The sequence below is a fragment of the Phoxinus phoxinus genome, assembly GCF_949152265.1.
Source record: "Phoxinus phoxinus genome assembly, chromosome: 9".
In the NCBI taxonomy this organism is placed as follows: Eukaryota; Metazoa; Chordata; class Actinopteri; order Cypriniformes; family Leuciscidae; genus Phoxinus; species Phoxinus phoxinus.
In genome coordinates this window covers 37,994,161-38,138,339 of record NC_136884.1, presented here as the reverse complement: position 1 = coordinate 38,138,339, position 144,179 = coordinate 37,994,161, and the positions used below count along the sequence as shown (strand labels likewise).

The 144,179-nt window shown below is 41.7% G+C and overlaps 2 protein-coding genes across 5 annotated transcripts; one reads left to right on the top strand and one right to left on the bottom strand.

Annotated features, from left to right (window-relative positions):
• Positions 1 to 15,051: 15,051 nt before the first annotated feature.
• Positions 15,052 to 27,477, bottom strand: LOC307003603 (uncharacterized protein). Of its 2 annotated transcripts, none has more exons than XM_079622262.1 (3): positions 27,399 to 27,477; positions 26,785 to 26,912; positions 15,052 to 18,484 (listed from the first exon to the last, which is right to left on the bottom strand). In XM_079622262.1, the coding sequence occupies exons 2-3, from the start codon at positions 26,870 to 26,872 to the stop codon at positions 16,065 to 16,067; spliced, it is 2,508 nt and encodes an 835-aa protein (XP_079478388.1). In that variant the 5' UTR covers positions 26,873 to 26,912; positions 27,399 to 27,477; the 3' UTR covers positions 15,052 to 16,064. The 2 variants fall into 2 exon arrangements, with proteins under 2 accessions (XP_079478388.1, XP_079478387.1); XM_079622261.1 differs by having other exon boundaries at positions 27,197 to 27,406.
• A 48,062-nt stretch (positions 27,478 to 75,539) lies between these two features.
• Positions 75,540 to 133,699, top strand: LOC307004159 (neoverrucotoxin subunit beta-like). Of its 3 annotated transcripts, XM_079623155.1 has the most exons (7): positions 75,540 to 75,688; positions 86,651 to 86,763; positions 86,889 to 86,976; positions 126,072 to 126,164; positions 126,330 to 128,051; positions 132,755 to 132,790; positions 132,999 to 133,699. In XM_079623155.1, exons 2-7 carry the CDS (start codon positions 86,674 to 86,676, stop codon positions 133,514 to 133,516), a joined length of 2,547 nt encoding a protein of 848 aa, XP_079479281.1. In that variant the 5' UTR covers positions 75,540 to 75,688; positions 86,651 to 86,673; the 3' UTR covers positions 133,517 to 133,699. The 3 variants fall into 3 exon arrangements, with proteins under 3 accessions (XP_079479281.1, XP_079479282.1, XP_079479280.1); XM_079623156.1 differs by lacking the exon at positions 86,889 to 86,976; XM_079623154.1 differs by lacking the exons at positions 75,540 to 75,688; positions 86,651 to 86,763; positions 86,889 to 86,976 and adding an exon at positions 118,648 to 119,939.
• The last annotated feature ends 10,480 nt before the right edge of the window (positions 133,700 to 144,179 follow it).

Genomic DNA, 144,179 nt, shown 5'->3' with positions numbered 1-144,179 from the left:
TGAGTAAGAGTAAAACGTATCCAATGAAAGTAGCTAGTTATGCTAGTTAAGCTAGCTATGTATGTATGTATATATACATTATATACACTGTTAGAAATTTCTTGTAATTTTACAGGAAATTCCTGGCTAATAGTTGCCGTAAATGTACTGTAAACTGTATACAGGACTGTTATTGTAAAATAACTACAACAAGGTACTGTAGAATTTCCTGTAATTTCACAGGATAGAATACTGTAAATATTACAGCAAAATTTTATATTCACGGCAATTCAGTAGCCAGGAATTTCCTGTAATTTTAGAGATTTCCTGTAAATTCACAGGACAGAATATTGTAAATATTACAATTAAATGTTGTAACTTGGATAAATGTCCTCTTTCAGACTTCTGCAAAGAAAAACAAAACACATAGTATTTTTTTATATATTTTTATTTTGTCTTAAAACTGATGAGAAAACAGAGTGCACAATGCACAAACAATCTATTACTGTACCAAACTGGTACAGTACAGTAAAAACTCCCCTGCCCACTAATGTCCCCTGCCTACTAAGGTCCTCTAATGTCCCCTGCCCTCTAAGGTCCACTAATGTCCCCTGCCTACTAAGGTCCTCTAATGTCCCCTGCCCACTAATGTCCCCTGCCCTCTAAGGTCCACTAATGTCCCCTGCCTACTAAGGTCCTCTAATGTCCCCTGCCCACTAATGTCCCCTGCCCTCTAAGGTCCACTAATGTCCCCTGCCTACTAAGGTCCTCTAATGTCCCCTGCCCACTAATGTCCCCTGCCCTCTAATGTCCCCTGCCTACTAATGTCCCCTGCCCACTAATGTCCCCTGCCCTCTAATGTCCCCTGCCTACTAAGGTCCTCTAATGTCCCCTGCCCACTAATGTCCACTGCCCTCTAATGTACCCTGCCTACTAAGGTCCTCTAATGTCCCCTGCCCACTAATGTCCCCTGCCCTCTAATGTCCCCTGCCTACTAATGTCCCCTGCCCACTAATGTCCCCTGCCCTCTAATGTCCCCTGCCTACTAAGGTCCTCTAATGTCCCCTGCCCACTAATGTCCACTGCCCTCTAATGTACCCTGCCTACTAAGGTCCTCTAATGTCCCCTGCCCACTAATGTCCCCTGCCCACTAATGTCCCCTGCCCACTAATGTCCCCTGCCTACTAAGGTCCTCTAATGTCCCCTGCCCACTAATGTCCCCTAATGTCCCCTGCCTACTAAGGTCCCCTAATGTCCCCTGCCCACTAATGTCCCCTGCCCACTAATGTCCCCTGCCCACTAATGTCCCCTGCCTACTAAGGTCCTCTAATGTCCCCTGCCCTCTAAGGTCCACTAATGTCCCCTGCCTACTAAGGTCCTCTAATGTCCCCTGCCCTCTAAGGTCCTCTAATGTCCCCTGCCCACTAATGTCCCCTGCCCTCTAAGGTCCACTAATGTCCCCTGCCTACTAAGGTCCTCTAATGTCCCCTGCCCTCTAAGGTCCACTAATGTCCCCTGCCTACTAAGGTCCTCTAATGTCCCCTGCCCACTAATGTCCCCTGCCCTCTAATGTCCCCTGCCTACTAATGTCCCCTGCCCACTAATGTCCCCTGCCCTCTAATGTCCCCTGCCTACTAAGGTCCTCTAATGTCCCCTGCCCACTAATGTCCACTGCCCTCTAATGTACCATGCCTACTAAGGTCCTCTAATGTCCCCTGCCCACTAATGTCCCCTGCCCTCTAATGTCCCCTGCCTACTAATGTCCCCTGCCCACTAATGTCCCCTGCCCTCTAATGTCCCCTGCCTACTAAGGTCCTCTAATGTCCCCTGCCCTCTAATGTCCCCTGCCTACTAATGTCCCCTGCCCACTAATGTCCACTGCCCTCTAATGTACCCTGCCTACTAAGGTCCTCTAATGTCCCCTGCCCACTAATGTCCCCTGCCCACTAATGTCCCCTGCCCACTAATGTCCCCTGCCTACTAAGGTCCTCTAATGTCCCCTGCCCACTAATGTCCCCTGCCCACTAATGTCCCCTGCCTACTAAGGTCCTCTAATGTCCCCTGCCCACTAATGTCCCCTAATGTCCCCTGCCTACTAAGGTCCCCTAATGTCCCCTGCCCACTAATGTCCCCTGCCCACTAATGTCCCCTGCCCACTAATGTCCCCTGCCTACTAAGGTCCTCTAATGTCCCCTGCCCACTAATGTCCCCTAATGTCCCCTGCCTACTAAGGTCCTCTAATGTAGGGCTGGGCGATATGGGCAAAAAACAAAAATCACGATAAATTTTTTTTATATCAGTCGATATCGATAATTATCACGATAAATGTCAACTCTTAATTTCTTTCAAGTTTAAAGCCAGATGTTTGCTCCTAAGTGAAAGTTAGGAGCAAAAATGAACCAGAGCGTTAATTGTGGTTTTAAATTAGGCCTAGTCTTTATTGTCAGAACGCATCATGACAAACACTTGCCAAACAGGTGAACATTCGCAAATCTGAGTTAGAACATTCAAACATTTGTAATTTTTCCTTAACAAAATACATATCTTAATAGAAAAAATAATTTCTTAGTTTCTGCATGTGCTTATTTTTATTTGGTAAAATGTAATATTCTGACTGTTTGAGTTTTATTAAAATGAACAATTGGTCATCCAGCATCATGCATTTAGATCATGATAACCACAGATAAACCGGGTATCGCCTACAGCACCTCACTATCTTGGCAAAATGTTACTTTATGGTTTCTATGGTATTTATGAAAACCAGTAGCCTAAATACATTATTAAATACTGTAATAATATTCCATTAGTCCTTTAATACATTGTCTACATTAATAATATAATACAATTCAATATGTATATGCCACATTTCATGGTGCAGTTAATATTACTAGGCTAACGTTACAGTAAATCCGTGGTGAATGATGGGACTTTGTAGACGGAAAAGCCTTCTGACTGTATCGTTGCGCACACAGTGTTTCTCCTGTTCGTCAGCGCCGTCTCATCTGCCTTTAAACTGGTTTAAATCACTGAGACGTGTGTTCTTCACTGAATTCAAGCGCTTCTCACTGGATCTCGTGACCAAGAGCGATCTGAGAGTAAACGCGTCTGCTCTAGTGAGCTCGCGCTGCCGACGCCGTTTGGACTTTGAGCCGAGCGGATAAACGGTCCGTGTGGCGCGCGCGGTTCAAATGAGTTAAGTTCCGCTTTTGGCGCATACACATTATCGAACTCTTCATATCGTTTTATCGAGAAAAATTATATCGCGATAATTATCGTTTTATCGCCCAGCCCTACTCTAATGTCCCCTGCCTACTAAGGTCCTCTAATGTCCCCTGTCCACTAATGTCCCCTGCCCACTAATGTCCCCTGTCCACTAATGTCCCCTGTCCACTAATGTCCCCTGTCCACTAATGTCCCCTGTCCACTAATGTCCCCTGTCCACTAATGTCCCCTGCCTACTAAGGTCCTCTAATGTCCCCTGTCCACTAATGTCCCCTGTCCACTAATGTCCCCTGTCCACTAATGTCCCCTGTCCACTAATGTCCCCTGTCCACTAATGTCCCCTGTCCACTAATGTCCCCTGCCCACTAATGTCCCCTGTCCACTAATGTCCCCTGCCCACTAATGTCCCCTGTCCACTAATGTCCCCTGTCCACTAATGTCCCCTGTCCACTAATGTCCCCTGCCCACCAATTCAAAATCCAGCAGTTTCCTCAAAAGTGTGCAAACTGGTGCATTCAGCCCTCGTTTTTTCTCTGCCTTGCTGCCCGTCTGGGGATATATGCCGCAAAAGGCTCTGAAAACAGGGGGAAAAACACACTTATCAGGTAACATTTAAGACTGATATGACATGGTAATAACCATGACATGAAACATTAAGGTATCTTTATGAATGAATGAGTGCTTGTGTGTGTGAGACTGAGAGTCATCGTAGGCTATATGAGTATGTGTGTGTCTGTGGCTTGGCACGATCGATGCCAAGGTTGGAGGGGTGTGCATCAGATATAAATTTGACTTTTTTTTCTCTTCCACAAACACAACACAACAGTTACACCTTCTCAAATTCTTCATTGCAGGTGCACAAATCCTATTCTACAAATCACAAATTAAGAAACTTGTACGCTCACATTTTTGATACAATTGCTGCAGTGAATATGGTGCAAAACGCATTTACAACACCCGCATCAAGAAATGTGAAGTCGTGGAGAAATTTTTCACATCCACAAATCAGTATGTGAATTCATCCAATGAGAGTTGCACACTTGAAGAATATTTCTTGTATCTGTAGAGGCACTTGGCGGAGCCTACATTAATATTCATGAGTTTCCCGAGCATGAACTTAAAATACAATTGTGCATAATTTCATGTCATAAAAGTATATGAGCTTTATGAAATGATGCACAATTGTATTTTAAGTTTGCGCTGAAACTATATTTACCTTTTTTTAAATAATCCATTAAACCTGCTGAGAAACAATCGCGTGAACTAAAATGAGCAGTTAGACATGCGCATGCTCGGGAAACTCATGAATATTAATGTAGGCTCCGCCAAGTGCCTCTACAGATGCACAACACACTTTTGAACCAAATAGAACCAACCACGGTGCAAAATGGAGAGCGCGCGAAACTTGTCACTTGAAAGCGAAAAACAGTGTTTGAGATTCATCACAGCAGATTCAAGCAGCTGTAGTTATGTACTTGTGTTTGTGCTAGAAACGTATACAAGACATACACAAGAAATATTCTTCAAGTGTGCAACTCTCATTGGATGAATTCACATACTGATTTGTGGATGTGAAAAATTTATCCACGACTTCACATTTCTTGATGCGGGTGTTGTAAATGCGTTTTGCACCATATTCACTGCAGCAATTGTATCAAAAATGTGAGCGTACGAGTTTCTTAATTTGTGATTTGTAGAATAGGATTTGTGCACCTGCAATGAAGAATTCGAGAAGGTGTAACTGTTGTGTTGTGTTTGTGGAAGAGAAAAAAGTCACCAAGTTTACAACTATTAAAAAACATTTCTCTCTTTGACTTCAAATTTACTGATACATATGTGTGGCTATTCTCTACAACTACAAATCGCGCTGTCACAGGCGTTCAGTTGATTTAAATAAAATATATATAATATACCTCCATAATTGCTATGATCGTTTTCATGACAGTGCCATGTTTAAACTCACCTCTGAATGAATTCAAGTGTGCTTGCGGCTTCTGGCGGATATTGCAAGTTGAAGAATCCATGCAGGAGGTTGCTGTGGGGCCCCATCACACCATGCTCCTTCCATGGACATAATCCACGTCTGCGCCGCGCAGTATCTCTCCTGAAACCCATTAACAATATGATAACTAAAAGCTGCACAACACACTATTGCCACCTAACATGAATTCAGTAATGTTCAAGTGGAGAAAGACTCGCACACCTACACTTGAACATTATTATCTCCTTAAACCCCCACACCCTCCATCAACAACTCAAATAAAGACATTTTTTAAACAGAAAAAATGCTCAAAAATGACGTTCGAATATTCCCTCTAAAAAAACAAACAAACATATATTCGAACATCTGGTTGTGCATTTTGCATTACGTCAATAACAGGACAAATTAACGTTAACACAAAGAGACATAACTAACGTACTTGTATAGGTAGTTCATTTAAGTTTAAACCTATTTGACAACGTATTACCTACACAAAAGCAAGTAAATCAACGGCCAAGACCGCAGACCTCACTCTTGCTCGCTGGCTCGCACTCTCGTCTCGCAGGCACTCTTTCTCTCTCTCGCCCTCACAGCTCTCTGCGCATAACGGTTCAACAACAATAAACAAATGTTGAATGCTGATCAAGAGTTTTGTGCAAGCAATTTAAGGTCTCAACTCTTGTCCCAAATATAGCAGGCTTCATTCAGTGATTGAAACAAATATTATTAACATTAATTGAAGTTTTACAGTATATAGAACCGACATTGAACGCTCCGAGCGAGCTGTGCTGTGGTAACTTAACGTTAAACATGGAACTTTTCCTTGACGTGAAACGGTAACGTTAAATAATCAAACCAGTGGAGCCTGACTGCAGTGCATGAAAGTGCTGTAGCTGCTATCTAACCTAAGTTACCTTATTCATGCAATATCCCAGGCAGCGCGCCCATTCGGAAAGCAGACAGCCGCGCCTCTGCTAAGTTACCGTGGCGTGTTTTTCCACATTCGAATATTAATTTTCACCTTCGAAATTCTGTTTTTAAAACTATTCGAATTTAGAATATTCGTTGACAGCCTTAAATGACAGTCGAGCTAGCTAGCCAATCCATCCAAACATTGAAATAACCATGTTGACGTTACTTCAGGCAGATTAAAAAAGCATTAATTTGTGATGAACAAGGCTAACGTTAGCAACTACCTGATTTCAATGGACTGATGGAGGAAGAGACGCGTTAATAATGTTAGCTACCTTATCATAAAAGCACCTATTTCTGCCCATGCCCTATTTCAGCTGTTTTCAGTCTAACGTATAACTTACAGCTGACTTTATGTTAGCTAACGTTAATCAAAGCAGACGAAACCGTCAGATATGCAGAACTAATAACGTTATATCTATGATATAAAAATATATATGTAAGGGTAACGTGAAGTTAACTTACCTTCGTCCCAGAATGTTTGCTGCTTCTTTTTTTCGTCTTCTTGAATGATGGCTTAACGTTAGTCCCAGAATGTTCGTTTAGAACTAACCGCCTAAAAATTCAAAATTCAGTCCGCGGTGATCCCATGATGCAACGCGGTGGCTGTAAAATCGTTGTAAAACTCCGCGTGTACAGTGTAGTTACAATAATAATACAGGACTGTCCATTAATTTCCCATGATGCATTGCCATTTACAGTAAAAACACAAATACAATACATTGTTGTAACATTTACTGTAGAAATTACATCAATTGCTAACAGTGTATATATATATATTTATACTACAGGGCCGTTAAATGCTTGAATCTGATTGGTTGACGTTAAAACGTTCTACGGTGTGCAATTATTTTCAGGGAAACAACAAAAGACATAAAACAATCAGTGAAGAACAGCTAGACAGACTCGAGGGTGAAAAACATGAAGAAAACACCAAAAACACAACAGCTTGGGCTGTCAATGTGTTTAACGACTGGCTTAAGCCCAAAAATACGTCTGTTGACAAAGTAGAGAGAGACGGGGCAGACACTTTAAATACCCAGCTGTGGGCTTTCTATGGCACTGTCCGAAACGCATCCGGCGCAGAGTATTCAGTGTCAAGTTTTCTCTCTCTACGAGCTGGACTGAACCGCTATATATCCAAATACAACATCATTGGGCAGTCAGAATTCAAATCATCTAACGATGTATTCAAGGCCGTCCTGAAAAAGTTTCACAAGGCTGGGAAAGACTCCAGTTCTCATCATCCTCCCATTTTGACCACTGAATTAGAGCGCATTCACGACTCTACGTATCTGTCACCAGACACAGCAGCCGGGCTGGTTCGCAAAGTCTGGTTTGACATTCAGCTGAACCTGGCAAGGAGAGGGCGTGAAGGAAATCGAGAATTAAGAAAGCATTCGTTCGTCATTAAAAAAGATGACAATGACGATGAATATATTTGTTTGTCTTATAATGCTGAAACAAAAAAACACAAAAAGCCCACCGATCCCAACAAAGACAGCTACCGAGGATTCATGTTTGCCAATCCAGGGGACCCCCTTTGCCCGGTTAAAAGTTTCAGAAAGTACATCGCCAAATGCCCACCTAATGCCACATCCTTCTACCTTCATCCACTGAAAGTCCCACAGGAGGAGCTTGACGGGAGAGACTGCTGGTATTCCCCTGAACCGATGGGTGTGAACTATCTTGGAAACATGCTTCCGCGCATCAGCTTATCCAAAAGATACACCAACCATTCCTTAAGAAGCTGTCAGAGGCAGGGCTGGAGAGCAGACAGATCATGTCTGTCACAGGGCACAAGTGTGAAACAAGCCTGAGAAGCTACTGGGCACCTTCTGCTGAAGAAAGAAAGAAATGGAGTTTGATCCTCTCAGGAAACAAAAATACAAACGAAAATCAAGCCAAGGATCACCAGGGAAAAAAACTCTGCTAACATGCAGCCCAATGCGCTTGATCTGCCATTTTCGATGTCTAACTTCACAATTAATGGAAGCGTGCAGTTTAATTTTAATAAATAAAGTAGCCTATATAGTCCTATTTATAATCAATAGAAAATTAAGCTGAATATAAATAAATAGATAGTCCTGCTGCACGGGTTTTCGTTATTACCTTATAGGCCTATAATATAAGAAATTAACGAATGAGTGGGAATTTAACGAAGTCTTATAAAATAATATTGACGCACATGCTTTTCTGTCTCATTATGGCAACCCCTCTCTCTCTCTCTCTCTCTAATAACTGCACTAAAAACTGCATTAGTCTCCTATCAGCGGCTCAAACCTCCGTTGCTAACTCTAAAATGACGTTTTTGAATTAGCAACGGAACATGGGTTTAGATGCGTAAGAAATTAGTCCTACATAAAAGAGCGTTTTAATAACAAAAACTTTACAAACGTCTTGAAATACATCATCTGAACAATATTTCGAGGTGTGGTAACTGTAGTATAAGCGGAATAATTGACGACAGGCCGTTGAATTATTAGAAAAAAAATTCACACCCCGCTTCGCTTCGCATAACTCCGGTGTAACTCCGCTTCACATCGTGACCGCATTACCACCTCGGGTGTGCATTATTTTTCTAATAATTCAACGGCCTGTCGTCAATTATTCCTTACAAATATATATATATATAACATGATATTATTTAGATATTTTTAATTTAAATGACTATTATTATCATAATTAGATAGGCTATCTTTGCCACAAAAACAGAAGAGACGAGCATTATTTCTGCCATCTGTAGCCAGAAAATCATTGCCTGACCTTTGGTTTGTATAATAGTAACTTATACAACTACATTTGGATTATTAGACATTGTCGAAATAAAGTGAATCTGCAGAGTTTTGCATTCAAAGGCATTTAAAGGCAGGGAACAATTGACAGAGAAGAAAGAGTTAAAACTCTTCACATGTGCTCGCGCTGACCGCTACTGAACATCTGAACACAATTCAACGATCAAATACACATCGACGGATCTTCTTCTGTCTGTTTTCCAAGATGTAATAAAACGTATATTTCTGCAAGCGCGTTTAAACTGTTTAACTGTGTCTAATGCAGGCAAAGGCATTCGTTTTCAAGACGAGTTCGCATGCCACTGCGCAATACACACACATTACCGCAGGGTAGCGGGCCGAACAAATCATTCAAACTGATTCGCGAACTGATTTAGACAGTTCTGCCAACTTGTTTGATGAAGTCTTTGAACAGAATCGACTCAAGAGTGATTCACTTGTGAATTGAGCATCGCTCATGCCCAGAAAAAAGATACAGAGCGTTTGGAATAAACTACACATTTAACAACACGTATTGCATTAAAATAAAATAACGAGAGGAACGTCGCTTAACGTATCGAAGTAAAAGTACCGTTTTTTTCATTAGAAATGTACTCGAGTTAAAGTAAAAGTACCCACATTTAAATCTGCTCCTAAAAGTAACATTTTTCCAAAAAAAATACTCAAGTAACAGTAACGAAGTAAATGTACTTCGTTACTACCCACCTCTGGGTGACGAGGATCTCTCTTGCAAGAGAATAAATACTTTAAAACCTTTAAATTGGACTCAGAGTGTCTCTTACTCAGTGATGATGTTTGTTTGAAAGAAATTGCCACAACACACTGTTGTGGCCCATTAGATAAGATTTTCCTTGTTAACAAGTGGAAATATCTTAACGAAACAATCATTGAGAAGTATACCACTTTCTACAATGTCATTAACTTTCTCAACTTTGTCCAAGAACAAAACAACAGCTCCATTCATCCTAGACGTTGATCGGATATTATGGTGACCCACCACCTCTCCCACCGCTAAAGCAGCTTCCTCGACCGAGCACTCATCAGCAACCGGCACCTTAAGCCCGTGCCGCAGGGTGAGTTGCTCAAAACTAGCCTTCTCCGCCATCTTCGAATACCAAACAGTGTTTCCTCTAGGATTTTTTCCAGCTGTGGTGGCAGGCCCATTTCCCCAGGGGGAGGGTGCGTCGCCCATGAGTGATATTCCCATGGGCCACGCCCCCTTGCCCCAGGTGTTTAAACCTCCCCTAAGTATTATAATTTGGGCTGGGTATCGATTAAGATGTTCCAATTCGATTTTGATTCACAAGCTCTCAATTCGATTTCGATTCGACTCGCACACAAATCCTATATTTGTAAAAAAAGAACAGTGAACATAAGTTTACAAGTGGTTAATTAATCAAAAGAAATTAAGAGCTGCAAACCTGTATATTAAACTATTTTTTATTTTAGGTACACTTGGGTACATTAAAACAGAACCCAACTCTATATTTCAAAAGCATACAGTGAATAGACGGGATTTTGATGCAAGATGAAAAATCGATTATTGAAAAAGTCAGAACAGTCTCATGCCTTGATCAAACAGGATCAGGTTATTTTATGTTAAGATAAAACTAACATAAAATCTTACAGCATTAGCTGTAACATGGAGGCTGCAAGGCTATATGAAGTGCAAACTAATACTGGCTTTTGGGTAATAGATAAATAAATATGGAATAAAAATCAATTCGTAACCTTTGAGAATCGATTTTGAATAGACCACATTTAAAAAAACGATTAATCTAACAAAAAAAAAAGAAGTTTTTGCCCAGCCTTAATTTTAATATGAAAGGCTCCAATTTAGAGCGGCAAAGCGATTATGCGCATCCCGTGCGCCGAATGATGCACTTGAAGCAACGCAAAGTCACAGCGCGCTACATTGAAAAGTTCAAAGCACAAAGCGAAGAGATATTTGATGCTTAGTGTATTATATCTAATCTATGCAACAGTTTGAGCAGTTTTAAATTTCAGTTACAGTGCGCATGAAGAAGAATTCATAGTGCTCTCTACTCCAGTGCTGTAAGTTAATCTTACAGACACCCAGGAGAAAGGAATATGATTTAGAATGCGGAATAAACTCCAGCAAGATAAAGTAATTGAATGCAAACCATACATAGACCTTTATCTATACAAATAAAGTATAATAATGGGAACTTTGAGAGTGTCATGAGAGTGTCATCGTATTACTGACGTAGCGGTCGTAACCGAATGTGATGCGCTGTTTGAATGCTGAATGGAGAATGACTGAGGAGAGATGAGTTTCCATTAACTTTAACTAACGACTTAAATATTATTTTTTACCTCACATTATGCTATCGAATGACTTTAGAAGTCTTGGAATATAGTGCACAAAAACGTTATGGTACTTTACATGTTTTTTATGCCGCTTAACAATAACGCAATAGTATGCACAATATCGGAGCTCACTGAGAAGCTGCAGCCGTGGCGGGAGGATTTTTGGTGTGGCGGCCCACCACGGCTGAATGAATGTAGAGGAAACACTGCCAAACCAACTCCCCTAAACCACGAATACTACTTTCAGTGCTTTGTGACAATACACGGAGTAAAACCCGTGAAAGAACACACTCGACTCACTCAGCAGACACTCAAGCTCACGCATGCGCAGAGAGAGAAAGAGAGAGAGAGACAGAATATGCAACATTTAAAAAAAATAAAACTAAACTGAAAAAGTTATTATGTCTTAAGTTTATATGTTTATATCCAAATAACTAACCATGTCTGAAAACACTTTTCTTATCAAGAAGTTTGATCTTTAAAATGCTGTTCTGAAGAATTTATCCAATCCTTTTTTTGAAATAAGCCTATACTGCCGCCTTCTGGTTATTTTAAATATTAAATTTGTTTTAATTTCTTGTCCTCAAACAGATATTTTAAGGTACACATACTACATTGATTGAAAAATAAACTCAAATGTGTTAGGAGTTTAGGAAAAAAACTCAATCCCTCCGCATTGCAACACCGTTTGAGATATCCTATAATCATTTGCAATTTAGCATCTTCAGTGTCTTTGTTTGATGGTGACCGAGTTTTGTGGCGATTGCATGAATCCCCAGGAGGAGTACTTAAAAACCCCCAGGAGGAGTACTTAAAAACCCAGAGACTTATTTTCAAAAAGAAAATCCACATTCAAACCAAAATATCTGACTTCCTGTTGGCCGGAACTAATGACTGTAAATTGTGAGTTTTTTAACTGGTCTTATAGAGTTGGTCCTAGAGACTCCAAAATTGGTCAGATTACTATTCATTATCATCATTACAAATGTGTCAAATTTCATAATTTTTCTATGTTCCGTTGGTAGGGATGCCATAGCCTTCCATTCGGGAGGAATAATGATATAAGAAAATCGATGACGCTGCGGGGAACGTCTCAGCGTGAACCGGTGCCTGAAATGCTTATCCAATCACGCCAATTCTATTTGCCGGCGACAGCCTATGAAGTCATTACTAGTGCGACCCGGAAGTATAAAAGGGGTGCCTAGAGAACACGTCATCCACCTATTGTCTGAAGGGACTGTTTAGCAGGCATCTCCGAGGCATGGCTAAAGACGCAGTGTCTCATTCCTTGTTCTCAGGGAACAAAGGTTTCAGTCGTAACCTGAGATGTTCCCTTTCGAAAGGGAACTGCGTTGATGACGCTATGGGGAACGATATACCATCCTGAGGGTTGTGCATGCCAATTATGGCTGTGACAAAAACATCAGAAAATGGCAGTTTCACCGAGATGCCAAAAAATCCCCCCTCCGGGTCACATACAGTGACAGTATTCCCTACGGCCACTGCCCAAGCTATAAGCCTCAAAGAGACCTCTAATTCAATGAAGGCCTACCAAGGCTCCTCACAGGCTTGGAACCAACAGCTTCCGTGGAAGGGGTTCCTTTGAGGGAATATGGCTTTTCCAAAGGAGTCCCGTCCCGTCACTTTCTGAGGGGGACATAAAGTCAATCCCACATGCCACCAGGGAGACTGACCTGGTCTAATGTACTGACCTAGTCTTGCCAACAACCTGTCTGTTTCCTAAACAAAGTCTCTTACATATTTTGCCTCACTTGTGGAGGCATCCGACAGGGAGGACTACAGATAGTGGCAGTAATCGCTCACAGACCAGATCATAGAGACAGGGATCCTGGAGAGTAGAACTAAGCATAGCGCTTTCTAACCCTCTGCAAACGAGGGGAATAACTCTACTCGATCCTGGATCTACACAGTGCTTTAGAGCCCTGTGGAGGCTGGGCACTCTAAAAGGACCCTAATAAGGGGAGCACCTCCAGCTCTAGGGCTGATCTAACAGGGAGGCCTCGTGAGAGTCCTTCGACCTTCCGACCAGACTTAGGGAGTTAAGTATTCATACAGAGCAATCCTCAGATAGATTCTTGAACACTATGCTCAACCTGATAAGTATTGACCAGACAGTACAATTACTACCAAACACGACGCCAGACCTACAGAAGGGTTCCAAATTGAAGGATTCACTCATCATAGGTTCTGCCTCAGGCTGATGCAAGAAGTGCCTGGGGTGTAGGAAGTGTGCAAATTCGGGCCGCAGTGTTATGCAAGATTTAAATGCAGCCGAGCGCCCCTACGCCTCTCTGAACTTTCCCATCACAGCCTCGACGGAGGTGCCGAAAAGTTCAGAAGGCGACACTGGTGCAACAAGAAGAAAGGCTTTTTTCTTTCTCCCCGATGTCATCCAAATTCAACCACAGATGCCTTTCCCTGGCCACCATCTCCGCCATCGAGCGCCCTGATCGCAGCTCTGTTTGTTTGGTGGCCCGGAGAGCTAAATCGGTGATGCAGTGCAGCTTGTTTCCAGTGCATCAAGGGAAAAACCCCGACCTTGGTCCAAATCGTTCAGCCTGGTATGCTTACAACACAGCCATTGTGTGCAAAGCATCACCAGCCAGACCCACCGCCGCGTATGCCCTGCCACTTAAGTGTGATGTCATTTTTGGTGGCTTTAAAGGCAGGGCTGGAGCACCCAGTGTCGGTGCCTCTCCAGCTGCGAGATGGTCAGTTGGGGCATCGACACATACCCGTGTTCGCGCATCCCCTCAACATCAGCGTAGTTCGTCCGCTGATGGCGATGGATGCGCACTGAACACAGGTTCTTCCATGCCTTTTCGATCTCATTGTGTAGATCGGGCAGGAATGGAAGGCTCACGGGAGCTGGAGCATTATGGCTGGAAAGAAACTGTTCGTCAAGTCTGTCCCAAGCTGTCTCTTCCCTCACACACTCCTACAGCAGCTGAAGCCTCGCTGAAGCACGTTCCATAACACTCAACAATTCAACAAACACGGGGCAGGGTGGCTGTGAGGGTTCGGGTTGTACACCCTCTTCACCCTCATTAGCTTGGGCTGGGTGCCAGCAGAGCACTCGCTGCTGGATCAGAGGATGTTAAGTGACAACACTTAATCTGGCAGCTCAGAGGGGCGTGAGAGATTACCACGTCTCTCAAACTCCATGAATCGCCTGGCACAGATGCCTGTCCCTCGAGAAGAGGGCAGACGAAGGAGGAGTTTTCGCAAGGGAAACGCTCATAGTTGGAACAACCAGTTCCTTCAAGAACTGATCGTGCTTGCTCTGAGCCCAAACAGTAAACGCACAAGTTGTGTGTCATCAAGACCCTTATATAATTCTGGGTCACACTAGTAGTGACATCATAGGCTGTCGCTGGTCAATACGATTGCAGTGATTGGATAAGCGTTTCAAGCACCAGTTAACGCAGAGGCATTCCCCAAAGCGTCATCGACGCAGTGTCTTGTTCCCTGTTCCCAGACCTATAACCCTAATACTTTCTAAAGAGAATTATTGTATACAATAGGGGTTACAGCCCCTTTGAAAAGTTGCTAGGCAACAGTGATGTGTACCTTCAACGGCAGGAATAAGTAGCAAACACTGAAATGATACACCGTCTGTAATGCATACAGTCGATTTGACCGTTATGGCCATCCAAGGTAGAATACTCAGAATTCTTTTGTGTTTTGTAATTTTCATAAAATAATCTTAAAATAAAATATACAAACATTTAAGAAAAGTCAGGGTTCTTTAGTGAAATGGGTTTTATTTCAACAAAGCAGAATCATTGCAAAATTAAAAAATGACTGCCTTGGTAGTTCTAGTGTTAATGTCCTCCGTATGACGTCTTCCAGTGTTGCCAAGTACGTGGTTTCCCCAACCCGGAAAGCGATTGGGCTAGTTTTGAGAAGCAATTGGGTGGATTTTGTTGTGAAAACCTGGCAACCCCGTTTGTATCGATCTTTTGCGCATGCAGGTCAGTTCAGAACCATGATCTGTTCACACTGGAAATCTGATATTGGCCACATTGAACAGCTATACAATTTTTTTTAGCATTAATGCTCACAGTGTGAATGTAGCCAAAGATAAACTTTTACACACATGCTGCACACATTATTGTAACAGTTAAATTAAAAGTAACTGAAATAAGCACAAATTTCAGGGCACGACAAAACTCCTCCAGGGCCCAAAAACCTCCTCGGACTCCAGAGGGTTAATGTGACCTTTTTGGTTGAAACAGTTGGCAGGTGAAGAGACTCTCTTCAGTATGAATTCTCGTGTGGACTTGAAGTCAAGTCACCTTCATTTATATAGCGCTTTTAACAATATAGATTGTTTTACAGCAGCTGTAGAATAAAGTTATTGTCCAGCTAAAGTTAGTTTTCCATGAAGGTTTCCATGTTGGGCCAAACTCTCACAACACTGATGACCGGTCTTAAGGCTTTTCTCCGGTGTGGATTCTCATGTTAATATCTCATATGTTGACAGCTTCTCTCCAGTATGAATTCTTGTGTGGTCTCATAAGGTTTAACATTAATCAAAACTCTTTTTGTACACTATTGGCAGGTCAACAGCTTCTCTCTCTCTCTGGTGTGAAGTCTCATATGCCTGTTAAAGGTTCCCTTTTGAGTGAAACTTCTCTCCGGTGTGAATTCATGTAGACTTCAAGGTTTCTCTGATTACTGAAACTATCCACACTGAAGGCAAGTGAAATCGCTTCTCACCCGTGTATACTCTCATGTGGTCTTATAAGGTTTTTTGTACACTATTGGCAGGTGAACGGCTTCTCTCCGGTGTGAACTCTCATGTGGTTCTTTATGGTTCTAAGTTGACAGAAACTCTTTCCACAGTGTTGGCAGGTGTAAGGCTTTTCTCCGGTGTGAACTCTCATATGCCTGTTAAAGGTTCCTTTTTGAGTGAAACTTCTTCCACACTGTTGGCAGGTGAAAGGCTTCTCTCCAGTGTGAATTCTCATGTGGTCTGTCCAGGTTCGATGTTGACCGAAACTCTTTCCACACTGTTGGCAGGTGAAAGGCTTTTCTCCGGTGTGAATTCTTATGTGGACTTCAAGGTTCCTTTGACTACTGAAACTCTTTCCACACGGAAGGCAGGTGTAAGGCTTCTCTCCAGTGTGAACTCTCATGTGGGCTTTCAAGTTTCTATCATGATTGAAACTCTTTCCACACTGTTGGCAGGGGAAAGGCTTCTCTCCAGTGTGAATTCTCATGTGGTCTCTTATGGTTTGACGTTCACAGAAACTCTTTCCACACTGTTGGCAGGTGTAAGGCTTTTCTTCGGTGTGAACTCTCATATGCCTGTTAAAGGTTCCTTTTTGAATGAAACTTTTTCCACACCGTTGGCAGGTGAACGGCTTCTCTCCAGTGTGAATTCTTGTATGGTTTTCTAAGGTTTGACGTTGATAGAAACTCTTTCCACACTGTTGGCAGGTGAACGGCTTCTCTCCAGTGTGAACTCTCATGTGGGCTTCAAAGTGTACTTTTTGAGTGAAACTCTTTCCACACAGTTGGCAGGTGAAAGGCTTCTCTCCAGTGTGAACTCTCATGTGGTTTTTTAAGGTTCGATGTTGATAGAAACTCTTTCCACACTGTTGGCAGGTGTAATGCTTCTCTCCAGTGTGAATTCTCATGTGGTTCTTTATGGTTTGAGGTTGATAGAAACTCTTTCCACACTGTTGGCAGGTGTAAGGCTTTTCTCCAGTGTGAACTCTCATGTGGTTCTTTATGGATCGTCGTTGACAGAAACTCTTTCCACACTGTTGGCAGGTGTAAGGCTTTTCTCCGGTGTGAACTCTCATGTGCCTGTTAAAGGTTCCTTTTTGTGTGAAACTTCTTCCACACTGTTGGCAGGTGAAAGGTTTCTCCCCTGTGTGAATTCTCATGTGGTCTTTCCAGGTTCGATTTTGATTGAAACTCTTTCCACACTGTTGGCAGGTGAAAGGCTTCTCTCCAGTGTGAACTCTCATGTGGTCTTTCAAAGTTTGATGTTGACTGAAACTCTTTCCACACTGTTGGCAGGTGAATGGCTTCTCTCCTGTGTGAATTCTTATGTGGGCTTCAAAGCGTACTTTTTGAGTGAAACTCTGTCCACACTGAGGGCATGTGTAAGGGTTTTCTCCAGTGTGAATTCTCATGTGGACATTAAGGCTTCCTTTTCTGTTGAAACTTTTTCCACACTGTTGGCAGGTAAAAAGGCTCTCTCCAGTGTGAACTCTCATGTGGTTTTTTAAGGTTCGATGCTGATAGAAACTCTTTCCACACTGTTGGCAGGTGAAAGGCTTTTCTCCAGTGTGAATTCTCATGTGGTTCTTTATGGTTCGAAGTTGACAGAAACTCTTTCCACACTGTTGGCAGGTGAACGGCTTTTCTCCGGTGTGAACTCTCATGTGGTTCTTTATGGTTCGAAGTTGACAGAAACTCTTTCCACACTGTTGGCAGGTGTAAGGCTTTTCTCCGGTGTGAACTCTCATATGCCTGTTAAAGGTTCCTTTTTGTGTGAAACTTCTTCCACACTGTTGGCAGGTGAAAGGCTTCTCTCCAGTGTGAATTCTCATGTGGTCTGTCCAGGTTCGATGTTGATTAAAACTCTTTCCACACTGTTGGCAGGTAAACGGCTTCTCTCCGGTGTGAATTCTTATGTGGGCTTCAAAGCGTACTTTTTGAGCGAAACTCTTTCCACACTGAGGGCATGTGTAAGGCTTCTCTCCAGTGTGAATTCTCATGTGGACTTTAAGGCTTCCCTGATTACTAAAACTCTTTCCACACTGAAGGCAGGAGTAAGGCTTCTCTCCGTTGTGAATTCTCATATGGATTTTAAGGTTTCTATGTAGAGCAAAACTCTCTCCACATTGGTGGCATGTGTAAGGCTTTTCTCCGGTGTGAATTCTCATGTGCCTGTTCCAGCTTCCTTTTAGAGTGAAACTTATTTCACATTGATGGCAGGTGAATTGCCTCTTTCCAGTTCTCATGACTTTTGGTTTTCCATGTCGATTGAAATTCTTTCCCAACTTAAAACAAGTTAAATAACTTGCTGTTTTTCGCATGGAAGTCTTTTCAGGCTGTGAACTAAAATATTTTTCTCCAGTTATGAAATCAAGAAGATTCTCATACTGATATTCCTCTTCAATTTCATTGAGTACTTCCCTCTCCTCTTTCAGTGCCATTAGGTCTAAGGTGAAAAAAGAAAGAAAAACAAAATGTTAACCCCAGTTTAATGGCATTAATGGCAACAGACATCAAAACCATCAACGTCTATTCTAGATCCTATATACCAGGGTTGTTCAAACCTGCTCTTGAGGGTCCGTGTCCTACAATGTTTAGCTACAACTTGGCCCAATACACCTGCCTGGAAGTTTCTAAAGTTGTCAGAAGACATTGATCAGCTGGTTAAGGTGTGTTTAACTGGGGTTAGAGGTAAACTTTGCAGGAGAGAGGCCCTCCAGGAACAGGATTGGACACCCCTGTTCTATAACTACTATGCTTTGAAATAAAGATGCACTGGTCAACTGGCTAAAAAAAATCTGCATTTATAAGTGCAGCGCTGCTTTGTGATCAGCGGTAAACAGAGAAAATAATTGATCTCTGCTGTTCTAGAAGTGCATTCAAATTCATTCAAGAATGAATGTGCACTTTCATTCAGTCCATGTGCTAATTTTGTTGGCTACAGATATTTGAGGCCAGTTTTGCATGTCATAAAGCAAATAAGCAACAAATATATTTGCTTAACCCCTGTGGGTCAATGGAGGCACCATTGTGATTACTTGCATTCTTGGAGCGATATGAACTTACTCTGTCATCTTTGGAAAAAAGGTCAAAAAAAGTAATACATTATTCAAAGCTATTATAAAGGGTTGCTGAAATTTCTAAATGATTTCATGCTGCACTGATTAGAATATGCATCCAGGAGAGAACGATGAGTGGGTTGTCATTACAGTTTGAGGGTTTAGAAACCCTCAAAATTTAAAATGTTATACAGAAAACCAGTCAAAGTAAGTAAGTTCCATGTGTATGTCAATGTTTTGGGGCAAAAAAGGTGTATTAAAAATAAAGTACAATGTCTTACAAAAGGTTAAAAGGTTTCATTTCAAACCAGTAAACCGAGTTTGTTCCAAACAGTACCAAGTGTGGGCATATGCAGGTTGGAGCAATGGGTGTGGCAAAAGGTGGAGGTTTGCCAAAAGTTAGGGGCATGGAGAAAGGTCTTTATTTTTAGTCAAGAAAGCTGTCTGGGTTAGGGTATGGGGGTAGGGTTAGGGGTGGTTTCTGTTGTGGCAATTCATCTTTCGGCACGCCCATTACTCCGAGCTGCAGCTACCCCTATCTGAAGGAACATGGAGCAAATTAGACTACAATGATTTGATCAAAACTGTCCAAGAAGCAGAATTCCACGGGAGGCCCAAATCAACACTCAGGACCATAACTGGCAGAGATTGAGAACCTATCAGATGGTGCTAGCCAGACTTATAAGAGACAGTTCCAACTGGAGAAAGATAAGGAATGGGGGTCTATTATGCAAAATTCACTTGTATGGTACCAGCCTTATTCAAGTTGTTATAGTTAAATGATTAGGCAAGGCAAGTTTATTTATATAGCACATTTCATACTCAATGGTAATTCAAAGTGCTTTACAAAGAAATAATCAAAAGATCTAAGAACAGTTTAGAATAAAAAGGAAATAAAATACAGTGCAAACAGTCTGAGGCACAGTGCTCATTCATTAAACGCACAGCTAAACAGATGTGTTTTGAGTCTGGATTTGAATGTGGCTACTGTAGGAGCACACCTGATCTCTTCTGGAAGCTGGTTAAGCTGCGGCTGCATAATAGCTAAAAGCGGACTCTCCGTGCTTTGAGTGAACCCTTGGTATTTCTAGTTGATGTGATCCTAATGATCTGAGTGATCTGTTGGGTTTATATTCAGTGAGCATATCTGCAATGTATTGAGGACCTAGGCCATTAAATGATTTATATACCATTAATAATACTTTAAAATCAATCCTAAATGTGACTGGGAGCCAGTGTAAAGACCTGAGGACTGGTGTGATGTGTTCATATTTTCTGGTTCTGCTCAGGATCCTGGCGGCAGCGTTCTGTACGAGCTGCAACTGTCTTATGGTCTTTTGGAAGGCCAGTGAGGAGTCCATTAGAATAATCCACTCTGCTGGTGATGAAAGCATGCACAAGTTTCTCTAAGTCTTGACTGGAAACAAAGCATCTAATTCTTGCAATATTTTTCAGATGATAGTATGCTGATTTAGTTATTGCTTTGACATGACTACTGAAGCTAAGGTCTGACTCTAGAGACACACCAAGATTCCTGACCTGATTTTTAGTTGTTTGACCTCTAGAGTGAAGGTATGCATTCACCTTGAGAACTTCATCTTTGTTTCCAAACGCAATGACTTCAGTTTTGTCTTTGTTTAACTGAAGAAAGTTTTGGCACATCCAACTGTTTACTTCATCAATGCATTGGAACCGGGAGTCAATGGGGCTGTAATCGTTAGGCGATAGGGCTAAGTAGATCTGTGTGTCGTCTGCATAGCTGTGGTAAGAGATTTGGTTCTTTCTCATTATTTGGCTCATTGAAAGCATGTACAGGTTGAATAGGAGTGGCGCAAGAATTGAGCCTTGAGGAACTCCGCATGTCATGGATGTCCACTCAGACGTATGGTCTCCTATACTCACATAATAACCTCTCGCTTCTAAGTATGACCTGAACCATTTTAGGACTATCCCAGAAAGCCCCACCCAGTTTTCCAGCCTGTCAAGAAGTACGTTGTGATCGACAGTGTCAAATGCAACACTGAGGTCGAGTAGTACCAGCACTGATCATTTGCCTGTATCAGTATTTAAGCGAATATCGTTAATTATCTTTATGAGCGCTGTCTCTGTGCTGTGATGTGATCGGAAACCAGATTGAAAATTGTCAAAGTATCCATTCGAGTAGTGGTCGACCGATATATCACCAAGGCAGATCTTTGTTAGACAGAACTGGTAAACAAAGAAAGTGGTATGCGAAAAAGTTTGCTTTTATATTATTTGTCACAGAAAAGGCAAACAATCAGGCCAAAATACTTTCTCATTTACTGTCAACATTCAGCAAATGTGCATCTACATTTAAACAAATCTCTGAATATCTAATAAACATTTAATTTCACAAACCTTGCAGATTTAATCGAATGCAGCTGTGATATCTTGTGAAGTGTGCATTTGTAGCCGGCATAAACGTGTTACTGCGAGTGACGGTCCGTGCGAAGTGAGTGAATGCGAACAGTAGATGCGATCAAAAAACTTTAAATCCTTAATTTTAAGATAATGTGCTATATCCAATTGCCCACTGTGTCATATTTATATCGTTTTCACTGTGTGCTGTATGTAAAATTAGCGTTACCTTGTCTTTATTTGAACAAATATGATTACCAGTGCGCACAAATGACCAGATTACTGAGTGCCCTGTTACACTGTTTACTTCCTTTTTATTCACATATTTATATATTTTTAATAAACAATTACTTTATTTGTGAAAAATACTGTAATATGATTGCATTATAGGTTGTTATATAGGCGCCTGTAGGGGGCTAAATGGGTACCTTTTAACAATAGCAAGCATGGGCAGCATTGGTTAATGGCTTTAGCCATAACCTCTGGTTATCGATCAGACTGGCGAGTTTGTGATCCTGCATAAAAACTAACGGCTGGTGCGAGGACCCTGTGTGACACCCGAATGAACGAGTACATTAAGAGTAAAAAGTTTAATAGAATAATCAAATGTGTAGCTAAACTATTATTGGAAAAGCAAAGGCCTGATGTCTTTTGGGTATCTTTAAATAGATGGTAAACTTGCATATTTTAATCAATTGCAATCAGCATTATGCAATTATTTTACATTATGTAGCATTATGCTACAAGCGAGACATTATGTTCAAACAGTTATTCAGTTATTCCACAATTTATTGACAAACCAAGCAAATGGAGACCAGCCAGTGCGGTGGAGGAGGCAGCAGCCGCTCTCAGACTTGCGGACATAATGGGACATGTCCAGCAGGGAAGGGGAGGCCTTGGGCTAACAACTAGGCTACCAACCTGGAATACAGCCACGGCACTAGAACAGAGGAAATTGGTGGTGGAGGAAACAACTACGCTATGCTGAGCTAGCTGCTGAAGCACAAGATCGCGGATGGAAAACTGAAGTCCGTCCAGTGGAGGTGGGGTGCAGGGGGTTTGTGGCAGTGTCTACCACCAGACTGCTTGGAGACCTGGGAATCAGAGGCCAGAGCCTGCGCCAGGCCATCACAGCAATGTCAGAGGCAGCTGAGAGAAGCAGCCAGTGGCTGTGGATGAAGAGACAACTCTTGCTGGGCTCCAGCTTGATTGGGTGATTGGGGGGATGCACTGCGGGGACTTGATCACCCCCGTAGGGCCTTCCTCAACCGAGGATGTCTAGTTATAATGGCCGAAACATCCAATGAAGCCTGAGGTGTACTACTGACGATGTGTCCCTCGGATCACCCATCAAGGGAGGATGCCCACCCGAAAACTCCACTGTGACAAATACTCTGCCAAGGTCAAGTACATTCTCCCGGTACGCGCTTGCACTTAAAGGATGCATTACATCTCGTCCTGTGTTTCCTGAAAACTTTTTGGTAAATCCAAGCTCTAGACATTTGGTTTCAATAATATAAAAGAAGCCTGGGCTAAGGACTTTAGGACTTTTTTCCCCAAAGGTTTTTCAAAAGGAGGTTAAGCCAGACCACGCTCTTGCAATTCCCTAATCTTCCGAGACATTAAACACTCGTCCAAACTCTCATCAACTATTGATGCGCATGACTCTTGCAAAAAAAAAAAAAAACTTTTACACTGGAAATCTTCAGACTCTCCGTGTTTCAAAGCTTGGTTGGGTGAACGGTTTCATGTCATAAACTGGTCACGTTCCTTGGAGTCCAAATCTCATGTCACCTTGATTTAGATAGCGCTTTTAAAAATATAGATTGTTTCAAAGCAGCTTTACAGTTTGGGCTTTACAGCAGCTCTAGAATAAAGTTAATGTCCAGCTAAAGTTAGTTTTGATTGATTGACTTCCGTTGCAAAGATCATTAGTTATTAAATGATGGGCCGCTAACACGACACTGTTCTAAGAGAAAACCCAGTAACACTTTACTTGTAGTCAGGGTCCGAAATTAACTTTTTGGCTCACCTGCCACGGGGACTGGTAGATGAAAAAATCCACCAGCCAAGCATATTTTTTACCGGCCAAAATAATAAACAGCCTTTTTGTGTCACATATACATTAATTTCAGTACATTTAATTGAGATAATAAGGTATTATGTTGAATACAAACATAAAAAATTGTCCAGAGCAAAATTTGAAATTTAGGCTATAACAAACATTTTTTATTTATTTTTTTACACACACACACACACACACACACACACACACACACACACTCTATCTATCTCTCTCTCTCTCTCTCTCTCTCTCTCTCTCTCTCTCTCTCTCTCTCTCTCTCTCTCATGTTGAAAGGAATGGCTACTGTTCATTTGCGCACACATTTCTGTCATTTTCTATCTGAAGCTATTGCCTGCAACATTGAAAACTCCGGTCTCTTGTGTTTAGCGCGAAAGCTTACGTGATTGCCGCCGGACAGTCGTGCCGTGTACCAGCTGCTTTGACGCGATTATCAGTTTAACTGACTCGTAACGTGTGCAATATCTCACGACCTCCCGAGTGTCCGAACATTTTATTTTATTATTTACTCGCTAAACGGAAAATCTACCAGCATTTGGCGCTTGGCGGGTGTTAATTAGCTGAAGATTGTGGGATGCTGAAGACAGCGCTTAGGAGACGGTGAAGCCTTTATACTCTCGCCTGGCTCCACTGAGAGAGAGAGAGCGCACGTGCGCGACCGGGGCTCGCTCTCTTTCTCTGCTCGGTCTTCAGTTAAACATGCGCCCTGTCACACGCGCAGCAGTTCGTCTACATTCGGCTACTCACCGATCAGATATGACTATGGCGGGACAAACATTTTGTTACATTACTATTTTGGTATGAACATTCACCCGCCAGTGTGGCGGATAGCCTTTTGAGATTTACTCGCCAAATGGAAAATCTACCCGCATTTGGCGCTTGGCGGGTGTTAATTTCGGACCCTGCTTGTAGTGCATAAGACTGACACGACACATTCATGATCATGACATGAATATGAAGGAGGGTTTATGCATGTTTATGACAACTGCCATTATGACAACAGTCGCTCAATTATGACATTTTTTATGTAAATATTACATTGTTTGAGATGTCTTTGTTATGACAACTTGACATAAACCAATACATCATAACCTGTCAGGGTCTTTGTCATGACAACTTACTAAGACAACACAACCTGTCATAAATATGCCATAAACATGACATAGCAGATTAATTATCAAACTTCAGAAACCCCTTAGCTTTATAGGTTAACATTACATTAGACTGTCATGTGGTTGGTTTTGACATTGGCTGTCATGAGGCCATTATAACATTTTAATGACAAATTAAATTTGTACCACTGTAGTTGAGGTCAAGACAAATATTCATGACAGTTATAATGGCCTAGCCTGGTTGGCTGGTCCCTGGAGTGTGCGATTACACCGGGGTGACTAGAGCGGTCAGTGCATCACGTGATCATCAGCTGCTGAATTCAACTGTGCTTTCGCAGTTGGCTGGCGCTGCTGAGCCAGAGCTTTATAGGTCATACTACGTCACAACCAAACGTCAGCGATTGGTTATGGCAGATCCAGAGTGGCTCTGGGCAGATCCAATAGTTTTGAACTTCTACAGAGGACCCGCCTTCAAGGAAGTTAATGCTTGTCAATGGAGAGAGGCCAGACTCTCTGTACGAATGAAATGTAGGAGAGTCTGGTAGAACCAGGCTATAAATTCATGTTGTAAATCCAACAGATCCGATTCTCTGAACAGTGGCACAAACCAACATGGTGGCGCATATAGCTCAACTAACGCGATCGTTATAAAGGCGTTTAAACAACAAAACACGTCCACTTGCAAATTTTTGACAATCAGAATATCAGATGTTCATGCCATAGCTAACACATTTGTGAATATTTTGAATAAAAAAGGAAATAAAAGCAGATTATCAGTCATTCAGCGCTAGTGTGGCTGCGGTGTCACGTGACAAGCAATGACGCGTCACCATGGAAACAATAAAGTCATAAGTTCTAAATGACGGTCGCCTTGAAGAACTCACGGGGGTCAGACAGAATATTTTAAATGTACGTGTAAAAATGTTAAATATGAATACACATCCTGCGTTTTTTATTTTTTATTATTAAGTACAGTACTTTTTTTAACTTAATATTTCAAGTACAGTACAGTTTTTATTTCACTTTTAGGTGCAATACATTTGAATTTAATAATTATTAAAGTTTTTTATTTCCCTGTATGTAAGCAGCACAGTGCAGTGTTAATATTCAAACTGTGTTGTTACAATGTTTAAAGTGGCTGACAATAATAAATATTCTTATTATAAATGAAACTGCCTCATTTTTGAGCTGTGCATAACTGTAGCTGGATAGTTCGGCTACTACGCCACTGTATTTTCATATTGGTCATTATGGTGGTACTTGGAGAGCCAAATATGTTCTGAGGTGGTACTTGGTGTACAAAGTTTGAGAAGCACTGATTTAGATGATTTGACGAGTTTGCAAAATTCTTCCTCTCCTATAGCAATGAATGAATCAAATTTTCCCTCAGGGAGACTACAATGCACTTCCTGATGCGATACTGTATTAGACGGTTGCATAGTTATAATTTTGTCCCTGATATTATCGATCTTATAAGTGAAGAAGTTCATAAAGTCATTACTGCTGTGTTGCTTGGAAACTTCTGGGCTTGAAGCTTTCTTTTTGGTTAGTTTAGCGCTTCAGTGAGCGTGCAGGACATTTATGCAGCTATAACTGTAGATTTGTCCCGATAACGATAGTTCCACCAATCAACTATCGCTACGATATATATCGGCAAAACCGACGAATCGGTCGACCTCTAGTAAAATGGAAATATTCCACTGTTTGAGTTAGTACAAAATAATACTAAAAATAACATTAAACAGTAAATTTTAGTCTTCTGCCATAATCAGGATTTTTCCACCCAATGGGTGATGTTCACATTAAAAACGATGGAAAAGTAGCGCAATGCAATGGGAAAACAATCTGTGTGTTATTATTTAATTGCCCGTTCCCACGCAGGTACAGTTTCATTCATTGCTATAGTCAGATTAGACGTTTCCTTTCCAAATCATCACTGGACGGAAGAAACGTGAAAATGTACTAGCATTGTGTTTTAAGTGAAGGACAAAAATGGTCAAGTCATGGATATGTATTATTAATAATATCCGTCTCGCTCCGACTGTTCCCAGTCCAGAAGATGTGTGAAGGGGAACTGTGTGAACCCCAGCCCTGCAGAAAGAGTGACACTGACCCGTTTGTGCCTCCGCTTCCTCATGCCTCACTCTGAACGCTTCTGCGATCTCCTCTTCTTCTTCTCTCTCCTCTTTAATGAACGCCATCTCTGCTCGCCCGATCTCCGTCGCTTCAGCGGGAGCTGCTCTGTGTGTTTGGACAAAATACACACAGTTAAAGTATCTCTGAACCTTCATCGGCTCTAGTTCAGGAGTCAGAACAATAATGGCCTGATTTGTAAAGTATTTGTTTGTTATATGTATTTATACTGAACATTAATATTTAGACCTGTATTTAATGTTCGGTAAATCGATTAGACGCTAATGAAAGTGTTTGTGAAAGCTATAGTGTCAGTCATTCCACGTTAGTGTGTGTGTGTGTGTTTTCTCAGTAAATCGTCTGTTCAGTTCTCCATAACTGTTAATGTTTACCGAAACTGATTCCCGATGTGAGACGCGTTCATGTGCGGGTGAGCTGTAACGTTACTGAACACAATAATACCAGCATTAGCCTTAGATAAAGCACTGCAGTGTTAAATCCAGTAATGCATTTTACACCGTTTCTGAAAACTATTACACACAGAGAACGCGTTGTCTCGACTACAACACAGTAAACAAGTAAAAAACGACTAACCTTTCTTCACTCTGGAGTGAGGCGCAGGATTATGACGTCACACACCAGAGCAACATAAAAGTCCTTATTTTTCTCTCCCATTTTAACCACCCACCCTTACTCGTTTTATAGATGAACTGATGACTCCTGCTTCATCTCTCTGTACTCTCTCAAATAAAAATAGCTATTGCCTTGCAAATCCGTGTATCATTCATTCAGTCGTTTTTTCCCATTTAATTAATATTGAAAGTAGAAAAATTAGAAAACTGTTCCTTTTTCGCTTTTAATTTTTTTCCAAAAAAACGAAAAACAAGAATTCAGCTTGATTTTTTTTTTTTTTGTTCTGAGGTAGAAAAATTAATAAACAGCTGGAATATTCGTTTTCTAAGTTTCCTCTGATTTGTCCAAGCGGGTAATCCATCCGCCGGAAACTGAAGCCTCCCCGGGCGCCGCCATTGGCTAGCGGACCCATAGACATGTATAAAGGCTAGATGGCTTACCGGCGCTGAGAGCCAATGTTGTCGGGTCGACAACGTCACACGGCGGCCATCTTAGGACAGGACCGCTCGTCCAGTTATAACATTAAAGTCTATTGTGCATGTAGTGCTGAAATAACTATATTTTGCTCAATTTTCAACCGATTTTCAAACGGCTTGGTGTGTCATAAACGTCAGGGATGCCATGAAACACACAGCTACGCTGCAATGTTAAGCGTTTCTCAAAACGTGAAGCTACAATTTAAACATCGGCATCAGCACAAATCATAGCCACGTTAATAAGGTTTGTAATAAACCAAACCGTTTGTAAATCCGTCAAGAATTCAGCAAGTTACGAGCATTTGTCACTCACCTTCCGTCCACAGCAGCAGGGAGCAGCAGCGCAGTCTCCTGACCTAAGATGGCCGCCAAGTGACGACACAGCTGACTCCGCCTTGAGCCATCTAGCCTTTATACATGTCTATGAGCGGACCCCCGCCCGCTGTCAGCATTCCATTGACTCCCATTCATTATGGCGTCACTTTGACATCGAATAACTTTACATCTGAGGCGTTTAAAGACACCGTTTGTCCATTATTTATTTCTAAAGAAACTCGACAATGTATAAAAGGCTCCATTACCTTGTATCTTACGTTATGGCCCCATAGAAGCCATTTTTGTAAAAATAGGCTAACGGTTGCGTCATAACCGCGCGACTCTCTGTCGCACTGTAGAGAAATTACCGTATAGACCGGCGGAGAAGCTCACGGGCGATCGGGGGGAGGTGGAGCATAAAGTCTGATAAAGTGAAGGGAGAAGCCCACAGAGAGTGATAAAGCTGCTCCCGCTGCTAGCTCATGGACAGCTAATGCTCACGCTCTCCGTCTCTGAGATTCGGAAGGGAATGACTCAGATTTCTGTCGGCACAGCGACTAGAAGACTGACAGCTGTCAGACTCACGTCACATCTACGTCACCAAGCTCAGTGTGAGCCTGCAGTTCGCCCGGCGATCAGGAAGTGATGCTTCTAACGGGCTTTCCTCCGCTGAAACCTGTGGGGTCGCTGTGTCCGTCTTATACACTGTCTGTGCATCTGTCAGCCGGGGTCCGTGTAGGTCCCTTTTGGTCATTTGATTTCCTGTTTGAAATGGAATAATGAGAAATGAAAACCAGCTCGTTTATTTGTATTTTTGTTTAGTTTAAAAAAACGAAACATTAGATTTTGGCTCGTTTTTTCATTTTTCGTTTGTGGTTTACAAATCGGTTTATGGGTTCGATATTTCATTTGCACACGTGGGCGGCGCCGAAACGCCCCTTTCTTCTGATTGGTCAAACCGCTCCGCCAATACGAGCTTTTCTTTCTGTCGGCAGAATAAGAGTCAGTACGAGCCACTAACATTATTGCACTGTAATAAAATAAAGTCTGAAACCACTCACTGTTAACTGCGCACAATACTTCAAGCAGAAATATGGTCGCGTAATTCGCGCTGCGACCCCATTAATGTGAGCCATGTCAGATTATTTTAGCATGATGTATTTCCCATTGATAAATACAGTGCAAATAGTGTCTTTGGATAAAAGGGAAGCAGAAATAACAAGCAATAATGGGCTGAACTGCACCATGATGTCCGTAACATTATGTCCGTAGATGACCATAACTGTTACAGAGTTAGGGGATAACACAGTCTGTACAGTATAAAAATCATTATGTCTAAAGTTCCCATAAAACATGAAAACCCAACCGGAATATCCTTGTTGTGTAAAACATCGTTCATAATCTGTGATTGAACAATTCCAATATGAATAGCACCGGAAGCGTCTGGAATAACTGCAATGATCAATCCGCATTTTTAAGCCAGCTAATCGTACAGTAGCCTAGGCTAATATTCAGAACGTCCTCCTCGTGTAACGCCACCGAGCGCACACATGGGCTTCCTTTGAAATATCCTAGCAGACCACCTTTTTTAAACTGTTATTTAAGTTGTTTTTGTGCATAAATGTTTGCATTCAAGTTTTTCGTATACAGATAGACAGACAGACAGACAGACAGACAGACAGACAGTCTGATAGATAGAGTAGAAAAAACATATTATCCTGTCGCCCGCTCTAGTGGACAACATTAAGTATTACGGCCTCCGTTGCTCAGATAACGCAAGCCGATGGATGTTTTGGGAAAGTAAGTCTGGCCAGTTATAAAAGACATAAGCGAGTCAGACCAGTCTGGAGGTCTGAGCTGAGAAGTTCTAGGCGGAGTCAATCTCTCATAATAATACATAATAATAATAATGTTTAAATATTAATTCAATTTCTCAAGCCAACATAATAAAGAAATCTCAGAGAAACATCGACCAATTAAGTATGTAATAAAATGTTATTAACATTTTAAAGGTATGCTGTGCTCTTCAACCGACATGATTTTAATCAATCCCAAACCCTGATGGTTCTGACAGCCTATTAATGTACGTTCACTGATTCTAGCTTCTCTCTATTCGGTCTCTTTCTTTTCATGTGAACTGAGTAGGCATATATTCATAAATATAAACTTGATTTCTATTCAATTTTCACTATTATTTATACATGTGTCACACACGCCTACCTGCCTTTTGATGTATATAACAGACGAGAGTGGTAAATGTTACGGACATATTATCATGGTACAGTTCAGCCTATTATTGCTTTTTATTTCCGCTTCCCTTTTATCCAAAGACACTGTAAGAGCCATATTTCATATTTTACTATTTATATTTTCATATTTTTATTGCGTAAATTTGATATAATAATAATTTTTGTTAATTAGTCATTTACTGTGGAATATATGTCTTTGGTTTATATTTGTTCTTACCGCGCATGTTCAGTGAGGTCTTTTTTGTAACACAAAATAAGAGGAGAACACATTGGGAGAACACAAAGCTTTTGACCGTTTATTATAATATAGCATACATTGCCTCATAAGTATAGCCTAGTATCTTTACAAATAAGTTGTTGAGAAGACATCGCTGGGCAAGAGGATTATGCTGTATCTAAGAAATGTAATTCTTTATTGACTTGGGAAAATAAACAGTGATAAAGGAACTATACGGATTTTGAGTATGAATACAAGACAAGAAGATACGCGTCAAAACTTGTGGAATAAATGAGAAACATTCACATGTCCCATACAGACACTATTTGCACTGTATTTATAAATGGGAAATACATCATGCTAAAATAATCTGTCATGGCTCACATTAATGGGGTCGATTGTGAGAGAGAGAGAGAGAGAGAGAGAGAGAGAGAGAGAGAGAGAGAGAGAGAGAGAGAGAGAGTGTGTGTGTGTGTGTGTGTGTGTGTGTGTGTGTGAGAGAGAGAGAGAGAGAGTCACAAATCATTATAAATTGTTTCTTTAACTTATTAAAATATCTTACTTCACTGCAACTATCTGTTTCTGCTTCTTTATCATATTTATAGTGTGTGATTTATAAAATACCTTATATCCTACATCACATATTTAGATTTTGGACGTCTGGTCACTTTATATCGTATATCAGAATATTATATTACTGTTAAGCCTACTATGAATATTAAAATATGCCGAACCATGTGTCCTGTATCATAGCTACATGAATGACATTTGCAGAAAAAACCCCGCGTGAAAATCAGTTGGGTGTTCAGTAAGATATGATTAATTAAATGCGCTGACAGCTCATTGCTCCTGCCATACAGATTACACTGAGTGGAGCGGGTGACCGGCCTAAGATGGCGGCCCCACGGCTCGACCGCGCTATAGGCAGTAGCGGTCGATAGGGCGTCTATCTATATGATGTCTATGGTCATAATATGCAGCAATAACGTTATACCAGAGTAACGTTGGAAGAAGAAAAATCAATCAATAAATAGGCTTATATAAACCTGGACCGAAAGAAATATGTTAGCAACAGTAGTTTATTACAGTGATTTAATATCGTGCCTATCCACGTACACATCACCAGTCACGTTTAATGAGCGCATTGTTTGCTTCAATACAGTTGGTAATATAGGTTAACCTAAGAACTTATTGTGTGTGCAGAGTTGTTACTGTTAGCGCTATATTATATAATTAAATTAATATTTAATGTGGTTTCCACCGTAATGGACCAAACTGTTCCCCCTTTCTACCAGCAGGTGGCAGTATTTAAATGCCTGACTGTATTGTGTCTTTGGTAACTGTTTTAAATCAAGATTACTGATACAGATGTATTTATTGTTGTTCATTTCATTTGTTTTTTATTTTGATTGTATTTGCAACCTAGTTATCATCATCATCATCATCATCATCATAATCATTCACCCCCAGCCCAGAGTTAACCCTGCATGCCCTTCTGTTTTAACCTGATTCTGACACTGCCATCAGCTTCTTAGCAGCTCAGACAACAAACTCACATCAGACATGTCCTAATGTAGGCCATCTGGCCAGAAGAATGATTGACCAGTGTGCTGTATACTATACTGAGTGAATCTTTCTTCTTTATACACATTCCAGTGTGTATAACACACAACACTCCCATTGTGTCATGCAAGTGAAGATAATCCACACAAGTCTTAAACATTTATTCAACATATATAGCACATACATGCTTTCAAAGGCATTGCACGTACAATCTATGGCTGCAGAACATTTACTGTGAAGCCCTAAGGTAAGAACATGTCCAAAAACATAATTACATTACTAAAAACAGGCTGTTAACGCTGAGTACATCAGCAATAACTGCAACAAAACGTTTCCAGTAACTTTTGACCAGTCCTGCTTATTGACTTGGACGAATCTTTGCCCATTCCTCAGTACAGAACAGCTTCAACTCTTGGATGTTGGTGGGTTCCCTCGCATGAGCTGCTTGCTTCCTCTTCCTTCCACAACATCTCAATCATTTTAAGGTCAGAACTTTTGACTTGGCCTTTCCAAAACATTCCCTTTATTCTTCTTTTAGGTAGGTGGGTAGATTTATTTCGTCACAGTATAACAGGTTATATAGTATAAAGTATAAATTGAGTTTGTTACTCCCTTCTGCTACATGGCAGACAATATACATTAATATAGAAGCAATTATAAAAATGGTAAACAGAAATAAACTCTAATCAGTGGAGCAGTGCTGAGGATGAACTAGAGTTTAGGAGTCTGATAGCTCGGGGGGGGAAAGCTGCTCTGCAGTCTGGTGGTGCGGCAGCAGAAACTTCTACATCTCTTCCCAGAAGGCAGCAGGGTGAACAGGCTGTGGCTGGGTGGGTACTGTCCTATAGGATCCTTTGGGCTCTGCGTAGGCACCTCAACTCACCGACATCACTGATGCGCGGGAGATGGGTACCAGTGATCTTCTGAGCAGTTTTGATCTCCCTGGGCCGTGCACATCCCATGCTAGTTTTGTGGGAGTAGACGGGTGTAGACCTACTACAACAGCTAAATCCTGACTGGGTTTACCCAGGGAATGCGGAATGTTGTTAAAACCCAACTCAATGATATTACGCAGCGCCTGAAAATAGTCCCCAGCTCGGTAACCTCCAACACAATCATTGCGCAGTTCCTGGATTATTACCATAGACTGTAAAAAAATATGGACGTAGTGTCCGTGACGTCACCGTAGGTTTCTGAAGAGCATTTTTGAAGCCTAAAGTGGGCGCTCCGCCATCGCCATCTTGGCCTCGCGTCACTGCTCGTCACTCCCGGATAACAGAATACAGGCAAAGAGGCGGAGCTAAGGAGCCTGGCTATCTGAAACCACGCCCACCTAGCGCAACGTTATGGAGTTAGCTCAGGCTTGGGAGCTAATGCTATATGCTACTCACAGTACCAAGTCTGCGACTGCACAGGGCCTCGCGCTAAAGTGACAGTTGATGATTAAAATCAGAATGGCAATTAAAAGGTCCTGTTTTTGCCCTTCGAAATATTATAATAGTTAAAAGACATAGCTACAAGTGAGACTGTGTATCGTGATACTGTACAGCTATTCTGCTAGTTGAAAATGTATTATGCAGTAACTTTACAATATTACTCTTAGAGTGTGTGTTACCATGATTATGTGCATACATGTCAGTCACTCTTGTTTACAGTCTATGGTCCGTCAAGTTCGTAGAGAGCTTTATTATTCAGTCCATTTTAAATTCTGATTTTGGCCGCATCTCAATTCTCAAATGGGTCAAAACATAGATATATTACCTATGAAGTTCAAGTAAATGCGCTAGAAATCCGCGCTCATTCAAGGATGTGCATGTATTGCATGGACGGAGAAACTCAGACACCTGCAGGATTTCATCTGACGGAACATAAGCATGATGTTATAATCTGTTCCAGAGCAACGGCACCGCAGAACAATGGTATCCTTATATCTATAGACGTTTTTAAATCTGAAAACTCCAAAAACCAACGAAATTGTCAGACATCCATTAGTGCATGTTCACAGAGGAGAACAACTGGAATACAGCGCTGGTTCTTCTCTCGAACGACACTCGACGACAACGGCGGAATCCAAAACCGTGGGCGAGGTAATGGGTGTATTAAATTATATGAAATAATCCCGAAAAAAGCACAAACACGGCAGAGATGGCAAGATCAGCAGCTGGAATTTGCTGAGGTGAAGTGACGGCTAACCGGCTAGCATTTACATCAGCGGGAATCCACCTGTCACTCAAAAGTGGACACACCCTTAATTTTGCAGAACTTTAAATATTAATCAACTAAACGGGTGAGTTATAAAAAAATGCACCCCCCTCACAGTTGTTATGAAGGGCAACATTAGCTGTATAGACCAAAGCCACAGAGAGAACCAGGCTGTAAACATGTGTTTTTCTGCTGTAAAGTTGGGCATTTTAACATGCGGGAGATACAGACCTGACTCGCTTCTGCAGCCAGCCTCAAGCGGCCAGTCGAGGAATTGCCGTTTAATTCACTTCCGTGTTGGTTTCAAGAGAGAGACAGGGAGGTTGCCGCTTGATTATTACACAGGAATGAGAGTATAGTTCCTATTTATATCGGCCTAGAAAATCGCAACTTTTCATTTTCTGTCGGTCTTAGTACACGATGTAACTACAGAAGAGTCCAGTTTTAAATAGGAAAAATATCAAAACTCTTTGGTATTTTTTTCAAAAGAGATGCTAACGGTCTAATCAGATTCAATGATATAAGCTAAGCTAAGCTAAGCTAAAAGTGCTATCGCCAGACCCGGAGATCGGCTGAATTGATTCAAAAACGGTAAAACTGATTAACTCTAGGGGAGCTGGAAAATGACGTATTTCCAAAAAAAGTGGAGTGTTACTTTAACACCAGCACTTTTAAAAAAAAGAGAAAAACCGTAACTCAAGAAGACAGACAATCATCTGCTGGCTGCCAATAAAATCCATTGAAGAGCATTAGAGCATTCGATTGCATTCTTACCGATGCAGTGGTCACTTATTTCCAACTAGCTACAGTTACAGTCCTAGCTATCAAGTCTCCATTACATGATCCTTTTTGCAGCCACTCTCCATCTTTTTCACCTCCGCCCGGGCCTACTCCGGGATCCTTCTGGGCATGAATAGCCAGATGGACAGAGACAAGATAAGTTTGTTAACTCTAGAAATCTATGATAAGACAATTACAAAACTATTATAATGAATTATAAGTATGTATGCTAAAGGGAAACTCTTGTATTTGACAACCTGCACACCATTTCACCATCTTTGGGGGGACACGCCTAATTTGCAAATGGTCCAGTATTGATCCAGAGCTCTTCAGCCGTCATCGGCAATGTACTTACACTAGGAGTGTTTTTTTGGTCCACTGACAGGCTCAGATTTGTTATTTGTGTCTGACAATGAAGGTAAACACAGGAACTATCCGCCTACATTGCACTGACTAATTTTTGGGAGTCACTACCTGTACTTCAGTGGTTGTCTTTTGATTGTCCCATGTCATGGCTGTTGACTTCCGCTGTCTGCACCTACATGACTACAGCAGTCAGTGTCAGTGACTGATGTCCCATGTACTGATGCAGAGAAAGAAAAAAAAATACAATGAGGGAAAGACAACATAAGTATTAAAAAAACTAAATGAGTAGTACCATTTCTGGTGCAAAAATGTCCCTGGTTATGCCAACCCTTTTCTGTACTCAATTGTCTGCGATCATCCTCAGCTGTGGCAGAAACTGCGGGTTCCTTCTTGGAGCAGCACGCAGCACATTACGAAGCTTGGTCCACATAAAGAGGCTGCGGGGTTTCGACTCCGCCACGGGCTCTTGAAGTTTGCAATGTTGTTGTTATGGCGTAAATTGTACTGTATACTTACAGTGAAATATTTAGTATTCAGTAATACTATTTAGTGGACTTTTGGGCTTTCGCTAACTCTTTACAAGCTAGAGATATTTCAAAATCTACAGATTCTTCATCTCAACCAGAAATCGCACAGCCTTAACGGGAAGACGGTACCTCATCCAGCACCTGAACCTCAGGCGTTCGTATCTTTAGGGGACGTTGTACGCCTGTTGCATGGCTCGGCTTTTAGACTTGGACATTCGTACAGCTGCTGGTAGGCAGATGACCACTTGGTTGTAGAAGTGACTTAACAGGTAACGGGCCCACGGGGGATTGTTGGAGTAGAAATGCTTAGCCATCATGTACGCTAACTTGATTACCTGTAAGATACTGCAGACATGTTTACAGAGGATCAAGAACAGGAAAATAATTTCTGCTTTCACACACATTTGGGTTACAGCAACATCCAGTGTTAACAGGCAGCGTGTACCAGTAACGGGGTATCACTGCTTCTTGAATGGGACAGTGTATGTACATACCTGCTTTTTCTGGACAGAACGGCCCCTGCTGCTCTGCTGCAAATTGCTGGCCCTTAACTTCCAGGGATGGTCAGGGGGCTCCATCTGAAGTCACAGGAAACTGTAGGATGTGAGATGTGAGGGGACAGACTTATTAATAAAAATCATGAACTTGGTATTTGTTGGAAATTCTATAAAAAATGTCATCATACTCTGTGTTGCACAGTAATCAGCTGTACTTGAGGTAAGGTGACGTTCACAGTTTCTGAATTACATAATGGATGAATGTCCATGGAGGCCCATTCAGCCCCATTGTATGTCTAACTCAGCATCTGAATACAGTACCAACTTAGCTCTAAATGTTCAGTATTACTCAATGACCAGCTGCACTTAATCTTAAGATGTCACGTGAAGTGTGTGTATGCATTTATCCGAACACCGTATGATCAGAATCGCCACACTGAGGTCATGCTACCATCGTGAAACCATTGCCCCAAAAAGCTCACTTTATGTTTTGATGTGCCAGGCATAGACTGTGCCAGGTCAATTCAACATAACACCACGAACACGCAGAGTAATAAGTGTGGTGGAGAGAGAACCTTAGCTGGTCACCAAACGAGTAGCCAAACTTCATAAGCTTTTCATTGGTAAACCTTATTACAGTGCAGTACACCGTACACAATCGATCGCAGATGATCGATTTTTAAAGTGGCTTTTAGTACCTAGTAGTGTGGTGGCATGTTCATATTTTTTATTTTATTTATTCTTTAATTTATTTTTGTACTTGTGTTTTTGATGTGTGGTTGTTTTAAATTGTTGTTTAATCTGTTGTAAAGCACTTTGGTTCACCTAGTGGTCGATGTAAGGTGCTATATAAATAAAGTACATTTACATTTACATACGTTCAAACTATTTTTCACCCAGGACTCAGGTCACAATGATCCGAAATAGTACCTTAATTGGATTGCTTTGATGTATCTGATTGTGGCAGAATTAGTTAAGTGAGTGACAGTCCTGGTGTCCTATCAGGAAAGAGTACGGTCTATTTAACGCTGGTTGGCTGTACTCTGAGATGCGTCACGTCTTGTCCTCCCCCTCCTGCGTCATCCACTATCGCCTCAGGTATGTGCTGGTAGCAGGTGGTTTAAATCGTGTGTTTAGAACGCCACTGATGTGTTATCTTCTAATTGTAGCGTTCCGACGGTGCATTTCATCAGCTCATAATAGGTGTCTGCCCACCCTTCAGGTATGTAAACTGTCCCTGTATTGAGTGGTGGTTATGATGGCGTGTGGTATACTGAGTCGCTATGTCACTGTTAATGCGTTGCTTCCTGTACCCCAGTTAATCGGTGGTTGTGATGATCGCGGTAAACAGTAGCCTGTGGGGATTATATGTGGGGTGATGTCATCTTCATGTAAGATGTCTGGAAGGTTGTAGTGGAAAGAGAGGCACTAACATCCCGGTGCTTCTCTTTAAGGCGTTCGTGAGATGCAGGTCCTCCCTTTCGTCCTCAGGACCATTGTGCTGGTTCTCTGTGTGACGGATCTTGTCGCTTCTGTAACTGGATCTGGTCTCTCTATCGTATTCTGCGTTGTGATTTGACCAATTCGTTCACATATCCCTCATGCACTCCGATGAACAGGAGTCAGTGGACCCAATTCTCCAATAAATGCAAGGACACATCATTTCTGTTGATCTGTGTTTACTGAAAAGTGAAATAAAACATCCTCTCAGTGGTGTTTCGCTGCAGACATTACACATCAACAGCGCACATTCCCCGTAGCAACTCTTGTTTTCACAACAACAGTATAGAACCAATAGTAGAACCGCAACACACGACCACATTTCGTATGAAACATGATGCAATAATAAAAGCAAAAGCAATAATAAACACAAAAATATATATAAAAACATACCTGAAAAGTGAAATAAAACATCCTCTCAGTGGTGTTTCACTGCAGACATTACACATCTAAATAAAATATGAGATAAAATTAACAACCTCGTGGCCTCGCTAACGAGAGCACTATCAGACGGAAGTTCACAAAAGGCCATAACTAATCAAATATACGTTACTACTCAGATTAAATGATTTAGACATTAGCTAAACCAAATCACAAAAATACTTGAAATCGCTGTCATTTTGCGTTATAATCACACAAATATCATCAAAATGAGACGGAGCATGAATATACGTACCAACAGCGCACATTCCCCATAGCAACTGCTGTGTTACGTTATATTCTGCAAACCACACATTTTTGTCTGCAGTTCCCAAACAAACCACATGAGGGCACTATTTTAACATGAAATGAATAACTGCTGTTGAATTCAGGAGGATTCACAATAAAACTAAATACAATTCTAACTCTGTTACACCTGCACAATCTCCCTCTCGTTCTTCCGTGTTCCTATGAACTTGAGTCCACCCGGATAACCACGGTGCTTGCGCTGCCCTCCGTGTCGCGCTGATCGTGCCGGCGGGAATTCTTAAGGGCACAGGATTTCTACCGTCTACTTCCTTTCGTTTTTAGTGTGATAGAAATGTTATGATCAATAATAATTGACTGTTATTTGTACGAGAACCAGTGTGTGTGTGTGTGTGTGTGTGTGTGCTGCACCAGCTCTATCTGCTGTGATTCTTTTCTGTTTCTTTAGTTCAGCTGTGCTTATTTTGTTTAGATTTTGTTTCTGTAACTACTTTTGTGTGTCGTTGTGGACCTTGATTATTTTATTTTGGCTATTTATTTTTGGGTTTTACAAATTCAGCTGTTTATCTTGTTTTCTCCCAGGAACTGAGGTGACCAGGCGGGAGGACCCTCGAGTGCATTTGTGGTGGTGGTAGTGTTGCAGTGGGTGACACCTTTGGAGTGCTTGCGTGTATGATCCAAGTGCACGGTGACGTGTGTGTGTGAGTAGAATTACGCATTTGGAAAAGCCATTAAGTGGTCCTTCCGCCGGTAGGCTCAGCCTGGTTGTTTTGTTTTACTTTTTGTTTGACTGAAACTCCTCCTACCCTCGTGGGTAGAGGACTATGTCGGTGTGTGCCACTCATATTGCCCCCCCCTGTGAGCACCTGTTTTTGTGCCTTGACATTTGTGCATTGAGCCCTGTGCGCCTATGTTTTAAAAGAAGATACTGTTTTTAACTATTTTTTGTATGTCAATAAAATACCTTTTTTGTAATTAAGTTGTACTCTTGTCTCTAACCTCCCAGACACACACGAACCTGTGTGACCTAATGCTAACTGCTGGGTTATTTAGATATTCCCTGATTTATTCAGGGTGGCGTAGTCGACAATTATCACCATAAGCAAAAGTAACTTATTGAAATCCTTTACCGCTCCGTCACATAACATTGTATCCAATAAAACTCCCAAACGTTAACCATACCCTGGAATTGAAAATGTAACCTAATGTAAGTTAACGTTACTGCAATGATTGGGAGATCAAAGAAGAAAAAACACCTAACGTTAACTTACATTAGAATAAAGTTAACCTACTAACGCACAAATTGCGGCGTTAGACACAAACGTTAGCAGTTAATGTTAGCTTTCACCTTACTGGCCACAAGTTGCGGATTAAAAGAGAGTTGTGGGTAACGTTCGTAGCGGGTTCTCAACAAACACAGACATCCTGCACTGTAAAAAAATATTTTCATGATTTATCACAACTTTTTATCTTTTGTCAAATCAACTTCGATAACTAATGTGTGAAGATAACATACTATTTTGAGTTTTTTTTTTCTTTTTTTTTCTTTTTTTCGAATTTATGCAAAAAGAACATGCGACAAAAAATAAAATCAAGTACACAAATCAAATCAAGTTAAACATAAAAATAATAATAATTAACAATAGTTACAGGCAGAACTTTCTTTCTTTTTTTTAACCATTGTGAATGTCCATTGTAACTTGCTTTTTTAAGTTAAACCAACATTTTTTTTTACAGTGTGATGAATTATCAATGCTAATGTTAGCATTAGTTATCGTTAGCGGCTAACAAGCTAGCAGCAGACGTCCATTTGCTGGCGCAAACGATCCTAAAATTAGGAAGTGAGAACCTTCTGAATGATGTTAACATGACACTTTTGGTCCACAACACTATCCGCCTTACCTTTAAAGAATATTTCCAAGGGTTGGTGAAAAGCTTCTGTCTGCATGTTCCTTCTCCCCTGGTCCGGGCCCGACTGTTATCAAAAGGTCCGACCCCCAGAAAACTAAGTAACTTAGACAACCAAAAACTATTCGCGCGCAACCAGGGTCATTGCAACCTATTGCAACATAAATTACATATTTTTCTATAATAGCATATAAGTTTTCCCGACCCCCGTAGTTGTTTGGACAGCGAACTGACAGCGATTGAATGAATACTTGTCAACGTGAATTCCCACGTGACGTCATGCGTAGGGCTAATAAGGTTAACGTACTAATGAGGGAGATTGGGATTCCTGCATCAAAATATCAGTCCCTATTTCGTCTTTGCCATTCGTTTGACAACCTCATAAAACTTGTGTTGGTCTTCAAATATAATTTGATTAAAGTCAAATTATCCTAATCATATCTATTTTCAAAAACCCCAAGGACACACTAAATATTACCTCGCTCACGTTATACAGTGTGAATAGAAATGTATTGAACAGGCTAGTTAGGTAATAGTAATAGTAGTTTGTAAATAATACAATCAAAAACGACATATGTGATATTGCCCTCTCTGTTGACACCAAGTGTTCTGTTGCCTTAGTGCTGCTGGACCTCACAGCAGCCTTTGACACGATAGACCATACAATCCTCCTGTCACGCCTGAAGCACTATGTTGGCATTCATGGCACTGCACTTAAAGGAGAACTCCGGTCAATTTTAACATTGAGCTCAATTTTTTGTAAATTTGGAGTGCTGTCAATACAGAGAACAATGACAAAAATCGGTGTTGCCTACATTGTGTTATCCTCTTTTTAAAATTTGCACCCTATTGACTTGAATGGGGTCTAATTTTAAACCTGCTTTTATTTCTCTTATCATCCTTGATGTGTCATTACAAGTGCCCAGCCATGTTGAGTGATTCCTTCTGAGTGAACACGAGTGAATCTGACTGCAGTAGATGTGAAAGATATGAATAAAAATGATGTTATATCAGCCAGCGCACATACCTGTATTTAGTTCCTGTTTTCGGTCGAAGTCCAAAGTAGTCGATTGTCGAGTTCACGCGCATATGTTTAGTTACTATGATCACGCGCGTGAACTCGACAATCGACTACTTTGGACTTCGACCGAAAACAGGAACTAAATACAGGTCTGTGCGCTGGCTGATATAACATCATTTTTATTCATATCTTTCACATCTACTGCAGTCAGATTCACTCGTGTTCACTCTGAAGGAATCACTCAACATGGCTGGGCACTTGTATGACACACCGATTTTTGTCGTTCTTCTCTGTATTGACAGCACTCCAAATTTACTAAAAATTGAGCTCAATGTTAAAATTGACCGGAGTTCTCCTTTAAGTGGTTTATGTCATATCTATCCAATAGAACTTTCTCTGTGATGATTGGTGATTTGTCTTCTTCTGTTTCTCTCTATTGTGGAGTTCCGCAAGGCTCCATTCTTGGCCCTATTTTGTTTTCATTATACATGTTACTATTAGGGTCAATTATAGCCAGGCACAACCTATCTTTTCACTGTTATGCAGATGATCTGCAAATCTATCTGCCATCGAAGCCTGGTGATGTACAAGGTACCTTAGTTGACTGCATCGCGGACATTAAGCAGTGGTTTGCCCAAAATTGTATGCACTTAAATGAGGATAAAACTGAATATATTGTGTTTGGAGAATCTGTGTCTAACGGGTTTGGTCCCTGGTTTCCAACTGCCAGGAAGACGGTTAAGAACTTAGGAGTCATTTTTGATAGTTCTTTTAAATTCAACAAACAGATTGACAATGTTGTTAAGTTGAGCTTTTTTCAACTGCGCCTTCTGGCAAAGGTAAAATCATTTTTAAACCGTCATGACCTTGAGAAGGCTATTCACGCTCTAATTAGCTCCAGACTGGACTACTGCAATGTCCTGTATATCGGTGTCTCCCAGTCCTCTGTTGGCCGTCTTCAACTTGTCCAAAATGCAGCTGCCCGTCTGTTAACGAGCACTAAAAAACGAGATCACATAACTCTGAATCTTTATTCTCACCATTGGCTCCCGGTACATTTTAGAATTCATTTTAAAATCTTATTGTTTGTTTTTAAAGCTCTTAACGGCCTCGCCCCATCTTACATATCAGACATGCTGACCATTAGTAATTATGGTAGGACGTTGAGGTCGTCCAATCAGCTTATATTGGAAGTGCCCAGGTCAAAACTTAAACACTGGGGAGACCGCGCTTTTTCAGTTTCTGGACCTAAGCTCTGGAATAAGCTCCCCAGTGAGATGCGTATCGTTACTGATCTAGGCCTTTTTAAATCAAGACTTAAAACGCATCTTTTTAAAGTGGCTTTTAGTACCTAGTAGTGTGGTGGCATGTTTATATTTGTTTATTTTATTTTATTTTATTTATTCTTTCATTTATTTTTGTACTTGTGTTTTTTGGTGTGTGGTTGTTTTAAATTGTTGTTTAATCTGTTGTAAAGCACTTTGGTTCACCTAGTGGTTGATGTAAGGTGCTATATAAATAAAGTACATTTACATATGTGAAGGTTCTCAGTCCTCCATGTAACGTCAGTTATCCAACGAAGGTTAAAATCAAGGGCAGTTCAAAACGATTTCAAAAACAGACCAGTAGGTGTCGCACCGGGTCTGCTGTGTGCGAGCTACTGTCATATGGAGATAATATAGAAATTAAGTTTTATGTTCTGTAATTTTGGAAAGATAAACACTTTCCATTATTTTAATTATAACTGTGCTTTCACAAATCACGTTTCTTAGCCCTGCTGCTTAAGGCATTAGCCTACTCACCAAAATGAGCTCTTTCTCCTCATGTTTGATTGTCTGATTTACATGTGTGCTATTATACTGCGTTGTAGGAGTTGACTGTAACACTCACAAATGTAAAAACATGTCTCACAAAGTACAAGCCTATTCACCTTGTCCCCCAGAGTTAGATAAGTCCATACATACCTTTTTCATCTCCGTGCGTGCTATAAGTCTGTTTGACGCACCCACCGCTAGCCTAGCTTAGCACAAAGACTGGATGTAAATGGTTGCAGCTAGCATACTAATCCAAATAAGTGACAAAATAACGCAAACATTTTCCTATTTACATGTTGTGATTTGTATAGTCACAGAGTGTACAAAAAACAAAGTCAGATGAGACAGACATATTTTAACCGTATAAATACTGGGAACTATATTCTCTGAAGGCGAAGCACTGCTGCTTGGGCGGAGTGATAACCGCAGCACCTGAGACGCGCCGTGGTGAGGAGCAGAGAGTTCGTTCAGAGCGCGTCTCAGATGCTGCGGTTATCACTCTGCACAAGTAGCAGTGCTTCGCCTTCAGAGAATATAGTTCCCAGTATTTATACGGTTAAAATATGTCTGCTAAGCTAGGCTAGCGGTGGGTGCGTCAAACAGACTTATAGCACGCACGGAGATGAAAAAGGTATGTATGGACTTATCTAACTCTGGGGGATAAGTTGAATAGGCTAAAGTCCCAAAAAGTCGGAGTGTTCCTTTAACAGATGTGTTTTTAGCTTAAAGGGGTCATGACATGAGAAACCAAATTTGCCTTGATCTTTTGGTATATAAGAGGTCTTTGTACCATTAAAATGTCCTGCAAGTTTCATAGCTTAAGACGTCCTCCCCATTATAAACGAATCATTTATTTAATCAAGCTCTAAATACAGCTCGTTCTGGATCCATGGTAAGAAGTGACGTCACGGTAAGAAGTGACGTACCAGCGTTTGCATATGACCGCCTCCAGCACAAGACAGCTACGCTTAAAGCGCAAGGCAACTACGCTCATTTCGTATCGTTGCCGCGCCCGCGCGCCTCACAAGTGTTCAGTCGACGGACAGCGAGTGGGTCTGTGTACAGGGAAATTACGATGCCACGCAGATGTGCTGTTCCTGGCTGTGGACAAACAACATCTGTGAATACGCTGCGAAAGATCCAGTCGTCAGGGGAAAATGGATGCACTTTATTCTTTGCGGACGTCTCAGTCACGGCAGTGTTAGTTTAAGCGTTTGTTCTGTACATTTGAAGGATGACTGTTTTGAGAACAAATCCCAAAATCATGCTGCCTTTGCAAGAAAACTGTTGCTCAAAGATAAGTCCGTGCCGACTATTCTGGGTTCAACAACGACGACGCAAACTGTAAGTAATGTATTTAAACTTTAAACTACTTTTTAAATACGCCGAATCCGCAAATGTTCTGGCTGGGGGCGTTAATAATTGATGCATAGGCACTGACGTTAGCCAATCATAACAGTGGGCGTTAACACTGAACTCTTAAAGGGGAAACACCCCCAAAACAGACTGTGTGAATCAGAGGATGAGAAACAGGGTGGGAAAAGGTCATAAATCACTACATTTAAAAAGAAAATTGTAAAAAAAATTATAATAATACTATAATTGCACCTAAGGGAACATAATAATAAAATAAAAAAAACATGTCATGACCCCTTTAAATTGGAAAGTAATTATAGATGTGGCTGATCTAATTGAGACCGGGAGATCATTCCAGAGTTTTGGACCCTTATGTTTATATTTTGTCCTGCTATATGGAGCAAGAAGGCAGGAGGACTACTAGTGCTGAGATGGGCGGAAGGAGAAAATGGATGGTTAGAGAAAGAACTTTTAAGAAAAAAAACTGAAAGGGAAAATGAGTGAGAAAGAACTTCTTTACCTTCTATTTGTGCAACAATCTCTAATGAGAAAAATTGCAATGCCCAGTATGTACCAACTAAAATGATGATTGCAACAAACCCACAAAGTGGTGCAAGTGTTAACAAACTCCTCTCTGGGAGCGTCAGCTCACATGGGATCTGATCAGGGAAGGTATTTTACTGGACATGTAAGGAAAGTTGTGTGAAATGTTAACATCAGGCATAGACTGTACACATGCAAGGGTCTTCCACATTTATCTTATTGTGTGACTGTCTGGAGTCAGGTTTCTCAGCTGACTATGAAACCTGTTAGATCTCTATATAAACAAACACTAAAAAGTTTGGACAAGAAACCAATCAGATGGCATCATTGTAATACTTTACAAAAATATAGTTTGCTTAGTTGTGAAAATTCAAATCTCTCATTAAAATGTGTAAATAATCTTGCTCTAGATATAATTTGCAAATGAATATAAAAACATAGTAAGGGGATCACTACAAGAGGTGCAACTAATCAGAATTGAACAGAACCGAAGAGAAAAACTAAATTTGCACAATCGACATTTTCAGTTCAAGGTCCACTGCTTTGGAACAGCGTATCAGTTGGACTGAAAATACAAACATAGTTGAACATCTTTAAAAGAAATCTAAAAAAGTGGTTCAAACAAAAGCAGGTTTGTGAACATTGATGGTCGTACACCGTCTCAGCTTTCTGTTATTATTCTTGTATTTTTTCACTTTTTGCTTAGTTTTTTTGTGTGATTATTGTTTAATTGTTGTATAAAAGCCTAACCAGGGACTGGGGCTGCATAATAGCCTTTGGCTAGACGGCTGTATGTGGAGCATCGGCTGCTTGAAATTGTAGCAATGTTTCTGTTTTGTCCCAGTTAAATAAACGTATTAGTATATAAATAAAGCCTGCCTAAGGCCCAGGGCTCAGATCAGGAAGCAGACAGAATGACTAAACACACCGTCTGCTGTTTCATGTCACAGATAAATCCCAACACATAGGGTAAAAATGTTATGATGCACCATATTGCAAAATTGTTGCACCAATTAGATTTAAAAAGGTCAGAGAGAAAACTAAAGCACCATGGTACAACAATACTATGCATGTTATCAAGAGAGAAACTCGTAAATTAGAGCGTAAATGGAAACAAACAAATTTAGAGGTCTTTAGAATCGCGTGGAAAGACAGTATGTCACGTTATAAAAAGGCTCTAAAAGGAGCCAGGGCTGAGCATCTCCGCAAACTAATAGAAAACAACCAAAATAATCCAAGGTTTTTATTTAACACCGTGGCTAGATTAACAAATAAACAGACATCACCTGAACAAAATATTCCGTTACATTTTAATAGTAATGATTTCATGAATTTCTTCACTGAGAAAATAGAAAGCATCAGAAACACAATTGTAAATGTACAATCTTTGACAGCGTCTTATGATTCAGCCTCAATTATCGCCCCTCAAGAACAACTACAGTGCTTTACAACTATAGGACAGGAAGAGCTAAATAAACTTATCACTGCATCTAAAACAACAACATGTTTATTAGATCCAATACCCAGTAAACTACTGAAAGAAGTGTTACCTGTAGTGGAAGAGCCTCTTCTCAATATTATTAACTCGTCTCTATCTTTAGGTCACGTTCCAAAAATGTTCAAGCTGGCAGTTATAAAACCTCTTATTAAGAAGCCACAATTAGATCCAAATAACCTAGCAAATTACAGACCCATTTCAAATCTTCCATTTATGTCTAAAATACTAGAAAAAGTTGTGTCCGCTCAACTGTGCTCTTTCTTGCAAGAAAACGATATTTATGAAAAATTTCAGTCAGGATTCAGGCCACATCATAGCACAGAAACTGCGCTCGTTAAAATTACAAATGATTTACTTTTAGCTTCTGACCAAGGCTGTATCTCAATACTAGTTTTACTCGATCTTAGTGCTGCGTTTGACACTATAGATCATAAAATACTCTTAGATCGACTTCAAAATTACACTGGTGTTCAGGGACAGGCATTAAGCTGGTTTAGATCGTACCTATCAGACCGTTACCATTTTGTCCATTTAAATGGGGAAAAATCAAAGATAACGTCAGTAAATTATGGAGTGCCGCAAGGATCTGTGTTAGGCCCTCTGCTATTCTCAATTTATATGCTGCCACTTGGTAATATTATAAGAAAACATGGAATAAGTTTCCACTGTTATGCTGATGACACTCAATTATATATTTCGTCACGACCAGATGATAACACTAAATTATCTGAAATGACAGAGTGTGTTAAAGATATAAAATATTGGATGACGTGTAATTTTCTTCCTCTACAGTAAAAGACCTGGGTGTTATACTAGACCACAACTTGTCTTTTGAAAAGCATATTTCAAATGTCACAAGAACAGCCTTTTTCCACCTTAGAAACATTGCTAAGCTACGTAACATGCTATCAGTTTCTGTCACGAACCACACACAGAAAAAGGTAGATCCAATTGCAGTGGTTTATTAGGGGTAATCCGTACTCACAAAACAGTCCAGGCAAGGGTCAAAATCCAGTAAAGCAATCCAACAGACACAAGAACAGGCAGAAACAGGAACGGAAGTGTGGGGACATTAAACAAGGACTCCGTGACAAACACTGAAACAGACAGGGTATATATACACAAGTGCAAACAAGGTGACGAGAAACAGCTGAAGGAGATTAACAATCAGTGACAGACAGGATTGTGGGAAATGTAGTGAAAATGCCTAGACACCGTGAAAACTGAGACCTCTATTGTTAAACCCAGGGAACCACCAGACACTGTGACAGTTTCTGATGCAGAAAAGTTAGTTCATGCATTCATGACCTCGAGACTAGATTACTGTAATGCTCTATTAGCTGGTTGTCCTGCATCCTCCGTAAACAAGCTACAGTTAGTCCAAAATGCAGCCGCTAGAGTTCTTACTAGGTCAAGAAAATATGATCATATAACACCAATTTTATCATCTCTACACTGGTTACCTATTAAGTTCCGTATCAATTACAAAGTATTGTTACTGACCTATAAAGCCCTAAATGGTTTAGCTCCTGTGCATTTAAGAGATCTTCTATCGCCATATAATCCATCGCGCTCTTTAAGATCGCTAAATTCGAGGCTTCTGGTCGTACCTAGGATAACTAAGTCCACTAAAGGAGGGAGGGCGTTTTCACATCTAGCTCCTAAACTCTGGAATAGCCTTCCTGATACTGTCCGAGGCTCAGACTCGCTCTCCCAGTTTAAAACTAGATTAAAGACGCATCTCTTTAGCCAAGCATTCACATGATGCATCTCATACCTTTTATACTACAGTTAAATCAGATCAAATGCATTCATATTATGAACAGCAGCTACGCTAATTATTTCCCATCTGCCTTTTTTTGTTGTTATCTCGGGACGCCTGTCCCTATAACTCAAATAGAGTTCGTCAGCTCCAGTTATGTATCCAGCCTCTCATGGAGACTTCAGATGCCCCAACGCCTGTGATGAGACGACTCGACGCCTGTGAAGAGACGACCCAACGCCGGCGATATGTTATGCCCTAAATTTATGATTAACTAACTGTATTTTTGTTTGTACATTTTTGAAATGCATTTTCTGTAAAGCTGCTTTGAAACAATATGTATTGTGAAAAGCGCTATACAAATAAATTTGAATTGAATTGAATTGAATTGAATTACACCTCCACCTGTGCTGTGGCCGTAAGGTCTCTGGTGCCTGTCGAGGCGGCAATCCCCGAACACGGTGGTGGACACCGGAAGTAAAGGATGCCGTCAAGCTGAAGAAGGAGTCCTATCGGGCCTGGTTGGCTTGTGGGACTCCTGAGGCAGCTGATGGGTACCGGCAGGCCAAGCGGAGTGGCTTGCCGGTCACTTTTTTGTGATGCCCATTTTTTAATGATGCCCAGATATCATTAAAACACTTTCATTTATGGAGTCAGATGAAATACATATGAGAATTGTGTTCCATTGTAAGAACTGATTTTCCTGTTAAAATAAAACTCACCCTGCAATTAAGCCATAAAACGCAGCCTGGACAGAAGATCACAAAGACAGAGCATAGGATATTGTCCTGTCCAAACACTTTTCCCTTATCTCTGCATCCCCCTCTCCCTCGTCCCCTCTCCTCCTGAGTCAAGTAACCAAAAGTTCACTAAGAATCCCTATATATCACATATGATGTATCTTGTGAATCTATTGTTTTTCCTTTTCATGTTTGGTATAATATTAGATGTCTCAGTGCGATTGGTAAAATTGTCTTAATTATATTGCAGTCATTGGTAATATTAGAAAGATTACGAACTTAGGAGAATCCTGTGTTCCTCTTTGGGTGATGTCTCTTCAAGATATCTCCCCACTCCCCCGAGACCAGGTGCTACCCCCTGGGGTACAGGAACTGACCCAAAACAAACTCTGAAAAATATTGGCACAACCCTTTTGTTCTGGTCTGGGTATTTAAGGCTAGGTAACAGAGCTGTCTTTGGGATCCTGTAACCAGGAAAACCCCCATACAGTGCTGTGTCAGTGTTCTCCCGTTGGAAAACACTCACACACCGCTGTGTGTCTCTGTCAGGAATGCATTGCTTACTTTTAGAGTCATCATTGAGTAATTTGTCATGTATTTATTATTTCTGAATTGGCTTTTAATTACTTGTGTAATTGGCATGATACATTTTTACCTGACAAATAAATGTTACATCTTGATTTATTCTGAAGTTTTCTGAAATCATTATTTTAGTAGATTATAGGAGGCTGGTGCTACCGCAAATCTTGCAGGATAGGTCAAACTAAAGGCGCATGTATGAATGGAGCAGTAGGCACGTCATCTTGAAGACCTTTTGATTTCTGTCTATTACTGATTTAGAAAGTTATATTGAAATGGCTAGAATCAACTACACTCTTTTATGATTGAGCAGTAGGCAATATGACTTAAGAGGTATTTAGAGGTATTAGTTAACCCTACATCCTCTGACTAACTTCAGAAGTGACAAGTTTTGTGTCCGTGAGAAACACGACGTGATCTCTGTGCGGCATTGGGTCCATAATGAATAAATAAATGAAAGATAAGAAACTCAGAATAACCAAAGATCTAAATTAATTCATAATCAATATTTATGACTATTTTCTAATAAGAAACACAATCTAAATTTGATTATCACTTGAAACTGGAGTCAGATTAAGCGTAGAGCTAAAGTAATATTCAAACTAAATTCTAATAAATTAAGTGAACTTCACTGGAGTGCTGGAAAGATATACACGCATTATCCCTTCGACCACACCGTTGGATTCCGTCTTTGGGCCAATGGGTCGTCCTTACACCATTTAATCTTGTTTTGTTGCGTAAAAGGAAAGACAGTAACGCGCAAAGACCTTCCCCGCTGATCGACTGCCTTCATTGGTTCGAATTCAGACGGACTTTACAATGCAACAATACTAACTAATATAATTCAGAATTATTTCTTACCTTAAAATCTTTCTTGTCTTCAAAAAGTGTTCTTCTTCTTCTGATGTAAATCCAATAATCTCACAGCGTGTCTCCCAAACTCGACAAACAGCAGAGGATTGATGAAGTTTTGTTTTGAGGTAATGAGCGCGTTTGCGTGACGCGAGGAAGATTTACATATCAATATATTTTGCGCGTGTGGGTGTGGTCACATTAAAACTAATGAGCAAGGGTTTGAGAAACTGGATATCTTGTTGGTTTTTGTTTTGAATCAGATAATTTAAAACTATACACTTAAATGTTTATAAATATATAGAGCTCACAAATGTGTGACAAGTATTCACTGTGTTTTGTTTATGTTTAGAGACGTCCTCAAGAAAAAAAAGTTCACGAGACGGAGAGGCAGAAAGCACACCCTGTTTAATTTCTTTATTTTACAAAAGCACAACGTTTTGTTTTGATTGTAAGTGGACACATACAAAAGTAGACATCTCACAGATTCTTCTTTCATACTTATTAAGTCTGTATGACCATAAATGACGGAGTATTTTAAGTTTATTCAGCTGCTATGTGAAAAAAATCGATGCAAATCACGCCGGCGTGATTGCCGACCCCAGAGGGTTAAACCACATCATTACAGAAAAGTGAAATCCATTCAACCACCCCTTTAATTACCTCCCGCCCACAACGGTCTTTTCTCTTCCTATTTCATATTCAGATTGTAGCTGTGTTTTAACAGCCTTCATGGCTCAAGCATCAGTGGAATTTATTTCAGAATCTAAACACTCAGAGCTCGCCGTGGTTTTCTTTTCCTGATTCACGTTCTTACCTAATTTCTTTACTCTCTTTCTTAAGCATCTAAGTGTGACCCTCAAGTTTCTGGTATTACATTACAATTCTAAAATTAGCAATAAATTCTGTTCCTTCTCATCTATGATTTAATCCCTCAAAATCCGCCTAGTTTCTCAGATCACTCCCCCCTATTTATCATACCTAACGGAGCACCTCTTTCTTAAGCTGGTTCAGGACTCATTGCTGTCCTCAAAAGCTGCATTCCTTCAGGACCGGGGCAGCCACTACAGTAGCTGAACGTGGCGTTTCTACTCCGGCCATCAAGATCCTGGACAGATGGTCCTTCTCAGCATTCGAGTCCTACATAAGACCAGATTTAAAAACTATCCTTGAAGCTCAGCAAGCTCTCCATTAACGGTCCAGGTAAATTTCTATTTAAACACTGGTGGTGATGTTCGGCCAAGTGGCTTTGCATGTATTATGACGGCCGCGTACCATCTACTGAACTTAAAGACGGCCAGCGTCCACATAGCAAATTAAATGGCGTGATCCGTGAGTGGCTGAGACCCACGTGACAGCACAAAAAGATGGCCCGTGGCCCATGTGACAGGTCCAAAGGTGTCTTAAAGCACCTGAAACATAGGCTTCAGACTGCTCAAAATGGGGTTATAAGGCTTATTTTGAACCTCCCCATGAGATCTCATCTTGATATCTCTCATTTTGAGACTATTGGGTGGTTAAAAGTAGAAGATCGAGTCTCTCAGATTCACCTGTGCATGGTACATAGGACTGTGCATGGGACTGTCCCCAAATATTTGATTAATTATTTTAATAGAGTGAGAGATGTTCACAGCTACTCCAACAGGGGCAGCTCTACTGATTTTGTACCTCCTAGAGTTAAGAGTAATTTAGGCAAAGAGTCCTTTTTATATGTAGCAACAAGCTTGTGGAACAGGTTGCCAGGAAATCTAAAGATGACCAGAAGTTTAGTAGGTTTTAAGCTGGCACTGAAAAAATGGCTCAGATGCCAATCTTAGTATGACAATATTTTACGGTTTTGTCTTGATGGTTCTATTTAATATATATATATGGATGTAATGATTGATGCTTGATGCTTGATTTGTTGCCACTTGCTCTGCCCCCCCTCCCCCCGGAACCACAATGGAAATAAGCCCTAGGGCTTTATTGTGTTATCCTGACTTTGTTTTGTTTCTTTTTAATGTATGGTGCAAAGATGTATCGTATTTTAAACAAAAAGGGTCAAATAAAATCAATCAATCAATCAAAGGTGGCTGTGGCCCACATGACCGTAACCATAAAATAGACAGTGGTCCATACGACAGAACCAAACGATGGCCATGGTCCATGTGTCAATCAGAGACGGCTGTGGTTCTCGCGTCAAATCAAAAGATGGCCTGTTGTCCATGTGTCAGATATCAAAAGATGGCCTGTCGTCCACGTGTCAGATATCAAAAGATGGCCTGTGGTCCATGTGACTTATCAAAAGATGGCCTGTGGCCCATGTGCCAGTTCCAAAGATGGGCTGTGGTCCATGCGAATCAAATCAAAGATGGCCGTGGTCCATGTGATTTAAGACGAAGGCCCCTGCCTTATATAGACTTATATAGCCTACTGAGGGTTTAATTATATTATTATAATATAGTCAGTCGGGAACTAAAGTGGGCCGGACTAAGGTATGAAACTCCAGGGCTGAAAATAGATTTTTTTCTTAGTAGAGCAGCTAACTTAAGGTACATGCAGTGGGAGATAAACGATAACACAAGTACAGTATGGCTACAAAACACAAACAACAGCAGGTTGTACCAGTTAATAGTATATAGTTAATAGTAATTTTTTTTTACTTTTACTTAAAATACTTAAGTACATTAAATATCAGAAAATTACTTTTTATACTTAAGTACAGAATAAATCAGATACTTTAAAACTTTTACTTAAGTAATATTCTAAAAGGTAACTTTTACTTCTACCAAAGTCTTTTTCTAGTACCATACTTGTACTCAGTGGCGGACTGGGACAATAATTCAGGCCGGGAATTTGACTCCACTGCCAGGCCACCTCTGCTGCTGCAGTCACCACCACCCTATTCATGTAATCTACTGGACTGATAAACTTGTAGGCTAACCCTATTAATGTAACAGGTAGACTACCAGATGCAATACAAATGAATAAAAAAATAACCCTTAAAAACTCACTGTCCACCACCTCTAGCTCAACAGCAGGAGCATTGGCAGCTCTAGTGCTACTGTTGCTTCCTTCGTCACCTTTTCAAAATAAATAAGTAAACAAACAAACATTGTAGGCTACATATTGTAGACTAGAAATGAAAAATCTAAATAACTAACACTGTATTCTTTTCCATACCATCTACTTGATTTATTTATTATTTAAACAATTTGACCCACTAACACTATTCTGTCTACTTTTTATACATTTTTATTTATTATATAAGAAATATGCTACATGTAGACGAAACGAGACTTGACACAGCACCACTTACATATTGTTGCTCGTTTGTTGGTTTAATTTTATCTATTGTGATTATCTAAGTGATTTGTATGTAGTGTTAATTTTGTCACCTATTTTTAATTTAGTCTTAGTCTTGTGCCAAATGTCTTAGTTAGTCTTAGTTTTAGTCAACTAAAAGTCTCGTCATTTTAGTCTAGTTTTAGTCAAAAGAAACTCAAGGTATCTTAGTCAAGTTTTAGTCGACTAAAAGTCTCGTTATTTTAGTCAAATTTTAATTAGTCTTCTAATTTTAGTCAAAAGAAACTCAATATTTCTAAGTTTTAGTTAAAACATTTTAGTCTTTTTTTTAAATAACAAATTATTTCTGAGATTATTTCTGATAACCATTTCAGTCAAATAGTGTTTCACACATCTCAAATATTGGTTAAATGTCATAATTACCTGAAAAAAATGTAATAGATTTTTTTAAGGCAACTAGTTTTTAACATTAATCTGTTCATAACAGATGAATATCTCCTGATGATGGCAAGTAGAGACGATTGGAGACGAAAATGAAGAGAGATTTTATCTTAGTTTTTATTTTATGCAAAACATTCTCGTCTTTTTTCGTCAACAATAATGCATGTTAATTTAGTCTTAGTCAGCGTTTTTGGACATTGGTGCAGTCTCGTCATCGTCTCGTCTTAGTCATGGAAAAAAAGGTCGTTGACGAACATTTTTAGTCTCGTCTCGTCTGACGAAATTAACACTATTTGGATGAAAGCGTTCGTCTGCCAAATTATTACAAATATAATGTAAATGTAATCTTGACCGACCTGTTCCCTTACTGGCGAACATGGCTGAGATTTTGCAGCTTGCTGCGTCTGTGGCCAGGGCTTTTTTCCTTTTTAAACGCTCCCTCTCTGCTCCTCCTTTGCGTTTACGCTCCATTTTTTGAACTATTTAGTCAGATATTAGGCAGTGCTTCGTGACGTTGGGTGGGATTGTCATTTTCACTCCGCCATTATGATTCGTCGATTGAGAGATCCGTCAATTAATTCGTAGTTGCACACCAGCCTATCACATGCCAGGCTGATCGTCTGCACTTTTTTTTTTTTTTTGGCAGCCGGCAGGCCAGAACGACCGTCAGGCCACCGGGAAATGTCCCGGTGCTCCCGATGGCCAGTCCGCCCCTGCTTGTACTTTTACTCAAGTATTGCTTTCTAGTACTTTATACAACACTGCATCAGGGGCTTGATTGAGCAGACATTTATACATTAATTTCAAGTGACAAAATTTAATAAAATTTAAGTTAAAAAGGTTCAACCTCTGCTATACTCCACAATGGTGTGTTCTGACAGATATTTTATCTAATATTTTTAATGCTCTGTTGTAAATCAGTCTTAAAGGCCTGATTGTTGTGGCAGTTGCCTGTGACCAGGAGGTTATACAATAACTGAGGTGAGAGAAAATCATTGCGTGCATAAATGTATTTGCCGCATGAAAAAGAAAACAGTGCCGTATGCTTCTGAAACTATACAAGTTTGCCCTGGCTGTTCTAGTGATCTTTTTAACATGACTTTCAAGTGATAAATGGGAGTTAGTCCCAGATATTTTACTTCTTTAACCTGTGTAATATTTTGACCATTAATTGTCAGATGCAGTTCTTCCAAGGGCTGTGATCTGGAGTCAAAACAAACTGACACTGTCTTACTCAGATTTAGAGTTAGGCCTGAGTTTTGAAACCAAACTGACACAGAGTTAATGTGTTGCTGCAGCTGCGCAGTGATGGCCTCAACACTTTTGCCACTCACAAAAACAACTGTATCGTCCGCATACATTTGGAAACCTGCACCCGGACAGATGTTTGGTAAATCATTTATGTACAATGTGAAAAGCAAAGGCCCAAGAATTGATCCCTGGGGGACACCTGTTTTCAGTGTTGTAAATGATGACTTTTCATTATTAATTATTACACAATGTTGTCTATGTTCCAAATATATCTTGAACCACTGTAAAGTTGTTTTGTCAAAGTTCAACTGGGATCATTTCTGTAAAAGTACATTATGATTAAGTGCGTCGAAGGCTTTTTTTATATCCATGAAAACTGCTCCAACTATTTGACCTTTGTCAATTGCTAGTTTAAGTTGTTCAATAAAATAGCAATTGGCCGTTTCCGTCGAATATTGTGGCCGGAATCCAAATTGTAGAGGATGCAGTATGTCATTGAACTGTAAGAAAGACATTAGTTGATTGGCTACAATCTTTTCCAGAACCTTAGAAAAAATTGGTAAAATGCTAATTGGTCTATAATTGCATGCTAGATCTACCTTCCCGGATTTATATATAGGCATAACCACAGATTGTTTCCAATCATTTGGAAACTCTCCATTTTTAAAAGAGAGATTTACCAGTTTAGTTAAAGGTTTTACCAGTATTTCTTTATCTCTTTTTAGAAATGAAGTGTCAATGTTAAAAAGATCTTTGGCATGACTATTTTTTAGTTTTTCAATGACAGCTAGCACCTCTTGCTCAGTTGTTTGTTCAAGGAAAAATGCGTCAATTAAATTATTTGGTTGGTGATGTTCTACCCTGTTGTTCAAATCATAGCAATCCGACACTTCTTGAACCGACGAAATAAAGTAATCATTGAGTTCCTGGGCGATACGCTTACTATCATTTACAACCTAACCCTAACCCTTTTAAGTTCACACAGGTGGGGTTGCTTTCCTTTAGGTTTCACAATGTTCTTAATTGTATTCCATATTACTGATGGATTTCCTCTTGCCTCAGTAATTGCTGTGATATAGAAGTTGCGTTTTTAGCAAGTCTCATATCCTTTATCACGTGATTTCTTAGGCTTTTATATAGAACCATGTCAATGTTAAGCTTGCTTTTAATTGCTTGTTTTAGGATTTGGTCTCGCTGCTTCATAAGTTTTTTAATAGATTCATTTATCCAGGGTAGGGATCTCAGTTTACCACTTTTCCTCTTTTTTAGGTATTTAGACACAATTCCATCTATTTTATTCATGACTTGCCTACAGCTACTGTCCACCTCATCCCACTCCATGTTAATCCAATTTATTTCTTTTAACTCATTGTCCAATTTGGGAACATCATTTTTTGGAATTTTTAGTGACTTATAGTTAGGCTTTTTGAGTTTTACAAAGCGTTTATTAGATAATTTTCTCACCATCAGGGTCATATTATGATCTGACATTCCAGTCAAAAGGTTATAAGATTTCAGAATGCGTTCTTGGTTTGTAAAAATTAAATCAATTTGAGTCTTACTCGATTTTGTAATTCTTGTAGCCCCTTTCACATGCTGCGTAAAATCAAATTTGGTCATTAACATTTTTAATTTTCTCTTTTTACTTTTGTTAAACCAGTCAATGTTAAAATCACCCATGACAATAATTTCGGATTTATGTGATATTACCTTCAGCAGTTTCTCTAATTCATTACAAAATTGCTCATCATTAGTGGATGGCGGATTATACAACAGCAGAATAAGAAAATGCATTCTAGGAGAGAGAGAAATATCAACACATAGGTATTCTATTTGGACCTCACAGTCAATTGTTACTTCTATACATTACAAAGAGTTGCGCACATAGATTAGCACCCCTCCACCTTTCTTCGTCTTTCTTTCTTTCTTTATTGTATTTATATAGCACAATTTATTGCAACTACAGTTGCACCAATGTGCTTTCCAGAGATAGAAAATAAAAATACATAGACATCACAAAAGACCAACATAGAACAACCACAGAGAATTTAGTCTCAACGCCCAGAGGAATTAAAAGCCTGAGTTAATAGGTGGGTTTTTAATAATAATTTAAAACTAGAAATAGTCTGAGCCAATCTAATGTGAACGGGTAACAGATTCCAAAGTTTCGGGGCAGCGATCGAGAAAGCACGATCCCCCCTATGTTTAAATCTAGATCTGGGAATCGTTAAGAGAGACTGATCGGAGGACCGCAGGGATCTATTTGATGTATAACGTTTCACTAAAGAATCAAAGTATGTAGGTGCCAGACCATTTAAGGATTTAAAAACAAACATTAAAGGTTTATATTCTATACGGAAACGGATCGGCAACCATTGAAGAGAGTACAAAATTGGAGTAATGTGCTCACGCTTTCTTGTACCTGTCAATAGCCTAGCGGCCGCATTTTGGACTGTCTGCGAACGCACCAACGCTGTCTTGCTAACTCCTGTAGAGAGTGTTACAATAATCGAGTCGTGAAAAGATAAAAGCATGAATAACTTTCTCAAGGTCATTAAAAGAAAGAAAGCTCTTTACCTTGGATAGAAGTCTAAGATTAAAAAAGCAAGTTCTTCACAAGTGCCGTATTGTACATAGCCAAGGGATCAATATTGGAACTGAGAGAAACTGTTTTTTCATTTTGTCCAAATAAAATTATTTCTGTCTTATTATCATTTAGTTTCAGATAATTTAAAGCCATCCAGCTTTTCACGTCATTTAGACAGTCCAAAAGCAGATTTAAAGCATTCTTGTTGAATGGCAAATAAATCTGCGTGTCGTCGGCATAAGAACCCAAAGAGAGCATATATAACAAAAACAAAAGAGGAGCAAGAATGAACCCTTGAGGTACACCACATGTAAGTGGAGCTGACGTTGATAAACATTCGCCAAGTTTAACTGCAAAACTACGATTTGTTAGATAGGACTTAAACCACTGAAGGACCATTCCTCGCACTCCAACATGGTGTTCTAAACAAGAGACCAAGATGTTATGATCCACTGTATCAAATGCTGCACTAAGATCTAATAGCACCAAAATTGTTAAGGATCCTGAATCAGCACTTAATAGAATATCATTATGAACCTTTAAAAGAGCAGATTCTGTGCTGTGTTTTTCCCTGAATCCTGATTGAAAGGTTTCAAACACAGAATTCTTCTCTAAAAAAGATTGTAATTGACTAAAAACTACCTTCTCTAAAACCTTTGAGAGAAACGGTAATTTTGAAATTGGTCTAAAATTAGATAAATCTATAGGATCCCAGTTAGATTTTTTAATTAAAGGTTGCACTATAGCGTGTTTTAGATAGGCTGGGACGGAACCCGTAGCCAGACAGGAATTTATTAGGATCAAAATACTAGGGCCAATGACATTAAAAGTCTGTTTAAAAATATGGGTCAGAATAATATCTTGAGAACTAGTAGAAGGCTTCAAATGTTTAAATATCTTCGCCAGAGTCGAAATAGAAACAGGCTCGAACTGATGAAAAACAGCAGAGACAGTCGCACGCGGAATTGAAGGATCATGATCAGAGGGCTGAATAGAAGATCTAATACGAGCAAAATGTGTAGGAGCCTAAATGCAGTTAACTGATAAATAATTTTAATTTATGCGTTTAGTAATTTACATGATTCATTTATGTGGGGGAAATTGAAGGGAGTATTATTATATAGTATTTACAGGTTAATGCAGTTCATATTTACAGTAATGCAAGTAGTTAATTGTGTAATTATCTAAAATGTGTGTGGATAATTTAGAGTGCATTTATATTATATTGGTGATATTTGGGGATTAGAGGACTGTTATCGCATTCACCTTTATTTGGGGAGAATACTCTCGCGAGATTGGGTGAAGTTTTCTGAGTGAACAGTCAGGCAAGCAGAGAGTGGAGCCTCAAAGTTTTTTTACCTTTCTTTCTTCCCTTTTTTGTTGTTAATTAATCATTTTTATTTTCTGTAATATTCCTGTGCTGATGTTTTTGTTGCTATCAAGAGTAAACGGATACATTTTTTCACGAGTGGTCCTGTGGATTTATTGATGTGGATTGAGACGAAGAGGGTGAACAAAGCGTCAAGCTTGGGCTTCATTCAGTGGAAACCTACATTTTTAGTCAAAAAACTTGCTCTGCACGGATTATTGGACTTTGGAACGGCCTGACTCGAGACAAAGGACGGAATGAGGAAACTTTTCGCGGTGAAACTGTAAGTTGTAGCTTTCCTTGCTCTGCTGCTGCGGATCGTCAATTGAAATCACGAGGAGTGCGGTTGGTGTGTGCGCATCGCCGTAAGAGAGAAATAAATAAATAAAAGGACGCCGTTCGGCTGAACGACGAAGTGGAACGCAGTGTGTGTGTGTTAAGCTCACCCTACGGTTTTTGACATTTGCACTAATTAAGTGTGGAAACATTCGCTTGTTATGGATGAACAAGACAGTGAAAAACGGACAGTAAAAATGACCGAGAAGGCTGTGGAAGAACACAAGTCTAAACAACTCAATGCACGCAGGTATAAGCTATCCCAGCTAACGAGCATGGTAAAGCATATTGAGCAATTAATGGAAGATGATGCAAATGCCGACATTGCTAAAAATAAATTGCGTGTGGACTTCAGTGGTTTGCAGCAAGAATTTTCCGACTTAAATTCTGGTTTGAGAAGATTTATGTCTGATGAAGAATTCCTGGATAATCAAAAGAATTGGTTTGATCTTAAAAATAAGTCGATAAATGATTTCTTCTGGAAATGTGAGGAATGGATGAAAGATGTCATGAAACGCTCTGAGCAGGCTGAAGAGTGCGATAAACACGTAATGCCCACAGATAGTAGGTCTACATCATCAAAAACCACCACTAAACGCTCAAGCAGACCCGGATCACAATGTGGAAGTGTCATCATCATCTTCAGTCAGAATAAAGGCAGAAATGGAGCGTGCTTCATTAAAGGCAAAGGCTGCAGCTTTAAGAGAGAAGCTATCCATAGAAAAGGAAGAAGCAGATTGGCATGCAGAAAAAAGATGCAGGGAAGCTCAGCTGCCAGCAGAAGAAAAGCGGCGAGAGGCGGAGTTTGAGCCTGAGCAAAAAAGAATTGAGACTGCGATAAAGGCTAAAAAGGAGATGCATGCAATGCAGACTGCTCTTGCAGAGTCAGATGCAAAAATTGAAGTTTTGCAAAAATATAAGTGCACACAAGCAGCCGAGAGCAGTATAGAAGCCAATGAACCGATCGCTGAAACAAAGGTGAACACCAGCTACCAGCAACCAATACAGCACACCCCGCCTACGTCCAACCTGGAAAACAAGGTTCAGCTAACAAGGCCGCAAACAGCCCTGCCTGCATCGAACATGGACCTCAAGGATGGACCAGTGCTTGATGGTCTATGCAAAGCTATCTCTCAGCAAGTTGACGTCACTGAGTATCTTGTGAAGAATCACAAAGCCACATTACTCCCTGAGCTCACCACTCCAACATTCAAGGGTGATCCGCTTGAGTATAAATCCTTTATTAGATCTATTGAACATGGAGTTGAAGATCGCACTGGTGACAGTCGTGATCGCTTACAGTTTTTGTTGCAGTACACAAGTGGACAACCACATGAGTTGGTAAAAAGCTGCATTCACATGGAACCCTCAGCAGGTTATGCTAAAGTGAAAGAAATGCTGAAGGAGTTTTTGGGTGATGACTACAAGATTGCAGAAGCCTACATAAAGGAGGCTATGGATTGGCAGACAATCAAGCCAGAAGATGGCGCTGCACTGCAGTCTTTCACATTGTTCCTCACAGGCTGCTGCAACACAATGACTGATATAAGCTACATGGAAGACTTGGACAACACAGCTAACAAAAAGGCACTGGCTAACAAGCTGCCATACAAACTCAAAGAAGCTTGGAGAAAGTCAGCATGCGACCTACAAGAAAAAACAAGAAAAAGGGTGAAGTTCAAGGATTTTGTCGAATTTGTCAACAAGCAAGTTAGATATAAACTACACCCACTCTATGGGAACATACAAGAAACCACCACCAGGCCAAAACAACCAGTACAACAGAAAGCAAACCTACGATATGCAGAGACACTCAAACCAAAGAAAGTATTCACAGCGGCCATTGTCTCCTCCCAAACTGAAAACAAATTCAAGACTGAAAATGACAAACAACCAACGCCAAAAACACAAAATGTTTCAGTGGATGCAAACAGCAAGCCTTGTGTTTATTGCAAAGGAGAGCAACACAGTCTCACAGTCTGCAGAAAACTCAAGAGTAAGCCGCACAAAGAAAAGATTGACTTCCTGCGAAGCAAGGGTCTGTGTTTTGCATGTTTGAAACATGGTCATATGAGCAGCAGTTGTAAAGAGAAAGCTCAATGTCAAGAATGCTCTTGACTGCATCCCACACTGCTGCACATGAACACTTAAGGCTTGCGAGAAGAAACAGAAAGTGAGCGTTGTGAGCAGCAATCTGTTTCAAGTGCCCTTGTACACATGAAAGAAACTTTTGCTGTCACCGGGGCCGGTAAGGAAAACTGTGCTCTTTCGATCATTCCAGTGTGTGTCAAAGCACAAAAGGGAACCAAGGCAGTGACAACGTACGCATTTTTGGATCCAGGTAGCTCAGCTACTTTCGCTACGGAGTCATTAATAAACCAACTGAGTATGAACGGCCGCAATACAAGCATCTTGTTGCAAACAATGGGGAATGAATCTATTGTTAACACTTGCATTGTGAATGGAATGGAAATCAGTAGCTTAGATGGCAACCACTATATTGAACTTTCAGAGGTGTTTTCACAGAAAAACATCCCTGTAACCAAAGACAATATTCCCCGCCAAGAGGATGTTGACAGTTGGCCTCATTTAAAGGAGGTGAAACTCCCCACTATTCAAGCAGAGGTTGGATTACTCATAGGAGCAAATGTTCCCAAAGCGATGGAGCCACTGCAGGTGGTTAGCAGCGTGGATGATGGCCCATACGCCGTGAGAACAATATTAGACTGGACAGTAAATGGGCCACTCAGCGGTGGAAGCGGTATAAGGGAGACAAACACATTGACAGGAGTCACCACCAATCGTATTTCAGTAGCCAAGCTACTGATGAACGTCAGAATAGTAATGATTTTGAAAGTACTCCGTTTATGCTGTCTTCACTCTCCACAGGTTTTTATGAATTTGAGGATGTTTCCATTTCATATCTTCAAGAAATAGTCACCCATCTCAGGCCTACAATTTGCTCTTTGGACATTATCCCACCTAAAAGTTTAATAGAACTCTTCGATACTCTAGGACACAGTTTACTTACCATTGTAAATAAATCACTTAGCCTAGGCATCTTTCCAGCTGCTCTCAAAAGTGCCTTAGTATTTCCATCAATTAAGAAACCAAATCTTGATCCCTCTGATCTGAATAATTATAGGCCTATCTCTAATCTGCCTTTTATTTCAAAAATTTTAGAAAAAGTTGTATTAAATCAATTACACTCCTATTTAAGTGTACATTCTATATATGAGAAGTTTCAATCCGGGTTTCGGGCACTCCACAGTACTGAATCTGCACTGCTGAAGGTTTTTAATGACATCTATCTGACAACAGATGTTGGAGATTCCATGATTTTAATGCTATTAGATCTTAGCTCTGCTTTTGATATGGTGGACCATGATATTCTTCTGTCTAGACTCGAGTTTGATGTTGGTCTAAAGGGAACTGTTTTGAATTGGTTTAGTTCATACTTGACTGATCGAAAATTTTCTGTTAGTTTTGGCTCTACTATATCCTCTGTTGCTCATCTTCAATGGGGGGTCCCTCAGGGCTCAATTTTGGCCCCTACACTTTTTTCTCTTTATTTGCTCCCTTTGGGTTCCATATTTAAAAAATATGATGTGTCGTTTCACTGCTATGCAGATGACATTCAGATTTATGTTCCCATTAAACGGGTAGGAAAAAATTCACCTGAGCTCCTGTTGGCTTGTCTAGACGAAATAAGGATGTGGATGACTGCAAATTTCTTAAAATTAAATGATAACAAAACGGAACTTATACTTTTTGGTCCTCCTAAAAGTAGCCTAAATCTTATCCCTGAAGCGTATACACTCTCTTTACCTATAAATACTTGTGTGAAAAATCTTGGTGTTTCAATAGATAGTTCTTTGAAACTGGATAAACAAATTAACTCTGTTGTCAGTTCGTGTTTCTTCCAATTACGTATGCTGACTAAAGTTAAGCCGTTTTTATGTCCCCAAGCTTTTGAATGGGTTATACATGCTTTTTTGTCATCCCGACTGGACTATTGTAATGCTTTATATTACGGAATAAATTCTACAACTTTAAAACGTCTTCAAATAGTCCAGAATGCGGCAGCGAGACTTCTAAAAGGTATTCGAAAATACGAACACATTACTCCAATTTTAGCTTCCCTTCACTGGTTGCCGGTTCGTTTCAGGGTTGATTTTAAAATTCTTTTATTTGTTTATAAGTGTCTTAACAATCAAGCTCCCCCTTATTTATCAGAGCTTTTAGAGCAATATACTACTTCCAGGGATCTCAGGTCAGGCACACAGAAACTTTTATCCATACCACGGTACAGGTTTTTAAGTCACTCCTGAAAACACACTTTTATTCAATTGCTTTTAACAGTGTTTAATGTTGTTTCTAATCTTACTTGTCCCGTCTGTTGTGTGATATTTCATTGCTGTGTAAAGCACATTGGTCAGCTTGTCTGTATAAATAGTGCTATATAAATAAATTTTGACTTGACTTGACTTGACTAGAAAAACTATGGCAACTGCAGTTCAAGCAGGACTTTCCTGATGCTGGACAAAACGAAGACATTGAAATGTCCAAAGATGATCACCAGTTTATTGACATGGTGTCTCAGTCCTCAAAACTTGTGGATGGTCATTACAGTGTTTGCCTGCCGGTGAAGAACAAGTCATTGTGCATGCCAAACAAGAGATCAGTTGCAGAGCAACGTGCGCTGAATTTACAGAAAAGATTCTCCAGAGATGTCAAGTTTCATGCAGAATACATTGCATATATGGATGACATCCTCAAGAAAGGCTACGCAGTGAAGCTGGATAGCGTTGAACGTCAGCCAACTGAGGGACGAACATGGTATCTGCCTCATCACGGAGTTAGACATCCAGTTAAGCAAAAACTGCGTGTTGTTTTTGATTGTGGAGCGAGCTTTCAAGGAACATCGTTGAACCAACAGCTCCTGCAGGGACCAGACCTAACAAGCTCGCTGGTGGGGGTCCTCTTTAAGGTTCCGTCAAGAGACCGTGGCGGTCATGGCTGATGTGGAGGCTATGTTCCACCAGGTCAGAGTCAGCAATGAAGACACGGATTTCTTCAGGTTTCTTTGGTGGCCCGATGGGAACTGTGAGCAGGCACTTGTCGAACACAAGATGTTGGTCCACATTTTCGGCGCGACGTCTTCGCCAAGTGTTGCAACCTTTGCACTTCAGAAATATGCTACAGATTTTGAGGATGAATTTGGTCAAGAAGCTGCCAAAACAGTGAAGAAATTTTTTTATGTAGACGATTGTCTTAAGTCAGTTACAGACGAGGACACAGCAATCACCCTTTGCGCTGACTTGAGGAGCATGTTGGCAAAAGGTGGATTTCGACTAACGAAATGGTCGAGTAACAGCCGAAGGTTGCTCAACTCCATTCCTGAAGAGGAAAAGGCCCAGGGTTTTCAGGATTTGGACATTGATGAAGATAACTTGCCAATGGAGAGAGCATTGGGAATCCAGTGGTGTGCCGAAACGGATCAGTTCAAGTTCAAAATCAACCTCAAAGTTCGACCACACACTAGGAGAGGTCTGCTTTCCCTCGTTTGTTCCATTTTTGATCCGTTGGGTTTTCTCGCTCCAGTGGTACTGCCTGCCAAAATAATCTTGCAAGACTTATGCCGGCAGAAGTATAGCTGGGATGAAGACCTGCCTGATAACGTCATTAAGAGTTGGAAAAAGTGGATGTCTGGTTTGCAACAGCTTGAGGCTTTTGGAGTCGACCGATGTGTTAAGTCAAAACAGTTTGGTGCGCCAGTTTTTGCACAGTTACATCATTTTGCTGATGCTAGTGAAAATGCATACGGAACAACAAGCTACCTACTGCTACGCACTGCAAATGGTGAAGCTCAATCCACCCTGATTATGGCAAAGGCAAGGATTGCTTCTGATGTTGTACAAGGCGCGTGGTACAATGGTTCACCTCTTACCTCACTGGAAGAACTCAATTTTGTGATGTTGAGGGGACCATATCAGATTCTCGAGATATTACTTGTGGGGTTCCTCAAGGTTCAATCCTTGGCCCTCTTTTATTTTTGGTTTATATTAATGACATGCCAGCTGCTGTGAAATGTAAGATGCTTTTATATGCTGATGATTCTGCATTGTTGGTCTCTGGGGATGACATCAGCAAGATTGAGAAGACACTGGGTAACGAATTAAATAGTGTCAGCAAGTGGCTTATAGACAACAGGCTTTCAATACATCTGGGAAAAACTGAGTCCATTTTATTTGGAACAAAAAAGTTGTCTAAAGTAAAATTGCTTAAGATCGAATGTAATGGCACTGAAATAGTGTCTCAGAAAAGTGTTACATACTTGGGGTTAACATTAGACCAGTCATTAACCTGTTCATCTATTGCTGACAAAATATTATCCAAGTGTGCAGGTAAATTGAAATTTTTATATCGCAGAACAAGGCTTTTAGATTTTTCTATCAAGAAATTACTGGTTGTATCGTTAATTCAATGTCATTTCGATTATGCATGCTCAGCTTGGTATTGTGGATTATCAGTTAAACTTAAAAACAGACTGCAAGTGTTGCAAAATAATGTTATCCGCTATCTGTTAAATGCACCCCCTAGGACTCATATTGGCAGAGATGCTTTTAAAAGAGTAGGACTATTGCCAGTACAGGTTAGAGTGGAGCAGTTAAAGCTGAATCATATGTATAATGTCATAAATGGTTCTGCTCCCAAATATTTACACTCCAATATAAAAATGGTTCATACACAGCATTACCATAATACTAGGGCCAGTGTCCGTTCTTGTAGAGTACCCAGAGTCAACAATGCAGCTGGAAGTTCTTCTTTTTTTTATACTGGTATCATGCTGTGGAATAATTTGCCAATTTCCCTCAAAATGGTAAATACCAGAGGGACTTTTAGATATCAGGTTAAGGCCCTTTTATGGAGTAGAGTAGCTGATCTTTTTAACTAGCATAGATTAATTAATTTATGTGGTTTATGATTTTTTGATTTTAGCATGTTGTTGAAATTCAGATGATTTGTGTAAATGTTTTTGTCTTTGTGTTTTATCACCAAGGACCATGTTGGAAATAAGTGTTTACACTTTAACATGTTATCCTTTGGATTATGTATGTTTGTTAATCCATAAATAAATCAAATCAAATCAAAGGCAAATCTGCATGACCGGGCAGTGCTAGCAATGTGATCTGTGAAATTCAATTGGTCGTCATTTACAACTCCAAGGTTCCTGGCTGATCTTGATGGAGTTATGGATGACGAGCCTAGCTGAATGGTGAAGTTGTAATTAAGTGATGGGTTAGCCGGGATTACGAGTAGCTCTGTCTTCGCAAGGTTTAGTTGAAGGTGGTGGTCCTTCATCCAGCCAGAAATGTCTGTCAGGCAGGCTGAGATGCGAGCGGCTACCGTCGGATCATCAGGCTGGAATGAGAGGTAGAGTTGTGTGTCATCAGCGTAGCAGTGGTAGGAAAAGCCATGTTTCTGAATCACAAATCCTAGTGATGTCATGTAGATGGAGAAGAGAAGTGGTCCAAGCACTGAGCCCTGAGGCACACCAGTAGCTAGATGTTGGGTCTTAGACGCCTCACCCCTCCACGACACCCTAAAGGACCTACCCGAGAGATAAGACTTGAACCACTGGAGTGCAGTTCCCGAGATTCCCTTCAGAGATGGGGACTCGAGTTTGAGACTCGGACTCGAGTGCGACTTAAGTCGCACACACAGTGACTTCAGACTCGACTTGAGACTCGTCCTCGAAAGACTTCAGACTCGACTCGGACTCGAGCTCCGGGACTCGTGAACAATGTTTATTTTTAGGAAACGTCTGATGAGCTCGCTGTTATTCCCCTCCTTCCGTTATCTATAACCTGCCTACATAACACTATATCTGCTGCGCGCGGCCACACATGAGAGGACATCAAACATCGATTGCACCGGCCGCTGCTGTGCCATTCATCGTAAGCTTGGGTTTAAAAACTTTCACCTCAAACAGAATTTTCACTTCAAACAGAAGGCACAAATCCTTTCTTTAAAGTGAATTTCGTTTTGTATTAATTGTATCTTAATTTTAATCAATGTTTCACCAACCAATTGCCTGGATTTAATAAATAAGAAGTAAATATAGCAGACAATATAATCACGACACGGAGGTGCCTGCGTGTGAACTGGAGCGCGTCTCATAAATTAACCGAAACTCTGCGTATAAGGTAGGCTAGTCTACTTCACAGACCTGAAAAATATATCTATATTGAAATGTATACTTTTATACAGAACAATTCAAAACGAAAGAAAACAGACTGCTCTCTGCTTATGTAATCCGTAGCCTATTTCTCTCTGGCGCATTCACTAGCCTACTGCGAAGATCGCGAGTCAGCATCGTCAACTTCATCTTTATTAATAAACAATTAAAATGTATCCTTGCTATATTTGACATATTCATAATCATTGCTTTTGCTGGTTCTTTGAGCTCTGGTGCTTTATCGGTAGCGCCACTGCATTAAAAACATGACTGCGTGATGAAAACATGATGAAAAACACCACCTAAATATATAGCCTAACTGCTTAGAAAGAAAACACAGAACAAATAGAGTAGCCTAATGCGCATACGTCCATCTCGCGAATGTACAGTCTTCTTCATGCCATCATCACCCATATAGACGCTTTTCCACTGGCCACCGCGAGCACAGAGGCCGAAACTCCTGTCAAAAATAAATCGCCATACAAATATATCAGACGCTGCCATTTAGTCTTTATTTAAAAACCACAAACAGGTAACTTAGCCTAGTTGCATTCTTCATTTGTCTCGCGGTCTTTTTTTTATTTAATTTTTTTTGAACAAGTAAAACTAAAAGTGTGTTGTAACGCAAGCGTTACTGAATATTTAACGAGTAAAATATTACTGAAAATTGATTAGTAATGCCGGCTTAGACTACTGCGTTACAGCAAAAAGTAATATGTTACTGTTATGCATTACTTTTGTAACGGCTTACTCCCAACACTGCATATTACTTTGATCCTTATATATAGCTATACAGTGTTCTAAGCAGCCTGGATGGGTCGCTGTATGTGATGCAACACTTATTTAACCACAAAAGACTTGAGACTTGACTTGGACTCGAGCTCAGAGACTTGAGACTTGACTTGGACTCGAGCTCAGAGACTTGAGACTTGACTTGGACTCGAGCTCAGAGACTTGAGACTTGACTTGGACTCGAGCTCAGAGACTTGAGACTTGACTTGGACTCGAGCTCAGAGACTTGTGAGCATCTCTGATTCCCTTCATCTTTAGGATTGACAGGAGGATCTGGTGGTTAACTGTGTCAAAGGCAGCAGATCCAGCAGGATGAGAACTGAGGACTTGGAAGCAGCTCTTGCCAGTCTCAGAGCTTCAATTACTGAGAGCAGAGCAGTCTCAATCGAGTGTCCGCTTTTGAAGCCAGACTGATTGCTGTCCAAGAGGTTGTTCTGCGTAAGAAAGGAGGAGATCTGGTTGAAAACAACTCGTTCAAGTGTTTTTGCGACGAAAGGAAGAAGAGATACCGGTCTGTAATTCTCCAGATGTGCTGGATTTAGAGTGGGTTTCTTAAGCAGTGGGGTTACCCGAGCCTGCTTGAATGCTGTGGGAAATGTACCAGTGTGAAGAGATGTGTTTATGATGTGTGTGAGTGTGGGTATAACAGAGGAAGAAATACCTTGAAGTAGGTTAGTGGGAATGGGATCAAGCGGACAGGTAGTAGGGCGATTAGAAAGGAGTTTGGAGACTTCTGTCTCTGAAAGCAAGGAGAAGGAAGGTAGAATGTGTGTGTTAGCTGGTAAAATGTGTGTGTTAGTTTGTGGATTGGTAAATTGGCCGCTGATGGTGGTAGTTTTGTTTATGAAGAATGAGGCAAAATCATCAGCTGTTTGGGTAGATGAAGGAGGAGGAGGAGGAGGGTTAAGAAGGGAGGAGAAGGTTTTGAAAAGCATGCGAGAGTCAGAAGAATTGTTAATTTTGTTGTGATAGTAAGTAATTTTAGCAGTAGATATGTTAGCTGAGAAGGAAGAGAGGAGGGATTGATAAAGATCAAGGTCAGAATGATCTTTGGATTTGCGCCACTTCCTCTCTGCACCCCTGAGTTTAGCACGATGTTCACGGAGAACATCAGATAGCCAGGGGGCAGAGGGAGAGGCGCGGGCTGGCCTGGAGGAAAGGGGGCAGAAGTTGTCCAAGCAGGATGTTAGAGTGGAGAAAAGAGTATCAGTGGCACTGTTAGTATCTAGTGCTGAGAGCTGGTCTGGTGGAGGAAGTGTGGATGAGACCAAAGAGGATAGGCGAGAGGGTGAGAGTGAGCGTAGGTTCCGCCGAAAGGTGACCTGTGGAGGAGTGTGTGTTGTGTTCTGGGGCAGGTTGAGGTTGAGAGTGAGGAGGAAGTGATCTGAGGTGTGCAGTGGAGTGACAAGAGTATGGTCAGTGGAGCAGTAGCGTGTGTAAATAAGGTCCAATTTGTTACCCGATATGTGAGTAGACGCAGTCGATACTCGTTTGAGGTCGAATGAGGCAAGCAGAGTGTGGAAATCAGTAGCTTGAGGTTTTTCAAGGTGGATGTTGAAGTCTCCAAGAACTATGAGAGGAGTGCCATCCTCAGGGAAGGAAGAGAGTAGCACATCTAGCTCCTCTAAGAAACTGCCAAGCTGACCTGGGGGACGATATACAACTACACAATGGATTTTAATAGGACTAGTGATGGTAATAGAATGTGATTCAAATGAGTTGTTGTTACACGGAGGTGGTAAATGAGTAAATTTCCAATCGTTTGAGATGAGCAGACCAGTACCTCCACCCCTTCCAGTCAGACGAGGGGTGTGTGAGAAAGTGAAGTTAGTGGAGAGCGCAGCTGGTGTGGCTGTGTCCTCTGGTCTGATCCAGGTCTCAGTCAGGCCCAGAAGGCTGAGACCTGAATGACTAGAAATAGATGTAATGAAATCAGCTTTGTTAACTTCAGACTGGCAATTCCAGAGACCAATAGGAAAAGAGAAGATAGTACTAGAAGACATGGGAAGGGTACACAGGTTGTTAGGATTGCGCCGCCTCCGACGTGTGACATAGGATTTACGAATGTTAGCAATAGTAGGGATTATAAAACACATGGTGTAAGAGCTCACAAACAGAAAGATCAGTTGACAGTTGAGTAGAAAAACCAAATGACAATAAAAGATATAACAGAGATCGAAATTAATACTCAAGTGCCTTGCCGGTGTCCTTGCTCGGTGGAGTCGCACAGGTAGAGTCGTTGGTCTTTACACTCTTCGGTCTTCACACGATGAGGGCTTCACACCACAGCTGCCGCGGTGCACTAACCTATTTATACACGCCTAATACCTCGTTGTTGAATACAGCAGGCCACGCCCTCGTCTTGAGCCGAGCGAAACTCAAGTCACGACACAAACAAACAAAGGCCGCGCGTGCGTTTTACCAGAGTAAAACACAGTAAACAAAACAAAGTATCCTAGCAACAAATAACTGCGCTGAAATCTACTGACAAAAGTAAACACTCAAAGTCAAAGTCAAAGTCAAAGTTTATTTATATAGCACTTTTTAAAAACAACAGGTGTTTAACAAAGTGCTGTACACATATATGCTATATCAATAATGCAATCAACCAACATGAAAAATAAAAGGAGTAAAAAATAATAAAAACAGCAAGCATAAAACAATACTCTCACATAGTATCAAATGCCAAACTATAGTAGTGAGTTTTTAGGTTTGATTTAAAAATAGCAAGGGTTTGGGCCTGTCTGATATGCAGGGGCAAACTATTCCAGAGCTTTGGTCCAGCTACTGCAAATGCTCTTTCACCTCTACTTTTTTTTTTTCACCCGAGGGACAACCAACAACAAATGGTCAGCAGACCTAAGCGCTCTTGACGGAGCGTATTGCCTAATCAGTTCTGACATATACTTAGGAGCAAGGCCATGAAGCGATTTAAAAACAAACATCAAAATTTTGAAGTTAATTCTAAAATAGATTGGCAGCCAGTGAAGAGAGGAAAGAACAGGTGTAATATGTTCGCGCTTTCGTGTCCCTGTCAACAAGCGAGCTGCAGCATTCTGAACCCTCTGTAGTCTAGAGAGAGAGGCCTGACTAATGCCTATATAGAGGCCATTGCAATAATCTAAACGCGATGAAATAAAAATGTGGAGAAGTCTTTCAAAGTCTCTAGAAGACAAAAATGATTTTACCTTGGTGAGTTGTCTCAATTGAAAAAAGCTCGATTTAACTACCAAGTTAATCTGTTTATCCAATTTAAAATCACAATCCATAGTGAAACCTAGATTTTTGACATATGGTTTCACTAGTGGATTCAGCTCACCAAGATCAAAATTTAGCGAGTCATAAGTGCCACCGGGAGTAAAAAGTATAACCTCTGTTTTGCTTTCATTAAAACATAAGAAGTTCTGTGCCATCCAAGCTTTAATTTCCTCGAGACATTGGAGTAAAGGCGCTAAAGTGCAGGTGTCTTTTCTTTTCAGAGGCAGGTAAATTTGGGTATCATCTGCATAGACATGAAACGAAACTCCAAATTTCCTAAAGATATGACCTAGGTGCAGTAAATACAAGGCAAACAACATTGGCCCCAAAATGGAGCCCTGAGGGACACCAGATGTGAGAGACGCCGTAGAAGAGACAAATTCTCCAAGGCGAATTGCAAAAGTTCTTTCTGACAAATACGACTTAAACCATGCCAACGCAGTACCCTCAACACCAACACATTCTTCTAAACGTGAGATTAAAATCCTATGGTCTAAGGTGTCAAATGCAGCTGAAAGATCCAATAATAATAAAATCGCACAATTCCCTGAGTCAGTGGTAAGTAACAAATCATTTGAAACTCTCAACAATGCAGTTTCTGTACTGTGTAGCGACTTAAAACCAGACTGAAACACTTCGTGGATACCATTTAAACATAAAAATACATTCAACTGTTCAAATACAACTTTTTCGAGTAATTTAGACAGGAACGAAAGCTTAGAGATGGGCCTAAAATGATCAAAAACTGATGGAACCAGATTCCTTTGCTTAATAACCGGTTCCACCACTGCGTGTTTAAAAGATTTAGGTACAACTCCCGTAGCCAGGCTACTGTTAATAATAGCAAGAACCGAAAAGCTAACGGCATCAAATACATCCTTTAGGAGACGTGGAGGAACAATGTCAGTGTGACATGTAGACAATTTCATTTTGACAAAAGTCTCCCTCAATGAGACAAGGGACACTGGCTCAAACTGATTTAAGACAGCAGAGCGCTCAAAACTAATAGGTTGGAAAATCAGCGAAGATGATATATTCAATCTAATAGCATCAATCTTGTCAATAAAGAAATGTAAAAATTGTTCACACAGTTCGGTAGAATGTTCTAAACTAGCAGCTTGGGGAGTATTTAAAACCGCATTAATGGTACTAAACAGTACAGCTGGCTTAAGGGAGTTACTACTAATTATATTCGATAAGTAGTTTGATTTCTCCTGTCTCACACACTTTTGATATTTAGACAAGTTATAGCGTAGGATATCAAGTGAGATCTGCAACTTATCCTTCTTCCAGCGGCGTTCAGCCCTTCTGCATTCCAGCCTTATAGCTCTAGTTGTAGCGTTTAGCCACGGTTGGACTTTACATTTATCTCGAATCCTCCTGAAAGGGGCAACAGTGTCCAAAATGCTATTACAAGTTGAAAAGAACGATGAAGTTAATTCTTCAGTAGTTTGCCCACATGATGGCATCCGATAGTCTAACTCAATTAAATTAAAAGCCTCAGAAAATAAATGAGAAGTTGAGGAATTTATCATCCGGCAACAACGTTTTGGAGCAGTCACTTTAGAGTCACGAGAAGTAGATATCTCAAATAGTACAGGCAAATGATCAGAGAAAGTGGCATCACAGACGTCGAGGTTATTAATAGGCAAGCCATAAGTCAAAACCAAATCTAATGTATGTCCTCGTATATGAGTGGGACTAACACTCACAGACTGACGCTCTCTTCTGCTGTCCAATATAGCTTCTTCACAATATAAACACTGTCAGAGTGATCAACAAGGTATCTCTTTATATACCAGTCGAAGACGGAGCAACTTTCTGCTCTTATGTTTACTCCGTGCACTGTCAAGATCTTCATCATGTTTGTCGTGGTACCGGTCTTTGCAGCAATTATTTTACCGCAAATACTGCATCGCGCGCTGTTGGCATCGAGCCTGGAGAAATCTACCCACACTTTTGATCGACTTTTCCACATCTTTAAGGTATTATGTGTGTGTGCTCGCGTCTCAAATGAATATGTGCGCGGAGAGTTTGTGTGTGTGTGTGGTCGCGTATAATACAAGTATGAGCGTCAAGAGTTTGTGCATGCGCGCACGCGCCTCATATGAACTGTATGTCATATGAGACTCGTGTGTGTAGAGTTTGTGTGTATGTGCGTAATCGACTTTGTGTGTCGCGTTTATGTGTGTGCATTTCATATGTATTTGTTTGAGCGCTGATGTTGACGAGTGAACTCCTTAGGTATCGAAATCTGGAACCGAACAACATGTCATTTTTCGATACTCGATAGTATCGAGGCAATTCGGTCAGTACCTAAAAAGTAACGAGACTCGGTACCCAGCCCTAGTTACACTTACTAATGGAAGAGTGTGAATGAACGGCATAGACACGCACTGTACATCTGTAGTAAACGGCGCGCGTCTGTGCCCTTCATTCACACACAGACACGCAATTCATATTTAAACAGTCTTTTAGTGGTTTACAGACACTATTCCATATTGCGATTAGAACATATAAGATATAAGAATAAAGAACTTAGCCTACCTATTCCTCAGCTAGATCTGTTGTTCCTCGAAGTGAGAAGGCAGAACTCGCATTATGTTTACTTTTCTTTAATTGGCGAAAAGCACAACACTTTGTTTTTATTGTGAGTATACACAAAACAATTTGACACTCAACAGGATCGAATGATGTACAACACTTATATGTAAGATCAAAATCAACAGAGTATTTTGAATCTCTTTTGCACTGATAAGAAAAAAAGCGAGCTGGTATCGCCGGCGATACCGCCGACCCCAGGGGGTTAATCGTTTTTTTTAAACCTGCCTTAGAAAAAGATATGCTTTCATTTAAAACAGTTTAAACATGCATTTTAATCCTTAAGCCTCGTCTGTGAATCCGGCAGAAGTGTGTCGTTTGGGACAGGGCGTGATGTATGCGTTTGAATGAGATATGTGTGACTTCCCTGATTGGATCTGGATACAATTTTCAGAAATTAACATTTTAATAAATTCTACTCTGTACCTCACACAAAATGATTGTATACAGCCAGAAAGCATTTCACGGTCAAAGGGGCAATGACCACTGGGCCACCTCCCCTCCAACCTTTATCAACATTTCTGAGAATACTTTTTTACTGATTACACACTTTTTCATGAGACATTTCCTCAGTAACAGAACTTTAAATATCACCACAGCTTCAGACTTCTTACCATATCAAGAACAGAGACTCCAGGTAAGATGTGATTTTAATACAATATCAACAGGCAGTGGCAGTGTGAATGTGTTGGAGTAAAGTTTGACTGATAGGAAAAGTTAATGCAAGTTTTTCAGAGGATAGACACAATAAATTGTGAAACCATGAAGTTGAAACTGGATAGACTAGAAAGTGCAAAGTTTTATTGAACTATTGTATAACTTTTATTTTACTGATATATATATATAAAACAGTAATATATATATAAGCTTGTTCAGCTTGTGTGTGTGTGTGTGTGTGTGTGTGTGTGTGTGTCCTGTGCTGGCAGAATGAGTCAGAATGTTAATTACGAGCTGCAGGAGAAATGTACATTTTGGTCAAATTTGAGGTTCTCTGAGAGGTATACCTTCCTAAATGTCCTTTGTTTTTATAATCCATAAAAATGACTGTGTTAGCGCAGCATTCCAACTTAGTGAATAGTATATAGCCAATTCTCGATGGTATGAGTCTGAACCCAGGGACGGATTATGGCAATGATGTGCCCTGGGCACAGATGTCTCAAAGGCCCCCTTCACCACGTTGCGATTTTTTTTTTTTTTTTTTTGCTAAATCGTTCATATTTTACAAGTTCAAGTCAAGTCAAGTCACCTTTATTTATATAGCGCTTTTTACAATACAGATTGTATCAAAGCAGCTTCACAGTGATAACATGAAAATAATACAAAAAACAATTTCATCATCGTCCACCTTTAAGGCAGATCTATAATATTGTTGATTATTAAATGTCCCCAACTAAGCAAGCCAGAAGGTAAGGCAACAGCGGCAAGGAACCAAAACTCCATCAGGTGACAGAATGGAGAAAAAAACCTTGGGAGAACCCAGGCTCAGTCGGGGGCCAGTTCTCCTCTGGCCAATGAGTGAACAGTGTATGATTATGATTCAGGAGCATTACAGGTCAGAAGTCAGAATGAATCAGAGTATTTGTCCAGTTCCGGTTGGTTGTAGTCAGAGTGGAGAGGAGGAGAGACTGGTTGACACTTCAGGTCGGCGGCGTCGTCGTGTCCTGGCGCTGGTCCTTCATCAGATCTGGATACGGCCTGGTTCTGGTGGACAGCGGTAAACCTCGGGATAGACAGAGAGACTAATATTAGCGTAGACGCCATCCTTCTTATGATGTACCAAGTACATCAGGATTACGGGAAGTGTTCCCGGTCCCGGCTGACCTAATCTATGCAGCCTAACATTGATTTATAGAAGTCTATAATGTGTTATGTGTATGTGTAAAGTTCAATTTCACCATACGCAGGAATTTTACCCCTGTTATACACAAGTAACAGTCATGCACAACATAAATCGTATAAAAATACAAAATGTATTTATACAATTTAAAAACTATACCTTATTACACACATACTCCAGAGAGTGAACTGTAAAAATACTGTTTCAATTCAAAGCCAGGAAGATTATCACAGTCTAGCACCCCTGGTTATGAATAAGAAAGGAGGCTAACACAAATCACACCAATATAGTCACATGTAACAACACACAACTCACGTGAGATTTACACAGCAAGAGTAGATCGTAAATTTAGAGAATATACGGTACAGGTGTGAACACTTCAAATCAAACCCACATCAGGACATAACTAGATTAGTTAGATCAGAGGTAGCAGCCTTAAAAATAATTCAATCCATACTGAATTGTTAACACAGGTAGATTACAGTCTAGGCGAGCAGCCACTCTCACTAAACTAAGAAAATACTAAACCAGAGACAAAATAGCTCTTATTAAAGTTTCTTAGAACACAGTCAATGCAAATCCACTCACGACCCCGCCCACTCGGTACTCTCATTCATCAGGGGAGCGTATAAACAGAAACGGGACGCTGAAGGCGAGATAGTGTCCGTCTGTAGTTGCACACACGTACGACCCGGCTTCAGGCAACCCTCGAGACGTTCCCAATGCCCAACGGGGAAAACCGGAACCATAGACTCGAACTGCGTGAAAGGGGAGGGCAATCAATTCAAAACAGACAACCACACGTGAATGCCCACTCGTGCATAGGTGATAGAAATTCCCACTTACCTTAATATGGACGATCGAATGCGTTGATATCTCTTACACCTCTCGGCGCCAGGTGTAGATCACGATCGTGGTCACTACGTGGAATCCTATCCAATAAAATCGGCTCAGAGGCGATTGGGCGCGGTCTCGTCACAAAACCTTTCTCTGCACCAAACGACAGCATGTTGAGTCTCTTATGCGGTGGATCTGCCAATCGCATTGCTGGCTCTCGCTCATCAGTAACATTGGATACACCTGCGAACAGAAACACGTACACCCCACCCCCACAGGTTATCAAACAGTTAGTGTCCTTCACCCGTTACATATGCTAGGCCGAAGAGATGTGTTTTTAGTCTAGATTTGAACTGACAGAGTGTGTCTGCTTCCCGGACAATGTTAGGAAGACTGTTCCAAAGTTTTGGTGCTAAGTAGGAAAAGGATCTACCGCCAGCAGTCGATTCTGATATTCTAGGTATTATTAACTGGCCGGAATTTTGAGATCGCAGTAGACGTGAAGGACTATAATGCGTTAAGAGCTCGCTCAAGTACTGCGGAGCTAAACCATTTAGTGCTTTGTAAGTGATCAGCAATATTTTAAAATTTATACGATGTTTAATAGGCAGCCAATGCAGTGTTGACAGAACAGGGCTAATATGGTCATACTTCCTGGTTCTAGTAAGAACTCGAGCTGCTGCGTTTTGAACTAGCTGTAGTTTGTTTATTAAGCGTGCAGGGCAACCACCCAGTAGAGCATTACAATAATCTAGCCTTGAGGTCATGAACGCATCAACTAACTGTTCCGCATTATTCATTGAGAGCATATGACGTAATTTAGATATATTTTTAAGATGGAAGAAAGCGGTTTTACAGATACTAGACACATGACTTTCAAATGAAAGATTGGTATCAAAGAACACACACACACACACACACACACACACACACACACACCCAGGTTCCTAACCGACGATGAAGACTTAACAGAGCAGCCATCAAGTGTTAGATAGTACTCTAGGTTATTACGTGTGGAAGTTTTTTGTCCAATAATTAGAATCTCTGTTTTTTCTGAATTTAGTAGTAGGAAATTACTAGTCATCCAATTTTTTATATCAGCTATGCATTCTGTTAATTTTGTGAATTGGTAGGTTTCGTTAGGTTTTGAAGAAATATACAGCTGAGTATCGTCGGCATAAGAGTGAAAGCTAATTCCATGTTTCCTAATGATATCTCCTAATGGTAGCATATACAGAGTGAACAGCAGCGGTCCTAGTACTGAGCCTTGTGGTACGCCATACTGAACTTGTGATTGATAAGACATCTCTTCATTTACTGCTACAAACTGATAACGGTCAGATAAGTATGATTTAAACCATGCTAGTGCAATTCCACTAATGCCAACATAATGTTCGAGTCTATTTAAAAGGATGTTGTGGTCAATGGTGTCAAATGCAGCACTAAGATCCAGTAATACTAATAGAGAGATACAACCACGATCGGATGATAAGAGCAAATCATTTGTGACTCTAACGAGAGCTGTCTCGGTACTATGGTACGGTCTAAATCCGGACTGAAAATCCTCGCAGATATAATTTCTTTCAAGAAAAGAACACAGTTGTGAGGATACTGCTTTTTCTAATATCTTTGACAGAAATGGCAGATTAGAGATCGGCCTGTAATTGACTAGTTTTGTAGGATCAAGTTGCTAGCGGTTTAATCATAGCTAGCTTAAAGGTTTTTGGTACGTATCCTAGAGACAAAGATGAATTAATGATATTAAGAAGAGGATCTATGACATCTGGAAGCATCTCTTTCAGCAGCTTAGTCGGTATAGGGTCTAACATGCACGTTGTCGATTTAGATGATTTGACGAGTTTGCAAAATTCTTCCTCTCCTATAGCAATGAATGAATCAAATTTTCCCTCAGGGAGACTACAATGCACTTCCTGATGTGATACTGTATTAGACGGTTGCATAGTTATAATTTTGTCCCTGATATTATCGATCTTATAAGTGAAGAAGTTCATAAAGTCATTACTGCTGTGTTTCTCGGAAACTTCTGAGCTTGAAGCTTTCTTTTTCGTTAGTTTAGCCACTGTTTCAAATAAATACCTAGGATTATGTTTATTTTCTTCTAATAGGGTTGAAAAATAAGCAGATCTAGCAGCTTTTAAAGCCTCTCTGTAAGCAATCGAGCTCTCCTTCCATGAAATCCGAAACACCTCTAGTTTTGTTTTCTTCCAGTTGCGCTCCATTTTTCTGGCTGCTCTCTTAAGGGCCTGAGTGTGCTCGTTGTGCCACGGCGTTGGACTATGTTCTTTAATCTTCTTCAAGCGCAGCGGAGCAACTGTGTCTAAAGTAGGGATGGCCCGATACCGATACCAGTATCGGGTATCGGCCCGATACTGAGCTCATGTACTCGTACTCGTAAAAGCTTCCCGATACCAACAACCGATACCAGGCAGCGTGTGTACAGTGTTTGTGTCCAGACAAAGAAGCACTGACAACAGAAAGTATAATGGGGATAAAAAAGAAGGCTGTCTATGAAGTAAATGTATCATATTAGTGAAATATTAAACAAAATATAGTAACGCCTATATAGCTGTGGTGCGCGAGCTGATAAGAGAAAAACGCGCAGTGGATTGAGCGCGCCGCGGCACCGAAGCGCGAGCTGGTCGAGCGCATCAGACGTCAGTGGAAAGTTTGTAGTTCAGTCGGATGTCAATGGCAAAGAAAGTAAAACGAGGCATGTAGCTTATTATTAACATTAACTGACCAGAGAGAGAGAGAGAGAGAGAGAGAGAGAGAGAGAGCGCGCACTTCTGTTGAATGCTCTGGATTGCTGATCGTTCACTCGGCACGTATATTTGGATTACAACTAAATCGTATATGTAAGTAAAACATGAACTGTTACCTTATTTATGTTTAACGACATTATTACAGGACATTTGCAGGTCAAGAAGTTACATGAACTTCAAACATCCAAAGCGCGCGCCCCGAAAACCATCGCCTCAGACAGCGCGCGAACACTGAGTGGAATTCTTTCACTATTGCGCTTGTACGGATGAATTCACACAAAACTATGTAAAAACGCCCGTCTTGGCGAGTATCCTAGTAAACAAAGTATATTATATGTCAAGTGAACGTAGACAGTATAATTCAAATGGGGTCCGTGCGTTCGGTCTTAAAGGGGCAGCAGTTGAATTAATCTGCTGCTGTGTTTTAATGTTAACCAGACAAAGGATTATCTCTTGACAAATAGGCTACCTTTTTTGTAACATCACAAAAAGATCCATCTATATTTAATTTATACAGTAATGAATATGCAGTGCATTAAATATATTTGATGAACAAATTAAGTTTACATTTAATAAACAAATATGATTTGACATTCTTTTGGTTTCTCTACCAATACATTTAAAAATGACAAATGCATGAATTAAATTAATTGAAAATAAAAATACAGGTATCGGTATCGGCAACAGTGTTGGGGTAGTTACTCAAAAAAAGTAACTAGTTACTAGTTACTTCTGTAAATTGTAATGAGATTACTTTACTAGTTACTGCATTTGAAAAGTAACTTCACTACTTATTACTTTACTTTCCCGTTTCTTAATTTACCGTGTAGATACATGGACAAACATCATAGCCCTATCATAATTTAGCCTGCATGTCCGCATAGTGTTTATAAATGTAGCCGATAAAAATGGCATGTAAAACCATATAAAATAACAATATCCCTGTCTACACAAAGAAATATGCCTCACTGTAAAATCTACAAACAACAGGATTATGTCCGTGGTGGTAGACACATGATCAGGGCTGGACAGAGATAAACATTATATTTTATTTTGACGGAAACTGCAAAACTGAAACTTTCTTCTCCATCTGTATTTTGACCATAGACCGTATATAAGAGATTTTGACAGATACACTGACACTGCACGCTCGCTCAAAGCCCAAAGGGGGAGGCATTTAAAGATGTGATTGGGCCAGTCCAGTGTCAATCAAGAAAATAACCAATGGGCCAATCTACGTGTTTCATGGGCCGGTCTGTCAGAAAAAATATAAATCCTATATTGCCGACAGAGAAGGCTATGGTAAACATGTGACATGAAGTGCAGGTGACAATAACAGGAGAAGACATTACTCACCGTGTTTGTTGACTGATTCTTACTCACCTGGGCTTTTATGAACTCAAAGGCGCGGGCGCGCGAGAGAAAAATAAATAACTGAGCGCACGGGTGGTGCGTTAAAAGGCTAGCGAGTTAGCGTGTTGTGCTGACAATAACGGAAGCTAGCAATGTCAGGTTAATCTGAGATGTTGAGTAAGCTGTATTTAGTAGTATAAACAACTAGAATTTATAATAAATGATGGTTCAAAACAGAAAGAAATACGAAGCTAATACGAGGCTTAGACGCAGCAAAAAAACTCATAGCAGCAGCAGTCACAGCGAGGCAGACAGGAGCAATCGATCTCCGATTGATCACCACATAAACTGAACATAAAGCTGGCCTACTGTGATTTGTTTGGTCATCTGTTCACTCAGTCAGGTGTTTGAATGCGGAAGCAGCCCAGATGAGAAGTTCGGTTATCGTAATCGTCGCGACTCGCGTAGCAATTGAGCTTCTCTTGCTTTTTTTTTCTTGCTTTTCATTGATCCACTTGGTTGTGGTTTTAAACAAATTTTTGTTTTGTTTTTCGAGTAACTGTCTTTAAACAGTTTTGCTCATTTTTTTTTACATAGTAGCAAAATAGACATTAAATACTCCGTTAGTTTTGGTCATACAGACTGAAGAAATATGAAAAAATAAGCTGTTGAATGTCTACTTTTTTATGTGTCCACTTACAATCGAAATAAAACATTGTGCTTTTGTAAAGTAAAGAAAATATACAGGGTGTGCTTTCTGCCTCTCCGTCTCCGTGAACTTTTTTTCTAGTGCACGTCTGTAAACTTAAACAAAACTCAGCGAATACTATTCACTCAGACATGAGCTATATATCTCTATAATCATTTAAGTGTGTAGTTTTAAATTATCTAATTCAAAACTAAAACAAATATTCTCTGTTTATGTAATCTATATATAAAGAGCGAGAGATCAGCCGTTCTCATTATCGTTCTGGCACCTCATTACTCTGCTAATGTGACACGCCCATCGAGAGCGCGCGCTATTCAAACGCAGATAATCTGAAGCAACACATGCAAACCAGTCAACGCCCACAACAGCTGGACAACACACTCGCTGTGAGGAATAATAATATCGTGATAATCCTGGAAATTTTACCTCAAACGTGCTGGAGTAGCCTAACAACGGATCCAGCTGCAGATCATCAGTAAGTGCTTTGTTCTAATCGCGATATGAAATGGTGTCTGTAAACAGCAAAAGACTGTTTAAATTTGAATCGCGTTTCTGTCACAATGTCTGGGTGATCCACTAGGTAGCCACTAGAGGTCCTCTTCCCCCACAGGTGTCAGTCACTATTGGACTACAATCCCCATCACCCTTGTCGGACTCATTATTCATTATCACACTCAGCTGTTCCCACTCACCTTGTTAGTGTCTGTCTATTTATACCCTGTCTGTTTAATCACTTGTTCTGGAATCCTTGTTTCATGTCACCCGCTTCCCAGAATCTGTCTTGGTTTGTCTTAGTGTTTGTTTCTTGTTTTGGACTGATTCTCATGATTATGACCTTTTGCCTGGCTTGTATTTACGATTACGGATTACCCAATAAACTGCATTTGGACTATCACCCTTTTTGTATGCGTGTCGTGACAGAAGGATTCCAGCATGAATAGATCCAGCGGTATGGGTTTTCGTGCCTCTTTCCCAGCCACCGAGAGGGAGAGGAAGCAGCAGAAAGGGAGTTCGCAATCTGGGGAGGTGCCGCCTCGGATGAATATTTTCGAGTGCTTCGCATTATGGGCTCGCATCACTGAGGAGACCGTGGCGGTAGAATCTCCCGAGCCCCCATCTATCGAACACGGACGATCGTTTGAGGGAACCCGTCTGGCCAGGTTTTCTGGGACCCGTGGAGGTCGCAGGGCAGGAGAGACTAGAGGTGAGCACCGACAGCATTCTCCATTTCGGTCATTCTCTGACCATGGGCCGGTGATGTTCAGCCCCGAGCATCCTTCACCGCTGGTTCCGGTGGTCCCTGTTCCGGTGGTTCCAGTTCCGGTGGTACCGAAACGGAGGAGGAGAAGGAAGACTTCCTCCGTGACTGCCCCGGTGGTCCCAGTTCCGGTGGTCCCAGGTCCGGTGGTCCCAGGTCCGGTGGTCCCGGGTCCGGTGGTCCCAGGTCCGGTGGTCCTGAGTCCGGTGGTCCCGAGTCCGTTGGTCTTGGAGCCCGCTGTCAGCCCTGAGATCGTCTCGGAGCTGCCCACCATCAGTTCTGCCACAGCCAAGAGGGCTGTCTACCTCTTTTATGCAGTGGCAGTACTGTATGCGTGGAGGAGACACGTCACATCTGCCGATCCAGAGACTGTTCAGTTCACGTCGGCCGATCCAGAGACTGTTCACGTCACGTCTGCCGAGCCTGAGCTTCACGTCACGTCTGCTGAGCCTGAGCTTCACGTCACGTCTGCCGAGCCTGAGCTTCACGTCACGTCTGCCGAGCCTGAGCTTCACGTCACGTCTGCCGAGCCTGAGCTTCAAGTCACGTCTGCCGAGCCTGAGCTTCACGTCACGTCTGCCGAGCCTGAGTCTGTGCCTAAGCCGGTGGTGTCTGTTCCAGTTCCTGAGCCGGTGGTGTCTGTTGCTGTTCCTGAGCCGGTGGTGTCTGTTGCTGTTCCTGAGCCGGTGGTGCCTGTTGCTGTTCCTGAGCCGGTGGTGCCTGTTGCTGTTCCTGAGCCGTGGTGTCTGTTGCTGTTCCTGAGCCGGTGGTGTCTGTTGCTGTTCCTAAGCCGGTGTCTGTTGCTGTTCCTGAGCCGGGTTCTGTTCTTCTGCCGTGGTCGCCCAAGTGGTCGTCTTCGCCCTGGTCATCTCCACCATGGCCGCCCAAAGGACCTGCCCCGAAAGAACCGGGACCCGCGGGGTCGGGCCGGGCTCGGGTCGAAAATATACGCAAATGACTCGGGTCGGGTCGGACCTCGGGCTTAATCTTTTCCGCTCAGTGAAAAAAAAAAAAAAAAAGATTTATTAGGCTAATCATCGCTGCTGTTCACCGTAAAGAAAGTCTGGCTGCTGCGTGCAACATGGAGAGGGGTGGGGCAGACCTGACGCCGCTGCGCGCTTTAGCCTGGAGAAGAAGATGGAGTTGGTGAAAAGTAAACTTGCCGCAGGTGAATTCACCATCGCTACTACAGGAGTGGGAAATCAGAGGTCTGGAAAGTGTTTGGACTGGTGCTGGATTCTGATGGGAATTCTACAGGTTATGTACAGCCCGCCCGCTGGCTGGGTACATGTTTGAGTTCTTTTTATTTATTATTGTGTGAAGATTTTTATTTAGACTAAGGCATATTTATATAGCCTATTTATATATTTAAAGTTTATCGTTTCAGTTGTTTGTATTGTTAAAAGGCGTGAACATTAAAGGTTGATTTGAATTCCCGTCTGCTGGTCAAAACGTGTATGAGAAAAAAAAAGACACGGCCGTCGGTAATAATTCATGTTGATGTGTCGGGTTAGATCGGGTTCGGGCTTTAAAAGCCACGGGCCGGGTCGGGTCGGGTTGTAATTTTCAGGCCCGTTGAGAACTCTAGTGTAATTACACCTTTGTCATTAATATGTTTATAAGCAACTGAAAAAAATACAAATATCAGGGCATGTCAAAACTTCTCAAGGACCCCAAAAACACCTTAGACCCCAGAGGGTTAAGTTGCATTTTTCAAAAATATTGTGAGCTAGACTTGAGCTGAAAGTGGGGGGTTTCATGACCCTTTAAAGATGAAATGGTTAAACTTGTGTTTTGGCGCAGGCGCAGTGAGGGGAAAAACACTGAGTTTAGGGCAATCGGTTCGTTGCTCTGCCTTAACTGTGCGATATAGTCACGAGGAGCGACCAACATTTCTGACATCCGATTGCCGGTCGGGAGAGGTTAATCACCTCTCGTTTCCCCCTGTACACTGCACGACAAACGACCCACTACAAAACTAAAAATCGCCCTGACCTGAAAAAGAGTCGCACGAGTCAGATTTTGGCTCAAAATCAGACGAAAATCGCAGTGTATGCCCAGCCTTATTCTATAACTAGAGCACTCAGGTCTTCTGACCAATTGCTATTGACGGTTCTTTGTTGCGGTTATAAATCTAAGGGTGACCGTGCCTTTTCGGTCTTCTTTAAAAACATATCTGGCATTGAATAGATCATGAAATGGGTTTTTTAAGCTGATAGAAATGCTATAAAAATAAAGGTTGACTTGACTTGATCAGAGAAAACTGTTTAAAGAGACTCGTGTGAAACTTTGAGTCAGCAGGACTCATCAGTGGCATCTGGTCCCGGTAAAAAAAAAATCGAACATACTGAAATCAGGTTAAATTCTGGTTAAAATTGTGATTTGACATTCACAAAATATGATAAAGAACACCAGGTTTGTTGTGCCTACTTGTAGGGTTGCACAATTTGGCCCCCCAAAAAAGGGTGCTTATAGATCAATATGACCAATAATAATTCTTATAAATAATATTAGTAGTAATGCTAAATAAAAATATTAAAAAAATAATGAAAACTATAGTAATAACTTTCATTATTATAAAAATACAGTATTTAAGAATAAATATAATCTAGTTATTAATATAATAATAATAATTGTACCTTTATTTTATAAGAAAAATGCAGGCAGCCTATAACTATAAATAATTAGAAAGGAACACTTAATAAACAACAAACAAAGAACAAGAACAAATGGTGACAGGGAAAAGTTAGCAATAATATGACAGTGAAACTAAACAAGACAAGGTCATGACAGGCATCTCCTTCACATTGACATTCAAACAGGTCTCATTGTTGATGATTCCAAGATGGCAGCACTATTGACGTACCTGAAGCAGACGAGCTGCATCTACTGTACATATCTATGGTTGGCAACCCTAGCTGCGGTGAATGCAGAGGTAAGTGCACTCCCTCAAACAAAATGTGGAAGTGTAACCAGATATATTTCAAAATATTTTTACATTTATTTGTTACTTTTAATTTTTTTAGAAAAAGATTTTATGAACCATTCCTTCAAAAATAGGAAGTGTTACAACCCAAACCTGATGAACTTCAGATTTTAAATAGAGACACCAAAGGGCTTAATTTCTCCAGGTACATCCAACATCCAGGTAAGATATAAATGTTGTTACAAAATGTGAATGTGCTATCAAAAATATCACTGGAAAGATTCAATATCATTTGAAGAAAAAATTGTCTCAGGTTACGTATGTAACCTGGATCCCTACGAGGGGTGGGTAATGACATTCCCATAGTGTCAATGCCATAACAGCCTCTCGTTCCCCTTTCAGGGAACCAGGTTACATGCGTAACCTGAGGCGTTCCCTTTCGAAAGGGAACTCAACGCTGTCATGGCATTGACACTATGGGAATGTCATTACCAATGCTGCCACACTGAGGAAAATTTCCTTAATGGCAAAGCCATTACGAGCGCCTCATAGGACATAGCATCTATAATCCAATGGAAAAGACACTGCTTGGTGACTGTGTTACTAAAGCAGACCAGAAAACAAGACAGGGGTAACTGCAGGTCGGAGCAATAGGCATGCCGAAATGAGATGAGAAATGAAATGAGAAATGAATTGCTACAACAGAAACTAACCCAAAAGGGCCCACGTCACTCCTCTGTTCATCTCTCTGCACTGGCTATCACTCGCTGCTCACATCAAGTTCAAGGCATTGACGCTTGCTTACAGATCGACCACAGGCTCAGCTCCTCCTAATTTCACTCGCTCCTACGAGTCTACATCCCTACCAGAAGCCTGCGATCGGTCAATGAGCGACGGCTCGTGGTCCATCACAGAGAGCCACAAAATCACTCTCCAGAACATTCTCATTCACGGCTCCATGCTGGTGGAATGATCTCCCTACCCTCATCCGGAATGCAGAATCCCTGACCACATTCAAAAGACAACTGAAAACGTACTCGGTTACTAACGTAACCTCGGTTCTCTCTAGAGAGAGGAACGAGTACTGCGTAGTAAGACTACGCTTTGGGGAAAATCCTTTTCCACAAGAATACTGAAGCCAAAAATTATCCTTAATTTTCTATAAATGTAAAACAAGCATACAGACATAGGCGAGGCAGCTCGCGTGCCGATTGGCTGCTGTGCGGGCAACTGCTTGAGCCTATCGAGCGAGACCTAGAGTGACGTCACACCCAATGAGGGCGCTTCGGGCCCTTCTGCGCCACGTCCCGCCGAAACGGGCGTGGCTTAGGGCTATAAATTGCGCTCGCAGGCTCATTTCTCTGATTTTTAACAGTGAAGCAACCAGAGTGCATGCATGGCAGGATACGCAGTACTCGTTCCTCGCAGTACAAACCAAGGGCGTTCCATTGTATGCCCTTGGTTGTGTAAGCTAGAGCTATAGCGTCCACAATCCATCTGAATAGGCTCTGTTTCGAAGTGGCTAGTCCCTTAGAATGCCCGCTGAACGAAACAAAGAGCTGCTCCGTCTGTCTGAAGGCAGACGAGCGAGACACATAAGCTTGCACTGTCAAACCTCTGCAACTGATCCAGAATGCTGCAGCTAGAGTGGTCTTCAACGAGCCGAAGAGAGCACACGTCACTCCTCTCCTCACGAAATTGCACTGGTTGCCGGTTGCCGCTCGCATCAAATTCAAGTCACTGACGTTTGCCTACAGAACAACCACTGGCACTGCTCCCCTGTACCTGAACTCATTACTTCAGACTTATGTGCCATCCAGAAACTTGCGCTCTGCAAGTGAGCGGCGTCTTGTGGTGCCATCTCAAAGAGGCACGAAATCTCTCTCTCGGACCTTTACCATGACTGTTCCTGCTGGTGGAATGATCTGCCTAACTCAGCCAGAGCTGCTGAGTCTGTAGCCATCTTTAAGAAACTGCTGAAGACGTATCTTTTTCGGCAGCACTTAAGCACTTGATTCAGCACTACTAACACTTTATTTTCTTATCTATTCTAAAAAAAAAAAAATGAAAAAAAAAATGCGTTGCATTGTACTGTGAAGGGTCATAGCACTTACATACTGTTGTCCTACTGCTAGTTTAATTGCTTCTATTGTTTCTCATTTGTAAGTCGCTTTGGATAAAAGCGTCTGCTAAATGAATAAATGTAAATGTAAATGTAAATAAGCTCTTAATGCTCTTAATGCAGAGAAAACGCTCGTCCTCATTTTCCCCAGTGACCAGTAGGGCAGACAGGGAAATAACCTGTGCCCTAAACGGTGTATTTAGGGATTTTGGGACATACCCATGCTTAGGTTTGAGTATAACCCTAGAGTCATTAGGCCCAAACTCCATGCACGTAGCACTCACTGAGAGCGTGTGTAGGTCCCCAATGCGCTTCACTGCAGTGAGAAGAAACACCGTCTTGAACGACAGGTGTTTAATATCAATCTCCTGAAGAGGCTCAAAAGGATGACCCTTCATGGCGTCCAGCACCGTGGAAAGCTCCCAAATGGGAACTGTGGGAGGTCTGGGGGGATTCAGTCCGTAGCTCCTTTAAGGAACCGAATGACTAAATCGTTCCTTCCTATAGACTGGCCAAGGGCTGTTTCAGAGAACGCCGCTATGGCCGCCACATACACTTTGAGCGTGGAAGGGGACCTTCCCTTATCCAACAGCTCTTGTAGGAAAGATAGAACCTCTATCACTCCGCAATCTGGGGGTGACACGCCACGAGTCGTGCACCAACCAGAAAATACTGACCACTTAGAGGCATAGAGACCATTCGTCAGGCGTCCTCAATACAGATTTTTAAAACTCTTCTTAAAACTCACTTCTACACTTTGGCCTTCAACCCAAACTGAGACTTGATCATATTTGCTAGTATTTGCTCTTAATTGTTTTATTTTTGATATAGTTTCATTGGGTAGATTTTCACCCCTAGTTTATTATTTTATGATATTGTGACTGTTATTTTTGTCTTGGTTGATGTTTTGTTGCCTTTATGTACAGCACTTTGTTCAGCTGCTGCTGATGTGAAAGCGCTTTATAAATAAAGTGATGATGATGATGATGAAAGAGACGTCGCGTAGACGGAGCTCTGGCCTGCATGATCGTGTTTAACACTCCCTGTGGGAGGTCAGCGGATACCCGTTGATGGCCCACACGTGAAGGGACCATAGTTCCGGGTGAGGATGCCAAATCGAACCATTGGCTTGAGAAAGGAGATCCCTCCTCAGAGGCACTGGCCATGGGGCGGTGCTTGCTAACTGCATCAGAACTGGGAACCAGGGTTGGTTCAACCAGAGTGGCGCTACCAGCAGCACTGAGCTTCCTTCCTCCCTGATCCGTTCCACCACCTGGGTTAGGAGGGAGACAGGGGGAAAAGCATAAAGAGGACAACGAGGCCACGAGTGGGCCAGGGCGTCCTCGCTTTTCGAGAAAAATTCTGGACAGTGAGCGTTTTCCTGAGACGCAAACAGGTCTACATCCCCTCTGCCGAATTTCTTCCACAGCAGCCGTATTGTCTGTGGTTGCAAAGACCCTTCTCCTGTCGGAACGTGGTTCCTGGACAGTCTGTCTGGTCCAACATTCAGGAGCCCTGGCACGTGCGCTGCTTTCAGTGAGAGCAGGTTGCTGCGTGCCCATATCAGGAGGCGTCTCGTTAGCCTGTACAGAAACAGGGACCTGAGGCCGCCCTGGTGATTTATGTAGGATACCACTGATATGTTGTCTGAACGTACCAGGACGTGGCACCCCGTTATCAGGGGACGAAAGCGCGTGAGCGCTTTGGTCACTGATAACATCTCGAGGCAGTTTATATGAAGGAGTTTCATATAACTTGGACCATAGGCCCATAGGCCAAACAGCGGTCTGCCCTCGAGCAGCGCTCCCCATCCTGCGTTGGATGCATCCGTAGACACCACCCTCAGTCTCGAGGAAGTCCCCAGGCTTACACCTGAATGGTACCAGTCTTTCGACCTCCAAGGATTCAAAGCTGCAACGCATGCTTGATTGACCTTGAGGCGAAGCCGACCGGTGGCCCACGCACTGTGAGGCACCCTCCCTTTGAGCCAGAGCTGCAGTGGGCAAGCTGCGGCCGCTGTCCATCGGAGATCGACGATGAAGAAGCCGGTGACGTAGCTCGCGGGCGCACCGGTAAGCTTTGACGGCTGGGAGATGGTTCTGGGATCCGCTGAGCACGGCGCTTATTACGGCGCGGCACTACAGCGGTGAACACAGGCTCTTGGAATGATGCCAAGCGAGTCCGCAGAGTCGCTAAAGGCAACAGCTCGCAGTGAGGGCAGCCGCCGTCAGCGAGCGTGAGAGCCGCGTGTTGCTCACCCAGGCAGGAAACGCAGGTAAAATGGCGGTCCCCGTCGCTGAGTGTGTCGTGCCGGCGAGCACACACTAGCAATTGAGAAAAGGATATAGGCGCCGAATAGCGCAGCAGGAAGGCGATGAAGGCGGCGTGGCCAGCAGCTTCTCGACTCGTTCCGCTGAGATGCTTCTTCGACGGCGCAGCTTCTCCTCGGATCCAGCGATGTGATGTCTTCGCTGAAGGATTAAAAATCAGAGAAATGAGCCTGCGAGCGCAATTTATAGCAATTTATAGCCCTATAGCAATTTATAGACGCAGAAGGGCGCAAAGCGCCCTCATTGGGTGTGATGTCACTCTAGGTCTCGCTCGATAGGCTCAAGCAGCTGCCCGCACAGCAGCCAATCGGCGCGCGAGTTGCCTCGCCTATGTCTGTATGTTGCGGCAACGCGTTTTACATTTATATAAAATTAAGGATAATTTTTGGCTTCAGTATTCTCGTGGAAAAGGATTTTCCCCAAAGCGTAGTCTTACTACGCAGTACGAGAGTATCTCTCGTAAGAGAACTCATCTCATCCGTGAGCACTTAACATTAAAATAAAAATAAATAAAAAGACTCTATCCATTTCCTTTAATCCTCCCTTGTCCGGCTCATGCTACTCTGAGCAATGCCTGAACTTTGTATTTTGAGCACTTCTAGCGTAGTTTTTGCCTCTACACGTTGACTTGATTGCTTTATTCCTCAGTTGTAAGTAGCTTTTGATAAAAGCGTCTGCTAAGTGACTAAATGTAAATGTAACCCTACCCCACAGATTGGCCAACAGCTTTCACTACCAATAATAAAGACCCTTCTCCGCGCACCTACCATTCGGCATGCCCCAACCTTTCGTCATGCTCATTTCTCCAACCTGCATATATCCACACTTGCAAAAAAACTGGGAGAATGTTCGCCACTGGCCTTACATAAATTCTAAGAGCCTGGACTGGATATAGTAGATGCAGCCTCTCTATTGCTACGGCGATTCATGCGGCAAAAGAAAGTACGATGGGGTGGCCGGTCACAGAAGGTGTGCAAAATAGCTGTGATCATACCTGGGGAAAAGTGTTAGCAGGAGGAAGCTTGGGGATGGACAGGGCCTGGAGATCTCCTACTCTTTTGAGCAATGTCAGTGCAAATAGTAGAGCCATCTTAAAAGTAATGTACATCTGGACCAATCAGACACACAAATTATTCATTATATTTAATGAATAATCCAGCTAACTCACTCTCCCAACAAAGGTCTATGAAATAGCCCCAAAACTAACATCACAAATGAAGCTAACACACTGGCAAAACTCGGTGTCTTGTTACAGGACACATTAAGACTTATAAAAAGTTGTACGACCCCAAAAGGAATTTCCAGAGAGTTGTGACTGTCACTTAATTCTTACTAAGAAAGAGAAATAAACCCTGTTAATCCTATATATTCTAAATATAACCACTTGAGAAATGTATGAACATGTATCTAATTTCCCCATCATGATTTTCCTTTTATGTGGTTTGGCCTATGTACTCCTGTAAACTCTAATGTGTTAATGTTTCAGACTTTGCATACTATGGTAAACCAAAATCATATGTGTGGCATGTTTGGTCTCTCCAACTCCAATCTTCGTCCCACATTTGTTCATTTACATTACATTTTGCTAACTTTGTGACGCATTAGTATTGTAACGTGTTCAAAATGCTGTTACAAATAAGGTTGCATTTAATGTTAATGTTGAACTTTATTCATTTTATGTGATTCGATTGATTCGATGTTCAAGTTGAATGTGGAAAGAGGCTCCACCCCTTGGGGAGTTATGTAGGAAACTGAGAGATAGGGGGGAGTTGGAGAGAGCCTAGCTGGTTCAAGTGCAATTCTCTCATAAGTCGGCTGTGTACGGCGTGGGCTGTGGCCGACAACAGCCTCTAATAAACACCCTTTGTTATTAAAAACGTCTCGTCCTTGCCTGAGAACGCTACAACTGGTGTCAGAAGTAAAAAGAATTGAAAACAGCTGGAGGTACAACCGTTGATTTGAGTCCTGATTGAGCGTGCATTGGCCAAGCAGCTGCTGTCTTCCGCTGGTGAGAATGGATAATCCAGTTCGTTTTAAGATAGAGGAGGAAGATGATGGCTATGCTGGAGCTGGGTCAGCGAATATGTTTGGTGTGCACACCACGCCAGTCATTTCAAGGCAAATTCAGTGAAAAATTAGCCGTGTGAAGCCGTGGCTGCGGGCGAGAAAGTGAGCCGCCATTACCCACCGCTGCCGAACGTCATGAGCCGCCATTACCAGCCGCGGCAGAATGCCATGATGACGTCAGACGTCGGCGCGTCAATCTCGCATGATGTGAGGAAACCGAAGGTAAACAATAATGAATTCCATGAATTGAATATGCCGGCAAATCGGATTGGGAGGCTTTCCATGCCCAATTTGAACTATTAGCTAATGCATGTGTTTGGTCAGAGGAACAGAAAGCTGCACTTTAATGATGCACTTTCGTGTCTGTTGCTGCTTGATACTAGTGAGAAGGCTGATAATGGCGCATTGGTCGGTGCATTGAGACGCCGCTTTGGATAGTGTTTCCGATCTGAGCTTCTGCGGTCTGAATTACACAGTTGTCAAAGAATTCCAGGAGAACCACTGCGGGTTCTAGACAACGATATTGAATCCCTAAGCAAGGCGAGCTTATCAGATTCAGATTCAGATTCAACTTTATTGTCATTACACAAGTACAGGTACAAGGCAACGAAATGCAGTTTAGGTCTGACCAGAAGTGCAATAGCGGCAAGTGCAAGATATAATGGTTGCATAGATTTTTACAGATAGATATGTACAATTAATATAGTAAACAGATGACTATTACTATAAATAGAATTTTACAGATAGATATACAATGATAATTAGGCTAAGATGAGCAGTATAACAGTATAACAATACATTTAAAATAGTACAGATAAAGTATGGACACAAGCTATCCGAATAAAGTGCAGTGAAAAGTGATTACATATTACAGTTAAAATACAATATTGCAAAATGCATATATAAACAGTTGGTACTAAAAATAAACATTCGTCAGTGCAATTGACATGATCCCGTTAAGATAAAGTGCAAAATGCATATGTAAACAGTTGTTACTGTAATAAACAGTCAGCAGTGTAATTGAGCATAATCCTATCAAGATAAAGTGCAAATGCATATGTAGACAGCTGTTAATGTCAAAAACAGTCAGCAGTGCAAATTAACAATCCAGTATTGCAAATACAATGAAGGCAGATGTGAAGAGGGAGAGGAGAGTCAACAGTATATGAGGAGAGTGAGGTTAGCAAGGCTTAGAGGTCAATAAAGAAACAGCTCTAGGAAAGAAACTGTTCTTTAGTCTGCTGGTCCTAGTCCGGAGGCACCTGAAACGCCTACCAGAGGGCAGGAGAGAAAACAGTCTGGGTTGTATGGGCTGGGTGAGAGGAGTCTTTAAGGATGCTGCGAGCTCGATGCAGACAGCGTTTCCTCTGGATGTGCTCAATGGCAGGTAGTGGAGTCCCAGTAATGCGCTGGGCGGTTTTCACCACCCGCTGCAGTGCCTTGCGCTCCGCAACAGAGCAGCTCCCATACCACACGTTAACACAGTTGGTGAGGATGCTTTCTATTGTACAGCGATAGAAGTTCACCAGGATAGTCGAGGAAAGCCGATTCTTCTTCAGTGTCCTCAGGAAGAAAAGGCGCCGGTGAGCCTTCTTGACCAGACAGGAGGTGTTGGTTGTCCAGGACATGTCCGCCGAGATGTGGATCCCCAGGAACTTGAAACTGGAGACCCGCTCAACAGCCATTCCATTGATGTAAATGGTGTCATGTGTGCCTTTTGACTCTCTCCTGAAGTCCACAATGAGCTCCTTCGTTTTGGTGGTGTTGAGGAGCTGGTTATTTTCAGTGCACCATGTGGCCAGGTGCTTAATCTCCTCCCTATAGGCAGTCTCATCATTGTTGCTGATGAGACCAATCACCGTAGTGTCGTCCGCAAACTTGACAATGGAATTAGATCCGTATACAGGTTTGCAGTCGGAGGTGAAGAGGGAGTAGAAAAACGGACTTAGCACACAGCCCTGTGGTACACCAGTGTTAAGTGTGATGGACTTGGAGCAACTGGAGCCGGATTGAACATTCTGGGGTCTGTTGGTCAAGAAGTCCAAGATCCAGTTGCACATGGAGGTGTTGATGCCCAGGTCTCCAAGTTTAGTTATTAACTTTGTTGGAATGACAGTGTTAAATGCTGAACTGAAGTCAACAAACAGCATACGAGCATAGGTATTCTTATTTTCCAGATGTGTGAGTACAGAGTGCAGTGCCATGGAGACTGCATCCTCTGTGCTCCTATTGCTGCGGTAGGCAAACTGATGTGAGTCCAATGTGGATGGTAGAGAGTCTTTTAGGTGTGCCAAGACCAGCCGCTCAAAGTAGGGCTGGGCGATATGGCCCAAAAAAAATATCACGATATTTTTTTTTATATCAGTCGATATCGATAATTATCGATAAATGTCAAATCTTTATTTATTTCAAGTTTAAAGACAGATTTGTACTCCTAAGTGAAAGCTGTAGAAACCAGAGCGTTGTGTTTTTAAACTACTCTTTATTGTCAGAACATATCATGACAAACACTTGCCAAACAGGGGAACATTCACAAATCCGAGGTAGAACATTCAAACATTTGACATTTTTCCTTAACAAAATAAATATCTTTATTTCAGTAGTATTAGCTTGAGTTAGGATGCAGATTTACTTTATACAATTTATGTTCATTAACAAAAACAGTAACATCTGTTAAAAAAAAGTAACAACATTATTTTTATTTGGTAAAATGTAATATTCTTTAGTTTTATTAAAATTAACCATTGGTCATCCAGCATCATGCATTTAGATCATGATAACCACAGATCAAATGTAACTTTATGGTTTCTATGGTATTTATGAAAACCAGTAATGTTAGCCTAAATACATTATTAAAAACTGTAATTATATTCCATTAGTCCTTTAATACATTGTCTACAATAATAATATTATACAATTCAATATATATATATATATATATATATATCCCTGGTTTAAATCACTGAGACATTTGTGTTCCTCGCTGAATACAAGCGCTTCTCACTGGATCCCGTGACCGAGGCCGATCAGAGTAAACGCGTCTGCTCTAACGTTAGTGAACTCGCGCTGCGCTGCCGTTTGGACTTTGAGCCGAGCGGATAAACGGTCCGTGTGGCGCGCGCGTTTCAAATGAGATTCGTTCCGCTTTTGGCGCAAAAACATTATCGAACATTTATCGAGCTCTTGATATCGTTTTATCGAGAAATTATATCGCGATAATTATCGTTAACGTTTTATCGCCCAGCCCTATCTCGATGTGTCCAAATGTAGGCCCTTAAATTATAAATATTGTAGTTTTATGTATTGTATTTAAAGAGGTTTCACACACACTTTCAGTTGAAGTGTTCAATCCATTCGTTTCAACTAGTTTTGTAGAATTTTAACATGTTTGAGCAGTGTGTTTGTCAATAATCTGGCATTATCTAAACATGAACTATCGACGAAACGCGTTCTTGCCAACTAAACGAATGCAAGTGAGCAGCAGATACAGAGCTTTTTATTCGCGATCCACCTCGTTTTATTGTACGGTGAATTCAACCAGGCATTCTGTTTCTTTGAAGCAACAAAGGCTAAATCATTTGTTACAGGGTTTTTTCGTGATTTGTCTGGATGACACACAGCGATACAGTATTATCAGCTGTATGATGGGTCGAGAGAGACCCGGCGCGCAGTGCAGGGAGACTAAATAAAATAAAATAAAAGAGATCCAGCGCGAGAGAGAAGCAAAGAAAAACGCATTATCTTAATTTATGTTGCTTTGAACTATTTTCGTTTTGTTGACTAGCGTACTGTTTTATTTGTTTATTTAGCTGCAATTTCTTTGGCAATACAGATTTAAAATGTCGCAAGAATAATATTCTGTTTCTTACTTAGAAAATAAACTCTATGCAATGTTTTGAATAAATAAACTGCCCCCGACACTTTATTTAAACCTTGAAATGTCCAGGATCTGTTTAAAAAATGTCTTCCTTTGCTATGGCGGGTATCAATGTCAGTCATCTCAATTTCGTGAATGATTCACAAAACAATAATTTAGCAGATTAAAGACTATCTTCATCATTTTCATTTTCTGACGCGATCGGCTGATAATCTTCCTTCATCAGTTTTGTCGTCTGTGCAGCGGCTCTACTGGAATGCAGCAAATTTATGTTGTAATGTGCCATTGATAATTAAACACAACGCTTGACTTCAATGAACAGTTAGTTACCTATCTAAGCATCAAGAATGGTAAAACATTTAACGCTGTCAGCCAAAGCTAGTGAGATTCGATCTCATCGCTTGAAGATCCGTGAAGCTCGTGCTGTTGCGTTGTCCACTGCGCTATCGTCGGACCGCTGTTAACATCACGTCGTCTTATGCTGTTCTAAACCCTTATTGATGTAGCCTAATATTTTTCTATTGCAATGTTTTGTGTGTTGAAATGTTTTCATTATTTATTAAATGTATTACATTTAATTTCAGTCTTGTGATTATGAATTCGTTTAACTACATGTTTCACTTGAATTGATCTGTTACTACATTTCAATCACTCTCAATGAGCCGCGGTGCAGCGGCAGATTACGCAATAGAGAGAATAAACTGACACTTTTCAAAGTCTGTGATTGTAGCGCCTCTTAGCGGTCAAAGGCAGCAAATACACACCCGCAGTCGTATTCTGGTTGAGTACCATCTGTACATACAGAAAACACATAGTATGTGTGCTAGGAAAAAACACAGAAAATTTGAGTCTATTCACATCTATACTGCACAAGACAACTGCACAGGTGTCCAGCCACCTCCATCATTTTTTCCCAGCACACACACACACACCACATAGATCGTGTGTGTGTGTGCCAGGAAAAACAACAAGCAACCAAACAACTGCAAAACCGTCCAACACATATAGATACAAATAAATATGCATATAAAGTAGCATAATCTTTTCAGACCACAATGCATATTTACCTTATGAAACAAATGGTAAACCAAACACACACACACACACACACACGCGTATAATGTGTGCATGTTACATATGTATAGCAACCAAGCGGCAACCTCCCTGTCTCTCTCTTGAAACCAACACGGAAGTGAATTAAACGGCAGTTCATCGACTGGCCGCTTGAGGCTGGCTGCAGAAGGGAGTCAAATCTGTATCTCCCCCATGTTAAAATGCCCAACTTTACAGCAGAAAGAAACATGTTTACAGCCTGGTTCTCTACGTGGCTTTGGTCTATACAGCTCATTTTGCCCTTCATAACAACTGTGAGGGGGGTGCATTTTTTTATAACTCACCCGTTTAGTTGATTAATATTTAAAGTTCTGCAAAATTAAGGGTGTGTCCACTTTTGAGTGACAGGTGGATTCCCGCTGATGTAAATGCTAGCCGGTTAGCCGTCACTTCACCTCGGCAAATTCCAGCTGCTGATCTTGCCATCTCTGCCGTGTTTGTGTTTTTTTTCGGGATTATTTAATATAATTTAATACACCCATTACCTCGCCCACGGTTTTGGATTCCGCCGTTGACGTCGAGTATCGTTCGAGAGGACAACCAGCGCTGTATTCCAGTTGTTCTCCTCTGTGAACATGCACTACTGGATGTATGACAATTTCGTAGCTTTTTGGAGTTTTCAGATTTAAAAACGTCTATAGATATAAGGCTACACTCGTTCTGCAGTGCCGTTGCTCTGGAACAGATTATAACATGCTTATGTGCCGTCAGATGAGATCCTGCAGGTGTCTGTGTTTCTCCGTTCATGCAATAAATGCACATCCTTGAATGAGCGCGTATTTCTAGCGCATTTACTTGAACTTCATAGGTAATATATCTATGTTTTGACCCATTTGAGAATTGAGATGCGGCCAAAATCAGAATTTAAAATGGACTGAATAATAAAGCTCTCTACGAACATGACGAGCGATGCCGCGCTGACGGACCAGAGACTGTAAACAAGAGTGACTGACATGTATGCACATAATCACGTTCACACACACACACACACACTCTCAGAATAATATTGTAAAGTTCCTGCATAATACATTTTCAACTAGCAGAATAGCTGTACAGAATCACGATACACAGTCTCACTTGTAGCTGTCTTTTAACTATTATAATATTTCGAAGGGCAAAAACAGGACCTTTTAATTGGCATTCTGATTTTAATCAACTTTAGCGCGAGGCCCTGTGCAGTCACAGACTTGGTACTGTGAGTAGCATATAGCATTAGCTCCCAAGCCTGAGCTATAACTCGATAACGTTGCGCTAGGTGGGCGGGGTTTCAGATAGCCAGGCTCCTTAGCTCCGCCTCTTTGCCCGTATTCTGTTATCCGGGAGTGACGAGCGGTGACGCGAGGCCAAGATGGCGATGGCGGAGCGCCCACTTTAGGCTTCAAAAATGCTCTTCAGAAACCTACGGGTGACGTCACGGACACTACGTCCATGTTTTTTTACAGTCTATGATAGCAACTCACCGAAATAAAATTGGATCATCTTTTCCGTCCTCAAGCATATGACCCTCGTCGCTGTCTTTTCTCTCCTCAAATTCATCGTCGCTGCTTCGAGTGAGCTCGAATAAAACCTCTTCAGCAGAAAAAAACTTCTTTTTACGATCCATTTGATGAAATAATCAGTCCAGTCAGTAAAAACAGATGTGTGTTGTTAACTAGGGAACCGGCTTTTTACTAGCTTGTTAGCTGGCCTGTCAAATGACAGGGGTGTGGTCACAGCCTACGTAGCAGGTTAGCTCCTCAAGCGGAACGGAGAGTGACTGATTCAAATAAATAAAAAAACACATGGTTCCTGTGAGAAACGTAAACTTCCCGGGTATCGCTGGAATCGCTGGAATGGTTCAGTGTCAGTTAGCACTGGCAAAGGTTAACAGGTTAATATTTCTTAGAATTAATAAACAATTAACGCTGAGTGTTCACAGAACAAACAGGTGGGTTTATTGTAAGTTAATTATATTAACTGATCCAAATATTCATAATCAATGTAGCAACAATGACTCTCTAATACACTTCATTCGTTGTGTGACCAGATGAGAGCGTTGTCTCTTTCTCCATTACAACACACACACACACACACGAAGAGACATGTAACGTGACACCACATTCCACAAAGGCACAAAGGAAAGGGCTTCCACCATAGTCCCTCTGGAATGTATGCACACACACACACACACACACACACACACAAACGTTTCCTTAAACGAATCATATTTAAAACATTACCAAATGTATTATGTGTTGCCATTTATATGTCATGACAGTTTTGGGATTTAATGTAAGTTTTAATGTGTACTAATCAAAATGTAAATGCTTCTAATCTGTATATTTTATGTAACTTTGTTATTCCTAAACGTAACCGGAATGTGTTTCATATCATTTCAAATCTCCAAACCTAACGGAGTTGAATCTCGATAATAGACTGCAATGGTATGATTATTTCGATATGAATTCTTTCTAGTCACAGAAATGACTAGTTCCAAAGCTCTATCATAAATTATACAGCAGGGGGTCTCTTCTGACAACACAAAGAGAGTTCCCGCTCTTGAATCACTGAAGGTGATTGGACAATCCACCAGAAGGAGGCGTATCCTTACATTCATTAAAAGCAAAAACGCTCTTCCTGCACGTTCTCTTGTCCCCTGCTCTTCCTGCCGTCGTCAGCATGTAAAGTCTCCGATCCTGGAACTCCTTCCAGGAGTTCCCTCCACTCTTTTTATTTTCTTTATCTCAGTCTTTTGTTTCCTTTTTAAATTCTCCTTTGTTCGTTTCCACCTACGAGTCGAACGAACGAAGCCTGAATTCCTTCAGCAACTCCACTTGCAACCAGCCTTCAAAGCTCCCGCGAAAACGTGCTCTGGCAACGAGCACGCGCCCTGCTTTCGAAGCTTCCCGAGAGAACGCGCTCTGCTCCAAGAACACGCGCAGGCTGGACACAGCTCGTGCACGCAAACGAACCTTTTGCAAGTATCAAGCTCTAACGAGTTTTAATGTTTTAAGGTGTTTGATTGATGTCTCTCTCAAAGGTCTGTGATGTTTGCTGTTCTATGGTCACACGTGACCATTTTCTCTCTCTCTCTCATCCCCTCTTTATCTCTCTCTCTACAACGCACGACCAAAAACCTCTGTAAATCGCTTCCCGCGCGTGCGAGGTGTGCGTTACTACTGCTAAATAGCACCAGCTTAAAGCAGAATAATCTCTCTCTCTCTTTATCTCTTTCTTTCTCTCATCATCTGTTACCCGTTTTTGTCTTGTCTGTTTAATGTAAGTAACTGTACATAGACGTATAAAACCTATAATCACTATGTGTAATCCGTTATACTCTGTAGTTTGCATTTATTAAAACAATGTATTCAAGACTGTGTCTGTGAAAAACGCTCGTAAAACCACAAACGTCAATGAGGTAGATTATAGCTACCGCGCTCCCTGTTCACTACATTAAGTAGTTTTAATTTCATAAACACCAGAAATATTAATGTTCACAGCCAGGAGGTTGGTGTTTCTTGGAGTTTATAAGGAAGGATAACTTTATTGAGAGATTAATCACTTAATCTAATCGTTGGTCGCTGGACGAACAACGATTTGATAATTACATTGATTTCCCTTAAAGATTATCTCGCAATCGAAGTTAAGTAAGATTATTGATATATGAATGAGGAATTATAATTCGTTGTGATTGATTATTCATATATGCATATAATCCACCTTCACTTTCGACAATTTAATGTAACTGAAGTATGCAAAATACTAATCATATTCATGATTAGTTATTAAAATTCCCTATGGATCATTTGAGCTAATTCATACGGACCCAGGAGTCCGAAGCATAAGGCATAAGGTTTACATCAATTATAACCAGTTATTATTGATTATTAATATTTCATAGAGTTAATTCATTAAACAAATCGTGGTGCCTGGGGACATGCAAGAGGCAGTGTTGAAGGCCATGCATGGCTTTGCTGGGTCTGGCCATTTTGGGGTGACGAAAACACTTTGGCGTCTGTGTCAGGCCTTCTACTGGGGACGACTGAGGCGTGATGTAGAGGACTTCTGCAAGCATTGTGATCTTTGCACAGCATGCAAACGACTGCAGGGGAAGTCTAGGGCCCAGGTGCAGCAGTTTCTGGTGGGGGAGCAAATGCAGCGGGTGGGGGTGGACGTTATGGGGCCATTTCCTCGCACCACGCAGGGAAATCGATATGTCTTGACCGCTATGGATTACTTCACGAAATGCCCTGAGGCCTTTGCACTGCCTAACCAGGAGGCTGAGACTGTTGCCAATGTCATGGTCAAGGGTATGTTTAGTAGGTTTTGGGGTTCCCCAGTGTATCCATAGCGATCAAAGCAGAAACTCAAGAGTCCAAGGTATTCTCTTCCATGTGTGAGCGTTTGGGAATCAACAAGTCCCGCACCACCCCACTCCACCCTCAAAGCCCACTTTCCAAGATGGCAGCTTATCCTTTGTTCTGTTTAGTGTTTGTTTGTTTTAAATTGTTTTAATTTGTTTTTTAATGGATTTTAACATCCTCTCAAACAATTTATTTTTGCCTTAAAACAACGTTTGGTGCAACTAGGGATGGGACGAAATATCGTTTGACAAAATATCGCGATACAAAACGTGACGAAATGCATCGAGGTCGAAAAAAATGGATCGCGAAATTAAAAAAAATTATATCCGGGGTACGGTGCGGTACGTCATCACGTCAAGACAGCGCATCTTGCAACAACAATACTGCAGTCTACAGCGAGCTAACAAATATTATCATTAGCACCAACTGCCTTGCCCCCAAACAGCCGACCATGGAGTTAAATGAGGTCGAAATTGAGGATGCACCGCCTGGATACAAGTCATATGTCTGGCGGTTTTTTGGCTTTCTCATTAAAAAAGACAAAGACGGCAATAGAGTAACTGACAAGACTAAGACTGTGTGTAAGCTATGCCATGCTGTCATTCCGTACACCACATCCAACACATCAAACATGAACCACCACCTTCAACGTCACCATAAAAATGTGAAGACGGCCCCGGAGAAAACGAGCCTACCGAAGGGACAGCTGACCATGAAACAAGCGCTGACACCAACTCTACCTCCGTCAAGTCCGCGTGCAAAACAGATAACCAGGCTCATTGGCGAATTCATAGCGGACTATATGGCTCCATTTAACATGGTAGAGAACAGAAAATTCATCCAAATGTTCAATGTGCTGGAGCCTAAGTTTAAGATGCCATGTCGAGGACATTTTTCAGAGAAGGTAATCCCAGAAATTTACAATGAAACCAAACAAAGCGTGAAAGAGTATCTAAAAAATGCCGACTGTGTCGCCCTGACCACCGACAGCTGGACCTCGCGTGCAACACAGAGTTATGTAACCATCACGGCAGAAGTCATCAACGAGAAATGGGAGAGAAAAAGCTTTGTGTTGCAAACTCGTGAGCTGAGTGAAAGTCATACTGGTTTTAACATAGCTCACGTGTTGAGAAATGCTCTGAGTGAGTGGGAGCTAACGAGGCCACAAACAACCATTGCTTGTGTCACAGACAACGCAAGCAACATGGACATTGCTGTGAGAGAGAGCGGTCTCCATCCTCACATCAAGTGCTTAGCGCATGTTGTGAATCTGGCCAGTAAGCGAGGCTTGGCTGTATCCCGCGTCGCGCGCCTTCTTGGTCGTGTGCGAAGAATAACTACATTCTTTCACAGGAGCACCACGGCCACCGCCGTCCTGACCAACAAGCAAACCCAGTTAGAGCTGCCTCGGCATAAACTCATCACCGATGTCCAGACCAGGTGGAATAGCACTTACGACATGCTGGCGCGCTACCTGGAGCAACAAGCAGCTGTCTCAGCAGCGCTGAGCTGCCCAGGAATCCGAAGGAATGCGAGTGAAATTGACACTCTGGATAACACTGATATATCAGATGTCGAGGACATAGTGAAACTGCTTAAGCCACTGAAGACAGCCACAACAGTTGTCTGTGATGAAAAAGAGCCCACTGTTTCACTGATAATGCCACTGAAGTTCATGATCGAGCAAAGCATGTCACCAGACGAAAATGACAGACAGACCATCGCCAACATGAAAAGCGCTATTCTACTCGACATCTCGGACCGGTACTCTGGGGACTGTAATGACATGCTGCAGGAGTGCACTGCGCTTGACCCACGATTCCGAAGCCTGTCCCATCTGAATGATGAACAACGCGAGTCCGTCTATGCCCGAATACGTGAAAAAGCTTCAGCACTTCATGAGCAACGCAACCAGGTAGGCTAACTTTTATTGAAAAAAAAAACGAGGTGCCCTGCGCGTGTGTGTAACACTGTAGGCCAGAGCCCGAAAACTTATTTTATCATATTGTTTTTTTTGTTTTTTTATTAGTCGATGAGAGAGAGAGAGAGAGAGAGAGAGAGAGAGAGAGAGAGAGAGAGAGACTGACTCTGTGTGCGTGTGTCTGTAAGAGAGGGAGGGAGTGAAGGATTTAAAGACAGAAATGTTTGAGCTAGTTTTATTTTATTTTTTTCAGACCAGTGATATAGATGAAAGAACCACTAGGGCCAGTGCTTCAACATCAGGGGCAGCAGCAGAGCAGGCCAGGGTCATGGTTGAGGCAGCACAGGGAGCAGAGCAGAGCCAGGAAGAGCCAGTGGAAGGAGAAAGGCAGATGCAGGACGTGACACAGCCTCCCCCACCAACAAAGACAGCGTTAGAAGATCTCCTTGGGAGCTCCTACACTACTGTTGTTGAGACAGTGCAGTCCAGCAGAGGGATTGAAATGGAGATACTCTCCTACAGAAATGGGATTCCTATCCCACTCAACAGTAGTCCACTTGAGTGGTGGAAAGTTAATGCATATGCTTACCCCATACTTGCCCCCCTTGCCAAAGCCTACCTTTGCATTCCTGCTACGTCAGTGCCCAGTGAGCGTGTCTTTTCCACAGCAGGAGACATTGTGTCTGCTAAAAGATCACTGATTACACCAGAACATGTTGATATGCTAGTTTTTTTGAAGAAGAACCAGTCCTGAGATAACTTAACCTAGGATTAGAGCAGCACTAAGGGACTGTTCTTGTTTGTGTTTGGCCAGTTAGGCCTTGTGTTTCCCTGTGTGCAGCTGAAACAAAAATAAATAAAGTTGTTGTTATACAGTAATATTTTTTCCTTTTTTTTCCTTTTTTGATATCGTATCGTGACGTATCGTATCGTGACCCTGGCATATCGAGGTGCATCGTATCGTGAGTTTAAGTGTATCGTCCCATCCCTAGGTGCAACCCAACTGAAAAGTTTTAACAGGAGAACTATTCCATGTGCTGTGCCTAATCAGTTTGGCCTTTTAACTACAAACCATCTGCTGCTGAGTTAGGCGTTTGCCTGGATCTCTGTGTTCATCTATTTTCGGTGTAAACCTGTATCACTCTCCCTGCACCAGTTACAGCCTGGGTCTACATTAATTACAGCCTGGTCTCTACCAACTGAAAACTGGTTTTATCTACAGCCTGGCCTCCATTCCATCAGCTACCAGCTGCAGCCTGGGTCTTCACTAGCTATCAGCTATAACCTTGGATCTCTACTAGCTACACTCCGGCTACCCTGCTTTATGGTGTGCAAATTACATCATGGCGATTATGATTCTTGCCTTTCTGTCTTTGCTCTGTCTGCCTAAAATCTCAGAGTATGAAGTGCACCAGGAGGTCCCAGTGAGTAACTATAACGTTTCTTTAAATACATTTTACATGTTATCACGATCAAAGGTTACTGGCTATGCACAGGATCTAGTCGGCAGTCAGGTGAGCTGCATGTATGACATGAGCCTGTTCTCACAACATGGAGACTTGAAACATCTTTTAAGCCTGCTCCTTTTAAGTGACTTTTTCAAAAAACTCTTGGCCCAAAATCACAATGAGTGGGGACTCTAAAAACTGCTCTAAAAATTGCAGAAAGCACTGTATGTTGAAATGTATCATTACACTTATGTTGCTGATGTCAGGAAATGTGCAACCTAACCCAGGTCCTGTGACAGACATGATATCACTGCAAACTCCTGCCGAGTTTTTAAAGAGGTCAGGTATTGGTTTTGTGCACATAAATGTGAGAAGTCTATTAACAAAAATTGATATGGTTAGAATTTGGGCCAAATCAACAAATGTTGATATTATGGTGTTATCTGAGACTTGGCTGGGTAGATCCACTCCTGATAGTTATATTTATATGGAGGGGTATAATTTATTTCGTACTGATCGTCGCGCTGAAGGTGGAGTGGCAATCTATGTAAAAAATAGTTTGCAGGCATTAGTACAATTATCCAAGTCTGTGCCTAGACAATTTAAATTGCTAGTGTTAAAAATTGAATTATGTTTTGACAGTTGCGGGATGCTATAGACCTCCTTCTGCGCCAAAGGACACATTGTCCTCATTGTCTGATTGTTTGTCATCTATAAAATATACTGAATTGGCTTTAATGGGTGACTTAAATTGGGACTGGCTAACATCTGCATCTGATCAAATTAAAAGTTTTTGTGACTCAGCGAATCTGACCCAAATTATAGACTCACCTACTAGGCCAAATTCTAAACATCCTGACAAGTCTACGCTTCTTGATTTGTTTTTAACAAATGTGCCGCAGAAATACAAAGCTACTGCTGTTTTTGCAAATGATATGAGTGATCACTGCGCTATTGCTGGTGTGAGAGATGCCAGGATATCTAAATGTAAACCGCGTATAATAATTAATAATAATAATTAGGGCTGTCAAACGATTAAAATATTTAATCGCGATTAATCGCATTAAAGGGATAGTTCACTTTAAAATTAAAATTCTGTCATCATTTACTCACTCTCAAGTTGTTTCAAACCTGTATTAATTTATTTCTTCTGCTGAACACAAAGAAAGATATTTTGAAGAATGTCAGTAACCAAACAGTAGTCTGTACCCATTGACTTCCATAGTATTTTTTTTTCCTACTATGGAAGTCAATGGGTACAGACTACTGTTTGGTTACTGACATTCTTCAAAATATCTTTCTTTGTGTTCAGCAGAAGAAATAAATTAATACAGGTTTGAAACAACTTGAGGGTGAGTAAATGATGACAGAATTTTAATTTTAAAGTGAACTATCCCTTTATTGTCATAGTTAACTCGCGATTAATCACACATTTTTATCTATTCTAAATGTCTCTTGATTTCTTTTTGTCCAATTATTTTTTCTCATTTTAATGCTCTTATCAACATGGAAAAGTGGATCGGCTTGCTTTGTGCAAATGTTTTTTTTTTTTTGAAAACAACATTGGCATATACTGTGTTCAATTCTCACTTGGAGCAAATAATCTCTCACACAATGTAACACTGTCCATCAATAAAAGGGTGAAAGAAATACTGATGAGGTAACGTTGATGTAGAAACGCATTAGCTGTGTGTGTGTGTGCTTGGCCATCAAGTTCAGACTGGACGTGCTGCGATGATAGCTCAGTTCACAACGACAAAACACACAGATCACTTTGGTCTTGTCAATTGAACCATTTGGCAACTTTTTAAAAGTAAACTTTCCATTCAGAATCTTATTGGCATTTCGGCGTCTCGCGCTCATCATTCATCCACTCAAAACGTAACGTTCAGACGAGAAGCGCCGCGTCGCACAGCACCTCGTATTTAAAATTCGAACACATTATTCTCTAAGAGTGTACACACACCGGTGGCGCCATTCAGCGTTTTTATTGCTGGCCATAAACTGAGAAAGTGCGCGTCCGATATGCTAGACGCGCTCAGTTGTCCTAGACGCGGCTCGGCGCTGGGCTTCTCGTTTGACCGGATCGCAAGCCCAAACAAGTGTGTGCGGCGTGTCTGTTGTTTTGTTTCTGGTCTAGCTAGATCCGGTGTGGTGTTGTAGTTTTAATAACGTTATAGTTGTTGCAAAAGCATGTTAAAAAAACTACAAAGTTTGCTAGGCGTTAATCTCGCGATAAAAAAATTGACGCCGTTAAAATGGGTTTGCGTTAACGCCGTTAATAACGCGTTTAACGGACAGCCCTAATAATAATAATACATTTTATTTGGCCGAAACCTTTCTAAATACTCAAGGACATCTTACATGTTTCAGAGGGCATAAAAGAAGATAGTACATAAAAATACATTAAATTCATAGTAATACATGTTACAAATAGTACAAATCCAGAGAGAAAGTGCTGAGCGTCAAAAGAAAGCATAAAAAAAAAAAAAAAAAAAAAAGTATCCGGGGGGTTACTATGGCAATGTAATGCTAAAATGTCTAAAGATTAAAAGCTTTCTTAAAAAGATAGGTCTTAAGCAATTTTTTTAATAAATTTACTGAGTCTGCCTGACGAATGTGGGAAGGAAGGGCATTCCAAAGTCTTGGCGCAGCGCAACTGAAGGCCCTGGCCCCCATGGTGGAGAGGTGGAATTTGGGGGTAACAAGGAGGCCAGTCGAAGATGAGCGGAGTGAGCGTGCAGGAACATATTCTGATAGAAGATCAGAGATGTAGCTGGGTACGAGATTATGGAGTGCTTTGTAAGTGATGAGGAGGGTCTTGAAATCAATACGGAAGTGAACAGGGAGCCAGTGTAAAGTGATAAGGATAGGTGTGATGTGTTCAAATGATCTGGCACCAGTGAGGATTCGAGCGGCAGAGTTCTGAATAAGTTGGAGTCTATTAATCAGTTTAGCAGGGAGGCCAATAAAAAGGGAATTGCAATAATCCAGACGTGACGTGACAAGGGCATGTATTAGGGTTTCAGTGCTGGCTTGTGTCAATGATGGTCTAAGCCTGGAGATGTTTCGGAGGTGAAAGAATGAGGTCCGTGTCAATGATTTAATCTGAGATTTGAAAGATAGGGAACTGTCCAAAATAACACCAAGGCTTTTGACTTGAGTTGAAATGGGGGCCGAGATATCATTGATGTTTATATTGAGGTTTTGCTGTTGTGAGAGAGTGGATTTGGAGCTGATAAGCAGGATTTCTGTTTTATTTGCATTGAGTTTCAAAAAGTTTCTGTTCATCCAAATTTGAATGTCTCGAAGACAGTTGGTGAGGGAGGTGGATGGAAAGGGAGATGATGGTTTAGATTAAATATAAAGCTGGGTGTCGTCAGCATAACAGTGGAAGCTTATTTTATGGTGTCTCATGATCTTACCCAGGGGAAGCAGATATATGATGAAGAGGAGTGGACCCAATACTGACCCCTGGGGGACACCCTGAGACAAGAGCACACAGGCCGATTTAAAGTGTTTGAGTTGTACAAACTGTTGACGATCCGTGAGGTATGAGCAGAACCAGGAGAAGGCATTCCCCGTGATACCAATACTGGCCAGACGCTCAATGAGGATAGGATGCGAGATGGTGTCGAAGGCAGCGCTCAAGTCAAGCAAGATCAGTATGGACAATAGACCAGCATCAGCAGCACAGAGTAGGTCGTTGGTAATTTTTACCAATGCTGTTTCCGTGCTATGTTTACAATTTCTTTGATCTGGTTCTCAGTGACCAAGGTGAAATTTGAGAGGGCGGTGGTAAAGGCAATGCCCTGTAGGGCAGTAATGTAGGTAAGGTTATGAGCTGAAGTGCTAGTAGTAGTAAGTAGATGGTGGTGTATTTCTTGAATTTTTTCATGGAAAAAGTTGCAGAGTTCCGTTGAGGGGTCAGGTTTATGGTTGAAAACAGGAGATTCGAATTATTATTCCCAGAGTTTATAATGTTCGAGTAGTAAGAAGTTCTAGCAGCAGAAATGGTGTTATTATATAGCAGGAGGTGATCTTTGTAGTCCTGTACATGAGAGACCAGACCAGTCCGTCTATATAGGCGCTCAAGGCGTCTCACACATCTTTTTAACTGACGGAGCTCAGGTGTGTACCACGGAGCCGAGTGGTTGAAGGAAACAGAGCGAGTTTGAGTGGGAGCAAGGGCATCAAGAGAAGAAGATAGACAGTCATTGTAATGAGTGATGAGGCTGAGGGGACAGAGGGAGTCAAAAGTCAAGCGTGTATTTATAAGACTCATAAGGTCAGGAGGATTTATGTGTTTTATGTTTCTATTGGTTATGGTGCATACAGGTTTATACCTAAAAACTGGGACAGAGACTTCAAATAAAACCACTTTGTGATCGGAGATGGGCAAATAAGCATGTGTTAAATTACAAGGAATAATACCAGTTGAACAAACTAAATCAAGGGTGTGACCTTTGTTATGAGTTGGAAAATTTACATATTGGGTGACATCAAGACCATCAAGTAATGACAAAAAATCAGCAGCAAAAGAACAAGTAGTAGTGGCATCAACATGAATATTAAAATCACCAACAAGCAATATATTGGGAGAATAGACAGAGAGTGAAGTCATTAATGCAGAGAATTCAGTTATAAACAGATCACATGGTTTAGGTGGCCTATAAATAGTTAAAATTACCAATGGTTGAAAGCCAGAGAGTTTAACAGCCAAGCATTCAAAAGAAGAAAAATGAGATGTACTGATTGTTTTAACTTTGATAGTGTCACGAAAGACAAAAGCAACCCCACCACCACGCCCACTGGAGCGAGGTTGGGTGATGTAAGAATAACCATTTGAGATTGTCTGATTTAGATGAAAATAATCATTAGGCTGTTGCCAAGTTTCAGTGAGGCACATTATGTCCAGTTTACCATCACTAATAAACTCACTTATCAGTAGACCTTTGTTAGTAAGAGAACGAACATTAAAAAGTCCACATTTAAAACAGTCAGTAAAACTAGCGTTTGGTGTTGCCTTGGTAACCGGAAACAAATGATTAGGATTTGCTCCACGGCCGGTGGAGGAAATGGAACAAACTTTAGACCAAATCGAACTAATAACAGAGGAGGACTTACTGGATATAAATGATCGTCCCGATCCACGGTGGATGTATCTCGGCCGGGAAAGAACGTCACGGTGGGCAGACAGAGCCAATGGAGTCCTGAAATCCATTGAGTTCAAACGCAATAGCTCCGCTGCCGAATATTTTAGTGCTGAAGTGGCACTGACAGTAGAGCATAGAAGAATCCACCAAAGACACAAATGAATCCTCATATTGACAGCAGTGTTTTTTTTTGGATGCCGGAAAGAAACCGCGTGTCACCGCAGATGTAAGTGAGTGTATGTGCGTGCGTAGAAGTGCACCAGGGTAGACACACACAGTGGTTTGCCTCGTAATTGGCCCGGTAGCAGGCAGGCCCTCCAAGGCAGAACACCACAGCAGTCACGGATATCACATAGGGCAGCTTTCACTCGTGGGATGTCTCGTGGGACAGCTTTCATTCACCACGAATGAAATGAAGACTTTCCAGTAGAAGTCAACAGGCTCGGTGTTGAGATGCCAGTGAATATCCGCGCGTCAACAGGCAGACAACATCGAATAGGGATGCCAGAAAATGTAACTGAATTTGCACTACTTTCCTGGCTAGCAAATAGACGTCAACAAAAAAAAGTAAATCCAACAGCGATTAAATATTAAATCAAACAGTGGTTAAATGGTCACGGCTGAAGAAGCGGCAACCAAACCGTGCCAGCGTGCTCTCCAACTGGAAGTGTGAAAAAAATTAAGAGAAATCTGAAATTGTTCTGTAAACAAGCAGAACAGAGTGAATTTGATACCAGATCCCGAAATAGCGTTGAAATATTTTAAATCACTATTTTTGGACATTATAAACAAGCATGCTCCTTTTAGGAAATATAAGATTAAAGGGCGTGATAATCCGTGGTTTTCAGAGAAATTGTCTGATCTAATTCATGAACGTGATCTTGCTTGGTCAATAGCAAAGAAATCCAAAAATAGCTCAGACTGGCAAAATTTTAGGCACCTGAGAAACAAATGTGTCTCTCAAATATGTAAAGCAAAATCAGATTTTTATGTAAATGAAATATGTGATAGTTCAGCTAATCCCTCAAAATTTTGGAAAGTTATAAAATCACTGTCTTCTGACTCTAGGGATACTGTCATGCCAAATATATTGAAGTTAAACGATGAAATTATTACAGACAGGAAAAGTATGCTAGATTCCCTGAATCAGCACTTTATATCTTCTGGGTTGTTGTTTGAGCATGCAACAAAACAGAGGAGACAAGAGGACTACTCTTTGTCTAGGGAAAATGTACCTATCGATTTTTATCTTGTTCCTATTGGAACGAAGGAGGTGTATAATGCTCTTATAGGGTTCAATATTAAGAAATCCGCTGGTCCTGATGGGTTGGATCCATACTTTTTATATATTGCTGCTGAACATATTGCAGAACCTTTGACACACATTTTCAACCTGACTATTGAAACTGGATTAATACCAAGTGTTTTGAAGTCAGCATATGTCACTCCTTTATTAAAGGGTGGTGACCGATCAAACCCAAATAATTATAGGCCAATATCTAAGCTCTCTGCTTTAGCCAAGGTTTTAGAAGGGCTTATAAGTGACCAGTTAAAAGACTATTTACTAACAAAAAATATTTTAAATGATTCACAGGCGGGTTTTCGTAAAAAACATAGCACTGTCACTGCCACTATGAAAGTGTTAAATTATTTTATAAGTGCTATTGATTCTAAAGAATATTGTGCTGCACTGTTTTTAGATCTTTCAAAGGCGTTTGACACAGTTGACCACTATGTCCTGTCTCAGAGATTGGTGGATATTGGAATGACTCCAAAAGCAGTCAAATGGTTTGATAACTATTTGAGTGACAGAACACAAAGTGTTCATGTTGATGGTGTGTCCTCAAACTCATTACTTATACAAATTTTATTTACTATTTATATAAATGACTTGTGTCAAAATGTAACAAATGCAAAGTGTCATTTTTATGCGGACGATACCGTTTTGTATTGTTCTGCTCCAGCCTTGACAAGTGCTATAGAGGATCTGCAATCTGCTTATAAAATTGAGACTTGTACTAAACTCAGATAAAACTAAAATGATGTGCTTTTCTAAATCAAGGAAAACAGAAGATGCTTGTCCAATTGCTACACTAGATGAGAAAGTAATTGAACGAGTATCAGTCTATAAATATCTTGGTTTCCTTTTAGAAGAAAATGTGTCCTTCAAACAATATATAGAGGGTCTAACAAAAAAACTAAGAGTAAAGTTGGGTTTCTATTATAGAAACAAAGGCTGTTTCTCTTTTATAGGGAAAAACACTTATACAAACAACATTTATGTCAATGCTGGATTATGGTGATATTTTATACATGCATGCAAATAAATCTTCTTTGAAAATGCTGGATTCAGTATATCATGCAACACTACGATTTGTAACTAATTCCAGTTTCCGTATTCATCATTGTAGCTTGTATGAGAGTGTTGGTTGGCCATCTCTGCACAATCGTAGGCTGGAGCACTGGTATATTTTTCTTTTTAAGGCCATACTTTGTAAACTGCCTCCTTACTTATGCTCTCTTCTGACTCTTAAAGTCACTACCAGGAAATGTAATCTTAGATCACATGGGCAAATCATGTATGAAATCCCACGAACGCGAACTGTCTTCGGTGAAATTGCCTTTAAAGTTTTTGCACCTTTTTCCTGGTATAAATTGCGAAATCAGCTAAAATTTGACTTTTTACCGACAATGACACAATTTAAAATGAGGATAAAGGACTATTTGAGTACTAAAGGCACATGTGCTGTTACTGAGAGCTGCTGGTGATTATGTTGAGATTATGTTAAATTGCCAAAATGTATTTTTTTGTTAAGTGTTTGTATATGTACTTTTAATATGGAACTATTATTCTGCTGTCTTGGCCAGGACTCCCTTGAAAAAGAGATTCTGAATCTCAATGGGATTATTTCATGGTAAAATAAAGGTAAATTAAAAAAAAAATAAAGCGACGGGCTCCTTGAGCGATTCAACAGGACACTAGCTGAACAGCTGTCCATTTTAACATCAACTGATCAGCACGATTGGGGCACCCATCTGCCACTGGTCTTAATGGCATGTCGCTCTGCTATTCAGGACTCTACCTCATGCACACCGGCCATGCTCATGTTGGGTAGGGAGATTAGAACCCCTTCAGAGTTGGCTTTTGAGCGGCCCCCCTGATGCCCCTCCTGTTCCTGCTGGACCCGAATATGCTAGACAGCTCCAGGACCGCTTGGACTCCGCCCATGCATATGCCAGGAGGCAGCTGGTGACCTCAGATGTGCGGCAAAAAAGAGCGTACGACCTGCATGCTCGGGGGTGCAACTTTGGGGTCAGAGAGATAGTTTGGGTTTACAGCCCAGTTAGGAAGAGAGGAAGAGAGGAAGGTGCCCTAAGCTGGACAGCCACTGGGTGGGACCATACCCGATATTGGACAAGCTGGGGGAGGTGGTGTATCGAGTGCATCTGCCTTCTCGGGGGTGCAAAGTGGTACTGCATCATGATAGGTTGGCCCCTTACCAGGGCACCGCGACACCAGAGGGTGTCACAGTACAGTGAAACTCAAAGGGGGTCAGAGGGGGTAATTGGACCAGCTGATATGGCTAGTAGTGGCCAGCAGGTGACACCGCTGCCCAACATCCCTCGGGGTGATAATTCGCAGGGCACCTGAAGTTAAAAATCACATGCTCTTAAGGGGGCGTCCTCGGAGAGAGAGGAGAACCCCAGTCAGATTTAGAGACTTTGTCCTCGGGGTCGAGAATTTCAGTTAGAGGGGGGTAGTGTAACGTGTTCAAAATGCTGTTCTGTTACAAATAAGGATGCATTTAATGTTAATGTTGTACTTTAATCATTTTATGTGATTCGATTGATTCGATGTTCAAGTTGAATGTGGAAAGAGGCTCCACCCCTTGGGGAGTTATGTAGGAAACTGAGAGATAGGGGGAGTTGGAGAGAGCCTAGCTGGTTCAAGTGCAGTTCTCTTATAAGTCGGGTGTGTACGGCGTGGGCTTTGGCCGACAACAGCCTCTAATAAACACCCTTTGTTATTAAAACCATCTCGTCCTTGCCTGAGGGCGTGTTAGAACTAAACTGATGGTTTGCTCAAGGCCGTTGATCTGCTGAGTTTCAAACAATGCTATAACTTCTTGCTTTCCTGTATTCTGCTTCAGTCTCTTTCCCTTGGTAAACTGTATGCATGTATGTATGTGTATGTTAGAGTAGTTTAAGTGTTTAGTCTAGTTAATAAAGTCTTGTTCATGTCACACCTAAAGTTGTCCGTGTCTCAAGCTCATATCTGGAGTCTCTAATCATAGATTTTTGGCTACAGGCTCTGAATAGTACTGTACAGTAAGAAAGACATTTGTTCACGGCACAAACAGGTTAATTGATTGTAATATTAATTTTACTACATTAAGTTAATTCTATTAACTGATTCAAATATTCACAATCAATTATAACAAGTTATGATTATTAAGTTATGAGGTTATTAATATTTCATAGAGCTAATTTGCTACAGTGAGAAGCCTCTCTGACTCTAAGGGCTCAAATGGAGTCTCTGATAAATAAAAACGTTTACAGGACTACAGAAAGATCCTAAAAAGGAACTTGGCAATTTTAGGCTTCAGTGCTTGCTTGACCCCATATTGCTGCTTGCATCTTAATTTTAATTTTTTTCGGTCATACGATTTTCTTGTGGTCGGAGCTTTTTCTGTGGAAGTCAAAAGTGTCTCAACACCATAGCAAGCACATGGCATGGCAAATAAAATGGTCAAAAGAAATACAGAATTAAACTTTTGACCTTCAGGTCATTATAATTATATCATATAAAATGCTTAACCCTTTAAGACCGACAACACTCCTGTTTGCTTGTGTCTGTTTAAGAGCCTATAGAAACTGAAACCAAATGGCTAGCTCAATAATTATTTTTGCATACAAAACCAGAGATGTTAAATCTTCAGATCAAGCCTCCAACATGCTCCTGTTGTGTTGTTTTCACCCTCTAATGAGTCTGTACAAATTGCGTAATATGCGTTTACAAAAAAACCCCACTAAAATGCATTGCACGTTTTTGCACACATGTTCTATAGGTCTGCGATTGATTTACGTCTTCCGATGGCTCATTGATGTAATCACGTTCTGTGCACTATGACCCCAGGATTGGTCGCATGTTATGACGTCACAAGCTGCGTCATTTGACTCCTATTTGCTGTATGTTTCTCTACTGTGTTTTACTTTCGTTATTGTCTTTTTATCATTGCTTCATTTTATCATTTCTTATTCCTTTACACATACACACAAATACACTTTTACAAATGCAAGCACATTCATACACACACGTTCGCAAGTAACGTTATGTCTGCACGACTCAAGTATGCGGACGCGGAGGTTTTGGCTATACTAATCGCGTCCGATGATGATGAACTCTCCGTCTGCTCATCGGCTTCAGATTCAGTTTCTAGTGGGGACGAAGCTGACTTTCTTGAAGGAATAGAACCATCCCAGGACAAATTTTCATGAAATATACTTTGCTTTTGAGTTAGAGAATAATCGAAACAGACATAGAATGAACCTGAGCGCATGACGCACCATTTACTCATTTATACATTTAGTCAGTTCTATGTTGCTATATTCTATATTACATTTCTATACAAAAACATCTAACTTGCTTACCGTTTTACTTACCTTTTTTGTTGTAGTGTTGAACATGTGTTGAGCCATTGGAGCCCTCTGAGCCACCCTGCACCTCAGAGCCATCCGTGCCAGTTTGCAGAGGGAGAGGTTATGGTCGGAGGGCTAAGACAAGAGGCTACAGAAGTCGGAGCCAAAGGTCCCGTGGTAGGGGTTCTACATTAGAGACTGCCCCTAATCAATCTGGTGGGTGGAAAACAGAAAAGGGCCCTGACCATTTGCCTAGACCCCCCCATAATTTCCTGCCCAAAAGAAAGCCAGGTGTGCAGCCACCTCTGTCAACTTCTGTGGACAATCCAACACCCACTGAGCTTTTCAAAATGTATTTTGACAAGTCCACTATCAAAACACTGTGTTCCAACACTAATAAAAAAGCAGCAGTAAATATTGCTGCAGGGAAAAAATTAAAGTGGACCGAAATCACAAAGAAGAACTTTGCAAATACATTGGCCTCACACTATACATGGGCATTCTAAAGCTTCCAAAGCTCAGAGATTTCTGGCGTGTCGAATCTCTCTTCCATGTTCCCTTCCCTCAAAAGGTAATGTCCAGAGACCGGTTCCTCAGCATCACATGGAATATGCACTTGAGTGACCCTGCAGAAGATTCTGCCAATGACAGAAAAAAAGGCACAGCTGAGTATGACTGTCTGCATAGAATACGGCCTCTATATGACAGTTTGCGCATAGCTGTCTACCACCCTGACAGAAACCTTTCTGTGGATGAGCGCATGGTAGCCACCAAAGCCAGAATCAGCCTGAAGCAGTACATCAAAAATAAGCCAACAAGGTGGGGAATAAAACTGTTTGTGTTGTGTGATTGCAGTGGCTACACAGTGGATTTCAACATTTACACAGGGAAGTCCAATGTTGCAAGTGGGAAGGGACTTTCATTTGATGCTGTGATGTCGCTGGTCAGAAAGGAGTTCTTGGGATCTGGATATCACATTTACTGTGATAATTTTTATACCAGCCCAGTACTCTTTCAGCACCTTCATGACCTGGGGTTTGGAGCCTGTGGAACTATCAGGGACACAAGAATTGATGTCCCAAACACTAAAGTGAATGCGCTGACAAAGAAATCTCCACGGGGATCAATAAGGTGGTTTAGACAGGGATCGCTCCTTTTCACAAAGTGGATGGACACACGAGAGGTGAGTGTGTGCACTACTCAGCACACTGCATACTTGGGAGACACAGTGAAAATAGTGTGCAAATCCAGCAGTGAGTACAAGAAGTTGGATGTTCCAGTTCCTCCGGCTGTGAAAGATTACAATCGCTTCATGGGGGGAGTTGACCTGTCAGATCAGTTGATTGGCTACTATTCCTCGTGGAAAAAAAGCAAGAAGTGGTACATGACTGCACTGTCATGTACATTTCATTGACATTGCGGTCACAAACAGCTACTTGCTGCACAAGCTACTGTGTAGCAGCCAGGGGGAGCAGCCCATGACACACCAGGCCTTCCAAGAACAGATGTCAGCGGAAATGTGTGGGGTGTCCTTACAACCAGCACGGGAGAGCTACCAGCACTTACCTGTTGCCATTTCTGGTACAGTTGGTTAAAAAAAAGCCACACAGGGGCGCAGGAAATGCAGGCTGTGTGGGAAATGCACTCCGTTCATGTGTGAGGCATGCCAAGTACCCCTCTGTGTTATTCTGGACAGGAACTGTCACAAGTCTTATCACAGCTAGAGTTGCCTGTGTATATGTAGGGGTGCCTATCTGTATGTTGTTTATGTCTGATAGTGTACAGTTTTTTGTTTGTTTTTTACACAAGAATTGTTCTGACAAGGTCTATTTATTTTATATTTTTACCAATTAAATGTTCAGTCAATATTCAAAAGTAAAATGTTATCTGTTTGACCCCACAAATACAAATGCACTCCATTCATATGTGAGGCATGCCGAGTGTAACGATCACTGGCTGGAGTGCACTCGAGAGCCACCAGAGGGCGCTCCACAATAGACTGATCACTTCCTCACAAACTACATTTCCCATACTCACTGCCCGGACTCATCAGCACTCATCATCTCATTCACCTGGAACTGATTACACAAACACCTGCAGCTCATCCACACTCACCTATATAAACCCTGTTCACTCTCAGTTCATTGCGAAGTATTGCCTTGCCCCGGCATACAATTTCTGAGCGGTTTCCCTGTGTTTGCTGAACTTGTATTGTTTATACCGACCTTTTATTGTTCTCTGCCTGCCTTGACCCGGATTGCCTATTGGACCTAGCCTTTTGCTGCCTGCCTCGACTTCTGCCTGTGACCCCGATCTGCCCTGTGTTCTCTCTATTGTTCTGTCTGCTACTATTTGACCCTGCCTGTTGACCATTCTAATAAAAGCTGCAAATGGATCCCTCTGAGTTCGCCACTTCATTACACCGAGTGCCCCTCTGCGTTATTCTGGACTGGAAGTGCCTTTCTGCATGTTTAGTTCTGATAGTGTACAAGTTTACAGGTTACAGTTTTTTTTTTTACCAGTAAATTGTAGTGTATAATAGAGTAGTGTAATTAAATATTTTACATGGTATTTTTTTCCCCTTTTTTTTGTTTATAAAAATGAGTGTATCTTACAAACTAATTTATGTGAATAGTTCAAATTAATTGTGTACAGTTTTAAAGTGTTTTATGCAAGTTTTTTACCTTGACAAGTTTGAGGTTGACATTTATAACATTTCTGTATTTAATACAATATATATAAAAAAACGATTAAAATAGTAAGTTTTTTTTGTTTATTGCACTTTTGAGATATTTATCTAGTTCCTATTGATTTATTACAAACATAGCCTTCAGATTGGGGGTGTAAGGATTATTTTGATGTATGGCATATGAAAATGCTCAAAAGAATGACAGCACAGCATGTAAAAATACTAAGACATACTCTGGCGGAATTGTTCTATGGCAGGTCATAAAGGGTCAATTTGCATGTACACATTTAAAAGACGCTTTTATCCAAAGCAACTTACAATAGAGTCTCTTAAATCAATCACCAGAGTGAAATGTGTTTGCGCCCCCTATTCAGGCAGATGCAGCAGTTCCTGCTCTAGGCAGGAATCACACTGCTCTCCCAGAGGGCAATTTACATTCTGGCTGAAGATTTGGAAACTTTGTGTCTTGTCCCTGAAAGGTTCAGTATTAACTCTTTCCCCGCCATTGACGGAAATTTCCGGCTTTTCTTGTTTTCACTTTTTTGGTAGGGGCCACTATTACGCATATTCTGAAAGAGTACGGAATCTCCTGATCAAAACATTCATCAACATTAAACGGTAACGCTTTAGATTACAGCCCGGAAAGTACTGCGTAATTACAATGAAATTACAGTGTAACTTTCGGTAATTACAGTGTACCTATAAAGTACTTATGTGTAAGTATAGGGGAACAATATGTAAAGTCTTGGGAATAAAGGGGTAACAACCAGGAAAATACTGCGTAATTAAAACTAAATTACAGTGTAACTTTCGGTAATTACAGTGTAGGCCTACCTATAAAGTACGTACGTGTAATTATATAGGGGAACAATGTAAAGTTTTGGAATAAAGGGGTAACAACCAGGGAAAAAAAAATGTTATTTAGGCAAATTATTTATACTGTAAGTATTTTAGAACTACGGGGTACTTATACTATAATACAATCTTACTTTTGGGAGCAATTTAGCGAGTAGGCTACATACACCTTTTTGTAATAATAGTGTATACAAATACATAAAGGCTTTTTTCAAATTACGGGGTAGCCTATATATCAGTGCATTTACAAAGTAGGCTAATTTGTTGTTATTGCAAAGGTGCACTGATTAAGTTGTTTCAAGGCAAGTAAAACTACAACTTTTTTTTTTTTAAATGCTGGGGAAATATACTCTTGTTTCTTGTAGTTACAGGGTAAGTATGACATTGCGGGCCGTAAATTAAAGTGGTGCTTCTTACCCTCTTGTTTCTTGTAGTTACAGGGTAAGTATGACATTGCGGGCCGTAAATTAAAGTGGTGCTTCTTACCCTCTTGTTTCTTGTAGTTACAGGGTAAGTATGACATTGCGGGCCGTAAATTAAAGTGGTGCTTCTTACCCTCTTGTTTCATGTAGTTACAGGGTAAGTACAATAAAAACACATGTAAACACAATCTGATATCACTTGGACAACTTTATTTGAAAAACAACTTATTTCAAAAAAGATTTACAACATATTACACTTATTATTCTTTATTCCTTTTTTAAAATCAACTTTTCATTTCAAATACTAAAGTCCTGACAGAAAGTATACATTTTTGCATGGCTTCCTACTTCCTCCTCCTCCTCTTGTTCCTCTTCTTCTTTTTCTATCATTCCACTGATTAGCCTAATCTTAAGAAGGAGTCTTTTGATATTCTGTATTATGTATTAAAAGAAAATACAGTACACCCAGAAATGTTCTCGTAATTTACTCATCTTTTCGCTACCGACCAACTGTCACCAGCGTCCAGCGAGTGCATGAGAGTCGGCTTGGCTTCGTGTTTGGTGAAGCTTCACGCGTTCATTACGTTCTCGCGGGAGTTAGATGTGAAACTCGCGCGAGAACTGCCATCTCTGTTCTTCTGTATTGTTTGTTTTTCATTATTATTATGTGTTATTGTTTGTATTTTGTTGTGAGCATTAATAAAAAAAAAAAAAATTGACATTCGGTTTCTCGGCGCGCTTACGTGACTCACGCGTGTCAAGCCTGAACTCAACCCTCTCATGCACGCGCAAGTGACAGTTGGTCGGAACGGAAGCGATAGTCTTTAAAATGTTTAAATATTTGGTATTTTTCTTACAAACACTTATCGTCTCACTTCAGAAGACATTGATTCATCCATTGGGGTCGTATGGATTACTGTAGTTATTGCTGTATGTGCTGTTTGATGTCAACTTTTAGGAACACATGGGCTTGCATTATGCATTCACAGAGATTATATATTTTTCTAAAAAAACATTTTGTGTTAATCTGAAGAAGGAAATTCATATACATCTCGGATGACATGAGGGTAAAAGATGAGTAAATGGTGAGGACATTTCTGTACTGTATTTTCTTTTAACACATAATACAGAATAGCAAGAGACATGGGATTCCTTCTTAAGATTTATCAGTGGAAAGAAAGAAGAAGAGGAACAAGAGGAGGAGGAAACCAAGCAAGAGAAAGTGTTGTAAATCCGTTTTAAAATAAGTTGTTTTTCAAATAAAGTTTTCCAAGTGATATCAGATTGTGTGTTTACATGTGTTTTTATTGTACTTACCCTGTAACTACATGAAACAAGAGGGTAAGAAGCACCACTTTAATTTACGGCCCGCAATGTCATACTTACCCTGTAACTACATGAAACAAGAGGGTAAGAAGCACCACTTTAATTTACGGCCCGCAATGTCATACTTACCCTGTAACTACAAGAAACAAGAGGGTAAGAAGCACCACTTTAATTTACGGCCCGCAATGTCATACTTACCCTGTAACTACATGAAACAAGAGTATATTTCCCCAGCATTTAAAAAAAAAAAAAGTTGCAATAGTTTTACTTGCCTTGAAACAACTTAATCAGTGCACCTTTGCAATAAAAACAAATTAGCCTACTTTGTAAATGCACTGATATATAGGCTACCCCGTAATTTGAAAAAAGCCTTTATGTATTTGTATACACTATTATTACAAAAAGGTGCAGTGTATGTAGCCTACTCGCTAAATTGCTCCCAAAAGTACCCCGTAGTTCTAAAATACTTAATAATTTGCCTAAATAATATTTTTTTTTTCCTGGTTGTTACCCCTTTATTCCAAAACTTTACATTATGTCCCCCTATACTTACACGTACATACTTTATAGGTACACTGTAATTACCGAAAGTTACACTGTAATTTCATTGTAATTACGCAGTACTTTCCGGGCTGTAATCTAAATGTCAGGGTTTGAAATACGGAGAGAGATGACGTAAGTTGTAAACACACTTTTATTGAACAATGCAGTTGCGGACACACAGTGGAATGGTAAGTGAGACAGTCTATGGCGAATATGGAGAGTCTTAGCTGAATGATTGATTCCGTGATGTGTATTCAGGTGCGGATCCAGGAGAGGGAGTTGAAGAGAAGGAGCCTTGGGGACTGGACTGAGACGAGACGATGGGATCCGAGGAGGAATGCAGGTAAGCTTGGGTAAGTAGCGGGTTAGCATAGGAGAGTGTTCACGGTGGGTCTGTGGTCAGGAAATGACGAGATCAGACAACGGAGGTGAGGTGAATGCTGGGTTATAAAGGGAACTGGTGATGAGTCACAGGTGATGGGAATCAGTAATCAGGGGACTGTGAACGGGTGATTGAAGGAGTGGGAGGAGTCAGTGATGATCTGGGAGGTAATGGAGAGTGATGTGAAGGAGGAATCCTGACATAACGCCCCCCTTCAACAAGGCGCGACCTCGCGCCGTAGAACAACAAAGGGGTGGGGGGGTGGGCGCCCTGGAGGCTGATGAAGGGGTGGCCGATCTGGAGCAGGAAGCCTCCAGGGCGGAGCAGGCCTTTCTGGCGGCCAGGGCGGAGCAGGACGTGCTGGCGGCCAGGGCGGAGCAGGACGTGCAGGCGGTGAGGACCCTTCGGGCGGCCATGGCGGTGAGGACCCTTCGGGCGGCCATGGCGGTGAGGACCCTTCGGGCGGCCATGGCGGTGAGGACCCTTCGGGCGGCCATGGCGACCGTGTCGGAAGGGCCTCCACGATCCCCTCAGAGGACTTATTGCCCCCCCCCAAAATTTTCTTGGGGAGATCAGCACTGGACTGGACCCGCGGCGAAGAGGGCTCTGAGCTGACCGGGGCCAGCGGCGAAGGCGGTCCTGGGCTGGATGGGACCAGCGGCGAAGGCCCTGGGCTGGACGGGACCAGCGGTGCAGGAAGCTCTGGGCTGGACGGGACCAGCGGTGCAGGAAGCTCTGGGCTGGACGGGACCAGCGGTGCAGGAAGCTCTGGGCTGGACGGGACCAGCGGTGCAGGAAGCTCTGGGCTGGACGGTACCAGCGGTGCAGGAAGCCCTGGGCTGGACGGGGCCAGCGGTGCAGGAAGCTCTGGGCTGGACGGGACCAGCGGTGCAGGAAGCTCTGGGCTGGACGGGACCAGCGGCGCAGGAAGCTCTGGGCTGGACGGGACCAGCGGCGCAGGAAGCTCTGGGCTGGACGGGACCAGCGGTGCAGGAAGCTCAGGGCTGGACGGGACCAGCGGTGCAGGAAGCTCTGGGCTGGACGGGACCAGCGGTGCAGGAAGCTCAGGGCTGGACGGGACCAGCGGTGCAGGAAGCTCAGGGCTGGACGGGACCAGCGGTGCAGGGGGCTCTGTGCTGGGCAGCGATGAGGGCTCTGTGCTGGGCAGCGATGAGGGCTCTGTGCTGGGCAGCGATGAGGGCTCTGTGCTGGGCAGCGATGAGGGCTCTGTGCTGGGCAGCGATGAGGGCTCTGTGCTGGGCAGCGATGAGGGCTCTGTGCTGGGCAGCGATGAGGGCTCTGTGCTGGGCAGCGATGAGGGCTCTGTGCTGGGCAGCGATGAGGGCTCTGTGCTGGGCAGCGATGAGGGCTCTGTGCTGGGCAGCGATGAGGGCTCTGTGCTGGGCAGCGATGAGGGCTCTGTGCTGGGCAGTGATGAGGGCTCTGGCGCAGGATCAGCGGGCTCTGGCGCAGGATCAGCAGGCTCTGGCGCAGGATCAGCGGGCTCTGGCGCAGGATCAGCGGGCTCTGGCGCAGGATCAGCGGCCTCTGGCGCAGGATCAGCGGGCTCTGGCGCAGGATCAGCGGGCTCTGGCGCAGGATCAGCGGGCTCGTTCCACCCACTAGCAGCAGCGAGGGTTCTGAATCGAAGGGAATATTCAGTCACCGAAGAACGGCCTTGTTTTAGATGGAACAGCTGATCGTGGATAGAGAGGGAAGCCACGGACTGTCCAAACACATCCCTAAAGTGTTGAATAAAATCCTTGCAAACATGAATGGTCGGAGAATTGGAATTCCAAAGAGATAGAGCCCACTGGAGGGCGGAACCGGTGAGTAATGAGATGATGAAAGCCACGCGGGCGGCGTCATTATGGAATTGTTGTTCATTCATAGTGAAATATAACGATACCTGGAAGAGGAACCCACTGCAATCCTCCGCCTCGCCGGAGTAAGGCGCTGGTTTGGCCATGGGACTGGAAGAGGCAGTGAACGAAGCAGCGGGTGAATGCGGAAGTGGATCCGGGGATGGACTGGTTGAAGCAGACGCTGATGCGGTGGGCACTGGGTGAGGAACAGCGTCTCGTGTATCCGATTGCATGTTGTTGGTCTGATCTTCTGTCAGGGTTTGAAACACGGAGAGAGATGACGTAAGTTGTAAACACACTTTTATTGAACAATGCAGTTGCGGACACACAGTGGAATGGTAAGTGAGACAGTCTATGGCGAATATGGAGAGTCTTAGCTGAATGATTGATTCCGTGATGTGTATTCAGGTGCGGATCCAGGAGAGGGAGTTGAAGAGAAGGAGCCTTGGGGACTGGACTGAGACGAGACGATGGGATCCGAGGAGGAATGCAGGTAAGCTTGGGTAAGTAGCGGGTTAGCATAGGAGAGTGTTCACGGTGGGTCTGTGGTCAGGAAATGACGAGATCAGACAACGGAGGTGAGGTGAATGCTGGGTTATAAAGGGAACTGGTGATGAGTCACAGGTGATGGGAATCAGTAATCAGGGGACTGTGAACGGGTGATTGAAGGAGTGGGAGGAGTCAGTGATGATCTGGGAGGTAATGGAGAGTGATGTGAAGGAGGAATCCTGACACTAAAGCGTTACCCATTAAACATCACATTAATCAAAACTGCCTGATGTTACCTACTGAAAAGTCGACCCAGGACATGCTATAGGACTGTGCAAGCTTTGAGGGTGTTGACTAAGTCTATTCTATCCATCTATGTTTTGATCATTGTTCTGATGTAGATCTAGACGTAGTCTTTGACAAAAACGCTTTTTGCTCGAATTGTTGCTTTTTTTTTACTTAAAGGAATGAATGAAGCTAGAATAAAACCTTTTTGTTTTTTAAAGCAGAGGGTGTCCTCTTTCTTTTGAAATTGTGCATGTTTGAGATATTCATACAACAAAATATTCTGGGGGTCATGAACATTTTGTGAAAATGATAAAAAATGCTGGCAGTGGCTGTCAACTTTTTTGCGGGTAAAGAGTTTTCATTATCATCAGATATAATTTTGTTAATATATAATACATTTTCTAAATATAAATTATACCTTTTATTTGTTATTTACTGCAGCTCTGGAATCACAGACCATTGAAGTGGCAGCTCTAGGAAGACCTCTGTTTCCGGGTATGCTGTATGACTGCCGCAAGGATACCTTCATTCCAGGTGCTTTACAAACCTGAAAATTAAATAAAAGTTTTTTTTTCCTCTTCATCAAATCTTGCCTCACTAATTACAAATCCTTGTGTAACAACACGTTAAAACCGGCATGTTTCTTCAACAGTACATCACTTCCTCGTACATAACTCTAAAAGTAATTTCTCATTTCAGGTGTCACTCTGTGGGATAAGAAATCCTTGAGAGAAGATTTGGACACCCATCCACAGCCCATGACAGATTTGAAGTTCAGTAGCTCCGACTCTCTCTCTAGTAAGTCCAGTCTCCTGGATGTGAGTGCTCCCCTGAAGGCCAGCTTCTTGGGAGGGCTGGTGGAGGTGGGAGGATCTGCCAAGTTCCTACGTGACACCAAATTCTCAAACCAACAGTCCAGAGTTACAATGTATTACAGTGAAACCTCCAGATTCGAACAGCTCACTATGAGCCAACTGGGTCAGATCACCTACCCTCAGGTCTTTGACCAGAAAACTGCAACTCATGTTGTCTCGGCTGTACTATACGGAGCTCAGGCCTTCATGGTGTTTGATCGGACATTTTCAGAAGAGGAAGAAAAGCAGGAGATTGAGGGAGAACTGGATGTCATGGTCAAGAAGATTCCTCTATTTTCCATTGAGGGACAAGGAGCTTTACAAATGACAGAAGGTCAAAAGAAGATGGCTGAGAGCATCGCCTGCACATTTTATGGTGACGTCCGCCTTGATCAAAACCCCACCACTTACACGGAGGCCCTAGAGGTGTACAAGAAGCTCCCCACTATACTGAAGGAGAATCCAGAGAATGCAGTCCCAATAAAAGTCTGGCTCTATCCTCTTTCTCTACTGGATACAAAAGCTGCTCAGTTGGAGAGAGAAATCACCACACGTCTGGTTTCCAACACTGAAGATATAATCGAGGGGCTGGGAGAAGTAGAGAGGACATGCAACGACCTGTCTAGAAAACCGATGGTAAATGTTTTCAAAGACATCAAAGAGAGGCTGCATTCGTTTCAGAGCTCATTTAGCAGTTACAAAACAGAGCTCCTGAAAGCAGTGGCCAAGGTCTTGCCTGCTATACGGGGAGGAAAGATGGAGCAAAATTCTTTGGAAGACATCCTGAAGATCCACTACAGCTCCCCCTTTAATGCTGACAGGCTTAACCAGTGGTTAGATCATGCAACGGCTGAACTTAACCTCTTGAGTTCTCACACAGAGATACTGAAGGGAATCAATACTGAAGACTCAAACCATCTCAACACCATCCTCTTTAATCCTGATATTGATGTTGTGGTGTGCTTGACCTTCACATCTCTGAAGTATGAAGACCCAGATCTTTCAGCCATGAAGAAGTTTCTGGAATCTGACGAGTTTAAAGAGCCAGATGTGGGAATGAAACACAATTATAGCACGCTAGTATCAGAAGAGTGGCTCAACAATCCTGGTATCATGTCAAAGATGAGAGAGAACTTATCTCTTTTCAGAAGTTTTTCAGAGGCTAATGAAGATGAAAAGAGATATCTATTCATTATTTCTGCCATCTCCAATTCCTCCAGTCCAGGCTCCTCTATCTATCTGTATGAAAAAGGGAATCTGACAGACACACAGTTCCAGCCCGTGTCGAAGCCTCCCCCACCAGAAGTGAAGCAGGTCCTGGAGGACAGTGTGTCCCTGAAACTGCAGAAGTCCCCTACTGGAGAAACTGTGCAGTTCAGAGTGGAGTACCAGCAGGTGAAGGCAGATTCTGGCTCTGAGGAACAGTGGATTCCCATAAACACAGCTGATGAAAACTTTACTCTGACTGGATTCGAGTTTGGAAAGCAGTACTTGATCCGCTACAGGATAGTGGGTAAAGTGGGAGTGAGTGAAGCCAGTGACTCTATCGGCCCCATACAGTCTTCAGGTGAGTGTTATATGCACATTTCTTTGCATTAATCTTTATCTTACACAGTCAATGTTTGTATTTACAACCATATTTCCTAACAGGTGTTAAATGTGTAGCATGTTGTAAAGTGTTTCTCATTTGACTGTATATGAACATAATATTTCCTTCGTTCATGTTGTTACAGATAGTCCTTAAAGACGCAGAGTACATTATGTATTTGATGTCTAATGTAGGCTAGTGTACTTAATCATATGACATTCACAATAAACAATACAAAGCCTTGAACAAGTAAACCATACATTTCTCTGTATGAAAACCAATAGGACATTTATAAATCTGGCTGACATAAAACTAAAAAATAAAAATAAACAATGATAATAATAAACAAAACACAAATAATCACCTTAACACACAAAAACTGTTGACTCTTAAGCCCACTGTATAATGGCATTTCTGCAGAAAGACAGCAGTCATCCCTGAAAACAAAATGATTATGATTAGTATAAATAATTAAACAAATGCAAATCTCATCATATATATTATTTAATAATAATCATTATTAATTACTTATAATAAATGCAAAGCATACAGGAGTTCATTAAATAAAGTCTTTAAAATAAGGTATGTGTCACTGCAGGGTTTTATAAAGCAGAGGAAGATGAGGATCAGGGTCAGAAGTAGGGCTGTGCCATATCATACCGTCCACAATAATACCGGTATCATTATGTACATTATAAAAAAGTGTCAAATCGTAATATCAATGATATAGCGACATGATGACGTATGGCGCTTTTACGTTCCCTAGCGCGCACAATAACAACACCTGTCTGAGAGTAAGTCAGCAGAAAATTAATCAACACAGATTATATTGCATTGCATCGTTACTAAAGTTTATAATTTTTACTTCTTTTTAAGTCTTATCAGTTTAAACATTCAAGCGATTTTAAAGGACAAGTTTGGTATTTTACACTTGCTTTCAGATAGTTTCTGATGAAATAGAACGGTTAAGATTAAAATTTGTAACTTTTTTGTAAAGTTACAAATTTTGCTTTGTAACTCACAGCACATCCAAAACAAGTCAATGGAGTTGGACTAAAAGGGGAGGGGAGGGTAGGGTAGGGTAAGGTAGGGTAAGGTAGGGTAAGGTAGGGGGGGGGGGGGGGGGGGGGGACAGCAGCATGTGTCCAAATTCAAATCTTAACCGTTCTATTTCATCAGAAATGATCTGAGAACAGGGCTTTAAAGGTGAACTCCGGTCAATTTTAACATTGAGCTCAATTTTTTGTAAATTTGGAGTGCTGTCAATACAGAGAACAACGACAAAAATCGGTATTGCCTACACCGTGTTATCCTCTTTTTAAAATTTACACCCTATTGACTTGAATGGGGCAAGTTTTAAACTTAACCAGTTCTTAGTCTTATCATCCTTGATGTGTCATTACAAGTGCCCAGCCATGTTGAGTGATTCCTTCAGAGTGAACACGAGTGAATCTGACTGCAGTAGATGTGAAAGATATGAATAAAAATGATGTTATATCAGCCAGCGCACAGACCTGTATTTAGTTCCTGTTTTTGGTGGAAGTCCAAAGTAGTCGATTGTCGAGTTCACGCGCATAGGTTTAGTTACTATGATCACGCGCGTGAACTCGACAATCGACTACTTTGGACTTCCACCAAAAACAGGAACTAAATACAGGTCTGTGCGCTTGTTGAATTAACATCATTTTTATTAATATCTTTCACATCTCCTGCAGTCAGATTCACTCGTGTTCACTCTGAAAGAATCACTCAACATGGCTGGGCACTTGTAATGACATCAAAGATGTTAAGAGGATAAAAGCAGGTTTAAAACTTGCCCCATTCAAGTCAATAGGGTGCAAATTTTAAAAAGAAGATAACACTGTGTAGGCAACACCGATTTTTGTCGTTGTTCTCTGTATTGACAGCACTCAAAATTTACTAAAAATTGAGCTCAATCTTAAAATTGACCGGAGTTCTCCTTTAAGTGTAAAATACGGAACTTGTCCTTCAAACTATCCAGACCAGTACTCGCGCGCTCTTTGAGGTTTTCTTTGCGTGCATACGTACATTAAAGCCTCCTCACAAACAGCTCGCAAGTAACAACGGTTATTTTTCGCGGATTATATGTGTTAAAATTCCGGTATTGGTTAGTGTATTCGTAAACGCAGTCGGTTGTGTATAAAACGCATGTGACAGGCATGAAAACAGTAATGGATCCGTGCTCTAAAAGTGACAATATGTGTCTGTCATTAATTAAAGCTTCCTTGTGTTGTGTAAACTCTAAAAGAAAATTACCACATTGTAAAAAACGCAATGAGTGAGCAAACATTTAGGTGAGATAAATGTAATAAAAACATTTTCTAAAAAAAAAAATAATTATATATCGTCATAAATATCATTATCGCAAATGTTCTTGAAATATCGTGATATAATTTTGACGCTATATCTCCCACCCCTAGTCAGAAGGCTTTAATAGTAGTGATGGCAATTTCAAAACACAGCTTTATGAAGCTTCGACACCTTTACGAATCTTTTGTTCTGAATCAGTGGTTCGGAGTGTGTATCAGCGCGAGTCACGTGATCTCCGTAAACGAGGCTTCATTACAGTACAACTGTTTATAAATGTTTCGACATGTCAATGGTTGACCACTGGGGGCGATGATCTCGGTCAACCCATGATTCATGGGGAGTCACTGAGAACCAGTGAACAACAAGTGTCTGTGGGTTTAACCTGGTCTCTGATCAGTTTTATACATTTGTAGATGTTTTAACTAGACATTAGTATAATTAAAATTAATAATTGTAGTTAATAGTCTCTTATTTGCCTGTTAGCTGAGGCACAGAACAGACAAAACAAACCCTGACAATTAATAAAAGAACATATTTTAATACTTTGATCATCTTATTAATGGTAAAAACCGAATGGATTTTTATGCATGTTTAGCTGAGGTTTTGTTGCATTTACACTGTTCTGGCCACTAGGGGTCGCCGTGGAGACGGTGCCGGAGTGTTTCGAAGCCTCGACACAATACGGCACATATGCTTCAACTGTTTCACGAAGCCTCGATCTGCCCACCACTATTAATCCAGACAAAGGAGAAGTGCAATCACAGCCGCTTAAATAGACCAACGAGTGTAATTGATGACACACAGCTGAACAGAAAGAATAATCAAAATCAGTAACCATAGTGACTAAAGAGTGGCGGGAAACTAGAACAAAGGAGACATGTGACTAAAGATAAACAAACTAAAAGTCCAAACATAACAGAACTGTGACAGTACGATTAAAAAATCAAGCTTCAATATTAAAATGAGAAAGATGAGAACAGATGCAATATATTTTTAGCAGATAAAAGCTTAATATATTGTATAAATTAGTTCATCAAATCATGACAGCAATGTTTCAGACAAGAAAACTCACCGTATTCGCTGTTGTGAGTTTTTTCTTATTGGCTTAAGGCACATTCAACTCGTTCAAGTCTTTCCATTGATTAAATACAGTATATCTGACATTAAATCCCCATACTCTGTGACTTTAAGTAGACACTATTTATGACAACAATGCATTTCTGAACATGAAGGAAACTTTTGATATTTACTGATATTTACTGTTAAAATCACTAATTTAAAGGAGTCATAACCTGCAATTTTCACTTTTCCACAAGAATCAATGTATGTTATGATTGCATAATGATTATACACTGGCCGGGAAGCCGATATTTAAGTGAAGCGTTTGTTTACCTCAGGGTTTGTAAAATAGCCCACGTGCACGCGCACTAAAAAACAAGATTTTGATTTTGATATACCATCTATGGACACCGCAGCAGGAAGCCCGCCCTTCCCCTCTCCCCCTCATATTCAGTCGCGAAAGATGCAGAAACAAAGTGCACACGTGAGTTGCTCTGTGGTTGACTGCCAGAAACAACATGCAAATGTGTTTTCTATACCAAAAACAGACCAAACTATCAGGGACCAGTGGATAAAATTCATTTTTAATGACGCTGTCCCAACAACACTTTCAACTCACTTATTGTTCAAGGGTGTGCGCTAAACATTTTACGCCGGAATCATTCACAAATTTGGGGCAATATCAGGCGAAGTTGGCCTCGAAGCTCCGTTTGGAAAACGCGCCCAACCATCAGGGACTTCCCTGAAATTGAAACGGAGACTCTGTTTTTATTGCTCTACTGTGTGTAACAAACAGCAGCTAACTGCTAATGCGGCTATTGTATATAACGTTAGCTTCGAGGTAAACACGGGGAATGGACTCTACGAATGCTAGCCATATCTTTCCACTTTGTTTTATAGTGTAGTTTATAATATAGTTTAAAATCTGATACATTGTTATTATGAAGTTTGACCTCCGTGATAAACAGACAAGAAAATGATACAGCTATATTTTCATCGAATTGTATATAACTATGACAACATATCATTGTATTGATTTTTTTATAATCCCTCTTCCCTCTCAAATCAAATCTGTGATCAGTTCATGTCTACAGAAGCCAAATCCAATATGGTGACGCGTCAATAATATCAAACCCTCAATAGTGGTTGTGTCAGGATTTGGCTCTGTAAACAGCAGACACATTTCTAAATATCTTCTGTGTTGGAGGAGTTGTGCATGTGTTAGCAACGGATGCAGGATCATTTTCTCTTGACATGATAATCACACTCTTCATGTCTGTTGATTTCCACAGCCACAGTTCCCAAGACCAGGAAAGACTTCCTTCAATGTAAGTCAGAAAACAAGCAGAGAAACTCACTGTGTTCATGTTCTTCCTGTAGAAGCTGAAAGAAAACATGACAGAAGAGTTTTAGAGTTGATCATGTAAATGATGATTAAACTGCACTGAGATATGCTGATATAATGAACATGAAGAGTTCAGATACATTAAAAGATCAGATTCATAATTCCTGATTCTGATGTTTTCTCTCCATCAGATTCCCATCAGCTCACTCTGGATCTGAACACAGTGAATACATACCTCCTTCTGTCTGAGGAGAACAGAGAGATTACTAACACTGACACAGATCAGTCGTATCCTGATCATCCAGACAGATTTGATCATTATGAGCAGGTGTTGTGTAGAGAGAGTGTGTGTGGACGCTCTTACTGGGAGGCTGAGTGGAGAGGGAGTGTGTCGATATCAGTGTCATATAAGAGCATCAGCAGGAAGGGATCGGGTACAGAGTGTGCGTTTGGATATAATGATCAGTCCTGGAGTTTGTTCTGCTCTTCCTCCGGTTATGCATTCGTACACAATGGCATAGTGTCTAATCTCCCTGTAAAGCTCATCAGCAGTAGAACAGGAGTGTATGTGGATCACAGTGCAGGAACTCTGTCCTTCTACAGCGTCGACAGAGACACAATGAGCCTCATACACACAGTGCAGACCACATTCACTCAGCCGCTCTATCCTGGGTTTAGGTTTTATAATGGATCAGTGAAACTGTGTTGATGAATGAGAACAGACTGTAGAGAGATTCTACCCATGATGCTTTGAGCTGCATGATAAATCAGCAACAGTGAGATGTTACAGAGTCTCTTATTTTCCCTTCGTTACATTACTAACACAGCTGAACTTCTGTCAGTGAATATCATGTCAGAATAACTGTGTGTAATAAATGCTCATATAGACATCAGTGTGTGTGACGGTGTGTATCTGTGCTTTTCTCAAGCTCTGTTTGTGTTGATGAAGATCAGCTTCATTTAGTTTCATTACAGTGTCACATCAATCATGTATAATTCATGTAGAAGTGTGATTTGTTAAACGTATTTTAACCCAGCTGTACTTCATGGGTTCACGCACTGAAGCTGCTGCAACATTATTATATTTGCACTGTTTTATCAATTATTATTTTTCTGCTCTGAACATGTCTGGGCGTCAGAGACTGTAAGTCATGAAGATCTCAAGCTTGGATATAATAGAAAAAACCTTCTCCGTTTGATCCAATTCACTCGAAACTCATGACAAAACGTCATCAAAAATCTCTTGAAACATCAAAACAATGTGAAGATAATCATAATCTTCTTGTGTTGATCTGTCTCTGCTGAACGTCACGATCAAACCCAACGAGTTCTGATATTCAACTTCTCTGGGTCAAATGATAACATACTCTTCAAATATCACTCAGACAATTCAACAAACATGGCCGTCAGCAGCCAATGAAATCACAGCAGCAAATAAGGTCAAATCATAATGTCTGACTGTTATGAAAAATATTATTACATATACATATTTGTGTCAAAATGAGGCGGTGTATCAAATCTTGTGAGGTTCAGCCACATGGTGGCGCTATAATAAGCAACATTAGCTTTTTGCTAATAACTCTGTGTCCTAGTGAAGCTTCGAAACACAACAAGACCTGAAATTTGATAAAAGAACACATATTATACAGGCACCAGGGCCCGATCACATATTATACAGGCACCAGGGCCCGATCACATATTATACAGACACCAGGGCCCGAACACATATTGTACAGGCACCAGGGCCCGATCACATATTATACAGGCACCAGGGCCCGAACACATGTTATACAGGCACCAGGGCCCGAACACATGTTATACAGGCACCAGGGCCCGATCACATATTATACAGACACCAGGGCCCGAACACATATTATACAGACACCAGGGCCCGATCACATATTATACAGACACCAGGGCCCGAACACATATTGTACAGGCACCAGGGCCCGATCACATATTATACAGGCACCAGGGCCCGATCACATATTATACAGGCACCAGGGCCCGAACACATGTTATACAGGCACCAGGGCCCGATCACATATTATACAGACACCAGGGCCCGATCACATATTATACAGGCACCAGGGCCCGATCACATATTATACAGACACCAGGGCCCGATCACATATTATACAGACACCAGGGCCCGATCACATATTATACAGACACCAGGGCCCGATCACATATTATACAGACACCAGGGCCCGATCACATATTATACAGGCACCAGGGCCCGATCACATATTATACAGGCACCAGGGCCCAAACACATATTATACAGACACCAGGGCCCGATCACATATTATACAGACACCAGGGCCCGATCACATATTATACAGACACCAGGGCCCGATCACATATTATACAGACACCAGGGCCCGATCACATATTATACAGGCACCAGGGCCCGATCACATATTATACAGGCACCAGGGCCCGATCACATATTATACAGGCACCAGGGCCCGAACACATATTATGCAGACACCAGGGCCCGATCACATATTATACAGGCACCAGGACCCGAACACATATTATACAGGCACCAGGGCCCGATCACATATTATACAGGCACCAGGGCCCGAACACATATTATACAGACACCAGGGCCCGATCACATATTATACAGGCACCAGGGCCCGATCACATATTATACAGACACCAGGGCCCGATCACATATTATACAGGCACCAGGGCCCGATCACATATTATACAGACACCAGGGCCCGAACACATATTATACAGACACCAGGGCCCGATCACATATTATACAGACACCAGGGCCCGAACACATATTATACAGACACCAGGGCCAGAACACATATTATACAGACACCAGGGCCTGATCACATATTATACAGGCACCAGGGCCCGATCACATATTATACAGGCACCAGGGCCCGAACACATATTATACAGGCACCAGGGCCCGAACACATATTATACAGGCACCAGGACCCGAACACATATTATACAGGCACCAGGGCCCGATCACATATTATACAGGCACCAGGGCCCGAACACATATTATACAGGCACCAGGACCCGAACACATATTATACAGGCACCAGGGCCCGAACACATATTATACAGGCACCAGGACCCGAACACATATTATACAGGCACCAGGGCCCGATCACATATTATACAGGCACCAGGGCCCGAACACATATTATACAGACACCAGGGCCCGAACACATATTATACAGGCACCAGGGCCCGAACACATATTATACAGGCACCAGGGCCCGAACACATATTATACAGACACCAGGGCCCGATCACATATTATACAGGCACCAGGACCCGAACACATATTATACAGGCACCAGGGCCCGAACACATATTATGCAGACACCAGGGCCCGATCACATATTATACAGGCACCAGGGCCCGATCACATATTATACAGACACCAGGGCCCGATCACATATTATACAGGCACCAGGGCCCGATCACATATTATACAGACACCAGGGCCCGATCACATATTATACAGGCACCAGGGCCCGAACACATATTATACAGGCACCAGGGCCCGATCACATATTATACAGACACCAGGGCCCGATCACATATTATACAGGCACCAGGGCCCGATCACATATTATACAGACACCAGGGCCCGATCACATATTATACAGGCACCAGGGCCCGATCACATATTATACAGACACCAGGGCCCGATCACATATTATACAGGCACCAGGGCCCGATCACATATTATACAGACACCAGGGCCCGATCACATATTATACAGGCACCAGGGCCCGATCACATATTATACAGACACCAGGGCCCGATCACATATTATACAGGCACCAGGGCCCGATCACATATTATACAGACACCAGGGCCCGATCACATATTATACAGGCACCAGGGCCCGAACACATATTATGCAGACACCAGGGCCCGATCACATATTATACAGGCACCAGGGCCCGATCACATATTATACAGACACCAGGGCCCGAACACATATTATACAGGCACCAGGGCCCGAACACATATTATACAGGCACCAGGGCCCGATCACATATTATACAGGCACCAGGGCCCGAACACATATTATGCAGACACCAGGGCCCGATCACATATTATACAGACACCAGGGCCCGAACACATATTATACAGACACCAGGGCCCGAACACATATTATACAGGCACCAGGGCCCGATCACATATTATACAGGCACCAGGGCCCGATCACATATTATACAGGCACCAGGGCCCGATCACATATTATACAGACACCAGGGCCTGATCACATATTATACAGGCACCAGGGCCCGATCACATATTATACAGGCACCAGGGCCCGAACACATATTATACAGGCACCAGGGCCCGATCACATATTATACAGGCACCAGGGCCCGATCACATATTATACAGACACCAGGGCCCGATCACATATTATACAGGCACCAGGGCCCGATCACATATTATACAGGCACCAGGGCCCGATCACATATTATACAGACACCAGGGCCCGATCACATATTATACAGGCACCAGGGCCCGATCACATATTATACAGGCACCAGGGCCCGAACACATATTATACAGGCACCAGGGCCCGATCACATATTATACAGGCACCAGGGCCTGATCACATATTATACAGGCACCAGGGCCCGATCACATATTATACAGGCACCAGGGCCCGAACACATATTATACAGGCACCAGGGCCCGATCACATATTATACAGGCACCAGGGCCCGATCACATATTATACAGACACCAGGGCCCGATCACATATTATACAGGCACCAGGGCCCGATCACATATTATACAGGCACCAGGGCCCGATCACATATTATACAGGCACCAGGGCCCGATCACATATTATACAGGCACCAGGGCCCGATCACATATTATACAGACACCAGGGCCTGATCACATATTATACAGGCACCAGGGCCCGATCACATATTATACAGGCACCAGGGCCCGATCACATATTATACAGGCACCAGGGCCCGATCACATATTATACAGGCACCAGGGCCCGATCACATATTATACAGACACCAGGGCCTGATCACATATTATACAGGCACCAGGGCCCGATCACATATTATACAGGCACCAGGGCCCGAACACATATTATACAGGCACCAGGGCCCGATCACATATTATACAGGCACCAGGGCCCGATCACATATTATACAGACACCAGGGCCCGATCACATATTATACAGGCACCAGGGCCCGATCACATATTATACAGGCACCAGGGCCCGATCACATATTATACAGACACCAGGGCCCGATCACATATTATACAGGCACCAGGGCCCGAACACATATTATACATGTTATCAAGAGAGAAACTCGTAACTTAGAGCGCAAATGGAAACAAACTAATTTAGAGGTCTTTAGAATCGCGTGGAAAGACAGTATGTCACGTTATAAAAAGGCTCTAAAAGCAGCCAGGGCTGAGCATCTCCGCAAACTAATAGAAAATAACCAAAACAATCCAAGGTTTTTATTTAACACCGTGGCTAGATTAACAAATAAACAGACATCACCTGAACAAAATATTCCGTTACATTTTAATAGTAATGATTTCATGAATTTCTTCACTGAGAAAATAGAAAGCATCAGAAACACAATTGTAAATGTACAATCTTTGACAGCGTCTTATGATTCAGCATCAATTATCGCCCCTCAAGAACAACTACAGCGCTTTACAACTATAGGACAGGAAGAGCTAAATAAACTTATCACTGCATCTAAACCAACAACATGTTTATTAGATCCAATACCCAGTAAACTACTGAAAGAAGTGTTACCTGTAGTGGAAGAGCCTCTTCTCAATATTATTAACTCGTCTCTATCTTTAGGACATGTTCCAAAAACATTCAAGCTGGCAGTTATAAAACCTCTTATTAAAAAACCACAATTAGATCCAAATAACCTAGCAAATTACAGACCCATTTCAAATCTTCCATTTATGTCTAAAATACTAGAAAAAGTTGTGTCCGCTCAATTGTGCTCTTTCTTGCAAGAAAACGATATCTATGAAAATTTCAGTCAGGATTCAGGCCACATCATAGCACAGAAACTGCGCTGGTTAAAATTACAAATGATTTACTTTTAGCTTCTGACCAAGGCTGTATCTCAATACTAGTTTTACTCGATCTTAGTGCTGCGTTTGACACTATAGATCATAAAATACTCTTAGATCGACTTCAAAATTACACTGGTGTTCAGGGACAGGCATTAAGCTGGTTTAGATCGTACCTATCAGACCGTTACCATTTTGTCCATTTAAATGGGGAAAAATCAAAGATAACGTCAGTAAATTATGGAGTGCCGCAGGGATCTGTATTAGGCCCCCTGCTATTCTCAATTTATATGCTGCCACTTGGTAATATTATAAGAAAACCTGGAATAAGTTTCCACTGTTATGCTGATGACACTCAATTATATATTTCATCTAGACCAGATGATAACACTAAATTATCTAAAATGACAGAGTGTGTTAAAGATATAAAATATTGGATGACGTGTAATTTTCTTCTATTAAATTCAGATAAAACGGAGGTATTACTGATTGGTCCAAAAAACTGCCCACAAAACCTCTTACAATACAACCTTAATCTAGATGGACGTCCTGTTACTTTATCCTCTACAGTAAAAGACCTGGGTGTTATACTAGACCGCAACTTGTCTTTTGAAAATCATATTTCAAATGTCACAAGAACAGCCTTTTTCCACCTTAGAAACATTGCTAAGCTACGTAACATGCTATCAGTTTCTGATGCAGAAAAGTTAGTTCATGCATTCATGACCTCGAGACTAGATTACTGTAATGCTTTATTAGCTGGTTGTCCTGCATCCTCCGTAAACAAGCTACAGTTAGTCCAAAATGCAGCTGCTAGAGTTCTTACTAGATCAAGAAAATATGATCATATAACACCAATTTTATCATCTCTACACTGGTTACCTATTAAGTTCCGTATCAATTACAAAGTATTGTTACTGACATATAAAGCCCTAAATGGTTTAGCTCCTGTGTATTTAAGAGATCTTCTATCGCCATATATTCCATCGCGCTCTTTAAGATCGCTAAATTCGAGGCTTCTGGTCGTACCTAGGATAACTAAGTCCACTAAAGGAGGGAGGGCGTTTTCACATCTAGCTCCTAAACTCTGGAATAGCCTTCCTGATACTGTCCGAGGCTCAGACTCGCTCTCCCAGTTTAAAACTAGATTAAAGACGCATCTCTTTAGCCAAGCATTCACATGATGCATCTCATACCTTTTATACTACAGTTAAATCAGATCAAATGCATTCGTATTAAGAACAGCAGCTACGCTAATTATTTCCCATCTGCCTTTTTTGTTGTTATCTCGGGACGCCTGTCCCTATAACTCAAATAGAGTTCGTCAGCTCCAGTTATGTATCCAGCCTCTCATGGAGACTTCAGATGCCCCAACGCCTGTGATGAGACGACTCGACGCCTGTGAAGAGACGACCCAACGCCGGCGATATGTTATGCCCTAAATTTCATGATTAACTAACTGTATTTTTGTATGTATATTTTTGAAATGCATTTTCTGTAAAGCTGCTTTGAAACAATGTGTATTGTGAAAAGCGCTATACAAATAAACTTGAATTGAATTGAATTGAATATACAGGCACCAGGGCCCGAACACATGTTATGCAGGCACCAGGGCCCGAACACATATTATACAGACACCAGGGCCCGATCACATATTATACAGACACCAGGGCCCGATCACATATTATACAGACACCAGGGCCTGATCACATATTATACAGACACCAGGGCCCGATCACATATTATACAGGCACCAGGGCCCGATCACATATTATACAGGCACCAGGGCCCGATCACATATCATACAGGCACCAGGGCCCGATCACATCTTATACAGACACCAGGGCCCGAACACATATTATACAGGCACCAGGGCCCGATCACATATTATACAGGCACCAGGGCCCGAACACATGTTATACAGACACCAGGGCCCGATCACATATTATACAGGCACCAGGGCCCGATCACATATTATACAGACACCAGGGCCCGATCACATATTATACAGGCACCAGGGCCCGATCACATATTATACAGACACCAGGGCCCGATCACATATTATACAGACACCAGGGCCCGATCACATATTATACAGACACCAGGGCCCGATCACATATTATACAGACACCAGGGCCCGATCACATATTATACAGACACCAGGGCCCGATCACATATTATACAGGCACCAGGGCCCGATCACATATTATACAGACACCAGGGCCCGATCACATATTATACAGACACCAGGGCCCGATCACATATTATACAGACACCAGGGCCCGATCACATATTATACAGGCACCAGGGCCCGAACACATATTATACAGGCACCAGGGCCCGATCACATATCATACAGGCACCAGGGCCCGATCACATCTTATACAGACACCAGGGCCCGAACACATATTATACAGGCACCAGGGCCCGATCACATATTATACAGGCACCAGGGCCCGAACACATGTTATACAGACACCAGGGCCCGATCACATATTATACAGGCACCAGGGCCCGATCACATATTATACAGACACCAGGGCCCGATCACATATTATACAGGCACCAGGGCCCGATCACATATTATACAGGCACCAGGGCCCGATCACATATTATACAGGCACCAGGGCCCGATCACATATTATACAGACACCAGGGCCCGATCACATATTATACAGACACCAGGGCCCGAACACATGTTATACAGACACCAGGGCCCGATCACATATTATACAGACACCAGGGCCCGATCACATATTATACAGGCACCAGGGCCCGATCACATATTATACAGACACCAGGGCCCGAACACATATTATACAGGCACCAGGGCCCGAACACATGTTATACAGGCACCAGGGCCCGATCACATGTTATACAGGCACCAGGACCCGAACACATATTATACAGACACCAGGGCCCGAACACATATTATACAGGCACCAGGGCCCGAACACATGTTATACAGGCACCAGGGCCCGATCACATATTATACAGGCACCAGGACCCGAACACATATTATACAGACACCAGGGCCCGATCACATATTATACAGGCACCAGGGCCCGAACACATATTATAGAGGCACCAGGGCCCGAACACATATTATACAGGCACCAGGGCCCGATCACATATTATACAGGCACCAGGGCCTGATCACATATTATACAGGCACCAGGGCCCGATCACATATTATACAGGCACCAGGGCCCGATCACATATTATACAGACACCAGGGCCCGATCACATATTATACAGGCACCAGGGCCCGATCACATATTTTACAGGCACCAGGGCCCGAACACATATTATACAGGCACCAGGGCCCGATCACATATTATACAGACACCAGGGCCTGATCACATATTATACAGGCACCAGGGCCCGATCACATATTATACAGGCACCAGGGCCCGATCACATATTATACAGACACCAGGGCCCGATCACATATTATACAGGCACCAGGGCCCGATCACATATTATACAGGCACCAGGGCCCGATCACATATTATACAGGCACCAGGGCCCGAACACATATTATACAGGCACCAGGGCCCGATCACATATTATAAAGGCACCAGGGCCCGATCACATATTATACAGGCACCAGGGCCCGATCACATATTATACAGGCACCAGGGCCCGATCACATATTATACAGGCACCAGGGCCCGAACACATATTATACAGGCACCAGGGCCTGATCACATATTATACAGGCACCAGGGCCCGATCACATATTATACAGACACCAGGGCCTGATCACATATTATACAGGCACCAGGGCCCGATCACATATTATACAGGCACCAGGGCCCGATCACATGTTATACAGGCACCAGGGCCCGAACACATATTATACAGTCACCAGGGCCCGAACACATATTATACAGTCACCAGGGCCCGAAAACATGTTATACAGGCACCAGGGCCCAAACACATATTATACAGGCACCAGGGCCCGATCACATATTATACAGACACCAGGGCCCGAACACATATTATACAGACACCAGGGCCCGATCACATATTATACAGGCACCAGGGCCCGAACACATATTATACAGACACCAGGGCCCGAACACATATTATACAGGCACCAGGGCCCGAACACATATTATACAGACAAAAGGGCCCGATCACATATTATACAGACACCAGGGCCCGAACACATATTATACAGGCACCAGGGCCCGATCACATATTATACAGACACCAGGGCCCGAACACATATTATAGAGGCACCAGGGCCCGAACACATATTATACAGGCACCAGGGCCCGATCACATATTATACAGGCACCAGGGCCCGATCACATATTATACAGGCACCAGGGCCCGAACACATATTATACAGGCACCAGGGCCCGATCACATATTATACAGACACCAGGGCCTGATCACATATTATACAGGCACCAGGGCCCGATCACATATTATACAGGCACCAGGGCCCGATCACATATTATACAGGCACCAGGGCCCGAACACATATTATACAGGCACCAGGGCCCGAACACATATTATACAGGCACCAGGGCCCGAACACATATTATACAGGCACCAGGGCCCGATCACATATTATACAGGCACCAGGGCCCGATCACATATTATACAGGCACCAGGGCCCGAACACATATTATACAGGCACCAGGGCCCGATCACATATTATACAGACACCAGGGCCTGATCACATATTATACAGGCACCAGGGCCCGATCACATATTATACAGGCACCAGGGCCCGATCACATATTATACAGACACCAGGGCCCGATCACATATTATACAGGCACCAGGGCCCGATCACATATTATACAGGCACCAGGGCCCGATCACATATTATACAGGCACCAGGGCCCGAACACATATTATACAGGCACCAGGGCCCGATCACATATTATAAAGGCACCAGGGCCCGATCACATATTATACAGGCACCAGGGCCCGATCACATATTATACAGGCACCAGGGCCCGATCACATATTATACAGGCACCAGGGCCTGAACACATATTATACAGGCACCAGGGCCCGATCACATATTATACAGACACCAGGGCCCGAACACATATTATACAGACACCAGGGCCTGATCACATATTATACAGGCACCAGGGCCCGATCACATATTATACAGACACCAGGGCCTGATCACATATTATACAGGCACCAGGGCCCGATCACATATTATACAGGCACCAGGGACCGATCACATATTATACAGACACCAGGGCCCGAAGACATATTATACAGGCACCAGGGCCCGAACACATATTATACA

Coding starts and splice junctions, on each gene's coding strand:
- LOC307003603 (XM_079622261.1), bottom strand. CDS start 27,228: ATGAACGCGTCTCACATCGGGAATCAGTTTCG. Junction 26,913..27,196: donor CACATCGGGAATCAGTTTCG/GTAAACATTAAC, acceptor CCAAACACACAG/AGCAGCTCCCGCTGAAGCGA. Junction 18,485..26,784: donor GGAAGCGGAGGCACAAACGG/GTCAGTGTCACT, acceptor TTTTCACCTTAG/ACCTAATGGCACTGAAAGAG.
- LOC307004159 (XM_079623154.1), top strand. CDS start 119,711: ATGGCAGGTCATAAAGGGTCAATTTGCATGTACACATTTAAAAGACGC. Junction 119,940..126,071: donor TTGTGTCTTGTCCCTGAAAG/GTTCAGTATTAA, acceptor TATTTACTGCAG/CTCTGGAATCACAGACCATT. Junction 128,052..132,754: donor CGGCCCCATACAGTCTTCAG/GTGAGTGTTATA, acceptor TGATTTCCACAG/CCACAGTTCCCAAGACCAGG.